Source organism: Lethenteron reissneri, chromosome 13 (assembly GCF_015708825.2).
Source record: "Lethenteron reissneri isolate LAM-NWPU_2019-01 chromosome 13, ASM1570882v1, whole genome shotgun sequence".
NCBI lineage: Eukaryota > Metazoa > Chordata > Hyperoartia > Petromyzontiformes > Petromyzontidae > Lethenteron > Lethenteron reissneri.
In genome coordinates this window covers 4,450,426-4,568,452 of record NC_083791.1, presented here as the reverse complement: position 1 = coordinate 4,568,452, position 118,027 = coordinate 4,450,426, and the positions used below count along the sequence as shown (strand labels likewise).

Below are 118,027 nucleotides of genomic sequence, written 5' to 3'. Positions count from 1 at the left end.
TGAAGCTTTATGGTTTGATTTTTGTAAACCTCTGCTTATATCTGCAAGAGAATTATCAACATACGGAGACTGGTATCTTTTGACCTTTGTGTGCCATTAACTGCAAAAAATTGAAATCGCAAATAAGATCAGCTTCATGTAAAAATACTACACAACCCGAGGAAATGCTGGTTAAATAATGGACTTTGATGACATCCCAGTTTTCAAGAATGTACTAAATATTACCGTTAAGAGTAGCAGTATGACCTAAAATTGAGCAAATGTTCGTGCGGTTACGAACATTACTGCTGTCCATCCTGAACTTGTTTAAATTACTGTACAAGGAAAGCTTAGCTTGTCTTTTCTATAAAACAACTATTAAAGACCACTCACCCACTCAACCTCGCTCCGTTAAGCTGCATCTTGAAAATGCATACGATAGCCCCAGTGATCCAAAAATACTTTTAGCTGCCCACCCCATGCGATCTATAATGTATTTATTTTCTCACAATATTAATATTTCACCGCACACGGCAGTCTCTGGTGTAATGGAATTCAACAGTGGGTAGATTATGCATATGCTGCCAGAACTTGGTTTCTGAGAGCATTTGTTGTTCTTCCAGCAGACATCATCGAAAGCAGCGTTGTGACTGGTAAAACAAATATGTGCATCCCAGCTGCTGCAGAACTTGCACATACCGTACACACACCAAGCCCCACTTTTGCGCAGGGACTAAGTGAGACGTGAGTGAATGTTTACCATGATCAATGTGGTGTGCCTTTATCTTCAGCAACAACTGTCTTGCCCGTGTACATTGGTGAAAGCCAGAGAAGGCGTGCAGGCAGATACCTGAAGTTGTTGCCAGCCATTACCGACATTACTAAACAAGTCTGAAATGTTATTACCCAGGATACGCCCTCGCAGATTTGACCACGTGTGGTCTGTGTCCAGATTCACCAATTCATTATTGAGCAATTGGACATGACTCCTTGAGGTTCATGACCAACGAGCAGGCATGGTGTAAAATGTATTACACGTTTTCAGTCTATACGTGTGTGTACCCCACATGCAAGCTGTGAGTCATATATGTGAGGTATGTTTGGTTTGATTTGCTGAGCACAGACCCAAAACACTAAGCAGCCCGCAAAAACCGATATTAAAGTATGATTCTATTGCATTCAGCAAGGACTTGGGAAACGCGACGCTGGGAGGAAATTTCCGGGCTGCAGCTTTAACATCCTTCACACCCTACAACGAAACACCAACTCCCTGGCCTGTGTCTTTGTGTCTTGCACGCCCAATCTCGGGACGATCTACCATCGCAGCTTATTTAAGTTGCTCGGCTACAGGCGCGCACCACCAACTACACCCACCTTTCCGTTAATTAGCGTCAACTCGGCCATGCCTTTCCGCAGGTCACTTTTCTATCCGTCAGTCCTGAAGATAAAAATCGCTGTTGGCCAAGTTTCATGTCTCGGTGTCCCCTGCTGCCAATGAACAAACGGTGCCACCGTATCGCACACTTTTTTTTTTACACACTTTTATTGAACTTGCCCTTTTTATATTTTTAAAAATCTTTGACGCTTAAGATATTCAGATCTATGAAGACTAACGAGCTGAAATTTTGTACACTGACTCCTATCGCGTGAGAATTCAAGATTTAATTCAAAGAATCGGTGCCTTTCCTGGGTCTCTTTTTTAACTGAAAATGTTATTGCACAATTTCAAATATATTACAATTATCCAGACAAATGAACTATTGTTATTGTCTGGAGTGAGATGTTAGAATTAATAAGTACATATACAAATAATGTATACAAGATTGATATATAATTGTGTCATAAATTAGGTAAAAAAACTTTTTCCATGCACACTTTTATTTGCACTCAAAAGTAGAAAAATATTTTGACCCCAAAATTAATACAATTTGATGTGCTGAATAAAAGTGGATGGCTTGCATAAAGAAAGTTAATCACATCGAAAGGAAACCACTCACTTTTATTCAGCACATCAAATTTTATTAACTCTGGGGTCAAATAATTTATTTTCTACTTTTGAGTGCAAATAAAAGTGTGTGCATTAAAATAAAAAAAATTTTTTGCACCTAATGTATTATATCTGTATTGTTTAGCCTAGGGCTTTGTGGCAAGCGACGCAAGCGGCTTTTTGTTGCCTCTTGATTGAGAGACCCAGGGCTCCCCGTGTCTCATTGCGGTGCCTCGGCTCCGTGTACACTGCATGCATCCGCACACGCTCCACTTTAAAGTGGCTCAACCATACGCTGCGTCATGGGAGTTACGATGCTGCTTTATGGGCGATATGTACTGTAGCGAAAATATAATAAAAAACGTGCATCTGCAATATCGCATTGGCGGTGGTGCATAAGCACACCTCACAAAAACTCAATATATTCGTCATATCAATGCCCTAAAAGTGAAATAACAATAGACACGGTTTCAGCATCCGTGGTTCTCGAGCTGGCTATTAGACGCAACCCAGTAATCATCCAGGGTGATGTAGACCGGTGTCGTTAATTGTACCGGGTGCCTTTTAAGGAAACTGATTACAAGCTGGATGAACGGGGTTCTCTTATGTTGGCACCTCGCAGTGAGAACAATGGCCTACACAAGATGGGCCATTGGGGTGGGGGGGAGGGTTAAGTATAATTGTCGAGAAGAGGTTGCACTCCCAAAATATGTTCAGCCGAAAATCACAATTACCCCATTAACTGCGTGGAATTGCAAGGCAGGCTGAGGGGCAGGTGTATACGGTTGGACTGGTGGAGTGTGCGCCCATTGCCATTATTGCTCCTTTGTTTCTTAGTGTAATTGCCAATGAGGCTCGGGGAAGGTGGATGTGGTGAGACCAGTGGTGTTGTTGCCCATTAGCGAATTGATCCCATGGAGGGACAGTTAAAAACACACAGTGCCTCTGTAGAGAACGGAAGATGCCGGGAGTACTATTAACGAAAATATATGTTCAGCCGGTCGCTCCAACGGGCTACACAGCCTGTGTGAGAAAACTAAGTGCCCGGGGCTTACTGTGAGTATAACTTGTCTGGGAAACTGTGAGTCCAAGGATACTATGGGTTATTCTTTCCATCAAAGGGAGGCGGGGAATTGGTGGTGATGATGGTAGTGGCTTATGCCCCCACCAAAGATGAACATCAGTGCAGGGATGTAGACAAGCTGACCTGTCCTCTGTGCTATTGAAAGTGTTGGAGGGGGGGGGGAGGCGCTCTCCCCCCCCCTCCAACCCAGCTTAAATAGACGCTCCAAGCCTGGGGTGTGTCATTCAGACTGTCTTCTCGACAGACCTGTTCTTCACCTGATGACGGCTGCTTGCGTTGTGGCCGAAACGTCGTGAGAATGATTTTATTATGTTTTATTTTTATTATTTCCATTCTACGTGACTTTACCGAAAGAACCAAGAAGAAGTGTTGGGTGACTTGAATGTCCAAGTTGGAGTGATTGGAAGGCATGAACCAGATCACGTCAATAACAAACGGTAGGAAGCTGTTCGACATCTCTCCAGCCCATGGGCTTGTGATTACCAACACGCTCCGCGGGCATCTGTGCAACCACACAACATCGTTGATGCATGTCAGGTTCAAGCAAGAACATCTGCCCGACTCTATAGTGATGGAAGCGTGAATGTGGGCCGATGTCCTTGACACCAGAACCTTCCGTGGAGCGGATCTGCCCACTGACATTTGGCTTGTCAGCTGTAAGATGGGCCTGCTATTCTTTGCGGTGATGGGCACCCACCTAGCACCCTGCTCAAACCCAATATAGCCTGGTCTTGATTAGCGGATGAAAATGTAATTATCGTTTGCAGCACGGGTTTGTATCGCCCCCCCCCCCCCAGTGCCGGATTAAGCTAGTGCGGGTCCTGTAACATATGTTATAAAGGGGTCCTAAATAAAAAAACACGTAAATATTAAAACAAAATTATATTTGCACAGTAAAGTAATTGTATTTTTTCATTTCATATACAGCCAGATAATACGACAAATCGCTAACCTTAAACACCCAGTAGTTTATAAAAGTCGAAGGCAGTATAGTACTATATTAATAGAGCAAGTACAGAATCACTAAACCTGAATTGATAGCTTGAAAGCAGTTAGCGCGGGGCCCTTGAAAGTGATACTTCGGCTACTAGGATAATCCGGCACTGCCCCCCCCGAATGCCAATGGAAATTGGCGAGGTTCAGGACTGTGGTTCATGTCGCTGCAATGGCTGCATTAGGTATGCGGTTCAGACCACACCAGAGACCCTGGTTGACAGAGGAGGTCTTCCGGCTTGCTGAGAGAAAGCAACAGGCTCACTCCCACTGTCTGCACCTCGATTTGCACCGTTGTCTACGTACGAAGAAAGAAGTTCTACACACATACAATGTCCCACTTCTGAGACTGAAGTTAATCTTCGTTCAGAGGTTCTGAGAGCTGTGTGGCGCTGCAAGAATGAGTGGTGGTCGTGGATTGCCGAGCAAATGGAAACTGCCTCAGAAGCTCACGATCACAAATTTCTCTTTTAATTTCATTAAAAAAGTAACGAGTGCCATACCTATTACCAATCTTAAGGGAAAGAGTCGTGTCCGGTGTGCTATCCATTGCACCATGGCAACATCCCTAATTAAAGAATAGGGGTTTCCCCTTTTTTCTGGCAACAAAACAGGTGTTAAGTTGTTAAAACACCAAACTGAAAGCTTCAAATCAAGATTGAAACCTTTTTACAAGGAATCATGTTTGCATTAACCACAATACTTGTGGTCAGAATGCAAACAAAAAACACTGAAAATATATGTATTGTCTTTGAATGGTCCACACCAGAGACGGCTTTCTTTTGAGCCGAGTCTCAAACGGTGTTCGACCAGAGGACGCCAAAAGCAGAACTCATTTGAGATGCACTTCTTAATAAAGACAGTGGCTAACTCATGGCAGATGAACCTTGTGACCTATCAGTTTAACACGTAGGCTTTCGCCTTGTAACCTACGCTTCCCCCAATGTAGTGGCAATTGGCAAAGACTATAAATAATAATAATTATTGTTATTATTATTATTATTGTAACAATACTTACTAACATTTTACAGCCTATTATAATATAAATAATTTACAGTTCCCTTTCAATCCACTGCTGGATAAAGTCTTTTTCAAATCCATTGCCCGACAAGATGTGTGTCTCACATGGGTTCCAACTCTTGTGTGATCAACTAACCCTCCCTTCCAAGTCACACTTAATTTCACGCATGCATCATCACCATTGAAAAAAAACGAGCCCTAATGGCCTCTCCTGCAGTTCAGAACAAAGGGATCAATTCGAGAGCGCATTGATTGCCCAGAATGCATTGTTTATGCCGTTTTAGTTTTACACCTCATGCGGCGTTAAAGCGTTTACCCAATTTACGCGGCATTGGTAAAGTTAACACTCGCAACCCCTCCCACCCTCCCGAAAGCCCAGACACAACTGGGCTCGGGCATTTTGTTATTCTGCCGCCACAGTGTGTGGCTATCATTCACGTGTGAATTTTTTCTCTGCTCGATATCCTGATAGGACCCATTGACCCATTGGGCGCCTGAAGCAGAAATAATGTTTTTGTTCGTCAATTTATGAAATCCCAGTCGGGTATAAACCGGAGATATAGTTAGAGAAGTGAGAAGCAGATAAGATGGAGATCAGAGAGATGTAATTGGCTTGTTTATGTTGAAATACTTGTCAAGTTTATTAGGAAATAAATTTGAGCTGATATTTGGAGGGAGTGGTGATTCAATGCTAAACGCGCTCTGCTGTGAACCTGGTGACCTAGGTTCAATTCCCGACCACGACTTTCACCGGTGGTGAGTGATACCTGAACATGTCCTGTGTTCCCTCCACGCCTTCACCAACTCACACTGACCAGCGTGGCGAGATGGTCAAGCATGGAGTGGCTTTCACCAGGGGAATGACTGGTATACATATATTCGATTGCACCCCCTATTATTTTCACGAATCCAGAGCCCCTTGTGCTGCTTGGGGCTCTAAGATTTTACTTTGTTTGCTTGGGTCTCGTGCTGCCACTGCAGTGACAAGCCCTGCTTGCATGCAAGCCACCTGTCACTTTCCTCGTGAAGAATTTGGACAAAGCACACGGATATGGGCTCAGCCAACGATGTTAAGAGATGTGCTCCGCTATTGCGGTTATTCAGGCAGCTTGCACGAATTCTGCTATCGGCAAATAAAATATAGTAACCAAGCGTGGCTTGTACGATTGTGAGACAGCGAACATAAAATTGAGTTTGAATATTCTTTTCAAATATTGCTACCGCTGTACTTTATTCTTAATAAACTGCCCATCATTCAAAACAATGCTATGAAATTCAAGATCATTTAACCACATCTTTTAACCACGAGCGAGGTCAATCTTTGCTCGACACATCTATAAGGCCGTGATTTATTGGTTCGTATTTCACATTTGTTTTTTATGGGTACGCTGTTGGGGCAATTACCTTTCTCCACTCTTCACCTTGAGTGTTTGGGAGTAGTCAATTTACTGATATGGTGGTTATAAATGTTTACAGCCTCCCTTTAAAATGTCTATTGGATTCAAAGGTGGCTAAGCCTTTACTTTCCAGTCTGCACATCATTAAGGCATATATAAAATGCAGTAAAAAGTGTTGATAGGAATACAATATATATTTTAAAAGATTTCATCCACCTAATATTCGATTTTCTCCTGAGGGTCTATTTTTATGTACAAATTACTCTGCTTTGAAAGAAGTCATTGCTCAAAAGTATAAGCTAGTGCTTTTTAATGAAACACTATGGTATAGTACTCTCGGCTTGCACAACAACAGGAGCACTTTTGATTATATATTCAGGGTTACAATATGAAAAAACTTTTGAATTTGGCTTGCACTTATTTTCCTTTTTCCTATTAAAACTTGTTTATCACCCGTACACTTGAATCATCGTTATTAGATTAATCTAAGAAATCTGAACATCAGGCCAAAAAACAAAATTGTAGATTTTGTTGTTCTCTTGGATTGATCAAAGATTTGTGATGTCACAGGAAACGACGTCACAACTCGCGCCATATTCACGCTTTTCCGCGGAAGGTGGCGCCGCGTGGCATTAGTGCGACGTTACTTTTTGTGCGCACGGATACTGTGGGGGCCGACGTCCACCCCACCATCCTCGCTAGGCAGGTGGGGCGCGCCCCTTCCGCTCCTACCGAGCCCCCGCCGACCGAGTGATCGGGCCCCCTGCGCTAGCGCCCCCACTGAGCCGCACGGAGTTGACCCACACACCCGCAGATACCTGTGAGCGATTACCTCAACGAGCGTCCGTGCACACCGCAGCTATCGTTAACACAGGTGCGAACGCTCTCGCACCTGCGGGCGATTATTTCCTAATACGCGCGCAGACCACAGCCAACGCTAACGCGGTGCACAGCGGTACACCCACACCTGCGAGCGGCTCCGCGTCCACTCTCGCAGTGCGTTTTCCCACGCAGTCGCTCCGCTCACAAATCACAGACACCACACCGATGCTCTGTGCTAACTTTTATTCGCGGCGCAAATACGCACTCCCTGGGGGAATATTGTGCGAGAAGAGCTTAGCCTCCTGCTGCCTAAGTGCCCAGTCACTCACACGTCCTACCACGTACCTCGAAGCTGTACTCACGGCGTCGCACGGACTCTGTGAGAGTCGGAGAAAGAAGGACGAGAGAAAACTTCACCTATCACTGCCTCGTAGCAGCACTCGCTGGCATCACACGAATGCTGCGAGCGGCTCGAGGAGGCAGAACGGCAGGGAGTGGGTCTTGGCGGCCCAGAGGTTGAAGACAAGGGAGCGTGAATTGTCCCAGGCTCCCCTTTTTACCCCCCTCACTTCAAACGCCCGGGGCCATGCCGCACCGCGCGGCCAATAGTGCGCCTATCTGCGACCACCGCCCGCCTCCCTTCCCTTGCATGGAGAGCTGTCCCGGTGGCCCCTGCTACCCTGTCCGTCCAGCCGTATTCCTTCTTTTGTGATGCACCCTGGGTAATCTGGACGGCCGCCCGGCTGGCGAATCGCACACTTGTGAGTGTGTATTCGGTATGGGGGTCATGGCGCTGCGATCCCCCGATTTTGTTGTATGACTCATTGCGGCTGGCCCGGTGAACCTTTTTACGCCCATACAATTTTAAGTCAACTCAGGGGCACCGCACTGTGATCTGTCCTGCGAAGGTCGGCCAATCTCCTGGCACCGGGAAACCGTGGGACTTTCCTCCTAGGGACCCTTCGGATGAAAACCCGTTGCGCCAGGTGATCCCCCACCAGGACACCACGTGTGTGCGCTGCGTGTGTGTGTGCAGGGTGGGGGCCAGGGGGGAGTCGTGGCGCTTGCAGAGTTGCTCCGAGGCCGTGGCACCACAATACACATTCTGTCCATGGCTAAATGTAAACGATTCGAAGATTTGAAGAAGAAGAAAAAAGGGCCCGAAATTGTTCTTAAAAATCTGATAATCTGAAGTCCAAAATCCATCCCAGGTGTCCAATTCCAGCTTGCAATCAGAAAGTGGCAAGTTCGAATCCCAATTTGAAAGGATGGCTCCGGTCATCGCTCTGGGAACACAATACAAATGAGTCCCAGGTTGTGTACAGTCACCTGTGGTTGTCCTATGGGTTAACTTCCCCCATAGGAATGTGGAATTTCCTCCACTGCTTAAGGACTACAAACAGGAGATGAGCACTGCCCTACGCTAAATTGCGCAGGAGACAACCGACCAGGTTTTATGTTAACGTATGTTTCAACGTGGCATAATTGTTTCAAGTGCATTATGTTTACCGGTCACAAATTGCTAATGAGCAGTGTGTGCACGGGACGAGTTAAACGTGAAACGATTCCAAGATTTAAAGAGTTGACGCTAATAGGTGTCCCATTGGCATGCTGAGTGTAATAAGATTGGTAGGGCAATAATGAAGGCTGCTCTAAAGATAACGTAGATTGGGCTTCTTCGCCGAGGAGGCTGATAAAGTCCAATTCCAGCCTCCGTCAATTTCACCTGGTTCCTGTGACCCAGGCAGCGGACTCACCTTAGGGTCAACTCAGCCTGAAATGGGCACTGGGTGCCCTATATGACGTGCTTCAAAGGGAACGTGTCGTTGGATCTGTGAAGAAGGCCACACCAGCTGTAATGGATGCTGCACAACACCTGGAGGTGAATTTCTCAGCATTGATGAGCAATTGCACATACGATAAAGTGCCGGGGCCCTGTATTATTAACCGATTTATGCTGGTGTTCAGGGACAGGTAAACCTCTGGTGTAATCAGAGCGCACTGAACTGGCAATCCAGAGGTCGACAATCCGATTGAGTCTCTTGACACCGCAGTTGAAATAATGGTACGCGTTTATTAAATCCAACCCCCCCAGTCGAATGGCAAGACTCACGTAATGGGGTAAAGTGTGGGTACTCTCACCTCCAACGCATCTGATCGGCTTGGAAGAATATTTCTAATACCCTCTCTAGAGCGACTATCTAGGGCTGCCTCGAGTCGAGGCCCTTCTGTCAGCAGTGGTGCAAGCAAGCAAATGCAGGGCTGCACCTTCACCTTTTTTACTCGTAACTTTGAACACACAGTTAAACAAGGTACTTGCTGCACTGCCTACTGTAGGCATCTGACTAATCATGCAGATGGGTCTCACATGACTTCGGCATCATCCATCTACTTTGTCTCCAAGCATCTGGAGGCGCGTGCCACCATATCTCATTCTCTTCCTTATCTCACTTCTGTCGCTACTGCCCATGGGTGCAGTCTCTGTGTTCTTGGCTCATTGATTCCTCCACCTGTGGTGATGACTCGCTGAACCAGAATGACCGTTTTGTCTCGCCCATATCGTGTTCACCTACCACGCTGCAGGTCACAACAACACACATTCATTCAGACATTTACGAACCAAAAGCACCGCAGGTCACCTCACTCCTCTTTTCGATTCTTCCCTCGCGCGGCTCCACTGTGGAATTCCCTCCCACCGTCGTCTTCCCCAAAGTTCTTGTACGAACGTTGCTCAATTGCAAGAAACGTGCCCCATCTGTTACAACTTTAAAAGTGCTGCTCATTGCTGGCTGCTCGGCGTTTTGGGCCTTTTGGGCCCTGTGCTCAGCAACTAGAATAAAAAAAAAACAAGACGAAACTTTATCTCGCTGAAAGGATGGCCGGAGTGCAAATTTATTGTTGCAAAGTGACAGCTGTAATCACTAGAATTAGGTGTGTACTTTGGCAAAGCCCTGATTACACTCCATTTGAGCGGTAATGCAAGGTGGTTAACAGTACGTGACAAATGAAGAGAAATGTATGTCGCCGGAGGTGAGTTTTCATACACTAGTGCTGATGTCTGCCGCAAATTAGTCGTATAACCTGCAGCCAGCACTTTAACTTGAAGGCGAGAGGGGAATTGTGGAAATGTGCCTAAAAGCACAATGATGCACAGTCAATTAGGTTAAATTCCATCACACGGTGCCAATGATTGGGAAATTGACTGTCACTTACGGTAAAAACCAGCCTTGTTCATAATTTGGCAATTATCCACACGGACAAAAAAATTGCATTTCGTAATTAAATATGCACTGTGTATGAATATGAATGTGTGGACCAGACGCACAAAAAAGCAAGGTACCTTTGATGGATGTAAAACAAAATACCGAAGCAATTAAATTATAATTGGTTACACAAGCAAAATGTTCAAAAGTTAGCTTTCGGTAAAGTGAATTTTGCTGGCAATGTTCACCGCCCTCTCTCCTCACAATTAGAGCCCTGACCACCACCACCACCAGCAGCGGCGTGGCCCCAACCTCACCCATCCCTTCTCTGCTGTACTCGGGGTTTTCTCAACGTAACACAACCACAGGGCGCCAGTGCCTCAAGAATTCTGGTCGGCTGAAACACTTCAGGAGGATGCTGCTATTTTCGTCTTCAAAAAAAATACTTGTATCATTTGGAAATCAAGCTGCTTGTTTATTTTTTCGTATTTACTGGGTTGCGTATTTTGGCCACCTCACATTAATACAACTCTTAAAAATCTAGATTTACTTTTTTGTCATTTACCCTCCCCCTCACACCCCCTCAGTGTTATCCCAATCGTGCTCTTGGCTTTATTTCACGAGAATAAAGGGCCGTCCATAAATGACGTCACGCGATTTTGGACAATTTCTGACCCCCCCCTATCCCCTCGTCACACATCGTCACAAATGTCTGACCCCCCCCCCCCAGGTGCGTGACGTCATTTATGGACGGCCCCTAAGTATTATTGGGGATCTCCCGCAATGTGCAACCTTTCACGTTGCAAAATGGCCCAAGCGAGTGGATATCCGAGATCCCCTTCAAGTGACCTCATGTGCCACACACAGTTCACAGTAGAACGGCAGCGCTCGCTCTGCATATGAGAGTAATGTTCATTGTATGACGGTAACATCGATATTTAATTATAAGAGCTAGAATTTAGCCAAATTTGTGCAGAACCAAGTTTAACGTGATCGTGTTTTTTGTGCAGTCACTTCACTGCACTTCAGAGTGGTGCAAATCCCAGTTCTCTGGTCTTCGAGTTATCCTTTCCATCTCCCATCATCCACAACTCTTAAATTCAACTCGTGGCAGGCCTGTAACAATGCACAGCTATTCACGTTATGAGAAGCGGCACGCTTATCGTCTCACATTTGTAGCAGGTATGTGTGTATCGTTTATTCAATCAAGCGAATTCTGTCGGCTAATTAAACTATGATGAATAATGCAAATGTAGGTCTGTTGAACTTCTTTCGCACCGTACGTAGACAAACGTGCTAATCGGGCGGTGCCGGGGAATGACGACATTTTATTAACACAATGTATATCGATTCCCACATTTAAATTCTATACACTAGCTCAAAAGACCTCATGTCTTCTGGGTCATCCTGTGGATAGATTGGTTACTTCCAAATTAATGTGAAATTTCCACCAGGACTCAAAGCTGCCCCACACTTGCTTTAACTTCCAGCCAATTTGATTTAGGCTTTGTTTAATGTTTTAATAACCATGCTTTAAACCCCAAAAAAAGAACCTCCACATATTTTGCATTGTTTTCAAATTTCTAACCACGGCTTAATTTCAGCCAGATCTGTCCCTGGGCTGAGTTCCAGAAAAGTCTCCCCCCCACCTCACCTCCTCCCAACAGTGGCATCCACGGGATTGGTGGGGATGGGGGGCAGAAAATATTCGTAGAGAAACGATGCCCTGCTCGCAACCACAGATTCCGCTCGTCGTTACAGGACGCAGGCACACTTTGGAGGTTTGGCAGTAATTAGTAAAATAAATTAATCAAGATTACAAATTAAAAAAGCACACACAGGAAGGAAACAGACATTTCTTAATCGTGGCATTTATTTTTTCTTTAAACCACATGACTTTGTAGGCTTGTAAATCCAACTTTCATTATTATAATTTTTTTTATTCCATTACATTTTCAATCATTTCAACTTCGCAAAGCCACTTTTTGTGGGAAGAAGGTGGTATCAACATTCAAAGGTGTACACTTGATCATGTCATCCACGATATAGGAAATCGCAAGAAATGCATTCATTGCCAAAAACTAAAAACCAGTGAACACATTCTCCCAACAAAATAAAGGCTCCGGATTTTCAGGTGTCACTTTATTTTAAAAAAATCAGGAGTAAACACGTTTGGCTATTCACTCTGCACGGTGAATATTGCAAGCAAAATATTATCAGAAAGTATGCAGTGTGTGTGTGTGTATATATATATGTTTACACCCCAACTTGTACTTTGAAAGTTGATTCGCTTGGTTTTTGTTCCCATGTGCCACCATAAGAAGCCGATAAAGTTTTCCGGAAAAAACTAAAACCATTTGCTCATACCTCGGTCAAAAGGCAGCCATGTGACTGACAGTGATGATGAATGACGTGAGAGACTCATTACCATATTAACGCGGGGCCTCGCACCCAATTTTGGCCCGAAAGCAATTCCACTGTTCACTCGTCGGCAACTCTCTTCCGACCGAAGATTCAGAATCGCGTCCGATTCTTCGCGATGACAAAAGCCGAGACTTAATTATGGGGGGCAAGCGCACGGAATAACGTTTTCGGAGGGCAATGTACAGCGATTATCTGTCGGCGTCAAGCGATAAGCCAGTGTAATCCTGAAAATGAGATGCGCCCCACACTGGATATGCACACATGCCACAAGCCAATTTTTATACGAAAAAAAAATCTTTCTTTGAAACTTGTTTGAGTTTCATTTTTCACCATCTTGTAATCCCCCCACCACCTGTGCGTGGCGGTTTGGGAGGTTGCACGTTTTTTTTTCGTTCTATTTTCCTTATGCGTAGTATTATCAATGCAGACCTCTGTGAAAGCCTGTCATTGTATCCTTTACCAGCTTGCTATCTCCACCGCAGGAGTTGGGGGGGACGATGCTCACGTCTGCTTAAAATTAACCAGGTTCGCCTTCCCTTCGCTACCTTACAAAAACACCTACGGTAATTCACCCCGACTAAGATTCAAATTTCAACAGTTCATGACTAACGCGGTGTGCTGCTTCGTAGTGACGACTCCTTCTGCTGCTGCTGCTGCTGCGGATATGTGCGCTCGCAAGCAGGAAATCCACTTTTCATTCATTTATTCACCCATTATGTTTTGTATGTCCTCTCCAACGCCTCCAGCGCTCTCATCGTATATTTATGTAAAAATAAGTAACGGCAGGAAAAAGAATCAATGACAAAAAACAAATACAATGAGAACATATTTATACTTCCCCTTCATCGCTCTTCCAAGCTAACATTGTTTTTTTTTTAAACACATACATTAAAAAAACCCGAGTTGATTAAAGGCTGATATGGAACGCAGCACCACTTTGTGACTTTAAACATCATGGTCAGGAGACCTCATGCTAAGCCACTCACTAGACATAGTGATGCAGACTTGTGGCTCCGTTCCAGCCGATGATGAAGAAGGCATTGCCGTTCTAATTTGGCGTTATATAAATACGAAGGAACGTCCCTCAGGCTCGAGAGTGATTGAAGTTTAGCAACGGCTCAGTGTTTGAAGTGGCCATCTAAAATTAATTTCCTCCAGGCTACCCATTTTGGACTAACGGCAAAATAAAATCGGATTTTTTCCCCCTCGACCAACCTGACTTGCAGCTATGTTCAATAATTTACAAGCCCATGCAAGATTGGTTATGTTGCAGAGCTGAATTCGTTTACATTTTTGCGTCGAACGCACATTATGAACGAGACAGCAACTTTTCGTTGTCTTGGCAATGTCAAAAAATGCCCCCAAAACTCGTTTTGATCAAAGCGAGTGGCCTTACATTCGGTCTCCCAAAAACGAAGCATCAAGCCACTTTCTGAGAGAGTGGGGTTCGTGTTCCCCACAGCGCGTGGATGCTGTCTCAACCCGGCAAGGAGAATCACACATCGCACTCGGCTGCGTCAGATGTGCCCACATATGCCTACGCTCAAGTGATGGTGTGCGCCAACGTGCTTATGCCACGCACACCCCTCCCCTGCTCTGTGCTCGTAGAGACACAATGCTCCATTGAGGGACGGTGGTAGCTATTCCATACTGGACTTTGTCGCCTGTCCCCAAACCGAGCAGAAATAATACCCGGACGCTAAAGTGTGCACGGACTCGCCCGTGTGAGAGACTTGCAACAGCGACAACTTTCCACGCAACGCAAATGTAACGGAGCTTCAACGCAAAACAAAAAAAAAACTCTTTAATCGGAAAAGCTTTTGTGTTCAACGCATTCATACAAAAAAAGCATAGCAAATTTCAGCTCGGTTAGTGCTTTGGCCTTGCTTTAACAAATGCCACTTTAAACTCCCCACACGCGTCTAATGCAGCAGCCTCATATGCAATTCTCTGATACGCATCATCCACAAGCGCTCAACTCCCACTATGGCCCGCTTCGTGGGGCATGAGCATTTCATCATAACGGGTCACCACCCGGGGGGCTCGGCTCCGAAACTCGTTGCTGCGATGCTATAAACGGAACTCTCTAAATGATATTCCCGCGAGCACTTTGCCCGTCAGGTGAGCGTAGGCACCGGAGCGTGCCGTCCCTTTGCTCCGGAGTGTAAAATCGTGGGTTCTATCTCAGGCGAGGGGAGAGAGGAGGGGAGAGGGGGGGTGGGGGGCCGCGGTGCCGGCCAACGCGGTTAATCTGACCCGCTGGGCTGCGACACCGAACAAGCCTTTCAAATAAAGAGCACAGCGCGAGAAGTTACATTTACGAAAGCACCACACCGATGAGAGAGCATGACTCGCGCGATGCTGAACACCTGCAGACTACGACGCCTGTGGTGGTGGGGGGACGAGAGGGGGGGACGAGAGGGGGGGACGAGGGGGGGGGGGGACGAGAGGGGGGGACGAGGGGGGGGGGCACGTACATTGGTTCTGCGAAGCAGGTGATGTGCACGTGGTGCGTTTCGTCCGCCGTTCACTCTGTGTACGTGTCTTTTGTTTTTAAATCCTTTATATTAAGTTCGCTTGCTTGATTGCTTGCGTGCTTGCTTAGGACCGTGCAAATCTTTCGGTCGTTTTTTAACCCACTTCCCGTGATCCAATCGATCTGACATTTTGCACACAGACTCGTTGTGCGTGACAATAAATTTTCGTGAAATTTTTTTCCCAAAATTTTACACTGTTTAGGGAATTTTTTTTAAATATTTAATTACCAATTGCTTAATGGTGGCAGACAATCATCTGACCCATAGGTGGCAGCCATCTCAAGCCAGAGGACGAGAGGACTCTAGCCGCCACGCATATAAAATATTTATAGTGAAAAACTTTGTTTTTACGGGTTAATTTTTTAACTACATTCGGTCTTCACCGGAGCGCAATCAAAGTACAACTCCAGCAGGCACGGAGCTCCGAACGCCACTCGGAAATTAATAATGCAAGGGTGTTGAAAACGACGTTTTGTCACTCTTTTTCGTGCAAAACACCCAACGCGTATGAGGGGTTAGCAGCCAATGGAGATTAAACGCAGATATCGATGGGACCTTTTTGTCAGTATCAATACGATGAAAAAGAGGACTAGCCGTCACCCTGGCTGTCAGATTTCACCGAATCTGGCAGGAACGAATCACTCGCAATCTGTGACTCGCATTCCTCGTTGCTGTGTAGTAGGTTTGAATGATAATTGTGTAATGCATCTAGAAAAGCCGCCAATGAGATAGGGCAACGCCCATTCCTCTTTTCATCGTAAAAACACGAGTTTGGCCGTGGAGTTGGAAGGACGTCCGTGCCTGTAAGGGCAAATCTTTTCAGACTCTGGAGTCAGAGTCCAGAATGACTTGCGATGTTCCAGAAACGTCCTTAAGTTCGGTTTCAGATACGACTTGTCGCAACTCCAAGAACGTGAGGGGGAGATGCGACTTTTTTTGGGGGGGGCAGTCGTGAAGTGAACATCGCAGCTTGCCGGACCGTATTACAAATGGCAAGAGTAAACGTCCTGCACTCCGATCTTCAGTGCAGCAGACATGGGGGGGGGGGGGAGGCGTGAAAACGGCGCAAAAGGCATGTACGATGAACGACACGCACGGGCATGCGGCACTCGGCTTTCGCGGAACCGGCCGGGTGGACAAATGTGGGTTGCGGAATCGATAAAGAGCTGTACCTGAGACCGGCACAACAGCGCGCACGCACACACGCACGCACGCACACACACGCGCACACACACGCGCGCACACGCATACACACACACACGCGCACACACACACGCACACTCTCTCACACACGCACAGACACACGCACAGATGCACAGGCACACACACACCCGCAGACACACACTCTCACAGACACACACACACACTCTAACGCACATAGACACACCACACTCTCACCCCCGCATGATTTGAAGGTAACACGTTAACTACTCGATCGAGTGATCACTCTACCCCTGATTAAGAACTCAAAACAAAAACAAAAACTGTCATGCGGCAAACATTGGCTATTTCCACCTGCGTCCAAAACGAGAAAATAAAACGATACACTTGCTTAAAACTTATAAAACGGTTAAAGCTAGCGAAGGCTTATAGATTATTCTGCTAACAGAAAATATCAGCAAGTGACCACGGCTTGGAATTTCCCATGTGAAGTACACAGCACGGTGCAAACCAACGTTTAAATATAAAATGTTCAATATATACACCTATTTATACAGATTTTGCTTCCAAATTAAAACGATTCAATAGAGGGCTAGTTTCGTGACGCACAGTCACCTGATGCGAATTGGATTTTAGGAGTTAAAAAAAAAGCCAAAACTATTCGGACGTGGAATGCAACTGGAATCTACAACACTTGGATCAATATCGTCCCTCTGGTCTACCCAGTGTAAAATTAACTTGCGATAGTCTCCTAAGGGCGCCAATGGCACCACACGACACGAACTGCGGATTTTCACCTAACCTGGCAGTAACGTATCACTCACACCTGTGACTCGCCATTCAGCGTTGCTTTGAAGCCGGTGGAATGATAACACGATGTAACACGGTTTTTGTTCCTGGGTAGTAAGTGTTATTTTCTAATTGCTTATGCCTCAAAAGTATAAACTTTGCTTTGTGACCAGGACCTTACGTGAAGGAATGAAACAAATGCACACCACGTTTTCTCATTGAAAATAGGTAAATTGCTAAATATCACTGTCCTGGTCACAAAAGCAAAGTTTGTGGGGAATAATAGCCATTTTCTGTACTTTTGAGGCATAAGAAATTATGAAATAACACAATCCAGGAATAAAAAATGTATATTTTAATTTCTCAATTATAATCGAGTCATTTATCCCGAAGAGCCCCCACTATGTTTCAAGGCTTCTCTTTTTAAGGTTCCTGAATTTGGACATTCGTCCAACACCGTAAACGGAGCATATGTCGCGTGCGTAAAATAAAACAAACGCACGCACTCAAAAGGTTCACGCGCACGTTTTCACAACCCACTTGCCTGGACTCTCATCTCCTGGCCACCTCGCCGTCCAGAATGTTTGGAAGCTTCACGAATCTACGCAACGAGCCAACCTCTGCCTCCGAAGTGCTGCCGCGCCACCGTGCCCGACTCGTGCCACCGCACGCGGCCATCAACCCACCACCCGATATGTACGGCAGACGCCATGGAGGTATCAGATGACAATACATAAATGCGTATCTCTACCCCGCTGAGCCACCCTTTGTTAGGGTTCATCTGTACAAAATCAGTTGGGCGGGCGGGTGGGGGGGGGGTGTACAAAACCTTTTAGATAACCGTATCAATTTCTTGGGAATGCCATTTATTTATTTCCTTTGCAGAGACAGCCAAAAAGAAAAGCCACCACTTGAAACGCGGCTCGCCGATTTTCTCAAAAGAATCCTCTCGGTGCGCGTGTGCACGCACGTCTGCAAGGTGCCTCCAGGCCATCAGATTTCCTGTGAGAGTGGCGTGCGGGGTTCATTGCGCGGATCACTCGAAATCGTGCTGCGGTGGTGGTGGCGGTGGCGGTGGGGGTCACTAAAGGCGTTCAATTGCGAGCAGCTTAATCTCTTCTCGAGCGTGGGTGAGGGATGCAAGTCTAATCTGGTGTGGGGGTGGAGAAGGGGGGGGGGGGGGTTCACCACCTGTGTTAAAGGCTATCGCATTTTTTTTTACTCCTCACCAATTGTCTCATTGTCACGTGGCGCAGTGTGGCCAACACAGCTTGACAAGGGAGGGATATGCCGGTTTCCTGCCTGTGCTCTCCACTCCAATTGCCTCCATTGGTCACACCTAGCATGGAGCAATTGCAATCCACTGGGGCGGTGTGATGGATTATTCCGTTACTTGCCGGATTCGTAGTACATTTAGTACAATGCCACATGACTCACGCCACCCCGTTCCATGAGGTAGCCAACTGGTGCGTAATCGTGTGCCGTGGGGCGTGGAGTGAGTGGCTTCGTTTCAAATGCCGTTACGCACAAATGTCCATTGTCTGCCGGTCTCTTTTCCCGCGTGTCCATTGGACCGCGAATTCGAGCTGGCACTCGGCTCATCCGTTTTGAACAGCACACGGCTCTCGGGAGGCAAGGTGGCTTCCATTCCATCCACAGGCTGGGTTTGTTTTCACTGGATCAGAAAGAAAATAGGTCTCCTGCGTTTGACTTTATCGCGCGTTTTTAGATGCGCTTATGCGGCCCTCTGGAACGCTCTTCCTTCCGATATTAGGAAGCCGCTGGAGCTACGCAGTTTGAAATCATCTAGATTGAAAACATAACTTTGTCAGAACTGCTTTCTGTGTTTAGTTTGTAGTCCTTCACCCCACACCTCCGATTAGCACGGTTGGATAGGTATGGTGCGAAAGAAGTTCAACGTACAAACATACAAACCCGCCAGGCGATCAAACCCACTGTGTTGCGTATTCCGCTGCGAGGAGGTGTTGATGGAATTATATTTTCATTTCAACCGTTCGCCCAGAGGGAATCTACAGCACGAAGGAGAATTTAGCCGTTCATCAGCTGTTGTACTTCCGCTATCGGCAGGGGAGAGTGCCGCGTGAATAACGGCAGCAATGCCGTTATTATTGCGGAGGTGGTGAGGTTAAAGAACGAAGAGGGCTTATGGGGCAGGTGGGTGTTTGGGATTGCGACCGCTTCATGAAAAGTGGAGATAAATTTTATTTTAGCGGCTTCTCTCGAGCATTTAGCCTGGGTCACCGCGCTGTTGCAGAGACCGTATCTCACAATCAAAGAGAGGATCCCTAGGTGAAATCCAGCTCAGGTTCAACAAAGTTCATCGTCCCAAAGTAGCTGATTAAAATAAAGGGTGGAAGTTCCACCACCGGCTGGGGACCACAAATGGAAAATGAGCGGCGGTCCGCACTCGTTATGGGGCCACAAAATGTGTTCATATACCGATAGGAAATTTGCCTCTGTGAGTCACGACCAAGGGCAATTGACTTTAAAGCACTGGAGCTTGTGAGAGATTTTAACTGCACCTACAAGGTGTGGTGACTTACTGCCAGGTTAGCCCGACTCCAACCCTACATCACCTGATCTCTTAAAGAGCCACATAACCAGCACGATTGCATGTACACTTTCACCAGCAAGCAGTACTTGTTGTATTATTACAGTAGCGCACCGATACATAAACTCATTAAAAAAATGAAAAACATCCCTTCACCAAGCGACGCATCCGTTAAGAACCCCAAACTCTATCGTGTACTTACGTTGCTAAAACTTTTAAACAGACACCCCCCCCCCCAACGGTATTCGCACAAAACACAATTGCTTTGGTAGCAATCTTGATTAACATGGTAGTTTTCTACACAACTTATAATACAGAAAAAAAAACATCGACAATTTTTTTTTATATTAAGCTTCAAAAAAATTATTCTAAGTTTTTTTTGTCATTTTCGTTTTTTTTTCTTTTTTTTCACGGGTCAGGATGGGTTGGGGAGAGGTAAAAGTTAAGGTGTGTTCATCCGTGATCTGTGAAGTGAACAGAGAAAGAAAAAAATAGTTAAATATTATTGAGACACTGCCATCGTTTCACGATACAATTAGTGTGCTAATACGCCCTTAGCCTCTGCACGTTCAGATGCCAAGTTTTACCTCGGCAAGAGAAGTCTTGTTCCTTTAATTAGCGATGAATTCCGCAAAACTTTTGCCGTTTAATTTCTGTTATGATCTCCCAAAAAAAACTTCAAAAGCAGTACACGTGTGCCAAGAATCATAGCTGTATTAAAGTCTCATTTTAATAGCACACGCTTAACAGAAACACGTACGGCGGCTCGTACAAAACGCGATTATGGAAGTTGCTTTCAACTAATCTAGCAATCCCAGATTGTCCACAAGTGCTTGAATAGATATTACGCGTTTAACAAGCAATACAATTGGCGATTATTGTAGCAATAAAGGCTACGGTGATTCTTTTTTGATGTCTTTGAATAAAGCTTTTTATGGCCGAGCGTGTGGAATTCATGCTTGAAAATAAAGCGAAGCCGTTACAATCCAATTCCGAATCTCTTTGTCCAAAGTTAAAAGGCGCCAACCCTGCAATTTACTTGATCACAGACTCTACTCAAGTGAGCTCCAAGCTAGCCACTCACCACGGGTATTTATTCAACTATTCCATGCCAGTTAGATGTCTGGGGAGCGGTGGGATTACCCACATTTGACGCCACCGCACCTAACCTCCCAATCGACTACCAAGAAGGGGATTTGAAGAAACTTTGTACGACTGTTTCAAATGCCACACTGGGAGATCCGATTGAATGGGCAGCCTTTTGTATTTTAAGTCAAGTGTGAGAACCAAGACACACCGTGGTGGCCTCGCCTCCCCTCTCTGTTTATCGAGCAGTGTCCACAGGCTCCGGCTGAATAGATGTGTTTCATCGAAAGCCACATCCATCTCAAAGGCTAGCACAGAATAACCATCAATACATCGAGCAAACGTTATAACGCCAACCCTACAATCACTGCGAGTGAGCGAGCGAGCCAACACAGTCCAATCTGAGCACCAAGCCATAACCCGTCACAGCCGCAGTACATTTCAGAGTTCACTTTGTAGCGGCAAAACCACGTTGCGTTTATTTTCTGTTTTCGTTAACTTAATGGAATACCTTGGCCAAATTTCTGAAAGGGGAAAAAAAATCTAAATCAGGGCAAGATAAGAAGGGCGTTTAGAAAAAAAGGGTACGGATGAAATGACCGCCCTCCTTCCTCTGCATTGTTGCCTGACTCACGAAAACACTGATAACGGTCACTTCGTTTCCCGTGGGCAGATTTCACTTTTAAGTTTCCCACCGCCGCTTCCCCCGTAGACAATTAAAATAGCTCAGAGACTGAAATCTCTGGCAAAATATTAAACTACATCCAATTTCACGGCCCCGCAAGCTTTTGCCAAAGCAACTTTTGAGATACGCAAGCCTAAAGCTGCACTCAAAGAAGAAAAACATGCGGAATATAAACCTAGGGCCTAAAGATTGCCGAAACTCCGATTAGCACGGTTGGCTACGTATGGCGCGAAATACATTCAACGTACGTACGTACGCTTGTCTATAATGGCTACGCAATAGTCCCTTCTGTCAAAAAACAGGGACCTCGTTAACACTGCTAATAATTGGCATGTATCTGCTCACAACACTGCTGGTGGAAATGTCTTCACTCGGGGGAGCTCGAGAGATGCTCTCTAGAGGGTTATGTGGCCTACCCGTCCACGCTGGCCAGAAATCTCGGAAGAGGTGGGAGTAGCCACACTTGATCTCATCATACGTGGCCTGCCGATTGACTCATGGTGGTGGGCCTGAATAGAGGTGGTGGAATTTTAGAAACTTGTCCCACGTAATATACGAATATCATCCACATTGGAATACAAATATCATCCGCATTGAAGGTACTACCAAAGTAAGATTTCATTGGTAGCCAGATGAAGTAACTTTAATTTTAAACAAAACACCTGTGGCAGACACAACACACACTAACGAAGCTTAATTAATATACACTTCATAAACATACGAACTGCATTCACGTAATATTAACCCTTTCCCATTCCCATGATGTACGTGTGTGACGTACGTCATCGGAAAAGAAAACCGGAAGAAAAACTAAAATAAAATTATTCTTTCTTCTTGGTTCTTTCGGTAAAGTCACGTAGAAGGAAAATAATAAAATAATAAAAATAAAACATAATAAAATAATTCTCACGACGTTTCGGCCACAACGCAAGCAGCCGTCTTCAGGTGGAGAACATGTCTGTCGAGAAGGCAGAAACGTCGTGAGAATTATTTTATTATGTTTCTTTTCATTATTTTATTATTTTCCTTCTACGTGACTTTACCGTAAGAACCAAGAAGATGAACCCCTGCAGTCACGAAAGCTTTAAATCGAAAAATAAAATTACTTTATCGGTGCCGAGGCTCCCACAAGGCGGCGTGGGAGGGCGTGTGCCATCACAGTGTGGGGGCGTGTTGCTACAGTTCTCCGCGGTGAGTGCAGGACAATGTCTTTAAAAACAATGGCGCCATGCTGCTCTCATTAAAATTAACTTTGAGCAGCTTGCGCGTTCCGAGATTCAGCGGTGAACGGGAACACCACCCCACCCTGCAACTTGCAGTCGTCTCGAAACGGGAAAGTGGTGAAGCACAACCAAATGGATCCCTTTCGGGACTCGCTACAGCGCTACCCGTGAAGACGAACGCCATGTCTCGTGCTCGACAAAGGAATTGGATCTCCCGGTGCTGCAGTTGAAATGACGATGTCAGTCTCTTCAATTCCCCACCCCCACCACCTCTCCCCCTTGCCTCTGTCCGCCCCATCAATATAAGTGGACAAGCTACGGTTAGGCGATCGGCAGGTCGTGTGCGGTGGGCTCGTCAAATGTGGCCACTCCCACATCTTCCATGATATTTGGCACAGCGTGGAAGAGTAGGCCAAAAACAAACAAACAAAACCCTTGTATTGGAGGCCTTCTGCCAGCAGTGACGGGAGAAATAAATTGCAGGGCTACCCTTACCTTCTTTATATGCCCATGAGCGGTCCAATTTAATCTCCCATGTGGAGGAGGACGCACTTATTTTCCTGTGTTAGCCCAGGAAGCTAAAGCTGTCACGAGATTCCCCCAGGGGATGAATAATGTATTCCTGTTCTATACTTTTAACTAAACGAATGAGTCGCAAGCAAAACAAAACACGATAATGACATGCAACCGTGTAGTGTCGCGAAATTGTTACCTAAACCGCATTGTCAGAATTCAGTTTTTCCGTTTCTGGTTTCGAAGCGCCATTGGAACCTGGTGGCCTGCGGGAACAAAAAAAAACAAAAAACAGAGTCAACGTTGCACATCGTTTTAGTTACCATTCATTGCAAACTGTCAACACCTTTGAGTTTCTGTTGGCTCGCGGGCGGTTGAGCAGATATAACAGTGTTGCCCGTGCAGCCAATTGCAAAAGAGGTTGAAGAAAGAAGCCCTTTTCAGGGCAGATCAACCTGCTCCATCTGCACACTTATCGGAAGTGTTGTCCACGTGCAGTGTTTGTTTGGTTAGCGTTATAGCATCGCTTTCATTACGGTGAGAAAACACACACAGCGCGTGCATGTGCTTTTTTACCCTTTGATTTTACGATCGTCGCCGAAACACCTGTCCAAATATTTGGGCGCTTGTTCAGAAACAGAATGATGAACTGGCTCCCACAGAGACCACATCTGTCATCACACCAGTATTAAAAAAAACAACTAAAAACGGCGCTGCTCTCAATGCGATTGCTCAACTCTAATTTAAAAGTGCAATGAGCTTCATGTGAAGATCACACTTTTATTGCCGTAATTCTTCATTCGCAACTGCGTTATTCTCGTCCATGCTGCAAAAGCGTGCGTGCAATTTACCACATTCTCCGCGTTACAAACGCGGGAGGAAAATTATACTGGGAGAATCTGCGCGTCTGATAATCCAGAGCATGCTGTGTAACTTTCATTCATTCACGCCTGCTTTGTTTCCGTGAACAAATGTTAGGTGTTCAATCTGGCGTTAACCCAACCAGATGGTCTGTCATGCATGTCTGTCTGTTGTATCAGTCTGTCTGCTGTACACGTCCGTCTGCTGTACACGTATGTTCGCTGTACACGTATGTTCGCTGTACACATGTCCGTTGTACACGTATGTCCGTTGTACATGTCCCGTCTCTTGTACAAGTCTGTCTGCAGTAAACGTCCGTCCGGCGAACACATCTGGGTGTAACCGTCTGGTGTACACGTCGGGGTACAGAGGCTCTCTCACATGGAGCTCCTCTTCTGGCCGAAGCAAAACTTCTTGGTCTTGTACGACCAGTAGATGAAGCTGCCCAGCACGGCCACGAGCAGCAGCGACACGATGATGGCGATGATCACGCGGCCGTTGCCGCTGTCACTGACTGATCAGACGGAAACCGCACCGGAGCAGAGGGCACACGCACGCACGTTGACACATTTACCGTGCTGTTAGGGAGCAGCACCTATGCAGGCCGGAACGCGCACACGAGCGGGTGGGTGGCCAGCACCACGCCCGGTCGCCTTTGTCTCCACAGTGCTGATGTTAACACACAACACACCAGGTACTCATTTGAGGCTGAGTCGACCTAGGAGATGCCCAGGACTGGTTCAGATAATCGTCACGGGTGTTGGCGTGAGTGGGAATCGTACTCAGGTCGCTGGGTTCGTAGTGCAGAGCGCTAACTGCTACACCACTGCTCCCCACAAAGACATACACATAGACACACTCACACAAAGACAAATATCCCCCATGTAACCTGAACAGACTTTTGGGGAAAGTACTGTCAGTGAGCACCTATTAAGGCCAACTCGGCACACGAGGAGGTGGGTCGCCCGCACCATGCCCGGCACACACACACACACGCTATCTCTTGCTCGTCTGACCCTGGATCAAAAAATCAAAACACAAAACCACCCCGAGCCAAAACATTCCCATCTCATATCAAGGGAAGCCCGCATACACAACAACACGTCAGCCTCACAGCATCATCCGTCTCCGCAGCCCTGACACGGACACAGGTCAAGGGCTGCTACCAACATACTGAATGGCTCCTCATTTTTGAATGCACATCGCATGCTGAGAATGCAACAGGCTGAGCGACGGCAGTGATCGAGAGTAATCCCGCGCTCGGGCTGTGTCTACGGCAGCGTTCGCGCCACGCGAGAACCGCAAATGAAATTTGAAGCCCCGAAGATTTCTGTGTCGCGTCATGTGGTTCGCGACGGCCGGGATTTGCCTCCCCGCCCCCCCCTTCCCCCCCAGCTTTCGGATTTTGAATCAGAGCGCACGGAAAGATCAAATTAAGGTGTCTCCGTGCCCCTTCCGTGAATGACGAACAAAAGCTCAACGAATTGTCAATAACACTAAAAAGGAACAACAATGCATTTGATAGGAATGGTCGTTTTTTGGGTAATGGGTCCTTTTTTCACACCTCATGTGGGATGTGGTATAAAGAAGGGCAGGCTACCCGAAGCGTCAACGAGCTATTTGCTATGAAAGGCCAAATGATAACCGTCGTTAACGTCGCTAGAAATAATTTAAGTGAACAGCGTGAGTAAATGAGTGTCTTTCCACGTAACGAAAATAAAAGCATATTTCACACACCCCAATAGCCATAATTTCAGTGACATTGCTTAAACGCAAGCAAACGCTGCGGCTCTTCCGTATTGGCTCAAGCGAGGCTGACCCCTGCTTTGCTTGTGTCGAACCAACGCTGCTGAAATTGCATACTCCCAGAAGGCCGTGTGAGACTGATAGGATGTGTCAAATAAATGTGATCAGGCGTATTCTGTGGTTTATATATTTATGTGCTTTGAGGAAGGGGCCACTGCTAAGAAACGTGACCGAGTATTATCGACAGATTTTTTTTAGTTTTGTTGTTGCTGTTGTTTGTGCACCACTGCCAACGCAGTATCATGAATAAAACTTTTGACTTTCACGGATGGCTCACTGATTGCACAATGATACGTGAGCAGAAGTGGTTAATGTCAATTAAAAGAGCCTTTCTTTAAATAATCCCAAAAATGTAAAATAACATTTCTCAAATGAATCTCTATGCTAAGGGCAAAATGTAAACTCTATTTGATGTTTTATTCGTACCTTTGTCCAACATTATTTCTTTAACTCACACAATTATGAACATGACTGCCCTCTCAAAATCACATTCAGAAAAAGTAACAAATTTGCCCGCAAAGTGCGTCAACCAAAATATGAAAAATTTGGCCGGCCTGTTAACTACGTTGAGTTTTAGGCAACGGAAATGGATTTAAGTGCTTAAAGTACGCTGTTGAAAAGCGTACAATGGCCAATTAATGTTTGCTCAAGATTATACTAAATGTCGTGGGAAGAATTATTGGAAATGAAACGATAAAAACATGTTTTCTTCATAACGACAAGTGGCAGGCAATCGTGTGACTGTGTGATGCAGTGGAATAATAGCCTCGTATCTGCCACAAGCCGCTGAAATGCGCGAGCAAAACTAAATGCACATTAAACTGTCGCGTCCAATAATCAAGCCCAGCACAAAATGTTCATTTTATGGGCAATAGAATTGCAGCAACAACAAAGAGGACAATCAGTTATCTAAATTAAAATCTGACAATTTAACCTTTCTTTCTGTTGGGAGAAAAATGAACAAAATTTTACAAAAGCAAGTCAATATTTTCCCACAATGCCTGACGAGACCTCTTTTTTATATAACCGTTCTCAACCGCAATACAATTTAGTTTGAAATATTACTGAAGCTTAAAGGCATCTCCAGAGGCGATATCACATCGTGACAGATACAAAAAAGGCCATTTATTGAATCTGGGATAAGCCGCATGCATATGTTCAGTACATTTGGGTTTATAGAATTGAATAGAATAATTCAAAAGCAATAGAAAACTTTAGATATATAGTCTTAGTTAAAGGATGTGGCAGGTCGCCGCAAATTTTTGAAGCTGACGTGGCAGCATCAGGCAACTCGTGTGCGATGCGACAGCGCAGCTGCACGGAGCGGCCTTTGAATACTGTCCAACGCGACGGCAAACAGCGCCGTGTGGGATATCGGCGACGTTGTTCAATTGTGTCCATGCCGAAGGAAAGTATAGCTGCAGAGTTTTGCGTAAGGCAGGAGTGGGTTGCAAGTAGCGCGAAACGTTTACAAATGGACGAGCGTCGGCGAAAAGTGACGGACCAGGGGTTGGCAACCCAAGTAACCAGAAGAGACATTTTTTTTCGAATTTGGTAAAACAACTCAATATTTAAAAACTGATCTTCCATGGTAAATTGGACTCCCATGGTTTAACTGAACTTTCATGGTAAATTGGACTTCCATGGTAAATTGGACGCCCATGGTAAACTAGACATCCATATTTTTTCACCTGATGACGATTGCTTGTGTTGCGATCGAAACGTCGTGATATTTTTTTTTATTTTTTATATCTACGTGGCTTTACCGAAAGACCCAAAAAATGTACTTCCATAGGAAACTGGACTTCCATGGTAAACTGGACTTCCATGGTAAACTGGACTCCCACGGTCTGGGGTCGGCAACCAAAATAACAAGAAGAGCCATTTTTTTTATTCGGTAAAAAAAAAACCCTCAATATTTCAAGAGCCATAAAACAGCCCTTAAAGAGCCGCACGTGGCTCCGAAGCTGCAGGTTGCCGACTCCCTGCTGATGAAGGTGTGAGAGCCCGACACGGACAATAAGAGATGGTGGCTCGGGGGGGGGGGGGTGGGGGGCCTTCCAACCAACGGTGGATAGATGCTGGCTGCTGTTGATGATGAAGATCAAGATGAATGGCCCATGAGCCCTGCCCCAGCTGCAGATGGCTGCATAATGCCAACAGTGTTTGAGGTAATAACCCCACAGCATTTCCAAGGGGGCCCTAAAAGTTAAGGCCCTAAAAGTTGGTGCAATATACAATCGGGTAGTAAATTACACTTGCACAGCTGTAAAACTTGAAGAAAAAAAGCTACATTCTCTCGGCTATGACGAGCGCTGACAATGTAATAAGAAACGGAAGAGAAAGAGAAGAAAGGGCTTCTTGCGGACGGCAAATGCGTGAGGTGAGACTGCGTGGGGGATGATGAGAAGCCAACGGAGCTCCGGCTAGACAGGAATTGTGCGATCTTTGACCCGGTTGCGCAGGTAATAACGACCCACGCAAGGATCCCCCCACCCCGCCCCCTAATCCAGCCACAAATTCCACTCGCGCTGGAATGTGGGCGCAGTAATTTTACGAATTCACGACTGTGTCAGGCCCGTAAAAAGCGCATCTCTGGTGGGCCCGATTGTGATGCAAATGCGCCGCCCACACCCTCCGTTGCACAAGCTCGGCACTAATAAAAAGGGGAGAGACAGAAGCCCTCTCCTCTAGCTGGCACAGAGGTGACAACGATTGTGGGTTATGCGCCCATCAGTCAAACCCGCACCGCATTACTTTGGGCTGCAAGTTATCGAGAAACAGTGAGACGTGGAGATAGTAAAACCGTTTTACATCTGCTGCAATGCCAGCACGACACGATATATCTCAAAGCACATTAGGATTGGCACCTGTGCTTTACAAGATGCTGTAAAGATTACATTTGTTTCTGAATTATTATCTTCATGGTACGTTCATGATTTTAATTGTGACGTAAAAGTATGAATGTCAACTCGTCATTGTGCTTTTCTTTATACTTGACTTAAAGCTGTCGTGACTGCAGGAATTCATATTCTTTGGGCCTTTCTGTAAAGTCACATAGACAGGTTCAAATAAACAAAAATAAACCAAAAACTACGACGTTTTTGGTTTAGCTGTATCAAGTAAGAGATGCAGCTATTGTGCTGTGACGGTTCCACCTGAAGACGGAAGCTTGTGTTGCCTCCGAAACGTCGTGATTTTTATTTTATTTTACTATTATCAATTAAAAATTTTTACCTATGTGACTTTACCGAAAAAACCTAAGAATATGAATCCTTGCAGTCACGAAAGCTTCAAATCTAGAACTACCACTGGCGTTAGCCGGGAATCGAACTCAGGCTACTGGGTTTATATTGCGGTGCGGTAACCACTGCAACTCTGCTCCCCGCATGCACGTACACACACACACACAAACACTCACACCCATACATATGTACACACCTGCTTCCAAGTCTTTGAAATGGAAGGAAATGCAAAGGATGGAAAAAAGGAAAACACACATTTACAATCCTGTTGAAGTAAACATGTAAGTGCTGATCGCGAGGAAAATGCAAATGTTGTGAGTGAATGCTTCAAGAGCAAGGACAAGCGCTTACCAGGGGGCGCAGTGGTTGGGCCTGTAAGAAACCGCAAAAAAAAAAGAAACATAAATTAAATGATGGAAGCATGTGATGGCATGCACATGAGTACATAAAGACAAAGATGCCCCTCCCCCACCCCCTGTATAGGCTTAACAGACTGCTGGGGCAAATGCTGTTAGCGAGCACCTATGAAGGCCGGCGCGGCACACGGAGGGGGTGGGTGCCCAGTATCACGCCTGGACGCCTTTGTCTCCCTAGTGGCGATGTTTTACACGCTGCACCAGGTACTCAATTGAGGCTGATTTGACTTAGGGGAGGCCCAGGACCGGTTCAGATTATCGTCACTGGTGTTGGCCGTGAGCGGGAATCGAACTCAGGTCACCGGGTCCGTAGCGCAGCTCGCCAACCACTGCACCACCACTCCCCACGAGCACTTACCAGGGGGTGCAGTTGTAGGTCCTGTAAGAAACCGCAACGCAATAACAAATTGAACGATGGAAGTTGGTGATTGCATGCACACGCGTACGTGCACACATACGCACCCACACATGCACACGCAGTTCAGTACCGGTCCCAGCTACCTGCCTATGCGTTACTTTGTTGACGATCGGGCAGAGTCAAGTGATCTCCTTCTCAACAATAATTAGAATTTTGAAAAAAAAAACAGCCGGCTTAAAAACTCAATTGATACTTTCCTGGGTATAAGTAACGATGTTTTTTTTTTAAAGGTTACTTGGATAAAATAAATAAATAAACAGATTTCGGCCGGCTGAATTCATTTAAAAAAAACCGAACTTCACAATGCAAAGGGAACATCGCCAACATAATTAATCGGAGTGCATTCACTGCTATGACTTTAACATAAATCAGAAACGCGGACATTGTCCAAAGAAAATGGAAAGAGGAATGGAAAAGAAGCGCGTGGAGACGCATGCTTGATATCCGCATCGAGTGGGGGGACAACATTGATACTCAACAGTCAGAGACACGACGTTGACTGCAGAGCAAAAGGAAGTGACGTCAAGGCAGGACCACGTGGCTCCAAATGACGATGCCCGGTGGCAATGATTGGAGCGGCAGCCAATGGGAGAAAGAAAACAAACGCCTGAGAGATACGTCCACTGCTGAGATGGAGCGATGAGACGGGCTCGTGTGCAGGTGCAAGATGAATTGTTACTTCGCAGGGCCATGCGAGATGGTGACGGCTTGAAGAAATCTTCATCCAGCAGTGGATAGATGATAGAATGCTGTGTACAGGCAGAAGTATAATGATATGTCGGTTTGCGTGAAAACATGAAATAGCTAATCGCGCGTGTGGGTTCGTTGAATCAGGAGGGTGGTAAATGCGATGCCGAGTCTCTCTGAGAGAGGTTTATCTAGGTCACTGTAATCACCGGATTCTGCACATTGTAAGATGCAGCCCAAACGTGTGCCTGGTGTCAATAACGTTATACAGATCTGGTCTCATACACACACACCTACTTGATCATACGACGCACCCATATTTTTGCTTTAACATGCAGGGATAAAAAAAAAAGAGTGCACCATAATCCGGAAAATACGAGGAGAAACTGTTCCTGGGTTTTGGCAATGTGTAAATTAAAATGATGGATTTTGGCCAGTTTTAAATGGTCCGCTCTTCGTCACTGTGTCAGAAGGTGATCAATGTTAATTTTACTGGAGCTCAGGATGCGTTGATTTTATCGGCAGAAATGACCAGGGCGGCGGGTTGCAGGAAGTGCACGCACTGGCCTCAGGACGTTTGTTAATCGCAGGCGGGCTGACCATTGGCCTTTCCAGCACCCCTCTCGTGGTCAGTGACTCGGCCTGCCTACCAGAGATTAACACGCGGTGGGCAACTATGGAGCCGAGTTGGCGCAACGACGATAAGTCACCATCACGAACGTGACGCAGACCTCCCCCGTGCGAAGAGTAGACAGGACCTCAGCTGACTTCTTCGTACGAGCGCACATTTTGTTTTGCACCGTGGGCCAACAGTTATAGTTAGAATCAGAATGTTCACTATTAATATGGAGGAGCCGCACGCTTGGAATTACACCGCGCAAAAGTGGAGCCCATAGATCACATGGCGTATACAAGTTTGAGATATCATATTGACTGTTCGGAGAAGCAAGTGGGTGTGGGGAGGGACGCATCTGTCGAAGGGTGTCGAGACTAACGACGGGGCGGGTGGCCAAAGCAGAGAACAGGCCCAAGAGGATGGATGGTACTTGCGGGGGAGGAGGAATGGAATAAACAGGAGTGCAGGAGCTTAGATGAATCGTTCATGAATTCGTTGCTACGTGAGACCGTGAAAGACGGCAACGTTTTGGAGAGGGCCTTCAGTGGCTAGGTCATGGCTATGCCGTTGACGATAATGAAACACAAAGCATTACATCTAGAGTCATGTTCACGATGATCCTGTGGGACGTATTTTTCCATTTCCCTTCTTGAGTTAGTTGTGTGTGGGAGGGAGGAAACTGGAGTGCCCGAAGAGAACCACCTAACGAACGCTCAAACACCTGCAGAGACAGCTCGGAAATCGCATTTGTGTGTCCTCCCCACGGTAGGGGCATCTCGTGCACATCATGGCCCCATCCTTGCGAGACCCGCCAACCCGACGTCGCTGGAACTTCAGGCGGCATCGTTGACGGTGTCGGTGCGGCGACGGGGGGGAGCTCACCGAGCCGCGTGCTGATGTAGAAGCGCTTGGTGCTGTGGCCCAAGTTGTTGGTAGCCGTGCAGTTGATGGGCGGGATGTTCTCCGACACCTTCACCATCACCACGCTCGTCAGCACGCCCGTCGTCTCATCCCAGCTGTCGTTCTGCTCGCCCTGCGAGATGACAAAAATTCAGTCGTCAACGAGCCCAACTCATTTAGAGAGAGAAAGAAAGCGACAACTCTTGCCAAAACGTTTGCGGCTTGCGAGCGGCGGGACAGCGAGTGCAAGGTAACAGAGGAGGGGGGGTGGGGTAGGGCGGGGGGGGGTGGGGGTGTCAGTCCGTTACCCCGAGTCGCTCGCGAATGACATTTCCGCGCCACGGGACACGGGGTATTTTTTTTACAGCTGATGGATGCCTGTCTAAATATACGCATCTGCACGCTGAGGGGTGACATGTTAGCCGCTCGGATTGTGCCTCATTACCGCGGACGTCTCTGCTTCAAAACGGTAGCCAGCCCTGACACACGGAGGTGGGTGGGGGGGGGGTGGAGGCGGGGCTCACGCTGAAATGTTTATTGAAATGACGCTTCAATAGCGCAAAGCGTATGCGTTCCGCCTCTTAACAGTGCGCATCCTCGTAGCTCGCTTGTAGATTCACTCAATCAAGGCTTTCAAGCACGGAATTAGGGAATGGCTTGAATCCTTAAATGTGTGTGGTTTTGATGAGCATTGTCGCCGTAAAGATAATGGTAACAATAATCATCATCATCATCACACAATTGATTTTGCATTTAACAAGTTTGCCTTCTCACTTGACGTAAAACGGTCCGCCGCCGTCATTGTGGAGCATTTCGTGAACGAGGATGGCACTCAACACAGCCGCACGGATAGCGATTGCTGACGTGGTGAAACGAAAATCAGCTCCTCACTCCACAAATTAGGGTCTCCCCAGACGAGCGACGAACCTCGTGTTATATTTTGATTCATTTTCTCCGTGCGTAATTGTGCGCAAATAACAATGCATCCACGCGCTTCCGCGAGTTGTTATTGAACTGCTCTCGAATTGCTGACAAATTGCGTCTCTTTAGCGGAACATCCTTCAAAAGGGAAGTGAAACTCTCAGTTGAATTTATTTTCCTCAGGAAGAAATTGTCGTTTATAAACCAGGTGTTGCTATGGAAATGCGTTCGTTTAAAAGGATATTTCAAAGAATCGTGATAGGAGTATATATTTCATCGCGACAATCTTATTTTATGCTCGTTTACTCTGGAATACCTTTCTGAGTCTCAAGACTATAATTTAGGAGATTCCCGCTAAGTTTTTGTAGAAGTGGTAACAATTTCTACGCGTTTCCTAATTGAGAAAATTGTATTTTTTTTTTTCATCGGGAGAAACCACACACAGGCCTACTCTCTCCTATAATAACGTCACGGAGTCTTTGACGTCAAACTGTGAAGGTGAAGATGTGTGCAGTAACGATCTTTAATGCACCCTCAGAATTTACCAGGGCGGCCATGGGCTCAGACCGTGAACCTCTGCAACAAGTGGGGAAGAAAACCTGCTGCCCGCTCGGCCGTTTGCCGCGTTCGGGCGACGCACGCATGTACGCACACACACACACACACACGTACGCACACACACACACACACGTACGCACGCACGTACGCACACACACACACACACACGTACGCACACACACGCACACGCACGTACACACACACACACGCACACACGCACGTACGTACGCACGCACGCACACACACACACGTACGCACACACGTACGCACACACGTGTGCATGCACACACACGCACGTACACACACACGCGCATGCACACACACGCACGTACACACACACACACACGCACGTACGCACGCACGCACACACACACACACGTACGCACGCATGCACGCACGCACACACACACACACACGCACGCACGCACGCACGCACACACGTACGCACGCACGCACACACACACACACACGCACGCACACACACACACGCACGCACACGTACGCACACACATACATGCACACACGTACGCACGCACGCACACACACACACACACGCACGTACGCACGCACGCATACACACACACGTACGCACGCACGCACACGTACGCACGCACACACACATGTACGCACACACGCACGCACACACGCACGCACACACGCACACACACACGCACGCACGCACAGAGACCGGACGTTCCAGTTGGGTCGCAGCACCTTACTCTCCGGAGCATCATTTTCACGACGAGTTTCGACTTAAGAATACGTCGTAAATCGTACGATCGGGTTCCCGTGGTAGGATTCTAAGAGCTGAAGCCGGGTGAACCCAGCGTGACGGCGCATGCACTGCCCGGGCTCCAAAAACACTTACAGAGTCCGACGGCTTTTCCCACGAGATGTCTGGGCGAGGGTTTCCAGACACGATGCACACGAGTCCGGTGGTGTCACCCAAGGTTCGCGTCTCTTTGTGATCCTTGGACTCATTGAACATCGGCTTCCCTGGAACACAGCGCGGTCACAGTTGGAAGGAGTCGGCACGCAAAAAATGTTTCCATCCTCAAACGAGCGACAGGTATTGGAGGGGGGGGGGAAATCTCATCTGCGTTGGCTGCCCTGAGCCAGTGGTGGAAATTCCACACTCCCATGATGGGGATGAATCTAGCCGAAAGGCTTATTGAAAGTGGTACTCGTTTGATTAGATGCAGGGATGTGATGCGTTGAGCCAGTCGACCAGCTGGTAATGACTGTGCCACGTGGCCAGTTCATGGATTCATCATCATCATGTCAATAGTCTACAGCTACACGAGATTCATTGACAAGGGACTCTCCCTGCGTTTATCAACTACCGTATTGTCTGGTATTTTAAAGAAAAAGTTTGGGGTAAATTTGATCATCCGGTAGGAGTGTGCGTATATGTGTGTGTGTGTGTGTGCATGATCAGATTTAGTATAACGTTATTTTAGTTTTGTTGTGGTTGCACCCGAGTCAAGAGCCACATGGCTCACAGGGTTATACCTAAAAAAATGAAACTGAAAACTGAAACTGAAACTAACACCAGGCACAATCTTGGGGTACATCTTGCTTTCCGGAGAATCTCACAATCCAGAAAAAGCTGTTACCGATATGGACTAAACCTTTATCTCCATAGCAAGCGTAATCGTCCGCTTCTTAATTGTACAAAACTCAAGCGTTCAGAATATATTTTGACAACAATACGGGGTCCCTTGGTGATACTTTAAAAGTCACAGGTCAAAAACTGCACCGGTAATTTTAAAACAGAACCATTCACTTTGCCGAACTATCTCTCATTGTCATTCGTGAAAAATGTGCCCAAGCTTGGGCCTCAATGTACTAATTTCCTCCCTTAGGGTGCCATTAGAATGTTCCACATTTTGTAAGCGCAAGCGAATTCAGGCTGTAATTATTAAAAATAAAAAAGTTATGGAAGTGAAATATTACAGCAAAGCTTTGATAAACTGAATCCGAATTTGGGTAATTTATTTGGGATGCTCCATTTTAAGCTATATAACACTATTCTGTTAAATTGAACGGTGAATAGTAATAGAAAAAAATGTGCCAATAATGAGAATCTTGGGAGCGACCCATGCCTAAACTGGATCATCAAGTCTAGCGAATTGACTCTCTGAGCCTAGCCATCGATGACTGCAAAAAATGAGACGTCATATTCTATTTTTTTGTACTTAGTTTGGCAACAACAAAAAATCTAGTTTTGAGGTTTAAAAAAGCACGATTTCATATGATTGCTTGCTATGTGAAGAACACATTTAGGGTGGAAATACGTTGTAACGTTCCTTTAAGTAACTTGAGTCTAAATTTCGATTTAAAGCTTTCGTGACTGCAGGGATTCATCTTCTTGGTTCTTTCGGTAAAGTCACGTAGAAAGGAAATTATAAAATAATAAAATAAAACATAATAAAATAATACAATTCTCACGGCGTTTCGGCCACAACGCAAGCAGCCGTCCTCAGGTGAAGAACAGGTCTGTCGGAAAGACAGTCTTTCTGACGTTTCGGCCACAACGCAAGCAGCCGTCCTCAGGTGAAGAACAGGGATGCTGTCTTTCCGACAGACCTGTTCTTCACCTGAGGACGGCTGCTTGTGTTGTGGCCGAAACGTCGTGAGAATTGTATTTTATTATGTTTTATTTGTATTATTTTATTATTTCCCTTCTACGTGACTTTACTGAAAGAACCAAGAAGATAACTTGAGTCTCTCAGAAGCAGTTCTTTGATGTCAACTTTTGCGAGCCGTTCTCTAACATAAGGCACATGACCACTCATCTTGCTGTGTCAATTGGAATAAAATTGGGGGGGGGGAGGGAGACAAATTAAACATTTAAGATAAAAAAATATTCACTTTGAAGCGGGGAATTGCGTCACAAAGACACACGTTAGATTATTCATTTTCACGACTTTCTTTTCTTATTGAAAAAGAGCGCTTAAAATATATAGAATGGACCCACACTCTCTGACAGCATAGAAGCATTTGCACTGGGGAATGACACCAGTCGGATGACAGCAACAGCAAAAAAACAACTTATGCCATTCCTCCGGTAGATTTGCTTCACCCAGGCACAGGACAGTAGCACTCCGTTTAAAGCTCGTTTCATGAAAGAGTTGATCGAATGTGCGCCAAGACCTTCAGTGTTGGGATTGCAATACATTTTTTTGCGAGCATAAAAAAAAAATGAAGACATTTTTCATTGTCGTCATTGGTGACTGATCCGAAACCATCAATTTACCACGCTCTGGTGACTAAAACATGGATCTTGACGCAGAATACCAGTGGCTCTTGACACCCACTGGACTGACATGGGCATTAGCCTCCTGATCCGTGAGACGCGAGACTAAACGTCCGCTCCGAGGGCCGCGTGCACCGGCGTGCGTGTGCGCCGCGCGTTTAACGTTTCATAACGAAGGTGGAAGGTGGCGGGCGGTGAGGGGCGGTCGCATTGATGAGACCCCCGTCACTGAAATTCGCCCCCCCTCTCTCCCCAGACTCGTGAAAAAGGTAATTGCAACAGCCGCTATCGTGCCATTAAAACAACACAGCTGCTCATCCCACGCGCTGAAGATGATTATTTTTCAAAAATCATTCTGCTGAATCGCTAACAGGTCCAACGCTCTCATTTGCAATGCAAAGTGACAGGCGCGCACGCGGGCCGTTGTCAAAACGCGGCTTTGGTGCCGGTCGTTTAACGCGCTCGCTCGTTCGGCGACCGGAGAGGGAGAAAGCGGAACACACGCCGCCGCCGCCACGCCGTCGTACCTTCCACGGTAACTTTGACGGAGCTCGAGCTCACGAGGCCCGGCACGGAGGGCAGGGAGGCGACGCAAGAGTACTCGCCCATGTCGGACAGCTTCACGCTCGGCAGGTTCAGAGTGGCGACGTTGGACACCACCTTCCCGGCCTGCAATGCGCAGCGCAGAAACAAAGTGGGCAACTTTTCAGGCGAGAGTGTGATCTGTGAGTATTGAGAATTCCATCGTTTTACTCTTAATTCTTACCCAATGGCAGGATACGCACACCAGTATACGGTGGGGATTTAAGAAACTTGCCTCATTGTATCAACTGCCGTGCAGGCAGGTTAAATCGGTGACCTCCGGATTGCAACTTCAGTGCAGTAACCATTACACTGGATCAGCATCCGTTTTCCAAGAAGACCAATGGAGAATAGGAATGACCTAACCACCTCACCCTCCCACCCTCCACCCACACTGGGTCGCAGCGACATCGTTTCCAGTTCAACATTTATGCTTGCATGGCACAGCAGCCCACCTACGCATATGCGTAGCATATACACAAGCCACAAAGTGGCCTGGAATTTCTAACACACACACTACTTCTTTAATTGGGCCACATTTGCTAGTTTGCTCATTAACCATGTAAAAGCCTCCCTTTTTCCATTTAAGTCACAGATTCCTCGCCTGTTCTTTAATCTGAGCTTGAGGCTTCACGCGATAAGGCCTCTGCTTGGCCAAGATTAGTTACACGGCGACTTGAGTCGATCTCGGCTATTTCAGCTTTGTGAATGCGCTTCATGGTGCTCTCAGCGCTTTGACGTTGCTTCACGTGAAAGTTGTCCCATAGATCGATGTTGTATTGTATGGATTTTCAGCGTCGCTCACCAGAATTACAATTCCGTGTCACCTTTGTGTCGTTGGTGAAACAGCATAGTGGGGCTCAGCATCTTTCAAAAGATCCTAAAGCCCCCTCTCGCTGGCTCTGCTTTAAAGCATTCAGTGTTGAGACGTTCTCTTTTTTTGGACAAGAGAAGCCCATTGTTATCACGTCAGATTAACCACACAAAGACAAGCAGGCTTCAATGCAAAACCCGTTGGGCGCAAAGTTGTTAAATGAAGTGGCTCTGCATAAAGACGTTCATCAATAATGATCAACAGTGACTCCATTGCCCTCGAGTGTCTCCCTGGTCGGGATAAAAGCCACCGTCACTTGAGGGCCCAATCTCAATCTCGCTGAAAATGAGTTATAGGGAGGTTAAAAGAATAAATGTCTTCCTGGGTATTTTTTTTTTGTTCCGCGAGATGGTTTTTGTAGCTTTGTTCAAGTGGAGCGACCCGCTCGCTCGCCCGCCCGCCCGCCCGCCCATGATAATTTCAAGGTTACTCTTTGTCAACCCAAGATAGCTTGAGCAAGGTAGGAGGAGGGCGCCGATGCCAACGTGACGCCAACGAGGCAAAAGCCCTCCCCCCGCCACACCTCTAGTCCGAACCGTGTGGCAGGCCAATCGACAAAAAAACCCACGGCAGTCGTGACTCCTTTATCCGGAACGTTTCCCAAATGCACGGAGGAGCTTGACAGCAGTTTTTGGCCAAAGACGTCGGCTGCTGTCGGAATAAAAAAAAATAGTAGCAAAGTGCATTGGGATTTATTTTATTTGCTGAAAAAGAGTCTGGCTCTCACGAGAGTGGCAACAGAGGAAATTGCCTGCCGGCAGCGTGCACACCAGAGAGATGGCTCAGAGCAGCTTGCACTCACACACCACCGGACATGCGAGAGAAGAACCCAGATAGCCTCAGACAGCTCTGCAAGAAGACAAGCCCAGCACGGGATCAATTGTGACAAGTTCTTATAAAAATGGACAGAAGGAGAGGGAGAAATAAGCAATGAACCGCAACAGGCTAAAGCTATGGAAGTACACTTTGTACTTCGAAACGTAGGTTTCCAGAAATAAATTTAAGCCGTGACATGTTTCAACTGCATGCAGTCTCCCAATGCCAACCAAGAGAATCGCACAAGTTGCACAGTATCATTTTACTTCACACATATTATTGAGCAACACACAGTGACACTCACAGAGCCTACTAAACCATTTGCTTATGTAATGCACTCTGACTTAGAATGACATCACCGGAAATTATCTTTGTACAGCAGCATTATTGACATCTTATTAGAGAAGCAATTATCTTTTCACACACCAGGGAGGCCAGCTTCGTGATTAAATTCAGAAAAGCCACGAAAACAATGATGTCAGCACACAAACAAATCAGGCCTCAATGCATAGCAGTGGCCTCACCACCAGCCTCTTTTGTCACTTGAAACCACAATTCACACCGCCAATTGTGCAACAGTGGGGACGTATTGCCGGATGCTGATGTGCGGCTGCGAGTGGTGGAGTGCAAGGAAATCCGACCAATGAAATCCGACCAATGAAAAACAGTAACCTCACAAATGAGCTCGCTGTGAAGAATGCCAAGAGTGTCTCGACCACGGCAAATAAGGAAGGAAGAAACAAGAGAACCATTGGGACCCGAAGTGACACTGAGAGAGAACAGCCAAGAGAGATGACTCCCGCGGTTTGGACACGTGGTCCAGAAGCGATCGGGGAAAAGAACAGCGCACTCGTGTGGCGTTACAAACACAAGCGTGCGGAGAGAGAAAATCGCGGACGGGCAAAGGGTGCACACCGGGGTGGCGCGGTGATGAATGATCTCGGGAAAACCGGGGGCAACGAGCAGCAGGGAGTTTCAGAAGTTTCCCGAAATGGTTATGTTTGCATCTCTTTGAGAACCGCGGTGACGGACGTGGCCGACGGGATACCTTTCTCCATGTGTAGGTCGGTGTCCCGGACGACGAGGGAGTTGCGCAGGTCACCTGCACCTGCACTCCAGCCATGACCTTGATCGGCTCGGATGGGGTAAGCTTCACATCATCCAAGTCTGGTGAGGGGGAGAACCAACGGAAAGACAAATCCGGAAGGCCACATTTATTTGGAATCAGAATATTGATTCATCCTGGAGGGATCAGAACGTTACAACACCAAACAATACAAAAACACGACAGGAGTTCAAAGTATAGAAAAGGCAAGTAAATCACTCAACCCAATAGAAATAAAACTAAACTATTTTACCAGGTAAAGCCCGCTGAGCTTCTGTTTCAGAAATGACCTGGCCACAAATGATAGCTCAAACGAAATGGCTTATCATGTGGAAATGTATAGCAGCGAAATAATCTAAATAATCTAAACGGAATGTGCAAAGGGTTTAGTTTTGGTGGATAGTCAACTTCAAGACCACAATCCCTTCCAGGTTGATAAATTGAGTATCAAACTTTGACAGGTCCACAGTGCTCATGTTCATTCGATGAAAAGACTAGCCCCTTCCATAGCAATGTGGAGACTTTACCACTGGCTCACGACTGCTAATGTAGATTGGAGTGCCACCAATGCTCATCTGAGAAGGTAGTTTACTGCTACTTTCAACGCTTGAGTAATTTGTTTTATTTACTGTGCCATTTGACGTATATCGGGATGCATCTATGACGACAATAAACAATGCTTGGAGGTAACCCGCGTGCCTGCCCACAGCTTCAATTAGTTCTTATAAATACGCTCTGTCACCGCAGCGTAAAATAAAACGAGACACCTGTGCAGTGCTCCACAGCAGCTGTGAGTGCACTCTCAAACGCAGGGCACGTGTCCTTCCAGAAACGCATACCACTTACCATGCATCAAAGCAAAATCAATGCAGCCTGTATAATAATAATAATAATATTCACTTCCCACTGGTCGGCTCTGCAGGGATTACCAAGGTTTCTCTTTTGCCCTTCCCCTTCCGAGACGAATGTTGGGCTGTGGACGCGACCCAGCGGTAACGTGTTCGCTAATTGAATCCGGTAAGGAGTATTTGCCCGTAGAATACCACGCGACGTCTACTTCACAATTGTCTGTTTTTCAGGACCCTGTAGCATTATTCGGAAGGAGGAGGCCATCGTGTGCCGACATCCCGGAGGGAAGAGGAATGGAACGTGTCTGAGATGACGTCCGTCGATGAGATGGAGCGACGGACCGAGTTCATCGCAGGTGCATGGCGGATTGTTACATCGTGGAATCGTTATTGGTGGCCCCAGCTTGGGAAGCCCTTCATCCAACAGTGGATTGCACGTGACTGATGATGATGATGATGAAGATGATGCATGTCGAAATTATATCGCACCGTATGTAGCCAACCGTGCTAATCGGAGGTGCGGAGCGAGGACAACGAACTAAACACTAAGAGCAGTCCTCAAGAAATTAATTTTCAATATCGATTTAAACGTGAATAGCTCCAGTGCCTTTCTCATTTCGAAAGGAAGAGCATTCCAGACGGCCGCAGAAGCGCGTCTCAAAGCGCGCGATGCAAAACAGCTTGTGCCTTTGTCTTTGGTACCCATATAAATGACTATGCGCACAACGCCATGGCTGTAAGATCTGGCGCGCAGGTGCTGGGATGGATCGTTGCATCGCGGGATCGTGAAACGTGGCGGCATCTTGGGGAGGCCTTCATCCAGCAGATCCAAGCCTTACTAGCTATGTTTTTCGCACGTGTATTTATGCATGTACGCGTGTGTGTGTGTGTGTGCATGCGTGCACATGCATACGGTACTGTGACCGGGGCACAAGCTCCGTCTTGAGCCGTTGAGTAATGCACAGCCTCACCGCCCGGAGGCATGGCCCGTCTCATTATGCGAAGCGACGGTGCCTGCGATGCAGGTGACAGCTTCCAGCATGCAAGAAGCCCCCCCACCCCCCCCCCTTCAGCGTACTAAGCGTCGCATAGAGCATCCTCGAGCAGCGAGACGTTTGTTTTTTGTTACCGATTTTGATACGCTGTCGAATAGCGCAACACTGTGCTTCCCTAATTTCTGTGAGTACGTGTCAAATTTTTATGCAATGGTTCAATTAAGCCATGTCGCGATGCGCGTGGGGGAGAAACCAAGGCAGGTGGCTACTTCAGTTGCCTCATTAGCGGTTGCATGCTATTTTATGAGAAATTCCAACTGATTTTTTTTTCCTTCCTAGGGTTCCTTTCAAGTTCATCAAATTGATCGTTTAAATATCCTCCAAAATCTCATTCGGAAACCAATTTGTTTCAAACAGCTTTTCTGTGTGACTGGTGTGCTTGAGGTGGCTGTTTTAATTGGGTAGTGGGTTTGTGTTTTGGTATTGGGTCAATCGCGTAATTTCCTTTAGATTGATTGACTTTGGCTTATTAAGCTCAGCCGTAATTGAGTGCCCCACGAAATCCTGTGTGCGAGCGTACGCTACATGGACGCGCATTTTGTAAGTCGAAGCAAAATACGGCAATCGCGACGGAGACAACAGCGACATTGACGATGACGATTATTGTTTGGCAACTCTCTCGCGCCACTCACAGTTCACCACGAGATCCTTGCTGCTGTTCATGGATGTCTCCATCCAGTCGGGATTGAAAGCTTGACACCCGTAAGTCCCGGTGTTGTTCCGATTCACGGCAGGCAGGGTCAGTCTGTCCTTCACGGCTATGCTGGCATAATCAAACTTCGCCGGCAAACTCTGAAACGAGTAAATGGGAGCGAGCAAAGTCAGCCGTCACGAACAGCAGAGCCTCGAACACAACACAAACTTCAACGGGCTCGGCTGAAAATCTCCCGTGGCATTACGAGCCTCATGGCATCGGTGCGCGTGTACATGCCCCTCTCGTTGTCAATTAACTGCCGGATGCCATGAGAGGAACAAAACAGAGTGCCTTCTCACCTGGTAGAAGTCGATCTCGGGTAGGGGGAATCCGTCCGTCTCGCACCGGAACACCACCGTGTCCCCTTCCTTCACGGCCACGCTGGGAGACTCAATGATGAGGTTCACCTTCTCAGGCGGATCTGTTCATCGCAAGGCGTCCCACAGACAGGAATCATCGTATGCCGCCACCGCCCATCGTCATAATTAAGTTTAGCACGGTTATCGCCGTCATCGTCGTTCTCATCGTTGTTTTCATCTTCACCATTAACAACAATGCCACTTTCACCATCATAATCATCGTCGTGAATTACCACTGGTGCTACCGCCATGATCATTACTGTAGTCAATATTATCAGAAATATTGTCATCACCCCCTTCACTGCCATCATCATCATCAACCTTTGTAAAACCAACCTCAAAATGCAGCTCGAATACAAAACCTATGTGTTAAGTTAACCAACGCACTATAATGTCATTGAATAGGAGCTAACATCCATGCTGTGTTGTTCTCACAAACCCTACTGCAGATCTCGGCCATAAACCCTCTACACTCTGCATAGTATAAATGCCCTGATTGAGTGTCCATGACGAGCAGAGCTGATGTACATTCATGGTGGATTCCGTTGTATTACCACACGCTAACAGGCAATACTACAGAACTTCTTCAGAGATCCGTTCAAGTGACCTCTTTCCCACTATAAGGGAGAACACCTTCCCACAGACGCACTGCAACAGGACAACGTTGATTGTATGCAAGGAAAACGAACATCGTTGGAATTCTCGAAGCCACATTCTACACGTGTTTTATTCGCCACGTGCTAAACGGCGTCTGCTTGTAGCTGTTATTAAATAAAGCCGTTAATAAAGCTAATATTAAATCAAGAAGTAGCTGTATCATACACCTAAAGTAAGTTTGAGTCGCGTGCAACCCTTTGCAATTTAGTTCGAGTGAACTTGGCAAATCGGGGCGCTGGAATGTCACCGATTGCCGCCGCGGCGTAGCGGTCCCCTCGCTCAAGGGTCGCCCGGTTCGATTCAATTTCCCGGCGCGGCAGTTGAAACAACGGTGCAAAGTTTCTTAAATCCATGTGTTCACCGCCGGTAGTCAATGGGGGGGGAATCGCGTGCGTTGGGGGTGAATTGCGGGTACTCCCACCCCTTCCCAGATGCCTGGCCAGCATCCAAAGGAGTAGGTCTTAATACCCCCTTGGTTGGAGTCCCTTCCGCCAGCAGTGGCATGAGAAAGCAATTGTAGGGCTGCGCCTTTACTTTGCTTCACACAGATTTTGTAACAGCATCCGGCAGCACCGAATGGAAACGGCCATGCGACGGAACACGTGTGTGGCCAACGAAGCCTGTCAACGCCGTGCTAAGCCACCTTAGAACTAAACTAAAACTATGAGAATGATATAAACTACAACTATTTTTTATTTTACCAGGTAAGGCCCACTGAGCTACTATATATCTATTTTTCTAAAGCGAGCTGACCACAAATGACAGCTCAACAAAGTGGTTTATCGTGTGGAAATGGATAACAGCCAAATACTCAAAATGCATGTTTCTAAATGTGGAGGGAAAAACTGGAGGACCCGGAGAAAAATCAACACGACCACGGTGAGAACACGTAAATATACAGCAGGCGTCAGGGTCGGGATTGAACCCACGACCTACTGTATATCAGGCGAGGGAGTTGACATTTCGCCACCACGAACGATAGACGCGCCTCGCGGAGACACGACAACACCTGCCAGGGAGGCCGTGTCATGTGACACGCACGCAACTTGCGCACACCCAGCCCGTGCACCAACGCCAAACACTAGGACACCCGTCGACCAGTCAAACAGCCGTAGTAATCCCGGGGGGGAGGATACTAGAGGGGGGCTCTAAATGGATGACGCTTCACACTTTTATTTATTGTCCTCCAATTTACCAACGATGTCCACGTGCCCTTCTCTTGGGACACATGCAAATTGGAGTCCCCAGGCGCGCGGGTAAGTGTCGGACACCGCACGCGTCTCCGGCGCAAACGCGCGGCACCCCGGCAACCGCTACACAGATTTGTCACCGCGGCGTTGATGGCCCGATGCGCCACATCTTCAATTACCATCCGCGGCTTCCATTTTTTAGGTGCGCGGGGGTTTGAGTGCGACACCATCAGAGGAAGAGCATGCGCCTCCGTGTGAGCGCGCGCGCACGCGAGGTGTGGCGAGCTGGCAGAGAGCGACGGTGAGTACACTGAGCTCTGAACCCCACGGCCAGAGTTTGATTCCCGGCCATGACGAACGTCAGCGGGCATTCTGATGGTCAACACCACCTATTGGTTTGCTGCTCCAGACTTAATAAATGCTCGCTACCAGCAGCCTTTAGACGCCATCCAGGTGATCATTGTGTTCAGTATGCATGGGAAAGGCATGCTAATGAACCCTTATGAAGTCAAAAACTGTACAGAAACACCCTTTTGCCTTTTCCCCAATTTTAATTCGATTGTGCCATTGATGTCATCTCATTCGAACTGTTCAGTGAAGGCAATGTCACAGCGCCCGCCTCTGAGCTCCTTTGAAGTGATCCTCTTTAACCCACTATGGGGAGAGAGAGAAGCAATTTCCCACAAAGCCCTCCTGCAGGAAAAGGTTTGGTGCGTGGCATTAAAAAGAAAATGTTTCCGCCAATATTTTCATGATTCACCAAGCCGATGTTTTAGCTAAACAATTGAAACACCCACTGAAACAATGTATCATGGTCGAATAGGCTAAGTGACTGTCAGATAGATTGACGTTTGTCTCTATATTCCCTCCTTGAGCGCGTTCCATGTAAAATATTTAGTTTAAAAGCATTCCTGAGCATAATACATCCTAAAGAAAAGATTTACATCAACAAACAATAGTTTTTTGAATTATTAGATCGTATTTATTTTGTACCAATGTGCGAACACTGGTGACATCACCCAATGCCACTTGACACCACTATTGGCAGCAAAAGGAAGGAAGTGATGTCATAACAAAGACATCACTTCCGGTCAATGGAAAATTGAAGACGAGCCACAGTAGTACAACTGTGGTCATGCAACCCAAACTATGGACCACGTGGTAAAATACCGTAGTCTGCGCTCCTCCAACGGAGGAACAGCAAAACGACACGAACTCTCTTCTGAGGCCCCTCTCGTCGCGGCGAGCAGACGATGACATTGGCAACTAGCTCCTGAGTGTACAGTAGAACCCCTCTTAACGACCACCCATGTTAACAACTGATCGCTAAGCGACGGGCCTCCATAGAGCCCAATGTGTAGTGTACAGTGTCGTGTATAGTAGTGTAGTGTATAATAGTGTGTAGTGTATAGTAGTGTAATGTATAGTGTAGTGTATAGTAGTGTATAGTGTATAGTAGTGTAGTGTGTAGTAGTGTAATGTATAGTGTAGTGTATAGTAGTGTAATGTATAGTGTAGTGTGTAGTAGTGTAATGTATAGTGTAGTGTATAGTAGTGTGTAGTAGTGTAATGTATAGTGTAGTGTATAGTAGAATTCCTCTTAACGACCACCCCTATTAACGACTAATCGCTTAGCGACGAGCCTCCATAGAGCTCATTCCCCTGTTAACAACGGCCTGTTGGAGGTACAGTAAATATTACTTAATGCATTATTAACCATGTTTCTTTTAATAGTATGTGTTTATAATGTTGTTAGTATCTTTACGTATTAATATCCATTGTTTAAATATAATAACGTAATTTCTCTGGTGAAAAATGATTATTTTCGATGCTATCAGAACGAATTATGCCTTTAACATGTAATTCCTATACTCGCATTAATGACCAAATCAATTAACGCCGGTTTTGTGGAACCATTTACCGTCATTAGGGGGGGTTCTAATGCATTGCCATCATATGCAACATTGGAATGGAATCAGATTGATTTAAAGCAAGAAAAACTAAAATCCAATCACACGAAATTTCGCATATCTAGGCCCTACATTCGGATTTTGCCGGATGAACCCGACACTTGGGAGTCCACCTCTGCTGTATACACACTCGCAGATGCCCTTTGCCTGTCCCATGTACTCACAGTGCATTGTCACGTTGATTTTCTCCGAGTCGATGGCCTTGCTGCTGCCTGGCATCTTGTAGTTGACCTCGCAATGGTACTTGGCTCTCACGTCCGACTTCTGCGGCTTGTAGTTCAGGACGGACGTGACGGTGAACGTGCCGTCGGTCTCTTTCGTGACCGTCGGCGTCACTTTCACGTCTGCCACAAGTACCCATGCACGCACACAGTTATCCACCCGTTCGCCTTGTAAACTGTCGACTGTGGGCACAATTCATCTTAAGGCAGAGTCAACGTAGACTAGGCCCAGAACAAGTTTCGATATCACTTTAATCGTGGTTCACCTAGGGGAGGCCCATAACTGGCTCAGACGTTCGTTATCCACGATACCAGGGAGCAGGATCGGACTTGGCCAGCCAGGTTTGTAGCGAGGTGCACTAACCACTGTGCTACCGCTCCCAATCCCACAAAGACACAGATCCTCCCCATATCCTTAACAGACTGCTGGGGCAAGTGGTGTTTGTGAGCACCTATAAAGGTTGCACAGCACACTAGAGGGAGGATGGCCAGCACCACGTCTGACTGCCTTTGTCTCTCCAGTGGCGATGTTTACACACCGCACCAGCTACATACTTAATTGAGGTTGAGTCAACCTAGAGGAGGCCCGTGTAAGCAGGTTCGTAGTACAGGGCACTAACCACTGCACTACCGCTTACCCATACCAAACACACACACTCGCGCAAACTCATTTACAATTAAATTATGTGCGTATGTGCATTTGTGATTCTTGCAAATGAGCTCTGTTAATTAAAATAAGTAAAATCAGTGATTGCTAGTGCTGGGCACCAACTGTAAAAATGGCAAATGTTGAACCAAGACTGGAATTTCTGACTACGCATGTTAATTGATTACAGAGTACTACAAGTGACGCAAATGCATCGGTTGTGCCAATTAGTGTTCGCGTGATGTAGCTCGATATCACACGTGACCGAGTAGGTAGAGTAGAAACATAAGAGAAGCCCCATGACTTCATGCGCCAATACATTCACGTCGCAGCAAAAAGTGCCGTCCCACCTGCAACCATTAAAATCCGTTCCGTTTGCATTCATCGCACGCACCATGCGTTTGTATGGCCTTTTGGTTTTTTTGTTCACATTTTTATGGAAAAGTTAAAAGAGAAAAAGCACACATCAACGGAGCGGGTTCCGTGCACGCGCACACGTATGGCTAATACCGTGCGCGCACACACACACACACTTCAAACAAAAGCGGGCGTGATGGAAGCCCGGTCTGTGAAGCCGGGTGTACATGTGTTTATTTTACGGACGCTACAGGAGATTCAAATGTATTTACTTATCGGCCCATTAGCCCTGAGCTTCAGAAGACCTTTTTTTATCACGCTAAGACAGGGTCTGGATGGCCGATGGAAATCAATTTGCTTATCGGTGGGAAACACATTTCTCGGGGGCTGCTTGGTTAACCTGTGGTGTATTTACGTCCAGCACCAGGCCAAATTGTGGCGTGCAACATATTACCGGAACCCGCTGTTGTATTGTAATATCCGAGCGGTACAATCAAGGTCAAAAAGCTGCTGCTGCTCTATTGAGAATCTTTACGCAGCCCGGCGCTGCCGAAGCGTGCGTCTAAATTGCCAAGAAACGACGTCCCTTTGCCAATAGCATCCGGAAATGCGGCGGCATTTGTTTGACGGGCGCGATTGCTGATGAGACTCAGAAAGTCGAAACCGTTTTCGGAGTTTGCTGCTGTAACAAATGGTGCTGATAAAGCATTGGGTACCGGGGGAGTTCTATTGGGCAATAGACTACAACGTGTTATTTTGTGTGTAGAGAGTGACTTTTAAGAATAGGCTTTACCCTTTCTGGAAATAAAACAGTTGTTCAGATGTTGAGACACCAAAGGCATCACGTCCGCATTGACCACACATACGTGTGGCGAAACATACAATACAAACATGCTCCGATATTATATGCACCGTCTTTGAAACTGATTGGCCTACGCCAGAGACAGCCTTATTTCTCTTGCCTCGTCTCACCAGTGTCAGACCAGAGGGCACCAAAAGGCGAACAGCACTAAGGCAATGCAAGCATGATACTCGCAAAAAAAATTACTCGCAGATAGAGAGAGACTTCTGTCCGTATATTTATACATGGTTATTTGTGTCCTGCATTGAGAGTGGTGCGCCAGGAACGAAAACTCAACACCCCCGACACTATCACCGCCCGCAAAGCCTGGTTGAGCAGATCTTCTCGAAAGCTTTCGCCACCCACTACTGCGGGCGCATTCAGGTGGTGGTGCCCGCAGTCGCGCGTGGCGAAATCTCCGCGGAAGAAATGCTGAAGATGTCGCCCGAAGCGGGCAACCACACTCGAGATTACGGGCGGGCTGGGAAAACGTACACCGGTGGCCCTTCTTCGCAGCAAAAATGAGTGGCAAACATGTGATTTGCACATTATAGGTGGGTGAATTGCTTCAGATATTTACCAGCAGATGGCAAAAGGGGCACGGAACCCTTGTACCAGGTGATGTTGGGCTCTGGGTAAGCATTCTGCACCAAACATTCCCCGATCTACACAGAGGGGAAACAAACAGACCAACAGTGGGCGCGCGCACACACAATGACAAAGGAATGCTCATCCATCAACATTCCATAGTATACAATGAGCTTGAGGGTGGTGGCTTATTTTTTTTTTATTATGCGCACCCCCTGCACCCACCCAGCTCCGGCTGAAGTCTGCAGGGCAGATACACCCCACGTAGGGCAAGACTTCGGATGCCCCGATAAAACGATTCAGCAGCGGTTCAATAAGATGTTCCTTGATTGCATGGAGGTGTACGTATGTTGAACTTCTTTCGTGGTGAGGGGGGTGGGCGTCATCTGCTGAATCCCGCCATTCCCCTCCATAAAAAAACGTACCACGCTAGCTAATAACAAGGCCCTAAAATAAGTGAAGCTTCAGGCAGACATTGCTCTTCAATGATGCGCTTGAATCGCTCTTCCTTCAGATCTTAGGAGCCCACTGGAGCTATGTGCTTTTACATCTAGATTGGAAACTAATTTTGTTTTAGACCTGATTTTTTGTGTGTTCGTTGTCCTTGCCATAACAACTCTGATTAGCAAGAGTTGTTCAACATGCATACAATGAAGAACGTTCCATTGCCTGCAATGTCACTCATTATGTACACCCCCCCCCCCCCCGCGCAAAATTTATGGAAGAGTTATTATTGACGAAAGTGTTCAGGTTTTGATGTCGCGTGACAAGATAGTGTTTTGCTTAACAGGGTATCGCTGCTAAACATCCATAAAGAATGCGCGTTAACAGCCGCAGGGCGGCGTCGCAACGTGTAACAACAAAATAACATTACTCACGGAAAAAAACCAACTCGCACGCAATTTCTTTTAAAAAATATTGCCTTCATGAACGAACCAATAAACGATCCGTTCCACCCACCAGGTGCGCTAGTTAATGCGAGGGCATTCATGGGCACTCGTATGACACGGGGCCCACAATAGCCTCGCTGCGTGCGCGCCCCCACGAGGAGGGATTTTTAAAAAAGTCTGCGCTGGGCAACTCCAGCCTGAGCTGATCTCCGAGCATGCTACGCTAACGATGGCTGGCTGCAGTGGTGCCAGAGTGACAACCGTTCCCGCGTGGCTAGTCAGCACGAGCCTTTTTAGTGGACGTTCAACAACCATGGGCGAGATTCCAGCGCCTCGAGTAATCCACTTGATTTCCACCAAAGCCTCGCAGACGTTACCTATATATCTGGTGACGTCCGCACCGAGCGATGGCGAGGATTAGTTATGAAAACGTGAACGTTGTGAGATGTGGGTTCCGTTACGGCGACTGGCTGGAGAGCCCGATAAATGTGTGGCGTGTTGCTCAGCCAGTTTGTGCACGTTCAATTTTACACAGCCGTTCCGCGGGAGAATTACAAAAGCTTATTATCACTCCTCCACGCATCCGGTAATCCTCACTGAGCACCTCGACACCTTTTAATTAATGTCCTAGATTGTGTTGTTTGCTCAATTAATTGTTGTCATCTTCCCCTAATATTATCCAAATCGTGCCATCGGTGTCACATCGCGAGACCAAGTAACTGTCCAGACCTCTCGCAGAGCAGTGAAACTCGTCGTTTTGGAGAGACGGTCCATGGAAGGGGGTATCACAGAGCTGCATCTGAGACCTCGGGTCCTCACAAAGTTGAGGGCAGCAACCAACTCTGCATACGAGTGATATTTGTCTCACGGCAGTAGGGCGGATTTTTTTTCTCAGAGCTGGATTTAAGCCACATTAAGTTCAGAACCAAATTTTTTACGTGACGTTTATTTTCGCACAGTCATTGGTGAGTGGACTGACACCATAGACCACCATCAACTCATTACACTTTGAGGACCTGGTTGACCAAATAGGTAGCTGCCTGGATTTCAACCCACAGATCCCAGCGGTGCCACGTCGGTGCTTAATGACTGCGATGTGTGTGACAGGAAACCTGCATTCTGGAGAAAATGCATCGTAGAGTAAGGTTAAATTAATTTCCATATCGTGCTCCACATTGCAGTGGTGGAAGGAATTTTTTTGGTTCATTCAAAGTATTGTCACCATCCAAATGTTCGCTGCTTGTTTCAAGGGTTCTCAGTTCAAATCCGGCAGGCCACCCCGGTTAATACTGCAGGTGTATTTACCGTAAACACACGCCACATGTTTCACAGGAGACCATTACAGATCGAGTAACGTCATTTGAGATGTGTAGGCCGTTGCGTCAAATTAGAAAATATATATCGGCAAATTACTCAATTGGGGGTGCGCAGACTATTTCTGTGAAAAAAAGCACCTCTGCAATAGCCTGGTGCTTGTAATGTACTCAACTGACATCCACTTGCAGGCCGGTGCCGAGTCACCTTGTGCTGCACAGGGACAGCTGCCCCTGGGGGTGCCCTTTGTTCGAGTTTACACAATGCAAGGTGCTTTGGGTTGCCGAGAGATTTAAGCACAATATAGACGTGCTGATGAGTATTGTTCTCGTTATTCATCCTAAAGGTTCTAAGAGTGGCGAAGCTGCTGATCCCAGAGAGAGCTGTGTGAGTTTCACTGGAAACTTAACAAAAAAATACGTGATCACCATCGTCAATGAATCTTGTAATTTACTTCCCATCGAGTGTGAAGTTAAATCCGACAAAAAGCGGGCAAATCCCACTCTTGGGGTCAAATGTTACACCCAGACGATGCACACGTGAACTGTATAAACACGTGTGCATACTTTTTCGTATATCCATATTTTACACGTATCATATTTACATACATGCATATAAACATTACACATTCGTACGCTGAAGTGACAATCTAGGCAAGTGAGCACCTCCGATTATCACGGTTGGCTACGTACGGTGCGAAAGAAGTTCTACATATGTACAGCAATACAATACCTAAGGATAAAATAAATATGTAAATTATACGTAAAGACAGGATGCGCTTTTATTACCACTAAGCATGAAAAAAAATCCAAATTATACTGTTTATGCTCTAAATTGGCAGTTATTGCCGTTCGGTGTCACGTTTGCGGTTATTGCACACATTAAGAGAATCGGCAGCGAAATAACCCAATTAATATGCTTTTTGGATTAAGGGTCTTATCCAGTTAGCAGCTTTAGGATTCAGAAACGTTGGCACACATTGCGGGAGCGCCGCCAACTGCCTCTAACAGACTCAGAACGTGGGCTCCGGGCAACGGAATTCATTTCGTTTACTCTCCGAGCAAGATCAAGCCGCTTTAAATCAATGAATGCTCATGAAGCGCATCATATACATTAGGGATATTTCCAGGCGTGGGGTTAATTAGTTCTGGATTTAAGCAGCGCATAAGCTGCAAATGCCAACTGATGCATAATTAGGGCCTGCAGGTTTCTAAGACGAGGCTGTATGATGATCCAGGCTTCCTTGCACCAACGGTAATAATGTTTTAGCAATGAAGTCCCCCGAGTCCGACTCGATAAAGACAGATGCTATTTGCGCGTGCCTTGTTGGTGTTGTTGCTGGCTGGAGGGATACGGGGACAGCAAAGGGCAATTCGTGTTCATAGCCAAAAGTTCAAGGGCTGCTTAATCAGAATCTTTATTTATAACTGGAGGGGGAATCCGACCGAGCTACAAAGCTCTATTTCACAGGATGTCCAGTCAGGGAAAGGGGGGTCAGAAAGTTACGACAACGCACAATGCAACAAAAACCACGGCAGGGGTGGAAAATCTAGCAAAGGTCATGAAAATCACTCAAAATCAAGATAATGAAACTAAGCTCTTGTTTAATTTATCAGCTAAAGACCACCGAGCCATTCAGTCAGGTGGCTCGGCAGTAGACAAAGCGAGCCGCTCGCAATCGGAAGGGTGCCAAAAGTTGAAATCCTGGGTGGGGGGTGGACAGAGCCCATCAGATCTCCAAAAGGGTCGATAAAGCGAGCATCACCTCATGGGGGAAGTCAACAGCTTCCATTCACGGCACGTGCCCGTGGTGCATCAGCGGTAGAGCGACTCGCTATTGGAAGTTTGCGAGTTCAAAATCCTGGTTTTGGCGGTTGACAACCGACCCCGCCATAGGAATGTGGAATTTCCACGACTGGCTCAGGGGCTGTAAACAAGAGATGAGGCACCACCTCAATGCTAACATGTATCGTTTTTAATGGGTGGCAGGTGGCCTCTACGAGAACATGTGTTTGTTGCGCTATATATATATGTAGGATTAATTTATTTACATGCCAAAGGGCAATCGGCATGCGAGGGAAGCACGCGAGTGCTCGTTACGTATTTTTTTCTCTCCCTCTCACCGACACATAACAAACAAAGCACAGCGCTTTCATTTAACCTAGGGAGGGCCTCGTTGAGATTGATTCTCGATCGCAAAAGACCTAATTTGCATAAACACGGATATGGAGGGGCAGGCAATAATAGGAATAATTTTTTTGTTATATATATATATGAAAAACATTTAGTTGTAGGTAATTTAAAACGTGCAAGTTGTAATGAGGACAGACTATCAAAATGAGCCGAGCACATTCCTTTAGGGAAATGCGACTGATAATGGCCATCCAACCAGCTACAGTACAGCCACTCGAGCGAAAGGTTTAGTAGACCAAGAGCCGATTGCTGATAACGTTGCCCGCAAAACACGAGGGGCTCGCATTAACATTCAGGCCGGAGCAGCGCACGGCAGTGGGAAAGGCAGCAGCTTTCTTGAGTGGTGCCCATCGACACGTGAATGTGCGTGCGTGCGTTGCGCCTCTTTCGCACCGTACATTCTAATCGGAGTTAGGGGGCGGGAGGACGACGAAACTAAACACAAAAAGAAATTCTAAAGAAATTAGTTTTTCGATCCAGATTTAAAAGTGTCGGCAGGAAGAGCGTTGCAGAAGGGCATCTGAAAGCGTGCGATGCAGTGAGACCGTCTTTGTTCGTTGTGACGAATGTCTTTGTAGCAGCGGTTGTGGCGTTGTATTACCAACGGGCGAGCCCGTTTTTGCCAAAGTGCCGCGCAACGCACGCGACGTTATATAACACGGCTCTAATCAGATTGATACATCCTCGCATGCGATAGGTTTAACAGCATAACCGAAAGGACTCCGTTGAATATGGAACACTGAGCGAAAGCACAATTACCAAACTGCAAAGAAAGCACTCTAATCGCGTACCCACTTTGAGCTTACATCACCGTGCGACTGACGCCGCGGAATAAAGAGGCAAGCGAGCGCAGAATCGAGCACTTTTGCAAACCTGAAAGCTACCATGAAAAGTAGCGTGCCTCGTGAAGAGCGTTTTCAATCAGTGCGTGTTACTCGATAAAGGCACGCGAATCAGAAACACGGGTGCTGACAAGAACAAGTGGAACAAAATCTGGCGAATTTCCCGATGATGCTGGATGCAATTACCAGCGAAACGTCGTACTCAAAAAAAAAAACTGTAAATGTTGTGGATTCACTCTTCAACACACCGGTGGGCTAAAGTAGTGAACTATTTGTCTTTTGTCAACGTGACACTTTTTCGCTGATTGGCCGTGTCGGGTGGTGGAGGGTTACGACACATTTATAAATAACGCGATCTAAACCCAAACACGTTTATTATGAATAATATTGGTCGCGAAAGCCTACGTGTTAAACTGAATGACACAGAGACAGAAATAGGAACGCGTGGATCAGGGAACAATTAAAAAAACAGAGACATCATTTGGACTCTTAAGAAAAGTGGCATTTGACTGCTGATGGAATGCAAAAGGAGAAGATTATCTGAAAGGATGATCACTGCGGAGGTGGAGGACTGAGATAAAGTCACGTGCAGAAGTGAGATGTACTGTGGCATCGCAGCACCACGAGGGATGATGGCAGCATGGGGAGGCTTTCATCCAGCAGCGGATAGACAATGGCTGATGATGGGGGGTGATGTGGGATGCCACATAATATATCCATTCTTTTTCTTCCCGCGAATGTTTTCCTCGCTCGTAAATAAACAAGCGACTTTAGTGAAATCCTGATCCTTTCATCGCATTTCACATGCTCCCATTGAAATTCCTAATGGGAATGAACTTCAAAAAATGTTCAGCAGGACTGCGTAAAGAAGGCTACAGATGAACATAAAACAATTGTGAAATTATCCGTAAGAGGAGCAACAGCTGGAAAATATAGCAGCGCATTGTGTACCTGGGACACACCCCCCCCTTTTGAAGGTGGACCTGATATCTGTGAAAAAGAGCTTCATAGCTCATCAGATTCCTGCAGTCGAGATAAAGATTCTGATTCTTCTGATAACGATTCTGAACAGGATGAAATTAAGAGGACACTGCACCATGCGGTTGTGACTACAGCACAGCCGGGCGTGCGATTGTTTTGCAAAGCGGCCATTGTAATAAACACACGAGCGGCAGTGAATGGAGCAATACACACAGATTTCACTTCGGCGAAACATGTCAATGTGTTGCGGCCCAATGTACGACTCCGAGGCAGGTTGCGGTTAGGGGCTCACGCCACATTTATTAAGGGCTTACGCCAACTTCTTGGTTCTTTCGGTCAAGTCAAGTAGAAGGGAAATAATAAAATAATAAAAATAAACATAATAAAATAATTCTCACGATGTTTCGGCCACAACGCAAGCAGCCGTCCTCAGGTGAAGAACAGGTCTGTCGGAAAGACAGCATCTTGACGACCTGTTCTTCACCTGTGGACGGCTGCTTGCTTTGTGGCCGAAACGTCGTGAGAATATTTTATTGTGTTTAATTTTTATTATTTTATTATTTCCCTTCTACGTGACTTTACCGAAAGAACCAAGAAGATGAATCCCTGCAGTCACGAAAGCTTTAAATCGAAAAGCTTACACCAAGTTTGTTAGGGGCTCACGCCACATTTATTAAGGGCTTACGCCAAGTTTGTTAAGGGCTCACGCCGAATCAAAACCCCCCTAGCCTATAACTCCCCAGGGGACCCGGGTACTGTGATCCCTACAACCCGTAGCTAACTCGGCTCTACTCCCCGCCCCGGCTCGGTACTACCCCAACCTCGGCCGGCCGGGCGGAGTAGCCTCCCCTAGCCTCGTGTGAGGCTCAACTACCCCGAGTCCCCACTCCTACACCCCCGACGAACCCCGGTTACATCCCGGGCCCCGCTTTAAATACTCCCCTAGGGGCATGACGTCACCGTCCCCCAAGATCCGCCTGACGTCACGTTCTGCGACGCCCACTCTCTCCGAGGGCGGGCATGACGCGACGTCACCCACTACTCCTCTACACACGTAGGCAAGGCTCACCTTGTAGAGTTGCTTGTTCACGAGCACGGGCAGTGTGCTTGCCGTGATGTCCACCTTTGGTGCCGCTGGAGGAGGACAACGAGAGAGGCATCGCGCTCAATGTGTGAATAATCACGGCCATGAGTCGCGCAACCAAGTCCTCATGAGAGGAAAGCCTCCCACAAAATGCTTACGCAGAAGACGTTATTAAAAATGTTTTTGTTTAAAACGAAACGATAGACAATTTTTTATTTTACCAGGTGTGGCCTGCTTGAGCTATGTAGCTCTTTTGCAGAAGCGATTTTGCCACAAATGAAAGCTCAGCCAAGTGGCTTATCGTGCAGAAATTTTAGCAGCCAAATACTCGAAACGCCGCATGTTTTTGAATGTAGAGGGAAAAGCCTCGTGATGTATCACAGTCCAGAGACGTGCCTGCCATTATTTTTAATTGTTATTTGCTATTATCAAAGGAATGGAACGTGTCTGAGAGGACGTTAAACCGAGGAGACCGAGTGATGAAATCAGTTCCTGTGCAGGTGCAAGCAGAATTATTGCATCACAGAATCGTGAAAAATTATGGCGGATTGGGGAGGCCTTCATCTGGCAGTGGTTTGAACATGGTTGGTAATGCAATGGTTAGAGCCATTAGTGGTTAGAGCACTGCACTGCGAACCGAGCGACAAGAACTTAATTCCTAGCAAAAGCTGTCAGTGGAGAGTGATATTTGAATGGGGCCTACTCCCCTTCACCAAACAATGACGATGAGAATGGTGAAGTATGGTAAAACAACCTTAGTGAACCGACATAGAATGGGAAGGTCTTCATCTAGTAGTGGCTAGACAAATACAATTGTAAAAAAATGTTTATGACATTATTCAAGTCAACATGTGCATCACACAGTCAGCTTAGCTGTGTGCTTATGAATGCCACTGGGTATAAATGTGGTTAGTACATTAGTCTCAAATTTGAAGGTCGTAGAGTTTAAATCCACTCCTTTGGAATATGTCCACTTCCTGGGGAGACTATTGTATTAGCAATGTAAGGAATTACTGCAATGAAGGCCTTTATACGATAAAGGTGACAGATTTAAACGTGACAGCCCTGTGCGATTTCCTCCAGGTGTGACGTAGCAGTTACTCCATCCCCCGTTTGACTACGGCTACGAGTCCCTTGCGTTTTTACCAAGGGCAAATATATTCTACTACATCGTTAGCCCTAAATATCTGATGCACTGACCCCAGCGATGGGCACTAAGAATTTCCTCCACTGGTTGAAGACCACCAGCACGGACGAGTGCGAGGTGATTTGTCATTTTCTCTGCGCAAGGAGGCACTTTGACTTTGGTTACACATATCTGCTTCCTTGTCTAAATATATGCTGCACTACTGGTTGTGTTTAAGATTCCATTTTTTTCCCGTCCCCTTCGAATATTGGATTGTTGAATGTTTAGGCCCAAATTTTTTTGTATTTGTTTTTTAAGATTGGCATTTACTACATTTTCCTAGATGCACACAATTTAACGATTTGATGAATGTTAAACATTTATAATAGAATTAACAGTTTCCACCGGTAAAACTATTACTTTAATGTAACCGTTTTAACATTTCGTTCATTAACATGACCTGCGGGGTGAGGTGGTCGGGGGGAGAGCGGAAGTGACATCGTGGAAGTGACATCATTCCTGTGACGTCACATTTTCGTATACATCACAATGGGTTGCAAAATTGTTAAATGTGTTGCAAAATGCGTGACATAATTCACGGTATGAATGAGTGATGTAAATTATAATGGTGCTCTTCGTGAGACAGTAAAAGACAAAGACAACAAGCCCCTCTCTGGATGATTTGAAATTTCACATCTAGGCCTGACTTTCAGATTTTTCTGACGAATAAAAAAATCTGGAACACATCTCTAACATACATGCTTTATTCTAATACGTCTTTCATCGTATACCCGATTACATTCGTCGATTACATTGGTTATATATATATATATACACACACAAAATAATATATCCCCCGTGTATAGCTTTAACAAACTTTTTTGCCAAATGCTATTAGCGACCACCTATGAAGGTTGGTACAGCACACAAAGGGGTGGATGGCCAACACCACGCGCGGCCTCCGTTGTCTCCCCAGTGGCGATGTTTATTCACTGCACCCAGATACTCATTTGAGGCTGAGTCGACCTAGGGGAGCCCCAGGACCGGTTCAGATAATCACCATCACTGTTGTTGGCCGAACTCGGGCAGCTGGGTTCATAGCGCAGCTCGCTAACCGCTACACTACTGCTCCAGTAAACCTAGTCTGTATACGCTGTTAAGATTTCTACACGCGTGTACGTTATTCAAAGGCTTGCGTAAGCAGCCCGGGCCACAGGTGGCGAGAGGGGACGTGTGGGGACATGCGAAGGCGCTCACTTACAAAACACCTTGACGCTGGCTGTCGCCTCTCCCACGCCCGCCGGCCCCGCCGACACCTGGCAGATGAAGTCACGCTCGTCTGCGGCCATCGTCGTGTTGAGCATCAGGGTGAAATCGTTGGCTTTGTTGACGCGGTCCGTGTAGTCGGTGCCTTCGTCGATCAGGAACTCCTTCGCGTCCTTGTAGATGATCCTCAGCCGCGTCAATTTCGAAATCTGCACGACGTCAACCAGAAAGCGACGTTTCATCAAGATCGTCGTCATCGGCCGTGGTCAGGGGTCGGGAACCTGCGGCTGCGTAGCCGCGTGCGGCTCTTTCAGCGACCGCTTCGTGACGTCATTTAGGAAAGACCCCCAACCGTGTCTCGTATTCATGCACGTTGCGGCCCTTGAAATATTAAGTTGTTTCGATTTAAAGCTTTCATGACTGCAGGGATTCATCTTCTTGGTTCTTTCGGTAAAGTCACTTGCGTTGTGGCCGAAACGTCGTGAGAATTATTTTATATGTTTTATTTTTATTATTTAATTATTTCCCTTCTACGTGACTTTACCGAAAGAACCAACAAGATATTAAGTTGTTGTTTTCACCGAATTCAAAATAAATGGTTCCTCTTGTTCTTTTGGTTGCCAATCCCTGGACATGTTCAATCACAGAGCCGTGTTTTTATTATAATGCAGCTGCGGTAGCATCGTGGTTAGAGTGCTCGGCTCACAATTGGAGGATGTACACTTGAAATGTAAATGAACCACGCAGTATTTCTGGAGCTGCATGAACGTCTTCCCAAGTCACGCTGGTCATGGGGGCGAGGAAGGGGTGGTGTTTGACTATACTTCACAACAACATGCCACTGTGTACTACGGCAAGTAATTGAACCAGGCTTGCCAGGATCGTGGCAGCTCGCGTTCACTAAACGTTTCTCCGTGGCTGCCCACAGGGCGGTATGCCCCGTGCCACATGCGTCCAACCCCCGATTTGCCAGCGAGGCCCTGCTGCTCTGCCGTTTGTGAAGCCAGCTGCCCCTAGGCCTCAACCTCCTGTGCACTTGGCGCTCATTCAAACACACACACACGCATGCACGCACACACGCAAGCACGCACACGCACGTGCTTGAGGCTGTTTTTGGGCATGCCGCGGGCATTTGCGGGGGATATAAATCTAAAAGAGTGCTACGGCATAAACAGGCCGTGTAATAAATACGTTGAGGCGAACAGCGCGTGCTGCCGCAGGTGGGCACGCGTCGTTGGGAGCGAGGCAGCGTGGAGGACAGGGCCAGGGAAGACCAAGCGGCCACTCGCTCCACACAAGTGGAACGCGAGGAGCAGCCCAGATTGTGACCATGGCCGCCACCCCAAGTCAGACGATCGCCCTGGAACTCCCGCTCTGAGAACTGAGAGAGAGCTCCGTTCCCGGTGGCATTGCGACCATTCGCTCTGCCTCGCCTGAAGCTGTCGAATGAATCAGGTATCTCGACGTCAAACTACAACGGCTTCCCCAGCCATACGAAGAAGAAGAATAAGTAGTGGTAGGAGGAGGAGCGTCGTATTTGAAATCAGACAATTACTTCAAAGAAGATCAAAACACCATCCCGTCCCCTCAAAGGACAACATTCCTGATAACGTCAATGCTTCTTATATATTGACCTGGTTATTAAAAGTTGAGACTGACAAAAATGAAGCCTTTATATAACAATAGGTGAGTGGCAGGTGGCATATTGTATTTTTTTCCTTACCAGCAAGATATCAAGATATTCTAGGTGGCATAATGCAGCAGCAGCATTTAATTATTAATTTGACCATGACCACAGCGCTGTTGTGATTTACCAAGGGCAAATATATTGCATACTGCTAGGCCCGTGGCAGGCATGCAAGCTCGCTTTGGTTCAGAGCCAAATTCACAATCCGCTTGGGCCACAAACACAACGCATGACTTCCAAAAATATGTGTCCCCCCCACAGCGGGTGTATCGTGTGGCACACCGGCCGCACAAAGTGCACGAGTTGTTTCTCCAAAACGTCGTGCAAAAAGGAAATGTGTACGTGACTCACTGACGGGGGGGGGGGGGGGGGGGTAAGGGAAGGCACAATCACAATGGGTGCAAAATTGTCAAATGTGTTGCAAGAATGCATCACATCATTCACGGTATGAATGAATGATGTAAATTATAATGGTGCTTTTCGTGATCTCGTCGATGTAATTGAGACAGTAACACGCAAAGACAACTTAGTCCCTGTTTAGCCTTGTACAAGCTGTTGGGGCAAGTGCTGTTGGGCAGCACCTACTAAGGTCAACACGGTGCACAAGGGAGCGGTGTGCTCAGCACCGCGCTCACCTGCCTTGGTCTCTCCCAGTGCCGATGTTATGACACCGCACCAGGTACTCGTTTGCGGCCGAGTTGACCTCAGGAAGGCCCAGGACAGGTTCCGATATTCAACACTGATGTTAGCCGTGAGTGCTGAGTCCGTTATCACTACACGACCGCTCCCCGCAAATACATCTGCATACACATATACAATGTTCCCCTGTATAGCCTCAACAGACTGTTGGGGAAAGTGCAGAAAGGCCAGCATGACACCCGAAGGGGTGGGTGGCCAGTATCACGCCTGGCTGCCTCTGTCTCCCAGTGGTGAGGCTGAGTCACACTTACATGGATGGATGGATACACAGAAATGCATAGCAGCATGCACATGTGCTATCCCAATGCACACAATGATTTCTCCCGAACAGAGACGATAAACAGTTACGTATGTATGTACGTATGTTGAACTTATTTTGCACCGTACGTAGCCAACCGTGATAATCAGAGATGCTTGGGGAAGGAAAATCAGAAGTGCGGGGTACTCACGATGAACCATTGCACGTTCACAGCATCGCTGATGGATGATTTGTATGTGCAGGGGATCTCCAGAGGCTTTCCCAGTTCCACCTCGACAATCGGGCTCACGTTGACGGTGATTGCTGCCAGAGTGCCTGGAACAACGGAAGGGGGGAGGATGAGGCTGTTAATTAACGCATCGCGAACGTGAACGCAAAGCCACTGGCGCATTGGAAAGGGCGGCAAAGAAAGATACCGGAGAATCGGACACTGTGCATAACAATATCAGGACCATATTATTAAACTCACATCGTACGGCGGCGATCGTGTGGGCGTCAACGGCGCATGGTGTTTTGACGACGCGAATTCATACATGGGGCACAACAATCTCACTGCGTGCACAATTGTGCACACTGGCCGAGATGAAAATGCTGCAATTTCAAATAATGTCACAGAAGGAAATCTAATTAAACCCAATTATTGTAAAATTTCACTTCAGTGGACTGCACACACCTGTCCCCACACGAATGAAGATGCCGTGGGGCAGGCGTAATGTCAGGCAGGGGGACACCAAACAAACTCAAAACGTGATTTCATGCCAAAATAAACACAGAGGCGGTGCTCATCCACTATTCACAGATCCGAGCCAGTGGTGGAAATTCCACCTCCCTATGGCGGGGGTGGCAGATCCATTTATAGGAGGGCTGAGTTAACGTCCAATTGGAATTTTTGAACTCGCAACATCTGCGATCGGGGGGCCCTTCACTCTACTGCTGAGTCACCTAGCCAGATACACAGCACACACACACACACACACCGCAATGCAGTGAATCACACAGCGCGTTGGTGCCCCGCCAGCTTGCATTCACAACGTCCAAACTGCCTGCAATTTCACGCATAATTGATAGTAAATGTTCGCGCGATGGATAAGATGCGTGCTGCTCAGACCGGCATGTGGTGATGACCAATACCACCCCCCCCCCTCTCTGCCTTCATTGCTCGCGCGTTTGGCTACTAAAGCGAAGTTTTACAATACAGCACGCTTCGGGGAAATGAAGGCAAGAAAGAGAGAAAGATTGTGCAATATCTCACAATGACGAGGGTATGACCTTATACCGTAGAAGCATAAAATATATAAAAAATATATATAAAAGATATACTATTTCTGCAGCTGAATGACGTTGAGAAGAGACAAAGAGAGTAGAAATGCTTAGAAGGGCATTGAAGATGCGGCCAGGACAGGGCAGAAGAAACAGAGGGAGACTGCGGAAGAGATGATGGCAGGACGCGGTGGAACGAAATATGAGGACAGTTGATGTCACTCGAGAAGAGACGCAAAATAGAGATACTGTACATAGGAGAAATTAAATCTGAGCACCCGAGCCAATGCAATAATGGTAATTGGTGGCTTAGAAGAAGACATGGCTGAATGGTCTGTGGAAATATAAAAAAAAAGCACATAATTGCATTTCCCTACAACAATTCACACGTTGCTATGCATGTGTTGAAATATTTACAAAATACACATGAGTGACGTTCTTAGACATTGGTCTTTAATACGTTAAACCTATCTAAATATGTCTAATATGTCTCACTAATCAACCGAGGTATTTCATTTATTTCAGAGAATATATGCAGTAAATACCAAGCACGGCTGCCACTCTCAGTGAACCAGAGCCCTCCGATGCCTCGGCCAAGAGCTTGCGGTTTACACTTAAAAAAAAAGTAATTGCCGTGAATTCAATAACATGTTTTACTTTAATTAGTTATCCACAAATACACTGCTGTTTGTTTTTACTGCAATTAACCTGACAGAGATTCTGAGCCTTCTACATCCAATAGCCAGACATCCACCACCACTTGATGCCGATGGGAAGAGAGTCGGATTAACCTGCACAGTCACAATTTTGTGTTTACACATTTTACAATTCTACACATTGCGGTCGTTAATTGTGCTTACAATATTGGGCCAACTTTCCATGTATAATTGGTACGTGTGAGATGTATTTATATGTAGCAATAGAAGCATTTATTAAAAGAGCACACAAGTGATGCCATCACATCTACGCCTCTATTTAAGGAACGAAACAGGTGGACTTCTCTACAAATCTGGCTGTCGCCTGATGAAGCTGGTTGTAATTACTGGCGAAACGTCGTACAGATTGTAAGTGTTGTCGCTTGGCTCTCCAACACACCGGTGTTGCTGTACTAGTGACGAATTGGCACGTTCCGTTTACGTGACAAACCTTAATAATTGGCTGTGTCGGGTGGTGGCGGGTTTAACGACACATTTATATTTACGCGATCTAACCTAAAAAACCTGTATTGTGGGAAGAAACGTATTTATTTATTTGCTTGCTCATACCGCACATGCACCATAAGTGGAAAGTCTCTCCCCCCATAATTACTCTGACTTCGAGAGCTTTTGCTCAAACTCACTCCTTCCCTCTCTCTGCTTCCACTTCACATAGAACTGACCACACAACGCTGCATTGCATACTAGCCGAGACGTAAGAAAACAACATGTAAATGTATTCTATATCAAAGCTGTCACTTGACACCAATGAAATAAGTTCTGGATTGAACATAGACCCGCAGTTAACATATTTATTTCCTTATCTAAAACTCCGCTTCCAATCTCCTCCCTCTAGCAAGGCAATGCTGTCCCACACACTCAGCTCTCTAATCCATTTCTCTGTGTTAACACCGATGCCCTCACATGCCCAACGATTTATAGATCTCCGCTTCCCATACCTACGTGCTCATGCATTACATTTGCACGACTATCATTTTTACTCCAGGGGCCATGGAAGCTACAGCCAGTCCACACGTTTACCTTGACCCGGTTCCATACTTTAGTTAGATTATAACAAAAAGCTAGATGGTTATATGAATATCAAATGGCACATCATCATCATCATTGGCTACGGTCAATCCATTCCAGGATGAAGGCCTCCCAATGCTCCATCTCCTCCGTGGACATCCTCTCCGACGTGTGCCATCCCTTCGCTGCCATGCCGCTATCGCTCTTGACCCTCGACCCGTCTAGCGACATGCCCTGCCCATGCCCGATTACTTTTTTTCAGTAAGCAGTTTGGATGATGGCATTCACCTGCATGCGTTTCTCTCGGTCATGTGTTCTAAAAAAGAGAATAGATTTTACCCTTTCGGGCAATGAAACAGGTGTTAAGATGTTCAAACACCAAATAAATGCCTCTTCAAAGGCATCGAGTCTGCATTAACCACACGTGCTTGTGGCAAAACATGCAAACAAACGTGCTCTGATAACAACATGTGCATTGTCTTTGAAGCTGATCGGCCTACAACCAGAGACAGCCTTCTTTATAGCTTAGTCTCAAAAGTGTGAGACCAGAGAAAGCCAAAAGGCGAACAGCACAAAGACAAAATATCAGAACAATTATATCTACGGGAACTTTTTGCCAGTGACTAGCGACCTTTATACTGGCAAAAGGGTCCCCTAGATACTTGCGTTCTCTCTCTCAGCTTCATTTCGAGCATTGCATCATTCGCTTGGTTTCGTCGCGCACTTAAAAAAATCGTCGTTCCGTGTTCCGTGTTGACGACCTCGTTTCTGAATGCCACCCCCAACCAAATGATGCCAACAACGACACGTGGTCCGCAATGCTGCAACACACCACGCACCGGCGGCGTAAACTACGGAGAAGTTTGCAGGGCTCGAGAATCACGGGGCGCATTCATTCCGGTATGTGTGTAATTTATTACCGACGTGTGTTTATGACCACAGTGGAAACACACTTTAAAAAAAATAAACACATAAAAAATCTATGCCCCAACTCGTTTTCAGCATTTGAGTACCCAAAGGTGTTCGCTAATTCTGGCTTGGCAGGATGAGTGGCATTTTTTGACTGCTTCACATGGGGAGGGGCACATTTATTGAAATAAATAAACATATCCCCCCCCTGGATAATCCCTTGAGATGGGACGTCTGATTTGCACGGTTAGTCCAGGGGTGTCAAGTGACACGTGTGTAACAAACACGTCATGACACGCGGAGAGACATGTCAATTTTCAAAACGTATACAGGTCCCAAAGATTTCACTGCTCGACCCCAACTAGAAATGCTCTGAGACTTGCACTGTCTCCGTGTTGTTTGCCTTTTGGATTACACTGGTCAACAAAAAAAAAACATTTTTTTCTGGCCTGGACTTTTGCAGCTGTTTTAGACTAATTTCAGGGTGCTGATTCCAAATCTGATCTCAGATTTGCTCTATCACATCTCATTTTATGCTATCGGCATACCCCATTTTCATTGATTTTACCCGAAATTAACTCTGTCACTTATGATTGCAAGTTGTTGCGAGTCAGTGACTGCTTTAGTGTTAAAATATGGTGCTGTATTTTTGGGATAGTGTGTTCATAATATCATTTTATGTAGATATCCACATTTATTTAATATTTTTCTTCTGCAGTTTTTATTGAAAATGCAATCTTTGATATCTCAAAAACCTGATGTGATAGACAAAAACTGATGCCAGATTTGGAATCAGCACTCCAAAATTACCTTAAAAACCGTTGTAATACCTTATGCCAGAAAAAGTGTGTTGACCAGTGTTATCTGGTCTAAAACCGATGGAGACTAGGCCATAAAGAAGGCTGTCTCTGGTGTAGGCCAACCAGTTTCAAGGACAATGCATACAGTCAGTTTAACACGTAGGCTTGCGTGACCAATATTATCCACAATAGTAATTACAAATTGTCGGGGGCTTTATTCTCCAACACACCGGTGTGCTGAACTAGTAACGAATTGGCACGTTCTGTTTACGTGACAAACCTTACTGATTTGGCTGTGTCGGGTGGTGGCGGGTTTAACGACACGTTTACATTTACGCGATGTAACTAAAAAAAACCTCGATTATGGATGAATATATTATCAGACTATGTTTGTTTGCATGTTTTCCCACAAGTATTTTGGGTTAATGCAATACTTGATGCCTTGAGAAAGGTATCATACCTTTTTATGCATCGAATGATAATTGATGATAATATATGCATCCAATGCATTTATGCATTTAACGTCCTACTTGGTGAAGCACACACACACACACGTATATATAAAAATTATGCGGTTCACGCAGAACGCTGAAACCATAACCGCGTGCATCTCGCAAACTTGTCTTTATCCAAAATGACTGCACGCCCACTGAACAAATGATGTCACTATCATCGTCGAAAATCTGCACAGCCACGCGCATTTACATTCGATGCCTCTTACGAGCACAAAAAGCTTTGCGTGATAATTTGGTTGATGGAAATTAGGGCACTTTGCAGGAAGGCTTTGCGTGAAATCAGCCAACACGACGCGCAGTGCTTCCCATGCTTCAAGTGCAGATGGTTTCATATCTGATCGGTATTCATTTCATACGTCAACAACTAAGACTGTTGCCTAACATATGAAAAAGAGGTCTGAGAAAATACAGCTTATGCCTTACCTTCAGCAACCTGCTCTGACCAGCGCTGATGAAGCATTATATGATGGGAGACTACATTTGGGGGCTGATTCGTGAAAGTGATTTACAGTATAATCGTAAATCTCGAAAAACTACTCCTAAATATCTTGTAGTCATTTTTGTATTACTTTAGTATACATACATGTTAATTTTGATTCATATGTTCTTTTTTGCTGACTTTATGTGAACAAAAAGACACAAATTTGCCTATTTTCTCATTGAAAATAGGTACATTTCAAAATATCACTGTCCTGGTCACAAAAGCAAAGTTTGTAGGGAATAATAGCCATTTTCTAAACTTTTTAAGCATAAGCAAATCCGAATTAACACTTACTACCCAGGAACAAAAATTGTGTTACGTAGTGTTATCAGTCTAAACTCCATTGCCGACCCGGCATGGCAAGACCTTCATCCAGCAGTAGAATGATAGAGAGCTGGCCATAATGGCTCACCACCTCCTGTTTACCAGCCCTGAGCCATTGGTGGTAATTCCACATTTCTATGGCAGGGTATGGGTCTATCAACCACAAAGTGGTACGCACTGTATTGACTCCAGAGGGAGGGATGATGGGTCTGGGGTCAAACCCTGACCAGGATTTGAACTCACAAGCTTCGATTGTGAGCCGCTCTCGCTCTACCGCCGAGGAACCTCAGGCACTTGCCATGAATGGAAGCCGCTGTGTAACGATCAAGCAACAAGGGTATATAAGACGTGGTCATGTTGTGCCTTTGTTAACAGCGATCACAAAACAACTGTGAACCGGCTTCCCTTGAAAGATTACTCGAGTCAACGAGCTCTATTCCTCCAGAACGTTAAAGTTTTTCTTGGCTCTCAATTGTGTAATTACGGTACCATGCTTGCCCATTAGTATCACAATAACTGCGCGTGTAATTGAGTAAGAGCAGGAGGAAATGTGCTGACGGGTCTTCTTCCTGGCAAGAACCTTAACAGAACACTGACCAGCTAATCGTCCGTATCAAGACAAGCGTTAATATTCTCTGCAGATAACTTTGAAACGTCTTTCACCAATAGCTAACAAGACAATTAACGACATTTTTTTTTCAGGGATTCAATAAAACCTTCGAGTTCAAAATGAAGTGAGCGGCGACAGAGAAGCCAAGTGAACGCAGTTTGCTGCCAGAGTGGAAAACTAATCGTTATCGTCAGCCACGCTCTATCCACTGCTTAATGAAGGCCTCCTCAAGTCATCGCCACCTCTCACGACCCTGAGATTCAACAAGACAAAGATCCCCCTGTATAGCCTCAAAAGACTTTTGGTGGCAAGTGCTGTTCGTGAGCACCTATGAAGGCCGGCACGGCAAACAAGGGGGTGGGTGGCCAGTGCCACGCCCATCGGCCTTCGTCTCCCGAGTGGCGATGTTTTCGACCCAGGCGAGGCCCAGGATCGGTTCAGATAATCATCACTGGCGTTGACCGTGAGTGGGAATCGAACTCGGGTCACTGGGTTCGTAGGGCAGTGCGCTAACCGCTGCACCATCACTCGACCCACCCAGCACCTGCACATGAGCTGACCTTATCATTGTTCCATTTCCTCTCGAATGTGCTCTGTTCATTGGCTGCCACTCCGTTATTATTCTTAACCATCGGCCAAAACCCTTTCCAGTGACACTTCCTGCCCAGGGCTACTCACTTTTCTCAAGTGACCGTGTCATGTTTGCCTGCGGAGGGTGGCACGGCTAGAAGGATTTCACTCGTAAGCTTGAGTCTTCCACATATCGATGCACGCACGTGTCGTGTCCTTGCAACCATGTACCCTATGGGTTGGGTATGCCCTCGGGCCATTGGCACTTTAAAACGGCGCTACACTGGAAAAAACATTTGTACAGCTCCAGTGACCCTCCCAGAGAGCATTTTCCATTATAACACGGGTAGCCTCAAACCGCCGGTGTTACTCTTCTCCCCCGACGTGCCCGCGTTACATTGGACTTTCACCACTGTAGCTGGAATGATGTCATGAAAACCTGCATATGTTATCTAAGCCACGTGGCTCCTCTTTATTTTTTTCAGGATATTTTCAAAACACCCATCTGTTCCAAACACCCTTTTTCAGTTTTTGTTCCATTTCTATATATTTTTGTTGTTTTTGTTCTTGATGACGACCATGTTTCTGAGCCATAGAAAACTCTCGCCAGCGCTCGCGACTTCAAGCTGGGCGCACACCTGCGTCAAAGGCCTGTGAAACGTTCCCGGCACCCTGGCCACACCACGTCCAGAATAGCTTGCAACGATGGCCCGCAGCTACTGGTCACGTGCCGCACTCCAGTCTTTCGAGCGACCCCAGGAAATTACTCGGCTGAGGAATTAAGCCCCTGAATCTTCCCCCAAATCAGTTAAAATAATACATATGACAGTGGCTTACCACGGATCCATATTTGTTTTCTTGGGGTAGGCAATGTGGTGGTAGTTTTATGCCAACATTCTTGCTATTAACCCCACCCCCGCACCAACCCGTGAAGATTGTCACGATGGAATGGCCGGTCCACAAGTACGAAGGAGACATCAGAGCGATGCACTCCACTGCTCATGACGCTGTCTGTCTGGCTCGACCGCCTTAATGTGAAATCGTGGTTATTTGCATAGCATCTTAACCGTACAAAAGAATACGTTCTTGTAATAATAACCTTGCTCAATTCAAGAAATATATAAACGCTTTGCGAGACTATTACAACTTCAATGGTGCTGTTTGTTGCTGGTTGCTTCACGTCTTGGGCATTTGGGCCCTGTGCTCAGCAACCCTGATGAAGCCCTTCCGCCAGCTTTCCCACAGGATCTAAGAAACACGGGCTACAGTGCCGTATAGTGCCAGCCATTAATTCTGAAAGGCCAAAAACTGTCAAGTGACGCAAAGCACTCATCTCCACTGGCGCTTCGCATTCTCGAAAATGAGGATGTGCACTGCCAGTCAATCATAAATCCCTTAGTTTTAATCCAGCAAGGAATCCATAAAAGCACTACAGCAAATGTTGCTGCAGAGATCTCTGGGTAAAACGGAAAGGCAAACTGCTGATTGACACTGATAATAATACTTGAAGGACAGTCTTCGCCTCTGCATGCTGATATCTGAAGAGCAATGGGGCGGCACTCACCTCGTGTTTAGCAGCCCTGAGCCAGTAGTGGAAATCGAACTTTCCTATGACAGGTGCACACGTTAAAGGTCGTCGTGCAGAGGTTTGCAAACCTACGGCTCGGTAGACGCACGCGGCTCTTTGAGGACCGCTCAGTTATTCATGGGCCATCTCATTCAAATATTGTGTACGTGTAAGTTGAACTTCTGTCGCACCGTACGTAGCCAACCGTGCTAATCGGAAGTGCGGGTGAGACACAACAAACTCAGCACAATTTGGTTGTCAACCCAATAGTTAATTCTAAAAAGTGGTAATACATTTTTTTTTTTACATCCGGCTTGGTTATGGACATGATGCGATTCAATTGCGGTCCGCGCACTCTAACCACAACGTTACGCAGCTGGATTGCTACAAAAAAACGCCGCACCGCATTACACTGTGCGCACCAAATAAGAAACACAAACAAAAAGTCGTGAGCTCCGCACTGTACGGAGAACTTAGCAATAAAGCGTTCATGCCAATGGAGTACAAAGGGCTCTGTTGTGATTTTTGACACTGGTTAATGCCCATGCATTCTCATGCAAACATTTTTAGTTGGCAAAGGTCAAAGGTTAACCGATCAATTTAATTGCTCCGTAACCTTCTGACGGTCAGCGAGATTTCAAGCGGACCACATTTGTCAATATTTGGTCGAGTCTACAGCGAGAAGACGCCACACAGAACAGGACAAAGAATCCCCCTGTTTCTTCTAGTCGTGGGCATCAGCAAGCTCTGCGAGCGCACACCGACACACACCGCAACGATGGCGTGTCCAGGACCACACATGGCCACCACGCCATCTTTGCCTTCCTTGTGCTGATGTTCACCTTGCCGAACCAGGTACTCGTTTTTTTAAATCCTTTATATTAAGTTCACTTGCTTGCTTGCTTGCGTCCTTACGACCGTGCAAATCTTTCGGTCGTTTTTTAACCCACTTCCCGTGATCCAATCGAGCTGACATTTTGCACACAGACTCGTTGTGCGTGACAATTCATTTTCGTGAAAACATTTTCCTAAATTTTACACTTTTTAGGATTTTTTTTTTAATATTTAATTACAAATTGCTTAATGGTTGCAGGCAATCATCTGACCCATAGGTGGCAGCCATCTCAAGCCAGAGGACGAGAGGACTCTAGCCGCCATGCATATAAAGGATTTATAGTGAAAAACTTTGTTTTTACGGGTTAATTTTTAACTACGTATGTTGAACTTCTTTCGCACCGTACATAGCCAACCACGCGCTAATCGGAGGTGCGGGGGAAGGACGACGAACTGAACACAAAAAGGCAGTTTGTGTTTTGAGGCCGAGGCAACCTAAAGAAGGTCAAGGAAACATCTGAAAAAGTTCAGTCTTGTCAGGCGCTGTGGTGTTCAGTCCAGTCTCCAACCCTTATATCTCTCTCTCTGGCCTCTCTGTGTATGTGCTATGAACAAGGGACATCGCCAGAAATGTTGGCTGCCACATTTATTTCCTTACACAAGGCCACGGCGTTATTGTGTTGTTATTTGTGCTTGTGCACCACCACCAATGCAGTGGACATCACCAAATAATTTGTTATTAAGGCCAAGGACAGCTGCAGATAAGGCACTTTCCACCGTTGTGAAAGAGCAGGCATCCGAGAAAATGTGCTCACGAGCGCGTATCACGGAAACAGACACGTGTGCGCGCATTCACACATGCGCCACTACGGACTCAATGCGGTATGCAGACACACAGCGTTGTGAACCAATTCCGGTGGACGTTAGCGGAGTAACGTTCCGCCTGGCTCCGGCAATTCCATAAATTGTTGCGAAGCTGTGACGTGGTTCAGGATCACGATCTGCTTTAACAACGCGGTGAATGTAGCGGCCACTAGTGGCTGCGGGCCAAGGTGGGGGGGGGGGGGGGTCATGCCAATGCATTACGCACAACATGTACAAATCGATAAATATCGATCCGTGCACACGTGATTTGATGTATGTATCTATCACGAGCTTTAGAATCAATATTAACCGAAGCATTGTTGCAGATGTGGTACACACGCATGTAGTTTATACTAGCAACTAGCAATGTCTACCGTCTGCTAGCTTGGAATACGTGTATATTGACATTGTATCACAGAAGCGATCGTTAACCAAGACACGAGCGACAAAGCGACAGGCCTGCCGAAGAATGATGGACATAAGTGTGACAAGGAGTAAGCCGACGAGATGGGTTAACAAAAAGAAGAAGCAAGGACAATGAGAGGGGTCACGGATAATCTTGTCAAACACAAATTCACGAGGAAATGGGCAGGAGGCGCCGTGTGAAGAGCTGACGAGAGATGAGAGACCGAATTAACGACGGAGCGGAGAGACCGAGAGAGAAAAGAATCGGCGGAAGAGATGGTGGCAGCGAGGCGACATCACAAGAGTCTGGAGTCCAAGACCGCACAGGAGCAGTTGAGGAAGTAGTAGATGGGAGGGAGTGGGGGGGGGGGCATTTGCCCAACAGTGGGAAGTTACAGGCTCACAACAATAACAACAAACAACAATCTGCTGGCGCGCTGCATTCGCTGTAAATATTAGTGACGTTCAAAAGGGCTCGTGTGCAGAAGCCCTCTGTATACAGGACAAGGAGGTCACTCAGCGAGCCGCAAATCAAAAGATTTTCAAATGTGTGCACTCCCGTTCATACCAGACAATTTATCGTTAAACTCAACCCGTGCAGTCATTTCATATGAAAGGGCTGCTTTATGAAAGAGATTAACAGATTCATAAATTGTCCGAAAATGGGCTAGAACCAAACCACGATGCACGCCTGCAAGCAATTTGCAGTTTTTTTGTTATCTCTCTGTACTCCGCTCCGCAGGCAGTTGTTGCGGTGGAGATAAGTAATGCGAATGAGCATCAAAGTGGCCCGTGGTACTCGAACAAAACATGTCAATAAATGTGCTTCACGCTACAGTCTGCTATCTGAATATCCGGTTGCATTTAACGGCAATTTGCATCACGTCAAGCTGTCTATGGCAGGGACTCGCGCAATCTTCTTCGGGATTCGTTAAAGCGATCGAGTCTATTGTCTGCCACAACATTTGGGGTCCGAGCTCTTGGCGATTAAAGCTTTTCGTGAGATTTCCTTATCGGACATGTTGTATTGACGGGCTTGAGCAGGAGACTATTTCTATTTTACCAGCTAAGGCCCACTGAGGTCTATAGCTCTTTTTTCAGAAGCGAGCTGGCCACAAATGATAGCTCAACGAAGTGGCTTATCACGCTGAAATATATAGCGGCCAAATAGTCTAAACGCACGTTTCTAAATTTGGAGGGAAAAACGCGGAGGATCTAGAGAAAAATCCACGCGACCACGGGGAGAACATGCAAACTCCATATATACAGCCGTCAGGTTCGAGGTCAAACCCACGACCTCATGCATACCAGGCGAGGTAGTTAACATCTCACAACCGTGGCACCCCAAGATGACATCAACATAATGGGATGATGGCCGATGGTCAAGAAAAATAATGGAGTGGCAGGATAGTGAGAGGTGGCTTGGGCAGGTCTTCATCAAGCTGTGGATTGACAATGGATGATGATGATGATGATGATGTAAAAGGGGCATCATCGGTTGCATCACGCGGGGCGTGGCTTGTTGAGGGTTTTCCTCGCCTTCGAGAGGCAGGATGTCAGAACCGGGCAACAATTTTTTTTAAGGTGCTCGAGTAAGCGACGAAAAGAAAGCAGTTTGATTACGAGTGCGAGTCGATTAATTGGCTTAACCGATCAATTGCGTCAGCGCGAGGCTCCATGGAGGTGTGACGAGCACTTGTGACACGGCTCAATGCGGTAGCGGAGCTGCGGAGCTGCCTGCTGAGCCTTGCTTTAGCTTCGTCCCCAAACGGGCGTCGCTCTGACAATGGATGCCGTTGTTGACCGGCAATTTCAAGTTTAAATGGAATTATTGTGCGGCCCGAACCGCGGCAATCGACATGAAATTCAACCGTAGGCCCCGTGGTGAGCGGCGTGGCCTTTCACTCGTAAATATTCATCGTTGGATATTTTACATTTTGCTGTTTTTTTTTCATGATCACGTTTTCTAAAACGAGCAACATTAGTATGGTACAATATATGTTTTTTTATTTGAAGCCATCTCTTGCTCAATTGATGCATGCTCCTTTATTCAATCCCCTTGAACTCAATGTGAATCAGTACAGCTGTGAAAGCCTTAAACAGAAAACGCCCTTGTAATTTAAACGTGAAAGTGGTCCCCCACAGCGGGGGTTTGCGTGTGAAATTAGCTTCCCAGTACACCACTGACTACAATGCATCCTTGGCCCCATAATGGCCATTCACACTGGGGCATTGTATGCCTCGAGGTCAAAGAGTTCACAGATCTGAAGTGGTCAAACCACTGTGATGTAAGAATCTGGTTTAGGACAGGGGGGTCCAAAAAAAAAATCCAAAACATTTATCTAAACTACACACCATCTCATTCTGCAGCAGCCTTGTTGTGCAGCCGACTGCGAAAGAGCTCTGTGATGTCGCCGAGTATTGCTGGAGGTTGATTCAAACCTTTGTAAATCTCCATTTCCTGAAACCAAAAAAAGTGACGATAGCCTCCGGCCGCCGCGACACTCCGTTTTTGCTGTGCCGACTTTCAAGATAACAGGAAAAAATGTGGCATGAAGTGACATCAAGCCGGTGTGAGAAAAAAACAAGGCTCGAATTTATTTTCAGATATTTTGTTGAAAGCAAAACAGATAATATTTTTTCAAACTGGTTTTGGTGTCTTGGCATCTTCACGTTCAAGATGCAACAATCGCCACCCTCTTTAGATTCCACTCAGTGGAAACATCTGCCTTCTCTGGTCGCATACATCAAGACGGAGCCGCGTGTTCCATGGGAAAGTGACTTTTCTTTAGATCTCACTCAAAGTTCAAAAGACCTCATTATAAGCGTGGGGAGTAACCGAGACCGGTAAAGGTCTTGCATCAGAAACACAAATTATAATCAAACGCGTTTCATTAAAATTACTATATATGTGTATAAAAATATATTATTATTCCAACCCCCCCCCCCCCTCTACTGATAGACATCAGAGCGGAGCCTGGGTTGTGAAGGTTATAGTGAAGAACTTAACGGCTTGGATGAAATTAAACGTCTTTGTCCACATTCATGGATGCAAAACGCGAAGTACACCCAACCCTTGCTCTTGCCGACCTTTGGGTCACGTGATTAGTGTGCTTATGAAAGGCCATGGAAATAATAACCTAAGCTATCTATTTGACATGAATAAAACGCAACATTGCGGACCGGCGCGGTGAACAGTTTTGTAGTAAACACGTTTAATAATGGACATCATACTTGTTCCACGAGCACACACAGCTGCGTATTTGCGGATGAGAACCCCTTCGGTAACCACAAGGCATTCTCACCGTGTTGCAAACTTGCAGGTCATCAAATATCCAGTTTAAGGCTGAAAAGAAAATTTTTTCCCTCCAATTTAATGCAAAAAAAAATATTTGACAACGCGGGATTTGATAATTGGTTCTTTACCCTTCTATCTGGCAACAAAACTGACACCTTTTTACAAGGAGTCATGTTTGCATAGACCGCAATACCTGCAGTCATAATACAAACAAAAGAACATAACTCTGATAATGTGCACTGTCCTTGAAGTTGATTGGTCCACACCCGAGACAGCTTTCCTTCGAGCCTAGTCTCACATGGGTTGGACTAGGCTCTAAGGAAAGCTGTCTCGGGTGTGGACCAATCAACTTCAAGGACAGTGCACATTATCAGAGTTATGTTCTTTTGTTTGTATTATGACTGCAGGTATTGCGGTCTATGCAAACATGGCTCCTTGTAAAAAGGTGTCAGTTTTGTTGCCAGATAGAAGGGTAAAGAACCAATTATCATATTTTTACTGGCAAATGAGGTTCCCATAGTGTAAACGCGGGATTTCCTCGCTTTAATGCGGGTTTCGTTTTTGTGCGATTTTGCGTATACACGCGGCTCAACGGATTTCTACCGAAAATTCGCTATGCGCGCTTTTAATTCGTTTATATACGGCTATGCTGTTGGAGGTGGAAAAAATAGTGCGTGCGTGTGTACTGTACGCACTGCTCGGCAGGCAGCCGTCTCGCGCGGATATTGCTTTGTTTGTGCCCTTTTATTGGAACGAATTTCACCGCACAAAGTAAGGGAAACCTGCACCTGCACAGACACCCAAAGCCAATGAAGGGAGACTTGACGATTCAGCTGTATCCGAGTACAGAACATCCCAGATGTACTCCGCTATCCGTTACATTATTTTTCACACACACTTTTTTCCCGCCGATCATACGAAGCAAAAGTTGCGTGGGTGTATCTACTAATCGGGTAAGGGGTGTGTGATAACATGGATACAACTTGATTGACACTGCACGTGACTTTGGCATACGTAATCTTGCAATTGTGACAAATACGTAAAATTCATATTCTTAGGTTTTTTCGGTAAAGTCACGTAGGTAAAAACATAAAAAAGTAAAATAAAATAAAAATCACGACGTTTCGGAGGCAACTCAAGCTTCCGTCTTCAGGTGGTACCGTCACAGCCACGACAGCTGTATCAAGTAAATGAGAGATTGCAGGAGCTACCACTCCGTATATATAATGGTTGGAGAAGGTGGAGCTACCATTATATAAACGGAGTGGTAGCTCCTGCAATCTCTCATTTACTTGATACAGCTGTCGTGGCTGTGACGGTTCCACCTGAAGACGGAAGCTTGTGTTGCCTCCGAAACGTCGTGATTTTTATTTAATTTTACTTTTTTATGTTTTTACCTACGTGACTTTACCGAAAAAACCTAAGAATATGAATCATTGCAGTCACGAAAGCTTCAAATCTAGAATACGTAAAATTGTTATTTGATGAGTTGGGACCGGTTGTTTACTGCTGCTGCTGCTGCTTGGCAATTCATGGATGACTGATGACACATTAAGTCCAAAACAATCAGTGCCGGAGGAGCAACAGTGCTTGCTGTAAGTTTGTAAAATATTGACCATAGCTTCTGCTGAGGCCACCTGAGTTGTACTTGTGTGTTTAACTATTTCACCCCCCCCCACCCCCTGGCTGTGCTGCTCTTGACATGTCACAAGACAAAGTACCCCGACGGATCTCTCGCAGAGCAGTCCCACCACCCTTTGTAGTGGAGAATGGCCCACAGAAGTGGGTATCACAGAGCTATATCTGAGATTGTTTCAAGTGGTCTATGATCCACACAGCAGAAGATGGGACTTCTCACTCTTTCTGCATATGAGAGTGAGGATGATCACATGGCGGTCGATCGATATTATAATTCTCAGGGCTGCATTTTAGCCGAATTAAGCGCAGATCCAAATTTAATGCCAAGGGTTTTAATCATTCGGAGACCATTAACTCACTGAACTTGAGAACCCAATTTTAACCAATAGGTCGCTGCCTAAATTCGAACCCAGGATTTCATTGGTGCCACGCTCAGCACTCTGAAAACTCTGAGCTACGTGGCCGGCCACCTTCCGAAGCGGCATTCAAACCAGGGTCACGGTGCTTGACGGAGTTGTTCCAGACCAACCTGACCTGGCCATGACAAAACAAAACCACTGTACTGTATCTTTGCTTATGGTTCTGAGCCAAAAGCGTCGCCTAAATCGCGTGCGTTAGGAAAGACACACACACACGCGCTCAGGCCCACGCGATATTTTATGGCAGGAAAAACGTGATCTTAATGTTTGGCGGGGCTTTGCCAGACAGGTGACATTCCGGGGACCGGCTCCATGCCAAGGGCCTAATTTACGCTTGCGCCGGGTTCTAAAACGGCTTCTGTTGGGATCACACGTTCAGGAGCAGAGTCTTGTGCTATTGTACGTCAGTGTCCGCTTTGTGTCCTGATCAAATGGCCGTTTGTTCGGTGTGGGCGAGTCGCAACAGACCGAGCTTGTGAAGCCTCCTTTCAGACGCGCGGACTCGCCCATCCCCTCCCCCCCATTAGAAAACCTCCCCTTTGAATTTTCTTCCCGCCCTCGCCTAAAAGCGGGGCCGCACGCGGCTCCGTGGTGCTCTGGGCACAGCAGGTGTGCTCTGTGCGAGGAGGCCGCAAGACGGCACAAAGGGAGGGAGATCTGTCAAACTGGGAGTCGGTTGAAAAATCAAACGGCACGTTTTCGCACAAGTCGGCAGTGAATGCACCACTCCCCCCCCTGCTCCCCTCTCCACAAAACTCCTTTTCCATCTGCAAAGATTACCTATTTGCAGGTTCATTGCAAAATAAAAAAAGCCTTTCCACACTTGCACACCTTCCGATTGTCACGGTCGGCTACGTACGGTAGGACAGTAGTTCAACGTTACGACTCGATTCATCTTGGAGCTGCTCTGTTTTTTTTGCGCTCAACGCTTTTGTGGGCCAAAAATCGGACCACGCCAAAATTCAGGCTGCTCAGGGTTCAGAATGAAATACAGAGCAGTATTCCATTCCACTGGACTTATCTTCAACATTAGTGACAATAAAGTGCACTAGTGTGTGTCCGCCATCTTCTCAATTGACCCTATCGTTCACACGGCACAATGGCCGTATGAAAAGTTAACCCAACGCTGCACCTGCCACTCTTTGTCGAAGCTCAACAGGACGTGGCCCTTTTGTGCCACATGTGCTGCCGGCTCTGTGAAGTTGCACTTCTGCTCGCCGCAGACAGCGCGGCGACTCGCTCGCAAAACGAGCGCGGGCACACAGACAGCCACGCCACGTGCGAAGCAAAATGACGAACAAAAAAAAAGGATCAAGATCCGTTTGCTCTCGCAAAATGTCAACTTTTTTTTTTCAGGAGCAAAACTTTCCCTTAAATATTTAATAACCACGCTCACCGCACTTACTTAACCCATTAATTACTCCAGACGTTGCTGCCAGCCAATGCTGTAGGGTAGCATAGCTGCCATCCGCCTTTTACGAGGCTTCAATTCTCAGAGTTATATGCATTGCGCGTAGTGGCGACCTAAATCATAATGATTCCACACGTTTCATTGACGTTCATCTGGGCCTCTAAAAGGGCCCCCGTCATTCCTGGCAGAATTCATTTTTTGGAGCAACTCTAAACGTTAGGTTTAAAAATCCCATTATGTAAAGGTGCAAACTGCGTGTCAATTGTGCTACAATGATTGATGCTTGACGAATCTTAAAAAAAAATGAAAGAAGAAGAAATATCAAATTTTATTTCATTTGAGCAATCTGCATAATCGACTCCTTTCATGGGTTCGTATAACCTTGCTAGATTTTGATAAAAAGTATTAAATCTTATCTATTACAACTTTAATGGAGATGTTTGCCGCTCACTGCTTGTCATGTTTTGACCTTTGGGCCCGTGGATCAGCATCTGTGATTGAAATCAAAAGTTTGAGACAAAAATGAAATTCCTTTCAGGACTCTAAAAAAAATCTACGCTTACCACCTGTGTATTTGAGAACAGTTAACAGAAGCAGATTTAATCAAACTGTAGTACAGATAATGATAACGATCCTGATTTTTTTCCTTTCGAAAGTGCGCTCTCCATTATGATGGGGTGTCTCAGATAACTTTACAAGCAGCAAGAGACTTGCGTCACATCGCATCTCAAATGTTGAACGGGCGCCCCCAGTGGCAGCCATCCCTGTGCAGCACGAGGAGACTCGGCACCTGGCCTGCGAGTGGGCATTAATGTGCCAGTTGGTGGGGCGACAATGACTGCGTTTCATCTCAATTGAGTCATTCGCGGATATTTTGCGAATTTGACAAGTTTGTAACCGAGGCGCTGGCACATATCGGCCGACTCGTTTCGCGTGACGTCGCAGGGCCTACAACTTTGACTGTGAAGCAGACGGCATGTGCTGTGCGGCTATTACACCGGCAGTAATAACCACGGCCGCCTTCCTGATTCTAACCGCGAACCTCGGCAACAAGAGAAGACCATGTCACCGTCCATTGCGCATGTGTTTGTTTGTTGAACTTCTTTTGCACCGTAAGGAGCCAACCAGGCTAATGGGAGGTGCGGGGGAAGGACAACAAATGTATGTCTAATTTATCGAGGTTCATCGATTTTATTCTTTCAAGAAGTGGTTGGGATTTTAATCTGCACACGACGGGGTGCACCTTCCCACATTCCTGACCTCAAATAAATGTTGGTCAACTGATTTTTGCTTTAATTCTAGGAGGTGGCTTTTATTTGTGCAGTCAATGTTAACTGGGCTTATGGAATTAACCGGCTAATGGTTGAGAACCAGGTTTAATCAGGGCTAGTTGCCGATCTGACTTGCATCGGAAGTTAGATGTGAAAGTGAACATGGACATGTTATCCAAAATAGAGGTTTTTTGGGTTAGATCGCGTAAATATATAAATGTGTCGTTAAAACCCGCCACCACCCGACACAGCCAACTAGTAAGGGTTGTCACGTAAACAGAAGGTGGCCAATTCATCACTAGTACAGCACACCGGTGTGTTGGAGAGCCAAGCCACAACATTTACTGAGGCTAGTTGTAATTACTGGTGAAACGTCGTACTTAGATTATAAGTGTTGTGGCTTGGCTCTCCAATACACCGGTGTGCTGTACTCGTGACGAATTGGCCACGTTCTGTTTACGTGACAACCCTTACTAGTAGGCTGTGTCGGGTGGTGGCGGGTTTTAACGACACATTTGAATATTTACGCGATCTAACCCAAAAAAAACTATTTTGGATGATATTGGTAGCGAAAGCCTACGTGTTTAAATGGACATGTTACATGTACACTTTGTGGAGATATAATGTAGTACAGATAGGCAATGAAAAAATAACCCAAAAATACACTGGATCTCCCCCAGTTCTCAGAAGCCAAGCAGAGTGAAGCCTGGATAGTGCTTGGACGGGAGACCATTGAACATACCAGATGGTCATGGTCGGTGACTGCAGGGCTTTGGTGCGGGCTGTGAAGCACTGTATTGTTGGACTGCGCTTCTATGCTTCCTAGGGTTGCCACCTGTCCGGGTTTTTGCCCAATCAGTCTGGGAATTGGCATCTGTGTTCGGGTGGCAGGAACTGATTTGTACTCAGATCTGGTATCGGTATCGTGTTGGGACTTTATTTGAGTAGAACTGCAGTTTTGAAAACACATCCAGTGGTGACTGAGAAGCATATCCGGGTTTGGTCTACGATGGAAAAGGTGGCAGCCCTAAGTGTTGCTTTCATGTCTACGTTCCCGCATTCATCAACCCATAAGACCAGCATAGGTGACTTATAATTATCAAATAACCCTTGTGGCCCGCAAGGGCATGGGCAGGCTCATCCAGCAGTTGAATGACAAAAGGGCTACGCATGAACAATAGCACAGACGCAGCTTGGGTGTACAATGTAAATGTAGCACGGGTTGTAATGCATCTCCCTATGAAAGGAATGCATTAGGCCCCACCCAATACAGAGGATAATCCCCATTCCTCAATCGTAGCATCCTTACTCCCAGCGGATACATTCACCAGCCCTTTCAAGAGACGCAGCAAACGCTGAAACCATTTAGAGCAAATCCGCTGTCCATTAACTTTGAACAAACTAAGTAGATTACGATATAAATAATACTTCCATCCCATAGTTGTTTCTCCACATGAAACAAGTCGAAGTATTATTAACACAGCCCATTGGCCACGCAGCTTTCTGGGAGTGCATCTTATCTGCAGCGTTGGTTCAATTACGTGAAAGATAAACTCGGGCCAGTTTCGACATTCGGTGTCTCATCCAGAGATTTGCTTATGTTAAGTTCTCCCCAGGTTAGATTGGTCATAGAGGTTGTTCAACTGTGCTTCACCACCACACAAAACATGTCAATATATGTGTGGGCCCTACCTGTACGCATAAATATCACAACGATACAGTCCTATGCCCGATCCTGTCAAAACTCAGTAGCCAAGTGGATTAGAGCCTAGATACTGCTTGGATGGGTAGACACCATGCCTAAAACAGGTGCTATAGGCTGCTGCGGGGGCTACGTTGTGGACAGCAGAGGCTAGTGCAGCAAGAAAAAATTGTCGTACTCTGCTCCCACATCTATGCTCCCCACCTTCACCAATGTGCACTCACCAGCATGGCGAAGTATGTGGGGAGGCATTCATCCAATAGTGGATTGACAAATGGGTCGTACACGGGCACACACAGCACTGCACCTACTTCCCCCCAAAACTATGGGAAACAAGCCACAGAAAAACACTTTTAAGTTTCTTCTGAACCTGAACTTGTTTGAAAGGCATCGTTAAATCATAACCCGAGACGTGTGTAGGACTGACTGCGCATTCGGTAACGTAAACGTCTGTGAACTCAACGTAAACACGAATGGAAAGTGTGCTCCTCTTACAAACGTAAATCTCTTGAAACAGCCGTGCAGCGTAAATCTGAATTGTGCAACTCCGACAAGGAGGCATGGGCTCCACGTTAAATCAATTTCATTTTCTTTTTTTGTCTCAGGAAAGCTGTTTCAACGCGCCGTGTGGGCGCTGGCCGTGTTCCCTGGCCACGACGCTGGCTTTATTTCACTCCCTGGCCAAACAATGATGTCAATTCCGAGCGTCTCGTTTACATTCACCTTGTGGCATCAATCGACTCTTCACGAACGACCCCATGCTATATGTAGCTGGCATCACACGGTCACCGAGCGCTGCGATGAACCGTCAAAAGGGCAATAAATAAGAAAGGAGCTCGTGCGCGCTGCTCCGTAAATAACCACGAAGGCACAGCGCTCCAAACCTGACGTGAAAAATGCTGCCCTGCCTGTATCTGGGCGCTTTCAAACAACGCGGGCATGTCCACCATGCCGCCCACGTCAACGAAAAATTCAAATTGTGAGTTTACCAAGAGGTAAAAGACACACTCAATGGTATGTGTAAAAAAAAAACAAATCTAAGTGATTTCCTGCTCAGCCTTGAGCCAATGCGAGTCATTCCACATTGCTATGACGGCGTGCGTCTATCCGTAGGAAAACGGCTGTTGACTTGCCCACCAAAAGTTGGTGCTCGGTGTATCGACCCTGGAGAGAAACGATGAGCTGAGTTAACCCCCAACTAGGATTTGAACCCGCACATTGCGATTGCGAACCGCTCGCCACCATCGCCGAGCCACCTGACTGGATTCAACGATTGCAGAGCAAAATAAAAAAAAATGCTCATCAGCAGAAAACCTTGCTACAATTGAATTACTGGAACCTTACATTATTGCAACTTTCTAGAATATAAATTGTTAATATCTTTTTTAAATCCTTTATATTAAGTTCGCTTGCGTGCTTGCTTGCTTGCTTACGACCGTGCAAATCTTTCGGTCGTTTTTTAACCCACTTCCCGTGATCCAATCGAGCTGACATTTTGCACACAGACTCGTTGTGCGAGACAATTAATGGTCGTGAAATTTTTTTTTTCAAAATTTTACACTGTTTAGGGAAAACAAATTAAATATCTAATTACCAATTGCTTAATACTGGCAGACAATCATCTGACCCATAGGTGGCAGCCATCTCAAGCCAGAGGACGAGAGGACTCTAGCCGCCACGCATATAAAGGATTTATAGTGAAAAACTTTGTTTTTACGGGTTAATTTTTTTGTTGTTGAGAATTTCAGTCGACAATGTTTAATGGTAAGGGGGAGGGGGGGGGACCTGATTTATTTCACGCATCCAAAAAAAATCCAAATGCCCAGCGTGGAATTTTCCTACAACAAGGGAGTCCACACAATTGTTGGCCTCACAAAGGTCTCCGTGTCAACAACATCGAGCCCAATTTTGGAATACGCTTCGATATTTTTCTTTGAAATTGCCGTTTATTCAACGGGGATCCCGGTTTAATATCCCTGCGCGCTGAGAGTCTCCCGTGCAATCTTAAATGGCCTCCCGTGGTAAAACAAGACGCATGCAATGTGTCCAGTGAAGCAGTATGAACCTTACACCACGATACATTAAGCGGGAAGCGTGCTATTGATAACGATACGGGGTGCCGCTGTACTGTAATGGTTCGCGAACTGGACAACCGGCGATCACCAGACCACCGGTTGAGAGAGTGGGCAGATTTATCAAATTTCTGGGTTGACGTACGGCCATGCCCACCACTTCCAAGACGTCCGACTGGAGGCTGTTCTGCCAGCGGTGGCGTGAGCAAGACATGGCAGGGCATCACCTCAACCTTTCATTATTGTACAAGCCGGCGTATTTAGGAGCTCTCGTTTGTGCTTGTGCGCCGCTGCATAGGCAAGTGGGATGTCTCCCGGTGAGAGTTGAGTTTGCCTCCGACTGTACAAATGTAATTGGGAACTCATTTTCAAGCAGAATACAAAATTGCTGTCTCTATTATGATGAAAATGGTGTGCCCCATAACAAACACATCATGTTTTTATCTCCTCTTGAGAATAAAAAAAAACCCCACGTTGGTATTGAAAACTGCTAATGCACTCCACAGCAACATCCGGGACAGGTGGCAACATGCAATCAGCAGGTTGCGAGTTCAAATCCTGGTTGGGGGTTGACTCAGCCCATCATCCGTTTTGGGGGGGAGGGAGATCGATAAAACGACGACCACTTCGTGTGAGGAGGGTCAATAATGGCCGTGCCATAGATAGACTCGCTTTCCCCGCCCCGTCATAGAAATAGGGAATTTCCACCACTCGATCAGGGCTGGGACCTCGAGATGAACACTGCCTCGATGCTCATTTGAGCAACAAATCACTGCGACGACGTCACAACCGTGACTACACCACGTGACTACACCCGGTGACTACACCAAGCGACGACACCCCGTGACTACACCACGTGACAACACCCTGTGACGACACCCTAGCTGTGAGTGCACGACCACGTCGCGTCTCCAAGCCACACCCAGCAGCAGCTGCTGCTGCTGCCCCCGATGGCCGAGTGAGAACTCAAACTGCTCATGGCTACATCGGGACTCGTTTGAAAAGCCCCGTGAATAGGCGAGCACCACGGTGACTTTTGGTTTCTCTACACAAACGTCATAATTACGTTTGGACATTTCGCACAATTTTTATAGATATTTTTTGGCACATTTGTTAGATCTGTACCGATTTTTTTTTCTTCATCAAGTGGCCGATATCTCTGGCTGCAATTGTTTTTTCGGAAATCTCCCTCGCGAAATTGACACCTCGTCTAGGCGTCTTAAACAAAGTCTGTCCACTCTCTACGACACACAGTCAACGCATCGCTTCACAATACACGGCGCAGCGAGTGCACTTGATGCTGAGTACTAAGTAGTGTGGTTATGGCACTAGGTATTATGCAAGTTTCCTTTACAAACAGCTGACGGCCTACAAAAATGAACACGAATACGATGCGTCTACTCGGCAAGGAAACACACAATGTAATAGATAATGTGTCTTCCGCAAGGGAGACCTGTGCATGAGGATGTAGTTCGATTGAGATCGTTTGGCATAGCGAATGCATCCGTTGCAAAAAATAAAATAAGATGATGGCGGCATCTCATTCATTAAGCGCAATACGATATTCTTGCTGGGGCCGAGGAGAAATATCTGAATTCGTAAACGGCCACCACGTATCTCCTCCCCTGCAGTGGGTACGGTATTGCTTTTTTGTTTTGCATTGAACGGGAACATCCGTAACCAAAATAACAAGCGACCATAATAACAAGAAACGTATTTTTTTCTCTCTGGAATTTGTAACAAGTCCAAAAAAACCCCACCCGCCTCAATATTACAACACATTTCAATGAATGCGAGTACGGGAGGGCCCTTCATACATAACGTCACGAAGCAAGTCATTAATGAGTTCCCAGAGCCCTGCACGAGCATCTTGATCAGCAGGAGGAATTGGTTCAACAATTGTCACGAACTGCTGAGGCCCCTAAGGTTGGGGCCCCGGTTCAGAATATCGCGTGCTTAAGCGAACGCTTGCCGCTTGATGATAATAATAAAAATACACGGTCTGGAAATCCAGTAGACCGGTCACTGATGGCCTAAAAGAGGCGTCGAACCAAAGACGGTCTCTCTCCCTGCATCGCGCGCGTTCAGATGCGCTTCAGTGGCCGTCTGGAACGCTCCTCCTTCCGATGTTTGCGAGGCGACTGGAGCTGTACACTTTTAAATCGAGATTGAACCCCCCCCCCTCCCCCCAAACTAATTTCTTCAGAACGACTTGTGTTTAGTTTGTTGTCTATTCATTCCGCACATTCGATTAGCACGGTTAGCTACGTAGGGTGCAAAAGAAGTTCAACATACACACATACGAAACACATTTTGAACACCTGTGTCGAGACGGGACTTAGTTCTGCCTGCAATCTGCACGCGTACAGGTGAGGACATCTGCCCTTGAGAGGGCGCTAAAGGAACGCGTATCACACGTTTCACAGTGGGCTGGCTCCCTCGCACGCGGCCAATGAATTCGTGAATGTTACACAAGATTTCCCCTCTTTGAAGAACCCTCTCCATCCATCCAATCCCCTGGATTCACGAACGGAGCTCCGCCGATGTAACCACGCCAATATGCACAGTCCAACGACTGCACAACACACTCGTGCGTGCAATATTGGCTGATACAATGCGATGCAATGCGCACAGTGTAGAACTCTGGTCGGTGCAATAATGGATATATTATCACACCTGCTATGCTCGTATTTACAAGACTGCACTAAGTGCAATTGACAACACATTGTTTCATACGTTGCGCAGTCATCACTACCACGAGTGTGGTGGGAGATTACTGTAAGTGTTAGTTCATTTGGGTCTCCTACACGTACACGTATATTAAATATGTAGATAATTTTCGTTATTCAGTTACTGTAATAATGATCACACGTACCAGTATACAATGTGCAAGATATTGTTTGAAGTACGTTCACGAGGTCGGAGGCGGTTAGGCCAAAGTGAGAAAGTCGGTTGTCCAGCAGTAGACAGAACACGGCATGCAACGTTGGCATTGATTGACTGAATGATCGATCGTGTTGATTCTGACGGACGATGATTAATAGGCGCACATAAGTGAGCTCGCTGATGCTTGTGATGATGGTCTTGCTTGTGTGGAGGGGTGGCGCAGCGGTTAGCGCACTGCGCTACAAACCCTGGGACCCGAGTACGATTCCAGCTCTCGAGACCAATAACAATAGCGAACATTTGAACCGTAGCTGGCCCTCCACCACCCCCCTAGATCGACTCTGCCTCAAATGAGTACCTGGTGCGGTGTGTAAACATGAGCACGCGACAACAGCGGACGGACGTGGTTCTGGCCACCGAGGCTTGTGCTGTAGGCGCTAATAGGTGTTTGCGAACAGCACTTGACACAATGTTGTATGTTAAGATCTGTGTGTCGTTGATGCTCTTGCCAGCGTGTAGTAAACTGAAGCGCGCGGGGTGTTGTGTGTCGTGCTTGCGATGACAGCGATGGCACTGTTGCCAACACCGACAGTGATGATGCACAATAACCGTGTTTCATTCCACGTGTGCCAGTCACATATAAATACGATTGTCCATACCGCTGCTGACGATGCTAGTTATGGTGTCAGCTATTGCTGCTCATGCTATTGCTACTCATTACTAACACCGCTACGACTGGTTGAATGCTGCTGCTGATAATCATGATGTTGGAACCTGCTGCTGCTACTACTACTACGGGTTATATACGATGGTGCTGACGGACGCTTCTACTGATCATGATGATTGACATGTCGATGAGGGCTGCATGACAGTGTCATCGACGATTGAATGACAACGAGGATGAGAGGCTGCGCGAGATGATGTGCTGCCGATGCCGGATGATGTTCGTGACGATGGTTACCTTGAAAGGCGATGCAGGTGAGAAGAAGCACCGTGAGATACTGCGGGAACATGATGTTGGTGGCACGTTCTTGCTGCTTGCTGCTGATGCTCATTGCTTGCCGCTGCTGCTGATGATGATGATTATAATGCCACCGTTGCTCACCCGAAAGCAGGTGGCACGAGGTATGACGATGCGGAGCGCTCTCCCCGGTTTCTCTCGCGCAGACTTCAATAAAGTTCAAATCTCGGCGGCGCAAGCTCCTCCTGTTTGATATCGCTCGTCGTCTTTATCGAGTCGGCGCGGCGATGTTGTTCTCGGTTCTTCAGTCTGCCTGATGCTACCGAAGTCACCACGGGGTGTTCGTTCTATCGCCGTCCTTTTCTTCCTCGCAACTGCAGCAGCGCGGCACGATCTCTGGGCGTGCAAAGGGAGCGCCGCTCGGATTCACTCTCGTGGCAGTGCACGGCACGCAACCGTGTGTAATGATCGTACCGCCTGCCTACTGTAGCAGCTAGTGTATATAGCCACTGGAGAAACCTGTTCTCGTGCACAAACTGAGCCGTCGTAGTCTGTTGTAAATATCCCCTTTTGCTTGATTTAAAAGAAAAATAACTACAAATAATAACCAATAGAAAATAACAAAATCCAACAGTTTAAAAAATCTTTTTGTTGTTGTTAGTAAACAAAAAAAACACAAAGAGCGTCGATAAATAGAACAGTGATATATATACTACAACTGCTTGTGTTTTCTCTCTCTCCCTCTCTCTCTGGGGTTGTACACCCTGCGTGAGTTGTGCGCGCACTCTCTCCGTGCGGGCTCCGGAGTGAGAAGCACGCGAGCAGCTCCAAGTCCGAATGTGCGCGCCTGTGGTGGGGAGTCTTTGTGTCTCTCTCCCTCCTCTCCCTCCCCTCTCTCACCTCCCCCCTCCCTCCCTCCCTCTCTTTCCCTCCTCCCCTCTCTCTTTCCTTCCCTCTCTCCTCCCTCCCCTCTGCTCCCCACCACCACCACCACCGTTGCCCTACCCCCACCGTGTGCGTCACCTGATAAGAGATACCGGCTATAGGCACTGACTCACTCTATAAGCTACAAAAGCAAACAGAGGCACAACTCCTTTTGTTCTCGGCGTCCGCGTATAAATAACAAATGTTTGTGGCGAGACCATCAGCCTATTGGCTTTCCAGACCAATATTGTCATTGTGATCAAAAGCAGCATTAGTTTGAGCGAGCAACATTCTGGGACGGTCTCTACCTTCGGGGACCCAACAGCAGAGTCAGGAATTTTAAACAAAGAATGCTGAAACTCAGCATCAGCAGCAGCAGTCGAAGTCAATCCACTGCTGGATGAAGACCTCCTCAAGTCGCCGCCGCCACCTTTCCACGACCCTGCTATGTACAAAATAAAGACAAAGATCCCCCGTATAGCCTTGGCAGACTTTTGGGGGCAAGTGCTATTAGCGAGCGCCTCAAACGCCCATGAGCACCTGCAAGCGAAGTGGATTCATTGCTCCATCTCCCCGGCGGGACGGTGCGCTCAGACGCGTTCCATTCCTTGGGCTGCCACTCCGTTATTATTCTTGACCACATCGTCCATCAATCCCTGTCAGCACATTCGACGAGCACGGTTGAATAAAGCGACCGTGGCATGTGCTGCCCAAAGCCCACTTGCTTTTGTGTTTGGTTCTGAATGATGTGATCGTGCGCGGTTCCTCTTTCTGTCTCGATGGCATGCTCTCTCCGCTGCTGATCGCTAAATGTTGATCGGCTTTCTGTGTGTGGACACGGGAAGGCGTTTCTGCTTCCATCTGCACCGTGCGTGGCCTTTACCCTTCATCTTCCACAGCAACGTCAAGTGAGTTCGTGTACGGCGTTCAATCCTGCGGGTCTTTAATGACTGCTTAGTGGCGTTATTTATTAAGGACTTATTAAGGACTTATTAAGGACTTACCACCGGCTCGTGTTCACAACACGGCGCATTACTACCGCGTCTCTTGAAATCTTGAGTTTTTTTTTATTTCTCACGGAATTCCAACAAAAATTGGCTTTTCTTGTTATTTTGGTTTTCGACTACCCTGGTATGGAGAGAGTTTCCGTCGAGTGTGTCGAGATGATGCCGTGGACTTCGCTGGTTCTAATTTCGAACCCCCCCCCCGCCCACCTGCCCGCGTGGAAGTGAAGTCAATGGACACATCAGAAAAACAACAACCCAGAAGCGAGTTCTGTACAACACCATAACAGCTACGATCACCAAGACGTCTGGCTATCGTGGAAGAGTAGACCAAATACCCTGCCAGCAATGACGTGAGCAGACAATTGCAGGGCTTAGTAGGTTAGTAGGCAAAGCCCCGCGATTGGTGTAACCTACAGCGTGTGCTTTGTCGAACGTCCCGAAAACAACTCAACAACACGTCAACGTCAGTGCCGAATACCAATAATAATTACGGTTGGGATGTTGATTGGGTTTAATCATTCAATCAACACTCACTCTGCGCATTGCTGTTGAACCAAGAATTTCGTCTCCTGTGGAGTTTGACAATAAACCTGAAAGTTGACAAAGTCTTTCTTCACAGCGGTTGCTCGCCGCTGTGCATACCGACTTGCAGAAGACAATGCTCTAATCCAGCGGTCGGGAACCTATGGCTCGCGAGCCATATATGGCTCTTCCGGTGACGGCATATGGCTCCCAGACAATTTTGAGTTGAAAAATAAAATAAAATCAGTTTGGAACGGATTTTAAAAAAACTTGTAATATTGCTGAATAATACTGTCATTTTAAAGTAAACAGAAATTAGTTTTGAAGATACATTTCACGGGTCACGGGTCCCGTGACCAGAAGTCGCATTAAAAGTAAGACATATTTAATTTATTATACGTAAAAAAATACTATATGGCTCTCAATGAAATATATTTAGAAATATTTGGCTTTTATGGCTCTCCCAGTCAAAAAGGTTCTCGACCTCTGCTCTAATCGTATATGGGGATCATTACCCGAGTGTTCTACTGTTTTGTGCTGCAATCACAAAATTGTTCATTGAATCTCGTGGGCTCTTTTGCGAGCACCTATTAATTCTAGATTTGAAGCTTTTCGTGACTGCAAGGATTCATACTCTTAGTTTTTTCGGTAAAGTCACGTAGGTAAAAAATGAAATTAAAATTAATAAAAATAAAAGAATAAAAATCACTGCTTTCTTTGATGATTCTGATGATTCGAGAAAGAAAGCAGCTATTAAGTTGAAGAGAACGCAACCACGGATATTCTGTGGCCAGAACCATGCCCATACAGCCCTGTCTCCCCCAGTGCCGTCGTGAACGCCCGAGTGAGACCTCGGGGTGAGCTCGGACCGGTTCTGAGGGGCCGTCCATAAATGACGTCACGCGATTTTGGACGATTTCTTACTCCCCCACCACCCCTTCGTCACCCGGCGTCACAAAAAGTCAGACCCCCCCCCCCTCAAATATGACGTCACAAAACTGCACTCTGATTTTGTACAAGAAAACATTTGTTCAAAAGTATATTTAATTAAGTAGAACGTATTATTGATTCTTTCGGTAAAGTCACGTAGAAGGTAAACAATAACATAATAAAAATATAAAACAATAAAATTCTCACGAAGCTTCGACTGAAACACAAGCAATCATCATCAGGTGTGAAAAACACAGCAAGAAACGTGAGCATTTTATTGTTTCATATTTTTATTATTTCATGGTTTCCCTTCTACGTGACTTTACCGAAAGAACGAAGAATATGAATCCCTGCAGTCACGAAAGCTTTATATAAAAATTTAAGTAGAACGTGTTGTCTATATTTATTTAAAGTTGCGCATTTTGATGTGACGTCACATTTTTCACCCCCCCCCTCGTCACACATCGTCAAAAATGTCTGACCCCCCCCCCCAGGTGCGTGACGTCATTTATGGACGGCCACTGATATCACTCGTCACTAAAGTTATCCATGGTCGAGACTCGGACTTGAATACAGGCGACGAGGTCTGAGCACATTGTGCTAACCACTGCACCACCGCTCTCCGTGTGTATGTACATCATTGCATACAAAGCTCCCCCGTATAGCCTTTAGCAGGCTGTTGGGGCAAGTGCTGCAAGTGGGTGTCCAGCACGATGCCTGGTCGTTTTTGTCTAGTTACGATGTTTACACATCGCACCGAGGCTGAGTCGACCTAAAGGAAGCCCGGGGACCGGTTCATATAATGGCCGTGAGCGGGAATCGAACTCGTGTCGCTGGGTTCTTCGCACAGTGCGCTAACCGCTGCACCACCGCTCCCCACGTGCACGTGTTTTCATTACATAACCACGACCACAGTAGCATCAGCATTGTTATCGACAACAATAGCACGATGTGTGTACGATAGCAGAAATTGTTGACCTATAGTAAGACGCAGTCGAATGTCTGCGCTGTGTCAGTCAATATAAAGACGCAATCCCAACTCTTTATTTAGAGTACAGAGGAAAAAAACAGTGCATCCTATAATCAGGAGAATACGGTAATGATTTAAAATCTTTAACTCACTCGTGAAACGAATAAAAAAACCTACTGCATACAGGTAGACCAGTGTGACTTTAGAAAGTAACTCTACTTTTAAGAAAGTAATATTTATGTTATCACGAGCTTTCCAACCCGGCTTCGCCCGGGACTTGGATCCACCACGCCCGGCTGCCTTTGTCTCCCCAGTGGCGATGTTCACACACCACACCAGTTACTCGTTTGAGGCTGAGTCGACCTAGGAGAGACCCAGGACCGGTTGAAATAATCGTCACCGGTGGTGGCCGTGAGCGGGAATGGAACTCGGGTCGCCGGGTTCGTAGCGCAGCGCGCTAACCGCTACACTACAATGCGTTACGCTTCCACGTGCGCGGGTCACGTGACAGAAGTGACGTCACAGCTCACTTGCCGTGCAAAAAATATATGCATTATTGAGCTCCCCACCCCCCAAAAAAAGATACCAAAGTCTATTTTTATAATGTTTGCATGGTGTACAGTCTGGAAAGTACCCACATGGCAAATTTGCGGTTTGTTGCATGTCGGGAAGTACGCTAAACATGTTGAACAGACACATAATCACAACTTTGCCTTATATATGTATGGAGATTATTTTTAATTATTTTTAAAAGTACATTAATAATGTCCTGCCAGTGTGATGACTGGATTAGCTGTTCCGAAGTAGCATATTGTGAGACTTGTTTTGCCAACTATAAATTGAAAAAAATGAAAGCAATTTAGTTAACCCTGATTCAGCAAAAAAATGCAATCCGATACTATTCACTTTCGCAACATTCACACTGTCAACATTCACATTGTCAACATTCACATTGTCAACATCACATTGTCAACATTCACATTGTCAACATCACATTGTCAACATTCACATTGTCAACATTCACACTGTCAACATTCACATTGTCAACATTCACATTGTCAACATCACATTGTCAACATTCACATTGTCAACATCACATTGTCAACATTCACATTGTCAACATCACATTGTCAACATTCACATTGTCAACATTCACACTGTCAACATTCACATTGTCAACATTCACATTGTCAACATCACATTGTCAACATTCACATTGTCAACATCACATTGTCAACATTCACATTGTCAACATCACATTGTCAACATTCACATTGTCAACATTCACACTGTCAACATTCACATTGTCAACATTCACATTGTCAACATTCACATTGTCAACATTCACATTGTCAACATTCACATTGTCAACATTCACATTGTCAACATCACATTGTCAACATTCACATTGTCAACATCACATTGTCAACATTCACATTGTCAACATCACATTGTCAACATTCACATTGTCAACATTCACACTGTCAACATTCACATTGTCAACATTCACATTGTCAACATTCACATTGTCAACATTCACATTGTCAACATTCACACTGTCAACATTCACATTGTCAACATTCACACTGTCAACATTCACATTGTCAACATTCACATTGTCAACATTCACACTGTCAACATTCACATTGTCAACATTCACACTGTCAAACGACGTTCACTTAAACGTTTAGCAAATTACCCAGGTAAAATTTCTCACTCAATGTTGTCCTGAATGCTGCAAAGGCTGGGTTGGAGTCGTGATTATCTGTGTAAGGCACTACCACTAGAATATAAAGTACAAACCGTCTATAATAATCCTATATTATTGTACTCTATATTTATATAACCCGAATATATTCTTAAAATCCTAATTTAAAAAGGACTAAGGCGAGATGTATGCGGGGTTCCGAACTCTGCTTGTTGCAACGAAGCACTTGTAATGACCAATTCTAACAAAAGAACCGCCCTTATAAGGCGGTGCATTGGTTAGCACTGCTGCGTAATTAACCTGACGAACAAACCTCGATTCCTCACATCAGTGTGGTGAAGTATGGATGTTTTAAAATTGTATTCGCCAGTAGGTCAACAACATTTCCCCACTGGAATTTCTGTTAGCAGGCGTCTCGACTTTTGTGCTGCAGAAAGTGCGGGTCTCGTGAATTGAATGAAAGGCGGAGCGGGAGTGAATTATGGGCGCCCGGGTGCTGAAGAGCTTTCTACAATGCTCGGCTAACAGAGGGGGCTTTCAATGCACGCCCTGGCTGGGCTGGGCCTCCTGAAGCAAGTCGCCAATTAAACATCTTCTGTGATACCGCATTGCTAGTGGCGTATAAAGCACAAATAACTCAAACTCAAGCCCGTTCGCCAACAGTAACACTGTCCTGAAAAGAAAATAAATGATATGCGTAAGATGTTCACACGCTTCATGGCAGAGAGATTGGTCTGAAGCCTGAAATAAAATTATAATTCACATCTTGTTTCAAGCAATCACGCATAAAGCGTCTGTAACTCGCAAAGTGAGCGTTATTAAACAGAGCGCCATGCAGTGTAAGATCAGGGAAAGAGACAGGGAAGAGCAGACATGATTTCTCAGGAGCTGTTGATTGGTAACGTCGCCTTCTATATTTATTTATTTCCTTCTAGGGGAGTGTTACAGTCGCTAATAAGAGAGGCTCCCTTAAAAAAAGAAACTTGACGTCACCCCCCTAAAGCAGTGGTAGAATGCAAATTAACTGAAGTTAGGTTCGGGTAAGCCGAGACAAGAAGAGAGGCAAGGGGGCCCTGGCGTTTGGCTGACCCAAGTGAAAGTGTTTTGAATTTCATAAGTAACACGAGAAAACTCAAAATAATAATTAGGAATCATGTCTTAAAGGGAGAGTAATGTCTGGCAGTTCATGAGCATTGATATCAGAGAGCTTGACTCTGCTGACGAGACACTGCATGGTTAAACCGGTCCAGAGTTTGCGTTCACTTGAATCAATGCTTCTCAAATGATGCGATTCCAGAAGGCCACGCGACCGATGGGTCGTGTCAAAAAATACTTTATGTTTCATAAGGAGAGACAAACATGACGGGGACATATTGTCTGCTTTTCTATTTTGTTTTTAACATTTAAAAAAAGCTCAATCAGTAGAAGGTAACGAGTTCAAATCTTGGCTTGAGGTCGACTGAGCCCATTACCATCACTCTCGTCATCATTCATTCATTGACTTCCTTTAATGTAGCCAGGTTAAGAGACCTTTGAGACTACAATTAGAAAATTACCCGCAAATCTTTCTTGCCAGACAAATGCCATTTTGCAGATCAGGTGCTGTATCATCTCCAATTAGCACAGCTGGCGAGGTACGGTGCGAAAGAAGTTCAATGTGAATACAAACATACTATAACTATTAAGTTTTTATTTTATTTTACCAGGTAAGGCCCACTGAGCTGTATAGTTATCTTTCAGAAGCGACCTGACCATCACAAATGATGGCCTGAGGAAGCTGGTTATCACGTGAAAATGTATAGCAGCCAAATACTCTAAACGCATGTTGATTCTAAATGTGGAGAGAAATACCGGAGGACCCGGAAAAAAAAATCCACGCGACCACGGGGAGAACATGCCAACTCCAAATATACAGCAGTCGCCAGGTTCGGGATCGAACCCACGACGTCCTGTATACCAGGCGAGGTAGTTAACATCTCGCCATCATGGCCACACATTGTGCCCACAAGGACAGCTGCTACTGGGGGTGCCTGTTCAGATGGCGTACGAGGACGCTGTGTCGAAAACGAATCGTTGTCAAGAAGCCTCATTTTTAAATGAGGTTTAAAAGCAGTGCTGCGTGCAAAATTAAGGGGGAAGGGTAGAAAGCGTATCGCCAAACTTGGAACCGCTTCACGGATTCTTCTCCTGTGGCCATCGATTTTTAAGATTAATTAATTCATGCACCCCCTCCCCTTCACCCCCTCCCTGCCCCTCCCCACCACTGTCCATCTCCTCGAGAGTTATCCGAGTTAAGGAAGCAGGCACCAGGGTTGTCGAGTTTATTGAGACACGTGACATACACAGGTTCAAATACGATACGGTGGTAATAATCCTCGTCCAGGTTTTGTCAGGTTAGATCGCGTAAATATTAATCCCCACTACCACCCAACACATCCAGTTAGTAAGGTTTGTCACGTAAACAAAAAGTGCCAATTAGTTACTAGTTCACCTCCGTGGTGTGTTGGTAAGTAAACCCACAACATCTACAATTCGAGTACGCCGTTTTGCCGGCAATTAGAACCAGCCTCATCAGGCGACAGCCAGAATCATTATACTTTGCATTGTGGTGTATGAGAATTGGTGTCAATTCTCATACATGGCCTCTGTGTGTACCTGAATCGTTGATTCAATTAAATACTTTTTTTTTAAAACAATCAGTGCTTAATTTTAGCCGGAACAGCCCGAAAAGCTGTTCTGGGACTTATTTTGGGATGCTGCTCTTGATACTTTAAATTCGATTATAGGGGTGCAATGATATAAAATGACTATTGACGCACATTGCACTCTAGTGGTAGGGCCTTACGTTGATGATCCCAACTCCAAGCCAGCCGAGCAGAATTCTGGAAAATATTGAGCGAAACAGTAAGCCCTGACCAGAAAAAAGCCCATTGAGGCCATAACGCCTTCTTTTCAAGCGATATTTCACATCCCAGGGCAAAGGCTAAACATGCAATTTCACGATAAAGAAAGTTTAATAATAAAGTGCGAAACTAAACTGTTGAGAATATACAAAAAAAGTCAACATCGTTACCATATGCGAAAGATTAACACAAAGCAAAATACAATACACTGATTAAATAAGGTTGAAAACGACTAGAGAAAGCATTTATGTTCATTTTCTAAAATACCTGCTTAAAGGGAACAGGCATCGTCCAAGATCAGCAGCAGCATCAGCGGCAGCATCCGTCTGGGCTCAATAAAATAAGCACTCCTCTACCACTTAAAAGGAAATCGACAGTGGGTAATCTATGCACAGCGGGTAATCCATAATCCCCGCCATAGGAATGTGGAATTTATACGTCTGCCTCAAGGCTGCACACACCCCAATTTTTATTTGGGCACGGGGACAATGATCATATTTTTTACTGGCAAATGAGGTTTCAATGGTGTGAATGCTTTACCCCGAGCTCTCATACTCTGATGGTGCATTGTCTTTGAGTTGTGCGCCTTTTGGCGTCATCTGGTCCAACCCATGTTAGACTGGGCTCGAAGGAAAGCTGTCTCGGGTGTGGACCAATCAACTTCAAGGACAGTGCATACATTATCAGAGTTATGTCTTTTGTTTGTATTATGACTGCAGGAATTGCGGTCTATGCAAACATGACTCCTTGTAAAAAGGTGTCAGTTTTGTTGCCAGACAGAAGGGTAAAAAACCAATTATCATATTTTTTACTGCCAAATGAGGTTCCCATAGTGTAGATGCTTGCCCCGAGCTCTCATACTCTGATGGTGCATTGTTTTTGAGTTGTGCGCCTTTTGGCGTCATCTGGTCCAACCCATGTGAGACGAGGCTCTAAGGAAAGGATTTGTGTTTTTTTAGTGTTGTTATGCAGAGTAATTTATAATAATGAAAATAAATGACAGCATTATACGTGATTAGCGAAAGTCATATAGTGTGTATTTGTTACAAACATGCTGGAAATGTAAAATTACGTGTGCAATTACAGTTCAATCATATGCATTAGAGGAATGATTCATGATTTGAAGCTTTCGTGACTGCAATGATTCATATTCTTAGGTGTTTTCGGTAAAGTCACGTAGGTAAAAACATTAAAAAGGTTTGTACACGAAGCCATACAAATATACAAACACAGACATAATTTCAACCGTGATGACGGTTACAAACCGAGTAATCATTGGAAAGATGTGATTAACCATGCAAAAAAGATTTAACTACACTTATTTGCCAATCTTATTTGACAGACAACCATCACAGTTTTACCATGTTTAGTGGTGGTCTCCCTGTCACAGGTTGAGTAAAAAACGGCACCTCTCCATAACAAAGGCTCAGCCTTTGTTATGCAGTCTATTCTTAGTCTTAAGCCTCACCTTACCATATTAATAAAAAGTATGCGGCCCTTGCCCCACCACCTTCTCCAACCATTATATAAACGGAGTGGTAGCTCCTGCAATCTCTCATTTACTTGATACAGCTGTCGTGGCTGTGACGGTACCACCTGAAGACGGAAGCTTGTGTTGCCTCCGAAACGTCGTGATTTTTTTTTTATTTTATTTTACTTTTTATGTTTTTACCTACGTGACTTTACCGAAAAAACCTAAGAATATTAGAGTAATGGTCAAAACTTTGGGAAATGGGTTACATTATACACACTGACCGTCTATACTAATTGCAGTATTTATATTATGGCACACTGAAATCCCTGGATAAATTGCACCTTATAAATGTAAATTATTTTTATCATCCAAATTTTCATTGATATGGTGCTTAAATGTCTCAGCAACTCAAAGAGCCCTCCATCTCATCTCAACTATTTCAATGCCCTGCTGCAGTCGAAACAAGGAGACCCTCATTGGCAGCTGTCCCCGTGTGGCAAAAGTTGAATGTAACACTGGCCTGCAAATGTGCATTAGTCTGCCAGTAAGCGGCTACGTTGCTGTGTGCTTTTTCCAAATCAATGTGTAATGTACGTAAAATACAGCAAATTTTTGACCGTCACACCGACGCACGCGGCCTGCTCCTTCGAATAACGTGACGGGAGCTTTGACGTCGATTTTGAAGCGGATGACACGTACGTCGCCGTGAAAACAGCCGCAACGTTTACCTGGGCGACCGCCGAGCTCGAACCGCGTGCGGCAAACGCGTTGCCTGCTCGGCCGCGAAATTCGCTGACGGAGCACGTCGCGCACTCTGCAAGGCTCGTCATGGTAGCCGTTGCCGATGTAAACATCGCAAGTTATTTAACGGGTGGCTTTGTTAAATCGCCCTTTACATTGTTAGCCGAGCCGAGCACGAGCGGAGAAGAAAGCACGTGTCAGGTGACGAAGCACGCGTCCGATGTCAAATTAAAGCCCCGCGCCGCTCACGTTGAACACCCAAAAGGTGTTCTTCCATTTGCGAACGCAAAGCAGCGAGCAGGAATACGGACTCTATGACGACCACGCCGGATTAGTTGCAAATGCCACACTCGCTGCCAATGCTAAACCTGGGTTAAATCCGGCTGGTTTTAAAATGAGCGACTCCAAGTGGGATTTTACGCACACCTCGGCGGTGCCATGTTGTTGTCTTATGTGTTCCTCTCGCCGTGCAAAGCCGCCGTGTCCGTGTGGAAAAACACGTGGGGTTTTTTTCACGACCGTGACATGCAATCTGTTGCGAATGGCCGTTATCTTGAATCGGAAAAGATGATACCCTCCTTTTTGCGCGGAGACTTTCAATGTTGTGACACCAACGTGTCAGAGTGTGAGGATTCCGCCGGGTGTTGCTGCGAGCAAATGGGAATCGCCCTTGATCGGCAACGAGCAGTCGATCGCTGTGCCTGTTAATGAGCAGCAGGATTTCGAGATCGCGTTCACGATATTCGCGGGAATCAAAAAGGAAAAAATAAAAATCCCAAAATTTGAGCCGCGATATTCGAAAACGTAGGGATGGTCAGAAATGCACGTCGTGTTTTGGATTCGACCGAAAACATGTTACGTGGCATCAGGTAACATCGCTTTGGTCATGAGGAGGGCATGTTACATTATTACATCCGCGCCATAGCAGAGCTGTGTTTTTTCTAATCGCCATTGGAATTCGTATCGTCGAAGATGAGGTTCCAATGGTGTTGATGGCTTGCTGGCAGACGGGGCATGGTGAAGTATCGTCACGAAAGATGCTACAGCAGAGCAGTCATTCAGCAAAGGATTGACAAAATAATTGTACACGTGCAGTGGTCTAGCTGAAGTCAGAGATGGTAGGTTGCAAGCAATGCTGGGGAGACTTTGTACAGCTCAAAGCAAGTATATTTGTTTGAATAATATTCCCAAAATCAGGCATTTTACATTTCTTAGCATACAATGTGTACATTTCCTGAGAACAATTCTTCTGATAACTCAAGAATTGAACCGCATTTCCAATTATAGTCTAAAGAACGCATTGGTAACAGTAATTGTGTGTTCACTCCACTGCTGGAGGGAGGGCCTCTTACCAGAGGGAGCTCTGTATGGTATTTGGGCCACTCTTCCCACACTGGCCTGATGTCTTGCAAAAGGTTATAGTACCCACACTCTACCCCACCACGCGTGACCAGCCTATTGCACTGCGTTGTACCCATGGCTACGTACGGTGCAAAATAAATTTGACAGACATTTATAACTGCTGGTTGGATATATGGGGGTGGGGGGGGGGTTAAGAAACACCATTGTTTCAAATTACCGTTCGCAAGAGAACCAGGCCAGTCTATTCACCATTGCACCACGGCAGACATCTCTAATTATGGGTTATTTCCAAGACAATCCCATTCCCACATCTAACACAATCCACTCGCCATTTGTTTAGTGATGGCAATAAAAGTGCATGCAGTCTGATTTACAAATGAATGGACAGCCACTATGCATATGAATCTAGAAGATTGCTTGACAAAGTGCTGTGTGTGGATATGGAGAGTTAGTGTGCTGGCTAGACAATGATTAAAGGTCTACAACAATCAATTTGGTGGTACTGCGTCGCCTTTGAAGTACGACCATCGTCATGAAACGTCATCTATTTATATATATATGCGTTTTCCTTTTGAGTTCACAGCGTTATTGACAAATTTGTTAAGATGTGCAACAAAGGTTTACATTTAATTTGTATGTATGCATGTTGTAATTTCTTTCGCACCGTACGTAGCCAACCGTGCAAATCGGAGGTGCGGGGTGGGGGGTTGTCAAGAAGTTGCAAGCTTCAATGTATTTTCTCTGGATGGGGAGGGGGGGTTATTGGCTTCGTACTGTGCGAAAAAAGTTTAACATGCAGTGCATATTGCTCCCTCCTTGAACCCAACACGGTTATAAAGCCTCTCAGCGTGAGAACAGGCCACCCTTTTGCATTGGCAGATCTGAATCAGAATCTTTACACTGGAGGAATCCGATGAGCTATGAAGCTCTTGTTTACAGATGTCTAGGACGAGCGGGTTAACAAGCTGCACATTCTACAACAACAAAAGTATTACCGCTTCCATTATTGTGTCAAGACATGGCTCGAGGAATTTGAGGTTTTCTCTTTTCTCTTGGGGTGTAGAGGTGAAAGCGATTAATGTTCAACTCTAGACCCCATCCTTCACAATCCTGGTCGGAGCAGACAACTGCCAACATTTTATATCTCTCACTCTCCATTCATATGCAAATCATCCTTAATTACGCTCTGCGAATATGTGGATGCAAATTTCGACCGTAATGATGTTTACCTCCGTGCACAACATTGTTTCTGCTGCACGGCGAGACAATGTGAGCATTATGCGCCAATTTCCATGGTTTCTGCATTCATTCAGCGTTGCCTGCAGTCACTGTTCACTTGCTAGGCCTTTAAGTAAACTCTGCCATGCGTTTCGGGAACTGGAGGGCATTTTGTCACCAGCAAACAGGTGCCATGCCCCAATTTCCGTGCTAAAGGCTTGGACACGGGCACGCATGCAGATTCATATTCTTAGGTTTTTTCGGTAAAGTCACGTAGGTAAAAATGTTATGAAAATATATAAAAGTAAAATAAAAATCAAATAAAAATCACGACGTTTCGGAGGCAACACAAGCTTCCGTCTTCAGGTGGAACCGTCACAGCACTATAGCTGTATCAAGTTGCCTCCGAAACGTCGTGATTTTTATATTATTTTTATTAATTTTAATATTTTTTTACCTACGTGACTTTACCGAAAAAACCCCGAAGAATATGAATCTTTGCAGTCACGAAAGCTTCAAATCTAGAATGAACACATGCAGATGCCCGATATCCTCCTCTTATCCATCACTAGCCTTTTGCCCGTCCAAGGACGGGTGTATTGCGATAAATCTGAAACTTGCAAGCGAAAAGCAGACCGCGACGTGAAATTCATTGCATCAATTCGTGTGCAATTTGTAAGGCCGCGGTGACACGGACCTATTTCATTTAAGGGTTATAATCCCTTGTTCATCATGACGTCCTTTTTACTTTGATGTCTCAACAGCGTTACGGAGATCGCGTGACGTGAGGGTTCTGCCTTGTGAGTGAGGGTTGTGAGTTGACGCCGAGGAGGGGGGAGGAGGCGCCTCGCCCCCCCCCCCCCATGTGGAGTGACGTCACCCGATAATTATTATTAATGGGGGGGGGTCCATTTAGAGGACATCACCTTATAATGATTATTAAAGAGGGGGGCTGTTCGATGTGGAGTGACGTCACCTGCTCATGATTATTAATGAGGAGGGGTGGGGGGGTGTCCATTTGGAGGATGTCACCTGCTCATGAGTATTAATGAGGGGGGCTGGTCTATGTGTAGTGACGTCATGAGTGTTAAGAACAGACATTCCTCGAGAATTATAGTAGGTATAGAGGTTTGTGGGTAAGATGACGTCAATATAAATGTGTCGTTAAACCCGCCACCACCCGACACAGCCAATTCGCAAGGGTTTGTCACGTAAACAGAACATGACAATTCGGTACTAGCTCAGCACACCGCTTGTGTGTTGGGGAGTAAACCCCACAACGTTTACGAAGTTTCACCAGCAATTGCAACCAGCAGGCAGGAGAGCCAGGCGAAACGTCATACTCGAAGTGTAAATGTTGTGGGTTTACTCCACAACACACCGTTGCGCTGAACTAGTAACACATTTTACACGTTTCGTTAACGTGACAAACGTTACTAATCGGCTGTATCGGGTGGTGGCAGGTTTAACGACGCGTTGATATCCACGCGATCTTACCCAAAAACCTGTAATGGATCATATTGGTCGCGACAGCCTGCTTGTTAATCCTCCTCTTAGCAATTTTCTTTTGTACATATGTGACTCCTGTCCCCTCTGACCTCCCCTCCCTCACCCTCCTACCCTTTGTCCCGATAACCCCACCTTTTTTCTGGTGGAACAAAAAACACCAAAGTTTAATACTCTTAGGTTTTTTTCGGTAAAGTCACGTAGGTAAAAAATATTTTTTTTATAAATACAGCAATCGTGCTGTGACGGTTCCACCTGAAGACGGAAGCTTGTGTTGCCTCCGAAACGTCGTGATTTTTTATTTTAATTTGATAATTTTTTATTTTATTTTTTACCTATGTGACTTTACCGAAAAAAACCTAACAATGTGAATCCTTGCAGTCACGAAAGCTTCAAATCTAGAACCAAAGTTTAAATCAATGTATTACGTCTTTCGACGTGTCCTCACGGACACGATCCATCCCTTGGGCTGCCACTCCCCATTCGTATTCCTGGGCATTGCCCATCATTCCCTGCATGCAAAATAATCACGAGCTGCGTCTTCGTGGAGAATATACGCAGCAAAAAAGAGAAAATGCATTCTTATCTCTTAATTTGGAGGGACACATATATGGAGAAACATTGGGCGCTTACGTATTTTATTATTTTTCTTAATCCCATAGTTTGAGTGACATCATTAACCTACACATGCCATCTAATGTGTGTTCTTTTTTCCGTCTCAATGTAATTCCATTTGTCTTTATGCAGGATTTCCCCCCAAATATTTCCCTTATTTCCCACAGGTCTCTATGCTAATACGGACCGGGTTTAAATGAAGAATAGATAATAGATGGGTAATTGCGAACACGTAAAAAAATATTTCCACTTCCAAGAGGCGATGCTTGATTTTGTATAAGGCAAAAAGTGAAAATTAATAAAAGTAAAATGAAAATAAAATAAAAATCACGACGTTTCGGAGGCAACACAAGCTTCCGTCTTCAGGTGGAACCGTCACAGCACGATAGCTGTATTTACTTGATACAGCTATCACAACACTTGATATAGCTATCGTGCTGTGACGGTTCCACCTGAAGACGGAGGCTTGTGTTGCCTCCGAAACGTCGTGATTTTTATTTTATTTTTATTTTACTTTTATTAATTTTTATTTTGTACCTACGTGACTTTACCGAAAAAACCTAAGAATATGAATCCTTGCAGTCACAAAAGCTTCAAATCTAGAATTTGTATAAGGCATTCATGTCCTTCTGAGCCCTCGATGAATGTACCGTGCGGAACTGCAACCTTCGACGAAGCAGACTGCTAACCAGATAATCCCATGATAATTGCTTCCATCTGCACACACTGCGGATGGGCTTTATTAAACTAACAACTGATTAAATTGTCATGTAAATACGAGAGGGCATCTTAACCATGCCAAATTATCAGCCTGCGTGGGGAGTGGAGAATAAGCTGTTTCATCAACCAACACGGAAAAAACTACCAGGACGGCCAAAAACGACATGGCTCAGTAACATCAAAACATGGCTACAATTAACAACAGCACAAACTCTACACGCCGTGCTAGACCGGGACCAATATCATCGTGAAGTCGCACACGCCGTTAGGCAGCACTCAAGAAGAAGATCAACCAACACAGGTGTTGTCTATGAGCTACAGAGCTTTATTTTTGTAAAATATGCGTGGGACGTGAGTGAATCATTAAGATCACGTTGCAAGCAAGCGTGTGTGTACTCGGCATGTTTGCACTTTCTGTAAACAAAATTTTTAAGTTTTATCTCTTCACAATACAACTGAACAAATATGATTTAAAGTTACTTGACCCAATACAGGCAGACCTCGCCGGAGACGGGGGTTACGTTCCTGGAAAATATCGTGTTGGGAAAAACCGCGTTCGACAAATAATAGACCTCATGGGAAAAATAGGGTTGCGTTCCTGGGTCCAAAATAATCACCCCATCCCTCTTTGTTGAGCTAATTCCATATGCTTTCCACCCCCTTGTTATTGCAATAAAGGGTGCCGAGTCGCTCTCCATTTCTTGTGCGTGCGTGTGCGTTATTTATTTTTCAATTTTACCTTTAACGTAACAAAAAAAAACCTCTCCCGTCCCCATGACTCTTCCAGCGCACCGCAGCCCCTCACGTCCAACACGCGCCCCCTAACACTGCCGCCCCGACGTTCACCGATAATACCGTCACTTGATTCGCCATCCCAGCCAGCTTCGCGGAACGACAAACGTCCTCAACGACCGGATGTTTAGACGCGTGCCACAACGTGTGAACGCTTGCGCTGTGCGCGAGCGTGTTTGGGTATGCGTTACGATATCACACGCGAGCCAAAAAATAACGTGCGCAAAAAAAAAAAAACACGAGTGGTAAATAAACTCGTCCTCCGTTCACACCATGGTACCTTATACAACCGAGGCAGCACTCTCGCAAGCCTATCGAACAGAATCAGAATCATAGTATTGATTTAGTGATTGATTTATTTATTATAGCCGAAACATCGCCGCCTTGCTCCGGAAAACAATCCTCGTCAAGAAAACAATTGCGCAACGACGGAGCGGACACCGAGAGAAGGCAACATAAGGGGCCGTCCATAAATGACGTCACGCGATTTTGGACGATTTTTGACTCCCCCCCCCCACCTTGTCACACGGCGTCACACAAAGTCAGACCCCCCCCTCAAAAATGACGTCACAAAGCTCTGCCCCCCCCCCTCCCCCAAAATAAAACATGCTTCAAATCGCTTTAAACTATTGTCATTGTAGTGCGTATTTAACGTGGCGTTGCACTTTGATGTTGTAGGAGAAAACATTTATGAAAGAGTATATTTAATTAAGTAGAACGTGTTGTCTATATTTATTTAAAGTTGCGCATTTTGTTATGACGTCACATTTCTCACCCCCCCTCCACTCGTCACAAATGTTTGACCCCCCCCCCAGGTGCGTGACGTCATTTATGGACTGCCCCTAAGCGGAGGGAAACCCACAGCAGAGACCGCAGCAAGGCGGACGACCTCACGGCGCTCGGAACCCGCGGCTGGACACGCGCAGCAAAGGAAAAATAAGGAATGGAACACAGTGGGGGGGGGGGGGGGGGCTTTGGTAAACATTGTTCTAGGCTGACAACGATAGCATAGCAAGTCGTGTGTGGCTGTGCACGGGAACCATCGCTTATCAATGTGCTTCTTTTGCTCAACGTGTATTTGACATCCACACGTGCATGCGCAGAGCTACACAGACGAATGAGGACCTGTAAGTCCATCAACTTATTGGCTTTTCGGACCAAAGTCTCATCGGCGTAGTCAGACGTGTTAAACAAAAACTGCTGGAGTACCATTTGTACTGGTAGGAACCGCCTGGTTACACCAGCTCACAGGGGATTATTGTGTCCGTCCGTCCGTCGTGCAGGGAGGGGCTGGGTGGGGAGGGAGGTGCTGGGTGGGGAGGGTGGGGCTGGGTGGGGAGGGGAGGGTGGGGTGGGGCTGGGTGGGGTGGGAGGGGTGGAGCTGGGTGGGGAGGGGCTGGTCACCCCGTGGTGCCCTTATAAAACTCAACGTTTAACCTACTCACGCCGGCTTGTGCCCGCCCTCACAGTCGGGCATATTTGCGGAATACACCACGCCGCCGTTAACCCTGCAGGCCATTGACTGAGCAACCCAACGTTCCTACCAGCTCCCTCCGCAGGAATGTGTTTATTGACAGGAGCACTCTGTTGCAATTACCGGGTCCCTTCTTGAATGTACACGGCGGTCCAGATGTCTTGTGGCCATCAATGAGTTGCCCCCTAATAATGTTGTCCCTTTTGCATATTGTCCCGGACCTCCGATTAGCACGGTTGGCTACGTACGGCGCAAACGAAGTTCAACACACAGACGCACATATTTAGTTGTGTTTGAAATAGACTTTACTTGAAAGCAAATATGAAGCCTTCAAGACGTCTGAACAATCCTGTACATCGATGCCTGGGTCTGCACGCGGTAACGGAGAAGTTTGGGAAATCGCATCGTTAGACACGTGGGTGGACGTGGGCGGGCGGCGGGGTGATTCGTGTTGATTAAAAGTCCACTGCTTCCAGGCATATCTACGTCGCTGTCTTTACACTTGAAACTTGAGCCGTTTCTACTTTAGTTCACGCAGAAAAAACAGCAAGCCTTTGTGTCGTGGGCACACCATTAGCGCACACTCGTCGCGTAACCGCTTGCTTCGCGACGAGCTGAACGCGAAGGTTTCACGATTACAGACTCGCGCGCAGGAGCTGTAAATTGCCTGACGGTGCTCAGACACTGCAAAGTTTGGCACTGATTGAGCACGGAATGACAGCGGCAATAATTTACGCGCAATAAATCAGGTCCTGATGTGGTGATCACAGTGGCGTAATCGTGCGTGGAACGCGTGCCGTTTGTTGTTCCGTAAGCCTCTGGATGTCATGGTAATTGGGGGATTACGCAGACATTGCGAGAATGAGAAATGAACGTCGTCCCCCATCTATTTGAATGCACGTTTTGCTCACGGGTATAATTGCGGCATCACGGATTCGCACGCGTTAATTCTATGCCCGAAAAATAATTGTAACCCTCGTCTTGCCTTCGGCCATCCTCGATCCGAGGGTTGGCCGCATCCATGGGCAAATCTTCAGTGGCGAAGAAATGACAATGAGGATAGTTTAGATCTTAAGTTTTCGTGAATGCAATGTTCCATACTCTTTGGTTCTTTCGGTAAAAGTCACGTAGGTGTAAAATAAAATAAAAAAATAAAAATTTCTGAACATTTTTTAAAATAAAAAAATAGCGACGTTTTGGAAGCAACACAAGCTTCCGTCATCAGGATGACGGATGAGGATAATCTTCTGATCTCCTCATTTGTTTGTTCCAGTGTGAGCCTCGTCCATGCTTTTACGTTATCCTTCCGTGTCATCCTTGGTCTTCCTCGCGCGCGTGCCCCGGGTATTGTGCCTTGAATAATCTGCTTTTCCAAACAAGTTCCATTTTTCCTCATCGCATGACCATAGCGGTCTAGCTTTGTTGATGATATCACTTCTAACAGTTTTTTTTCAGCATCAACTTTCTCCGGAACCTATTCATTCGTTTTCTTTTCAGTGCACGAAGCACCGAGTAAGTGTCCACCAAAGTTATTTCATTTCAAAGGCGTTCATTTCATGCCTCGTCGTTCTTCTCGATTGTCCAAATTTCACAGCCATACGTAGCGACTGGCCACACAAGGGGCATGCGGATGTCTGAACTTCCTTCCAATGCTGTGACTCTTCAGAAACTAACTCTGCAGGATGTCAATGAGAGGGGTTAGAACCAGGTTGCTCGGCAGTAGAGCAAGCGGCTCGCCGTGGGAAGGTTGTGAGTTCAAATCCTTGTCCGGGGATGGCTCAGCCTATCGTCCGTCGCTCGGGGGTCAATGGAATGAATACTACTGCCAAGAAAGTCAAATCGTTGGTGTACAATATATACAATATAAAAATATAAAAATACAAATCGGGTAACATAGTGCAAATTTGACACCTTGCTATATTTGCAAATTGCACTATGTTACCCGATTTGTATTGTTCTATTTTTATATTGTATATTATAGCTATTTTATATTTAATTTTATTCAAATTTTTATATACTTTAGCCCCTTAGTAGTTAGACTTTGTACCTTTAGTATAGTTAGACTTGTACACCACTTATTTAAGATTTAAGATTTCTATATGTTGAACGTATGCATCTTTCTTGCCAAAGTAAATTCCTTGTCTGTGCGAACTTTCATGGCAAATAAAACCATTTCTGATTCTCATTCTCTGGATATTCTCGCTGCTGTCATTGGAACATAGAATTTCCACCCCTGGCTCAGGCGTGTAAACAGGAGGTAAGCACTGCCTCTACGCTCATTTTTGCAACGAAATAGCTGTGACCTTTGACTTTGTAGGACAGCAGTTGGAGGTTAAATTTGTTTTAACGATAGATTCAATTCAGTTCACAAGATTGTTCAATGTGCTCTTTTTGCTTACCATTTATAAAAGTTTTAATTCATGAAAGTTTGTAAAGGGGGTTTAATTTTAAATTTTTAAATAAGAATTTTCAAGAACATTTTGTACTGCATTACGGTTTAAAGGACATCTGCACTTGTACGGGCTTTAACAGCAATATTATACGATGACAGAGACAAATTGGCTTGGTAATTTTTCTTGCACCGTATTAAATATATCTTCCACTTGGGTAGAACTTGGTCTTTAATCTTGAACAGCGAGCTGGCAAACATAGGAGTGGAATTCAGCCTGATTCACTCGATATCCCACACCCATCGCAAGCAAACGCCCAAGGAGTGTCTCGTTTACAGCTTCTTAGGATGTATTCAAATTAAGCCGGGTACATAAATAACAGGTAGTTGCTCTCACTGGAGTAATGATGAAACTCGAAGATTTCTGCAGTGATTGATTCCATGCTGTCTGCACTGCAATAAAAAAACGTGTTTTTGTGCCGTTTGAACCGGTAATTGTACCATGTTGCAATCATTGACGGGCAACAAAAATTGGAATAAATAAGCTGCAAGTGTACGCGTACACATCCCCTGCATTATGCAAATGTGACCTCACTCCTAGGGTTTATACCGCTTCGCAATTTTGATGGCGGGACATTTTTCCCTTTCATGAAAAATGAATGTTGATGGTGCTGATAACTCTTTTTTTCAGCAGCCGCTAATGTACTGTAATGTAGCCGGTTGCACTCCATTAGCAACAATTGTGAGTGTGCATTTGTAACATTTAACCCCAGAGGCAATCTGAGTCAACTGCAGACTCATTCTGAATTCCTTTAAGCCATGATTTAAATATCATCATTGAAAATATGTCTAAATGCATCTTGTATGGTGCTAGTCCATTTAAAAAAATAAAAATAACATTGAAAAGTAAAAAACGCATAAAGGTGCAACCCTGCCGTTGCTTTCTCACGCGACTCCTAGCAGTAGGGCCTCCGCGGGAGAGAGCTCTAAAGAGCCCCCTCAAGAGGTGTATTTGGTCTACTCTTCCACGCCGGTCAGATCATCTCGGGGGAGGTGAGAGTAACCACACTCTACCTCTCCACACGTGACCTCCCGATCTACCAAAGGCGGTCTTGCCCATTTAACGCTGCTGGATGGTCAGAAGCGGTGGGATATTGTCTGAACTGTCGTGCCAAGAGACGGCGGCGAGATGTTAACTACCTCGCCTGGTCTACAGGAGGCCGTGGGTTCGATCCGGACCCTGACGCCTGCTGTATATTTATAGTTTGCGTGTTCTCTCTCCCCGTGCTCGCGTGGATATTTCTCTGCGTTCTCCGGGGTTACCCTCCACATTTAGAAATATGCGTTTAGACTATTTGGCTCCCATACATTTCCACACGATGAGCCACTTCGTTGGCCAGGACGCTTGTAGCTCAGTGGGGCCTTACCTGGTAAAATCAAAAAATAGTTTAATATAGTTTAATAGTTTTTAATTGTTTAAGAGACAGAATTAAACCGGTGACATCTGGGATTGCAAATCCAGTGCGCTAACCATTACACCACAGTTGCAACCCAATTGAGAAATTGATATGACACACCTTCTAGTATTCACCAAACTTCTTTCATTGAAATGTAGGGCCGACACACTTCATGGTAAACATCAAAACCTGCACCATGAGGATCATCTCGACTCGAATTTGAGAATTGCACTCGTCTCGTAGCTCCAGTATTACCTTCCTTAAGAAATTGTAATTTAAAGGCCGCGGCTCGGTGTTGTTTGGCAATTCTAAGAGCGTGGTATGTCGGAGTCGCCTATATCTCAACACATGCTTCTTTAATTCGTGGCCTGCAGGCCAGATGTGGCCCCTCCGAGATAAATGGCTCGCTGAAACATGAAGAGGTATAGATTAGCGAGTTGAAACAGATCTACGGGATATAGAGATGAGAGGGAGCTGTAAACAAGCTAAAGAACTGTGAGATGAAAGTCAGATGAACAAGAGAGCGTCAAGAGACTTGGAGACTAAAGGGAAAAGATTGGTGGTCACATGTGCAGGCGTTATGACGTCACGACACCGCAACGTGTGTATAAACGAGATAGGATGATGTTCTTGGTTCTTTCGGTAAAGTCACGTAGAATGGAAATAATAAAATAATAAAAATAAAACATAATAAAATAATTCTCACGACGTTTCGGCCACAACGCAAGCAGCCGTCCTCAGGTGGAGAACAGGTCTGTTGAGAAGATGGAAGGATGATGTCACGTGAAGATGGAAGGATGATGTCACGTGGCCCACCAGCGCACGCGAACTTTATTTTGTGGCTTGGCAGACTTTTTTTTAAATAATTGTGTTAGGATATTGATAAATATGAACACTGATATATATATGAATTAATGCTGTATCAAACATAAAATAATAATTGACGCTAATTGTTTCTTTTGGATTGCGTATTATATGGTTTTGCATCGAAATAGGATGCACATCGGACAGAGGGATCGTTGCCTATAAACAATTGGCAGTTCACTAGCATTGGCTCTGCTCTGAGACAATGAATGTCAAAACCAATCCACAGTTTTCTTGTATTGAACCAATGCTGCTGAGAAAACAATAATTCCAGTGTAATTAATGGCATGCAAAACAAACGTTTAACTTGTAATTTGAAGGGACATATCTTTAAGGAGGCATACATCTTCATTGATTCAATTCTACAACAATGTATATTGCGGTGTGACAGTATTAATGTGGGACTCCCGGTGCTACAAAATAGAGCCAGATGTTTTGAGCTGACCTGCTGATTAAAGTAAAAAAAGTAGCTAAAAACACTTGGCAGTCTCTATTCAGATACAAGCCAATGTTTAACACGTAGCCAATGCTTAAATTCAAAGGCAGGTGAATCTAAATCGTTCGGTAATGTTTGGAAAGGGCCCAGATTTACTCAAAAACAATGTTGGGATTTATCACGCGAGGCTCGCAATCTGGCGGAGACACGGCGGTGTTGATGTTGATGATGGGGCATGCTTTTTTGTTTTGTTTTTGTACTCAGTTGCACTTAAACACAACCCTAGCCCTTTGGCGAAATTACAGACAAATTATATATGCTCGCCGCAGGAGGCTTACTGGATTAACGATACGTTGACACAGACATGATTCATCGTTGGGAACTGCGCATTCAATGATATTAGGTGTACTTTTGTGCGTGGGCGCATCGTCCTTGCATGCAAAGAGGCTCTCGGCGTTGAAGGTTGTGTACATCGTGTGCTAAGATAACGCACTTGTGAAAGGGGTTCGTCGTCTGAATAATTTCGTTTAATTTTTTTTTTTTTACAAATTCTGCTCGAACCGGTTTTTGTGGAACCCTCAAAGTGTCTGCTTTCCTGCACGGCAACTGGAACACCCGTGTTTAAACTACACTGAGCCATTTACACTTTTATCAGATGTAATCTTAAATGTTTCTCTGATTCTAGTCATAACTTGAACAGCTTATAGAAGACAAACAAAAACAGAAAATACCAATGTATATGTTCAACGAAGCAATGGAGGCGGTGCTCATCTTCAATTTGTATTCCAGAGTAAGCGGTGGAAATTCCACGTTCCTGTGATGGGGGCGAGTCTCAAGAGGACAACCTTTCTTGGCTTGCTGGTACAATTGTACTAATTTTGTCGACTCTGAACTTGCAACTTCACAATTGCCGCTGAACCCACCTGGTAGACGGCTTAAAATATATTTCTTTAGAACTACTTTCTGTATTTAGTTTGTTGTCCTTCCCCCCCCCCGCCGCACCTCTGATGAGCACGTACGGTGCGAAAGAAGTTCGACACACACACACGTACACGCGGAGGGTTGGTGAAAATCCCCGTGCAGTAAACTCAACCAGGATGTGAATTCGCAACGTAACGATTGCGAACAGCACGCCTTTTCGCTTCGCTGCTGAGCCACCTGGCTGGACAAGAAACGTATCGACAAGCATGCGAGCATCCATTGCAAAAGGTGGCAACTCCGCTTTGCAATAATGTTGCCATAGAAGGTTTTCCCAAAATGAGAGCCTCACCCTACTCCTCCTCCTCACCGCCTTAACCAACCACTGCTAATCAACAACATTTGCGTACCTTGTTGAAACACGGCAGCAGCTTGTATGATTAAACGACGAGAGGAGTTTTACATTTCCCTATTCTTTTAATAGGTTGTAAAACCCATTTTGTGAAGGGCGTTTTTGCTGTACGCGTTTCTAGACATTGCCCGACTTTGTGAAAACACCCGTAGGCTTGGTCAGAAAGTCAAATTTGGAAACGCGACAAAATACGCGACGCAGCTTTTGAAATAAATAAATCCTACAGCGCGGCTTTCGGCTCCCTCCCGCTATTTCGTCTCGGTCATCTCAAAAAACATGAACGAGTCATTTTTGCCATTCAATTGACGCACACGTGGAAGCAAGTTCTTCTGCAAGTTTAATGAAGTCCGTAGGTTCACGCGTAGCAAGCAGTGGCGTCGCGTGGTTGGCATTGGCCCTGTTGCAAGTGTAGAGGTGTTACGTACCGGGGTATAGCAAGCCATTACGTTGCGGTGTCTACATCACGGTCCGTGCGTGGGGTGTCTACATCAACGTCCGCATACAGCCCCGCCCCTCGGGGGGCAGTTGGCTATATAAGGCGGTGCGCGAGAGAGCTCGAGGCAGTCGTTGGAGCAGAAGAAACAGTGAAGACTGAAGACCAGCTAGCTCACCACTCACTCACTCAGTCACTCACTCAGTCACTCACTCAGTCACTCACTCACTCAGTCACTCGCTCAGTCACTCACTCAGTCACTCACTCACCTACTAAGAGTACCAGCTAGCTAGCCCTGGGACTACCCTGACTCGCTGCTCTTGTAAGAGCCGAGCAGGGCAAACCAGGGGTGACCTCAGAGCAGCGAGGTCTGTGTCCTTGTGAGAGCCAGGCTCGTGTGGCTGAGGGTCGGACCTGAGCCGAAGCTGGGCCAGGTGAGTTAGCCTCTATAGGATGGTCGGGGTTAGAGGAGTGTAGGAGCTAACGGGGAACCGTTAGCCGAGGGACACTGCCTCGGATAGACCGGGTGAAGGGGCCCGTTACACCTTCCAGTGTTAGGGCGCGCTACGTACTGTATAGTACCCATTTGTTGATAAATACGTGTTGCCTCCGTCAAACGTCTCCTGCACTACTTACGCCGTTACACAAGGAATAAAATGAAGCCCCCACCCCCCCCCCCCCCTCTTGGATTTCTCTCCCTCTTCAGAGCCTTCCACGCTGGGTCCCTCCGGCCCATGGGCCTTGATGCCTGCACCTTTCGATCGCTGTGCCACTGCCACTCATAGCGGTGTACAGGTGTCCAGTTTCAGCTTAATTTATTTTCAGTTTAATTTATTAGGTATAGCCCTGTGAGCCATTCGGCTCTTGAATCGGGTGCAACTGCAACAAATAAAAAAACAAAAACATGAACAAGAAAACATCTTAAAGTGACTCTGCGCAAACAGAAAAATCCAGGAAAAAACTGCAAAGTCTTCCAGAAAAAAGCACCGTACACCAACGCTGTACAAAAATCCATGTGGGATGCAAGTCAAAAAACAACAACAACAACCACAAGACAACTTAGATTAAAGCCTTCATTCTAACTCCGTACTACAACAAACAAACATGGCCAAACTAAAAAACGTTTTCGAAATCACCAAAATAAAGCCATAGGCAATGTAACAGTGATCATACGAACTGTGACCGAAATTTCACAATAAACGACATAAACGTTGAGCATGAGCTTTGAGAGCCGTGTTGTCGATTTTAAACTTGATTTCCGTTGATGCCACAAGTGTTTGGAATATGTCATTGAGTCAATCTACAAGCCACCTCCGCCGGTGTGCTCTGTGTGTGTGTTTTTGTTGTGATGTATGAGGAACGTGGAAGGTGAGTGCTTATGCGACGGTGTGTTTATTGATGGTGAGGTTTTTGTTGTTGTTGGTGCAGGTGACACTTAACACAAAAAACAACCTTTCCACAGGTTATATTATTTAGTAGAAAAGGAAAAAAAGTGACAACATTAACGTCACTGATAAAAGTACTCGTTTGAAGTCGAGAAATTTTTGCCTATTCAAATTATGGTAAAAAAATATATATATTTTTTATGCAATCCAAGCATCATAATAAGCACCATGTTTTGATTTAAAGCTTTCGTGACTGCAGGGATTCATATTCTTGGTTCTTTCGGCAAAGTCAAAATAACACAAATATAAAGCAATACTAATTCTAAAATTTTAATTGCTTTATATTTGTGTTATTTTATTATTTCCCCTCTACGTTACTTTACCGAAAGAACCAAGAATAAGAGCACCATGTTATTGGGAAGCCAACAGAGGATGTCTGCACAAGGAATGTGGAATTTCCCCCCCCTTGTAAACGCGAGATGAGCACCGCCTCAACGCCTTTTAATATGCACCATATGAAAATAGATTTTTACAAACTTCTGCAATTGCAGCTTACTTGCATATACAGAGGTGTAACGATCATCTGATGCGTCAATCAACGTACATTTTTAATCCAACGATACATTCACTCAACTGCGCGTCTAAGAATCGGTGTTTTTTAGATCCATATATTTGTTGTGTTCTATGGTTCATGACACCCCTTCAGCCATTAGAGCTGCTGTCATTCACCGCAGTGGAAATGTTTTTTATTTGGCGAATGCTTTTATAAAGTGAATTTCACACGAGCACCAGATACACAAGAGAAATAGATGAATAAATATATTTTAATGTTCTGTGAGTGGATGTGATCCCCATGTGAAAAGGTGAAAGCATGTTGATGTTATTTTCTCACTCGCATTGTCTTACTTTTGGTGCAGTCTCTGTGTAGTTGGTAAATCTTTATAAAATAAATATTGATCATTTATAGATAAGGCCGCAATTATAATATATATTGGGATGGATACATCCCCCCCAATATTAAAATATGCTCAAAATGCCCCCCCCCCCCAATATATTGCTATGAAATAGATTTCTGTTTATATGATTGTGGTTATACTTTATTAATCCCTAATCTCTGCCATTACATACAATGACACATTAAGAATTAAAATATATACAACAGAGCAATGTAATACAATACACTATTAGGCATAATTGTAAAACATAAATTAAAAGTCCATCCTGTGTGTTAGTGAATAAAAAAAAATTGGCAGGAAATTCGTTTTAAAATTTAGATTTTTTTCTGGGGGGGGGGGGGACCCCAGACCCCCTGGAAGATGTAGTCCCCCCTAATGTTGACTCCATGGCTACGGCTTCGTTTATAGATATTAAAATGAAAGTATCGGGTTGTCAGAACTCAGGTGGGTGAATCAGATTCCACTGAAATAACATGTTTTTTTCATTAATGAAGTCTAGTAATAATGGTACTTGATGCTCTTTCTGCAGATTTTCCTGGCCCTATGTAGCCACCGGGAGAAAAATCCTCTCCCAAATCGGCTTTGTGCACATGGTTGGTCAGCCTCTAATATGTCGATTATATAATAATATATATTTTTATCCGGTATATTGAATCGATGTGTACAGGGCGCCACGGTGGCGAGATCTTAACTACCTCGCCGGTACACAGGAGGTCGTGGGTTCGATGCGGACCCTGACGCCTGCTGTATATTTGGAGTTTCCATGTTCTCCCCGTGGATGTGTTTATTTTTATCCGGGTCCTCCGGTTTTTCCCTCCAATACTTTGTGGCCGGGTCGCTTTTGCAAAAAGCGCTCTATAGCTCAGTGGGCCTTACCTGGTAAAATACAAAGTCGTATTTCATTCATATTGGATTGTTAGGTCAAATAATCATTTGGCCACAGTCTTTTGTCGTGTAGCCCTCCACCACCCGGCATAGCCACACCAATTAAATTGGCACGTGTACAATAATTAAATGCACTCATGATTTGTTCCAGCTCGCCGGGATAGATGTGTATTTAATTGGAGATGAATGGGTCTGTGAA

The 118,027-nt window shown here is 45.8% G+C and overlaps 1 protein-coding gene across 2 annotated transcripts; it reads right to left on the bottom strand.

The window, feature by feature from the left end:
- Window positions 1–12,340: 12,340 nt before the first annotated feature.
- On the bottom strand, window positions 12,341–89,671 carry LOC133342013 (CD166 antigen-like). 2 transcript variants are annotated; one of them, XM_061550879.1, is made up of 16 exons: window positions 88,828–89,670; window positions 62,497–62,621; window positions 59,657–59,870; window positions 57,255–57,319; window positions 49,958–50,042; window positions 47,477–47,656; window positions 43,436–43,557; window positions 43,075–43,234; window positions 40,483–40,601; window positions 37,690–37,831; window positions 34,772–34,899; window positions 32,407–32,557; window positions 29,739–29,759; window positions 24,718–24,850; window positions 23,675–23,741; window positions 12,341–20,432 (listed from the first exon to the last, which is right to left on the bottom strand). In XM_061550879.1, exons 1-15 carry the CDS (start codon window positions 88,919–88,921, stop codon window positions 23,675–23,677), a joined length of 1,806 nt encoding a protein of 601 aa, XP_061406863.1. In that variant the 5' UTR covers window positions 88,922–89,670; the 3' UTR covers window positions 12,341–20,432. The 2 variants fall into 2 exon arrangements, with proteins under 2 accessions (XP_061406863.1, XP_061406864.1); XM_061550880.1 differs by lacking the exon at window positions 29,739–29,759 and having other exon boundaries at window positions 88,828–89,671.
- Between the last annotated feature and the right edge of the window lie 28,356 nt (window positions 89,672–118,027).

Excerpts from the sequence above, each read along its gene's own strand:
- LOC133342013 (XM_061550879.1), bottom strand. The coding sequence starts at position 88,921 with ATGAGCATCAGCAGCAAGCAGCAAGAACGTGCCACCAACATCATGTTC. Across the intron at positions 47,657-49,957 it reads GCCCCTTTTGCCATCTGCTG|ACGTGAAAGTGACGCCGACG; the intron begins GTAAATATCTGA and ends TACTTGTGGCAG. Across the intron at positions 23,742-24,717 it reads GGCCAGAAGAGGAGCTCCAT|GCCACCAGGTTCCAATGGCG; the intron begins GTGAGAGAGCCT and ends TTGTTCCCGCAG.